Source organism: Phalangium opilio, unplaced genomic scaffold, assembly GCF_054372755.1.
Source record: "Phalangium opilio isolate 3A_F unplaced genomic scaffold, DU_Popi_V2 ptg000056l_1, whole genome shotgun sequence".
Taxonomy (NCBI): Eukaryota; Metazoa; Arthropoda; class Arachnida; order Opiliones; family Phalangiidae; genus Phalangium; species Phalangium opilio.
This window is the reverse complement of record NW_028324175.1, coordinates 1,186,534-1,329,600: the sequence shown is the minus strand read 5'-3', so window position 1 is coordinate 1,329,600 and position 143,067 is coordinate 1,186,534. Positions and strand designations below refer to the sequence as shown.

Below are 143,067 nucleotides of genomic sequence, written 5' to 3'. Positions count from 1 at the left end.
TCGAGTAATTAAGCTAATCGTAAACAAACAAACCCCTCCATAGGAAATACATTAGACTAAATTCTGGAGGCTGGTAACTCTGGTTCTACCAGAGATACGGGGATGTAAATAATGTGACCTTGACACAAATGTTCGGATAATTATAAAGGTCTTTGCATGTTCCAAGCAAAAAAAAAACTTCGCGGTTTCGAACCTGTGGCCTTCCGGGAGTGAGGCGGATGCGATAACCGCTACACCAAAGATATGTTATTATTTTTAATCGAAGGAACAAGGTCAAGTAATTAAGCAATACGTGAACAAACAAACCCCTCCATAGAAAATGCATTAGACTATACTTTGCAGGCTCGTAACTCTGTTTCTACTGGAGATACGGGGATGTCCTTTGAGTACGTTATAGACCAATTTGTCCAACATCTAGCCATACTAAGAATTAGGGCTACGACAAACAGTAGTCGAGTAATTAAGCTAATCGTAAACAAACAAACCCCTCCATAGGAAATACATTAGACTAAATTCTGGAGGCTCGTAACTCTGGTTCTACCAGAGATACGGAGATGTAAATAATGTGACCTTGACACAAATGTTCGGATAATTATAAAGGTCTTTGCATGTTCCAAGCAAAAAAAAAAAACTTCGCGGTTTCGAACCTGTGGCCTTCCGGGAGTGAGGCGGATGCGATAACCGCTACACTAAAGATATGTTATTATTTTTAATCGAAAGAACAGGGTCAAGTAATTAAGCAATACGTGAACAAACAAACCCCTCCATAGAAAATGCATTAGACTATAATTTGCAGGCTCGTAACTCTGTTTCCAATGGAGATACGGGGACGTCCTTTGAGTATGTTATAGTCCAATTTGTCCCCCATCTAACCACACTAAAAACATTGAGCTACGACAAACAGGTGCCGAGTAATTAAGCTAAACGTAAACAAACAACCCGTCCATAGGAAATGCATAAGACTATACTTTGCAGGCCCATAACTCTGTGTCTACTAGAGATACGGGGATGTCCTTAGGATATGGTATTGTCCAATTTGTCCCCCATCTAACCATACTAAAATATTTGGGTTACGACAAACAGGGGCCGAGTACTTAAGCAAAACGTAAAGAAACAAACCCCCTCCATAGGAAATGAGTTAGACTATACTTTGCAGGCTCGTAACTCTGTTTCTACTGGAGATACGAGGATGTCCTTAGGATATGTTATAGTCCAAATTGTCTCCCATCTAACCATAGTAAAAACGTTGGGCTACGACAAACAGGGGCCGAGTAATTAAGTTAAACGTAAAAAAACAACCCCTCCATAGGAAATATATTAGACTAAATTTTGGAGGCTCGTAACTCTGGTTCTACTAGAGATACGGGGATGTAAATAATGTGACCTTGACACAAATGTTCGGATAATTATAAAGAAATTTGCATGTTCCAATAAAAATAAAAAACTTCGCGGTTTCGAACCTGTGGCCTTCCGGGAGTGAGGCGGATGCGATAACCGCTACACCAAAGATATGTTATTATTTTTAATCGAAAGAACAGGGTCAAGTAATTAAGCAATACGTGAACAAACAAACCCCTCCATAGAAAATGCATTAGACTATACTTTGCAGGCTCGTAACTCTGTTTCTACTGGAGATACGGGGATGTCCTTTGAGTATGTTATAGTCCAATTTGTCCCCCATCTAACCATACTAAAAACATTGAGCTACGACAAACAAGGGCCGAGATATTAAGCAAAATGTTCGTCAACTTTGGTATCGTCTCACTTATTTTTATTATGTTACTTATGATTTTTGCACTAAACTTTGGAGGCTCATAACTCTTGTTCTACAAGAGATACTGGAATCTCCTTTGGATATGTTATAGTACTCTTTGCTCCCCATACAAGGATACTTTAAACTTGAGGCTACCTCAATATCGTCGTCAACTTACTTTTTGTCTCACTTATTGTTAGAAGGTTACTTTTGATTTTGGAAAATATACTTTGCAGGCTCGTAACTCTGTTTCTACTGGAGATACGGGGATGTCCTTTGAGTATGTTATAGACCAATTTGTCCCCCATCTAGCCATACTTAGAATTAGGGCTACGACAAACAGTAGTCGAGTAATTAAGCTAATCGTATACAAACAAACCCCTCCATAGGAAATACATTAGACTAAATTCTGGAGGCTCGTAACTCTGGTTCTACCAGAGATACGGGGATGTAAATAATGTGACCTTGACACAAATGTTCGGATAATTATAAAGGTCTTTGCATGTTCCAAGCAAAAAAAAAAAAAACTTCGCGGTTTCGAACGTGAGGCCTTCCGAGAGTGAGGCGGATGCGATAACCGCTACACTAAAGATATGTTATTATTTTTAATAGAAAGAACAGGGTCAAGTAATTAAGCAATACGTGAACAAACAAACCCCTCCATAGAAAATGCATTAGACTATACTTTGCAGGCTCGTAACTCTGTTTCTACTGGAGATACGGGGATGTCCTTTGAGTATGTTATAGTCCAATTTGTCCCCCATCTAACCATACTAAAAACATTGAGCTACGACAAACAAGGGCCGAGATATTAAGCAAAATGTTCGTCAACTTTGGTATCGTCTCACTTATTTTTATTATGTTACTTATGATTTTTGCACTAAACTTTGGAGGCTCATAACTCTTGTTCTACAAGAGATACTGGAATCTCCTTTGGATATGTTATAGTACTCTTTGCTCCCCATACAAGGATACTTTAAACTTGAGGCTACCTCAATATCGTCGTCAACTTACTTTTTGTCTCACTTATTGTTAGAAGGTTACTTTTGATTTTGGAAAATATACTTTGCAGGCTCGTAACTCTGTTTCTACTGGAGATACGGGGATGTCCTTTGAGTATGTTATAGACCAATTTGTCCCCCATCTAGCCATACTTAGAATTAGGGCTACGACAAACAGTAGTCGAGTAATTAAGCTAATCGTATACAAACAAACCCCTCCATAGGAAATACATTAGACTAAATTCTGGAGGCTCGTAACTCTGGTTCTACCAGAGATACGGGGATGTAAATAATGTGACCTTGACACAAATGTTCGGATAATTATAAAGGTCTTTGCATGTTCCAAGCAAAAAAAAAAAAAACTTCGCGGTTTCGAACGTGAGGCCTTGCGAGAGTGAGGCGGATGCGATAACCGCTACACTAAAGATATGTTATTATTTTTAATAGAAAGAACAGGGTCAAGTAATTAAGCAATACGTGAACAAACAAACCCCTCCATAGAAAATGCATTAGACTATACTTTGCAGGCTCGTAACTCTGTTTCTACTGGAGATACGGGGATGTCCTTTGAGTATGTTATAGTCCAATTTGTCCCCCATCTAACCATACTAAAAACATTGAGCTACGACAAACAGTAGTCGAGTAATTAAGCTAATCGTAAACAAACAAACCCCTCCATAGGAAATGCATTAGACTATACTTTGCAGGCCCATAACTCTGTGTCTACTAGAGATACGGGGATGTCCTTAGGATATGTTATAGTCCAAATTGTCCCCCATCTAACCATACTAAAAACTTTGGGCTACGACAAACAGGGGCCGAGTACTTAAGAAAACGTAACGAAACAAACCCCCTTCATAGGAAATGCATTAGACTATACTTTGGAGGCTCGTAACTCTGTTTCTACTGGAGATACGGGGATGTCCTTTGAGTATGTTATAGTCCAATTTGTCCCCCATCTAACCATACTAAAAACATTGAGCTACGACAAACAAGGGCCGAGATATTAAGCAAAATGTTCGTCAACTTTGGTATCGTCTCACTTAGTTTTATTATGTTACTTATGATTTTTGCACTAAACTTTGGAGGCTCATAACTCTTGTTCTACAAGAGATACTGGGATCTCCTTTGGATATGTTATAGTACTCTTTGCTCCCCATACAAGGATACTTTAAACTTGAGGCTACCTCAATATCGTCGTCAACTTATTTTTTGTCTCACTTATTGTTAGAAGGTTACTTTTGATTTTTGAAAATAAACTTTGCAGGCTCGTAACTCTGTTTCTACTGTAGATACCGGGATGTCCTTAGGATATGTTATAGTCCAATTTGTCCTTCATCTAACCATACTAAAAACTTTGGGCTACGACAAACAGGGGCCGAGTACTTAAGCAAAACGTAAAGAAACAAACCCCCTCCATAGGAAATGAGTTAGACGATACTTTGCAGGCCCGTAACTCTGTTTCTACTGTAGATACGAGGATGTCCTTTGAGTATGTTATAGTCCAATTTGTCCCCCATCTAACCATACTAAAAAGATTGAGCTACGACAAACAGTAGTCGAGTAATTAAGCTAATCGTAAACAAACAAACCCCTCCATAGGAAATCCATTAGACTAAATTCTGGAGGCTCGTAACTCTGGTTCTACCAGAGATACGGGGATGTAAATAATGTGACCTTGACACAAATGTTCGGATAATTATAAAAAAAAACTTCGCGGTTTCGAACCTGTGGCCTTCCGGGAGTGAGGCGGATGCGATAACCGCTACACTAAAGATATGTCATTATTTTTAATCGAAAGAACAGGGTCAAGTAATTAAGCAATACGTGAACAAACAAACCCCTCCATAGAAAATGCATTAGACTATACTTTGCAGGCTCGTAACTCTGTTTCTACTGTAGATACGGGGATGTCCTTTGAGTATGTTACAGTCCAATTTGTCCCCCATCTAACCATACTAAAAACATTGAGCTACGACAAACAGTAGTCGAGTAATTAAGCTAATCGTAAACAAACAAACCCCTCCATAGGAAATGCATTAGACTATACTTTGCAGGCCCATAACTCTGTGTCTACTAGAGATACGGGGATGTCCTTAGGATATGTTATAGTCCAAATTGTCCCCCATCTAACCATACTAAAAACTTTGGGCTACGACAAACAGGGGCCGAGTACTTAAGAAAACGTAACGAAACAAACCCCCTTCATAGGAAATGCATTAGACTATACTTTGGAGGCTCGTAACTCTGTTTCTACTGGAGATACGGGGATGTCCTTTGAGTATGTTATAGTCCAATTTGTCCCCCATCTAACCATACTAAAAACATTGAGCTACGACAAACAAGGGCCGAGATATTAAGCAAAATGTTCGTCAACTTTGGTATCGTCTCACTTAGTTTTATTATGTTACTTATGATTTTTGCACTAAACTTTGGAGGCTCATAACTCTTGTTCTACAAGAGATACTGGGATCTCCTTTGGATATGTTATAGTACTCTTTGCTCCCCATACAAGGATACTTTAAACTTGAGGCTACCTCAATATCGTCGTCAACTTATTTTTTGTCTCACTTATTGTTAGAAGGTTACTTTTGATTTTTGAAAATAAACTTTGCAGGCTCGTAACTCTGTTTCTACTGGAGATACCGGGATGTCCTTAGGATATGTTATAGTCCAATTTGTCCTTCATCTAACCATACTAAAAACTTTGGGCTACGACAAACAGGGGCCGAGTACTTAAGCAAAACGTAAAGAAACAAACCCCCTCCATAGGAAATGAGTTAGACGATACTTTGCAGGCCCGTAACTCTGTTTCTACTGTAGATACGAGGATGTCCTTTGAGTATGTTATAGTCCAATTTGTCCCCCATCTAACCATACTAAAAAGATTGAGCTACGACAAACAGTAGTCGAGTAATTAAGCTAATCGTAAACAAACAAACCCCTCCATAGGAAATCCATTAGACTAAATTCTGGAGGCTCGTAACTCTGGTTCTACCAGAGATACGGGGATGTAAATAATGTGACCTTGACACAAATGTTCGGATAATTATAAAAAAAAACTTCGCGGTTTCGAACCTGTGGCCTTCCGGGAGTGAGGCGGATGCGATAACCGCTACACTAAAGATATGTCATTATTTTTAATCGAAAGAACAGGGTCAAGTAATTAAGCAATACGTGAACAAACAAACCCCTCCATAGAAAATGCATTAGACTATACTTTGCAGGCTCGTAACTCTGTTTCTACTGTAGATACGGGGATGTCCTTTGAGTATGTTACAGTCCAATTTGTCCCCCATCTAACCATACTAAAAACATTGAGCTACGACAAACAGGGGCCGAGTAATTCAGCTAAACGTAAACAAACAACCCGTCCATAGGAAATGCATTAGACTATACTTTGCAGGCCCATAACTCTGTGTCTACTAGAGATACGGGGACGTCCTTAGGATATGTTATAGTCCAAATTGTCCCCCATCTAACCATACTAAAAACTTTGGGCTTCGACAAACAGGGGCCGAGTACTTAAGCAAAACGTAACGAAACAAACCCCCTCCATAGGAAATGCATTAGACTATACTTTGGAGGCTCGTAACTCTGTTTCTACTGGAGATACGGGGAAGTCCTTTGAGTATGTTATAGTCCAATTTGTCCCCCATCTAACCATACTAAAAATTTTGAGCTACGACAAACAGTAGTCGAGTAATTAAGCTAATCGTAAACAAACAAACCCCTCCATAGGAAATGCATTAGACTATACTTTGCAGGCCCATAACTCTGTGTGTACTAGAGATACGGGGATGTCCTTAGGATATGTTATAGTCCAAATTGTCCCCCATCTAACCATACTAAAAACTTTGGGCTACGACAAACAGGGGCCGAGATATTAAGCAAAATGTTCGTCAACTTTGGTATCGTCTCACTTATTTTTATTATGTTACTTATGATTTTTGCACTAAACTTTGGAGGCTCATAACTCTTGTTCTACAAGAGATACTGGGATCTCCTTTGGATATGTTATAGTACTCTTTGCTCCCCATACAAGGATACTTTAAACTTGAGGCTACCTCAATATCGTCGTCAACTTGCTTTTTGTCTCACTTATTGTTAGAAGGTTACTTTTGATTTTTGAAAATATACTTTGCAGGCTCGTAACTCTGTTTCTACTGGAGATACGGGGATGTCCTTTGAGTATGTTATAGACCAATTTGTCCCCCATCTAGCCATACTAAGAATTAGGGCTACGACAAACAGTAGTCGAGTAATTAAGCTAATCGTATACAAACAAACCCCTCCATAGGAAATACATTAGACTAAATTCTGGAGGCTCGTAACTCTGGTTCTACCAGAGATACGGGGATGTAAATAATGTGACCTTGACACAAATGTTCGGATAATTATAAAGGTCTTTGCATGTTCCAAGCAAAAAAAAAACCTCGCGGTTTCGAACGTGAGGCCTTTCGGGAGTGAGGCGGATGCGATAACCGCTACACTAAAGATATGTTATTATTTTTAATCGAAAGAACAGGGTCAAGTAATTAAGCAATACGTGAACAAACAAATCCCTCCATAGAAAATGCATAAGACTATAGTTTGCAGGCTCGTAACTCTGTTTCTACTGGAGATACGGCGATGTCCTTTGAGTATGTTATAGTCCAATTTGTCCCACATCTAACCATACTAAAAACATTGAGCTACGACAAACAGGGGCCGAGTAATTAAGCCAAACGTAAACAAACAACCCGTCCTTAGGAAATGCATTAGACTATACTTTGCAGGCCCATAACTCTGTGTCTACTAGAGATACGGCGATGTCCTTAGGATATGTTATAGTCCAAATTGTCCCCCATCTAACCATACTAAAAACATTGAGCTACGACAAAAAAGGGCCGAGATATTAAGCAAAATGTTCGTCAACTTTGGTATCTTCTCACTTATTTTTATTATGTTACTTATGATTTTTGCACTAAACTTTGGAGGCTCATAACTCTTGTTCTACAAGAGATACTGGGATCTCCTTTGGATATGTTATAGTACTCTTTGCTCCCCATACAAGGATACTTTAAACTTGAGGCTACCTCAATATCGTCGTCAACTTATTTTTTGTCTCACTTATTGCTAGAAGGTTACTTTTGATATTTGAAAATAAACTTTGCAGGCTCGTAACTCTGTTTCTACTGGAGATACGGGGATGTCCTTTGAGTATGTTATAGACCAATTTGTCCCCCATCTAGCCATACTAAGAATTAGGGCTTCGACAAACAGTAGTCGAGTAATTAAGCTAATCGTAAACAAACAAACCCCTCCATAGGAAATACATTAGACTAAATTCTGGAGGCTGGTAACTCTGGTTCTACCAGAGATACGGGGATGTAAATAATGTGACCTTGACACAAATGTTCGGATAATTATAAAAAAAAACTTCGCGGTTTCGAACCTGTGGCCTTCCGGGAGTGAGGCGGATGCGATAACCGCTACACTAAAGATATGTCATTATTTTTAATCGAAAGAACAGGGTCAATAAATTAAGCAATACGTGAACAAACAAACCCCTCCATAGAAAATGCATTAGACTATACTTTGCAGGCTCGTAACTCTGTTTCTACTGTAGATACGGGGATGTCCTTTGAGTATGTTACAGTCCAATTTGTCCCCCATCTAACCATACTAAAAACATTGAGCTACGACAAACAGGGGCCGAGTAATTCAGCTAAACGTAAACAAACAACCCGTCCATAGGAAATGCATTAGACTATACTTTGCAGGCCCATAACTCTGTGTCTACTAGAGATACGGGGACGTCCTTAGGATATGTTATAGTCCAATTTGTCCCCCATCTAACCATACTAAAAATTTTGAGCTACGACAAACAGTAGTCGAGTAATTAAGCTAATCGTAAACAAACAAACCCCTCCATAGGAAATGCATTAGACTATACTTTGCAGGCCCATAACTCTGTGTGTACTAGAGATACGGGGATGTCCTTAGGATATGTTATAGTCCAAATTGTCCCCCATCTAACCATACTAAAAACTTTGGGCTACGACAAACAGGGGCCGAGATATTAAGCAAAATGTTCGTCAACTTTGGTATCGTCTCACTTATTTTTATTATGTTACTTATGATTTTTGCACTAAACTTTGGAGGCTCATAACTCTTGTTCTACAAGAGATACTGGGATCTCCTTTGGATATGTTATAGTACTCTTTGCTCCCCATACAAGGATACTTTAAACTTGAGGCTACCTCAATATCGTCGTCAACTTACTTTTTGTCTCACTTATTGTTAGAAGGTTACTTTTGATTTTTGAAAATATATTTTGCAGGCTCGTAACTCTGTTTCTACTGGAGATACGGGGATGTCCTTTGAGTATGTTATAGACCAATTTGTCCCCCATCTAGCCATACTAAGAATTAGGGCTACGACAAACAGTAGTCGAGTAATTAAGCTAATCGTATACAAACAAACCCCTCCATAGGAAATACATTAGACTAAATTCTGGAGGCTCGTAACTCTGGTTCTACCAGAGATACGGGGATGTAAATAATGTGACCTTGACACAAAAGTTCGGATAATTATAAAGGTCTTTGCATGTTCCAAGCAAAAAAAAAACTTCGCGGTTTCGAACCTGTGGCCTTCCGGGAGTGAGGCGGATGCGATAACCGCTACACTAAAGATATGTTATTATTTTTAATCGAAAGAACAGGGTCAAGTAATTAAGCAATACGTGAACAAACAAACGCCTCCATAGGAAATGCATTAGACTATGCTTTGCAGGCCCATAACTCTGTGTCTACTAGAGATACCGGGATGTCCTTAGGATATGTTATAGTCCAATTTGTCCTTCATCTAACCATACTAAAAACATTGAGCTACGACAAACAGGGGCCGAGTAATTCAGCTAAACGTAAACAAACAACCCGTCCATAGGAAATGCATTAGACTATACTTTGCAGGCCCATAACTCTGTGTCTACTAGAGATACGGGGACGTCCTTAGGATATGTTATAGTCCAATTTGTCCCCCATCTAACCATACTAAAAATTTTGAGCTACGACAAACAGTAGTCGAGTAATTAAGCTAATCGTAAACAAACAAACCCCTCCATAGGAAATGCATTAGACTATACTTTGCAGGCCCATAACTCTGTGTGTACTAGAGATACGGGGATGTCCTTAGGATATGTTATAGTCCAAATTGTCCCCCATCTAACCATACTAAAAACTTTGGGCTACGACAAACAGGGGCCGAGATATTAAGCAAAATGTTCGTCAACTTTGGTATCGTCTCACTTATTTTTATTATGTTACTTATGATTTTTGCACTAAACTTTGGAGGCTCATAACTCTTGTTCTACAAGAGATACTGGGATCTCCTTTGGATATGTTATAGTACTCTTTGCTCCCCATACAAGGATACTTTAAACTTGAGGCTACCTCAATATCGTCGTCAACTTACTTTTTGTCTCACTTATTGTTAGAAGGTTACTTTTGATTTTTGAAAATATACTTTGCAGGCTCGTAACTCTGTTTCTACTGGAGATACGGGGATGTCCTTTGAGTATGTTATAGACCAATTTGTCCCCCATCTAGCCATACTAAGAATTAGGGCTACGACAAACAGTAGTCGAGTAATTAAGCTAATCGTATACAAACAAACCCCTCCATAGGAAATACATTAGACTAAATTCTGGAGGCTCGTAACTCTGGTTCTACCAGAGATACGGGGATGTAAATAATGTGACCTTGACACAAAAGTTCGGATAATTATAAAGGTCTTTGCATGTTCCAAGCAAAAAAAAAACTTCGCGGTTTCGAACCTGTGGCCTTCCGGGAGTGAGGCGGATGCGATAACCGCTACACTAAAGATATGTTATTATTTTTAATCGAAAGAACAGGGTCAACTAATTAAGCAATACGTGAACAAACAAACGCCTCCATAGGAAATGCATTAGACTATGCTTTGCAGGCCCATAACTCTGTGTCTACTAGAGATACCGGGATGTCCTTAGGATATGTTATAGTCCAATTTGTCCTTCATCTAACCATACTAAAAACATTGAGCTACGACAAACAGGGGCCGAGTAATTCAGCTAAACGTAAACAAACAACCCGTCCATAGGAAATGCATTAGACTATACTTTGCAGGCCCATAACTCTGTGTCTACTAGAGATACGGGGATGTCCTTAGGATATGATATAGTCCAAATTGTCCCCCATCTAACCATACTAAAAACTTTTGGCTACGACAAACAGGGGTCGAGTAATTTAGCTAAACGTAAACAAACAACCCCTCCATAGGAAATGCATTAGACTATACTTTGCAGGCTCGTAACTCTGTTTCTACTGGAGATACGGGGATGTCCTTTGAGTATGTTTTAGTCCAATTTGTCCCCCATCTAACCATACTAAAAACATTGAGCTACGACAAGAGTTATGAGCCGCCAAAGTTTAGTGCAAAAATCATAAGTAACATAATAAAAATAAGTGAGACGATACCAAATTTGACGAACATTTTGCTTAATATCTCGGACCCTGTTTGTCCTAGCTCAATGTTTTTAGTATGGTTAGATGGGGGACAATCTGGACTATATCATATCCTAAGGACATCCCCGTATCTCTAGTAGACACAGAGTTATGGGCCTGCAAAGTATAGTCTAATGCATTTCCTATGGACGGGTTGTTTGTTTACGTTTAGCTTAATTACTCGGCCCCTGTTTGTCGTAGCTCAATGTTTTTAGTATGGTTAGATGGGGGACAAATTGGACTGTAACATACTCAAAGGACATCCCCGTATCTCCAGTAGAAACAGAGTTACGAGCCTGCAAAGTATAGTGTAATGCATTTTCTATGGAGGGGTTTGTTTGTTCACGTATTGCTATATTACTTGACCCTGTTCTTTCGATTAAAAATAATAACATATCTTTGGTGTAGCGGTTATCGCATCCGCCTCACTCCCGGAAGGCCACAGGTTCGAAACCGCGAAGTTTTTTTTATAATTATCCGAACATTTGTGTCAAGGTCATGTTTCTACTGGAGATACGGGGATGTCCTTTGAGTATGTTATAGACCAATTTGTCCCCCATCTAGCCATACTAAGAATTAGGGCTACGACAAACAGTAGTCGAGTAATTAAGCTAATCGTAAACAAACAAACCCCTCCATAGGAAATACATTAGACTAAATTCTGGAGGCTCGTAACTCTGGTTCAACCAGAGATACGGGGATGTAAATAATGTGACCTTGACACAAATGTTCGGATAATTATAAAGGTCTTTGCATGTTCCAAGCAAAAAAAAAAAACTTCGCGGTTTCGAACCTGTGGCCTTCCGGGAGTGAGGCGGATGCGATAACCGCTACACCAAAGATATGTTATTATTTTTAATCGAAGGAACAAGGTCAAGTAATTAAGCAATACGTGAACAAACAAACCCCTCCATAGAAAATGCATTAGACTATACTTTGCAGGCTCGTAACTCTGTTTCTACTGGAGATACGGGGATGTCCTTTGAGTATGTTATAGACCAATTTGTCCAACATCTAGCCATACTAAGAATTAGGGCTACGACAAACAGTAGTCGAGTAATTAAGCTAATCGTAAACAAACAAACCCCTCCATAGGAAATACATTAGACTAAATTCTGGAGGCTCGTAACTCTGGTTCTACCAGAGATACGGAGATGTAAATAATGTGACCTTGACACAAATGTTCGGATAATTATAAAGGTCTTTGCATGTTCCAAGCAAAAAAAAAAAAACTTCGCGGTTTCGAACCTGTGGCCTTCCGGGAGTGAGGCGGATGCGATAACCGCTACACTAAAGATATGTTATTATTTTTAATCGAAAGAACAGGGTCAAGTAATTAAGCAATACGTGAACAAACAAACCCCTCCATAGAAAATGCATTAGACTATAATTTGCAGGCTCGTAACTCTGTTTCCAATGGAGATACGGGGACGTCCTTTGAGTATGTTATAGTCCAATTTGTCCCCCATCTAACCATACTAAAAACATTGAGCTACGACAAACAGGTGCCGAGTAATTAAGCTAAACGTAAACAAACAACCCGTCCATAGGAAATGCATAAGACTATACTTTGCAGGCCCATAACTCTGTGTCTACTAGAGATACGGGGATGTCCTTAGGATATGGTATTGTCCAATTTTTCCCCCATCTAACCATACTAAAATATTTGGGTTACGACAAACAGGGGCCGAGTACTTAAGCAAAACGTAAAGAAACAAACCCCCTCCATAGGAAATGAGTTAGACTATACTTTGCAGGCTCGTAACTCTGTTTCTACTGGAGATACGAGGATGTCCTTAGGATATGTTATAGTCCAAATTGTCCCCCATCTAACCATAGTAAAAACGTTGGGCTACGACAAACAGGGGCCGAGTAATTAAGTTAAACGTAAAAAAACAACCCCTCCATAGGAAATACATTAGACTAAATTTTGGAGGCTCGTAACTCTGGTTCTACTAGAGATACGGGGATGTAAATAATGTGACCTTGACACAAATGTTCGGATAATTATAAAGAAATTTGCATGTTCCAATAAAAATAAAAAACTTCGCGGTTTCGAACCTGTGGCCTTCCGGGAGTGAGGCGGATGCGATAACCGCTACACCAAAGATATGTTATTATTTTTAATCGAAAGAACAGGGTCAAGTAATTAAGCAATACGTGAACAAACAAACCCCTCCATAGAAAATGCATTAGACTATACTTTGCAGGCTCGTAACTCTGTTTCTACTGGAGATACGGGGATGTCCTTTGAGTATGTTATAGTCCAATTTGTCCCCCATCTAACCATACTAAAAACATTGAGCTACGACAAACAAGGGCCGAGATATTAAGCAAAATGTTCGTCAACTTTGGTATCGTCTCACTTATTTTTATTATGTTACTTATGATTTTTGCACTAAACTTTGGAGGCTCATAACTCTTGTTCTACAAGAGATACTGGGATCTCCTTTGGATATGTTATAGTACTCTTTGCTCCCCATACAAGGATACTTTAAACTTGAGGCTACCTCAATATCGTCGTCAACTTATTTTTTGTCTCACTTATTGTTAGAAGGTTACTTTTGATTTTTGAAAATAAACTTTGCAGGCTCGTAACTCTGTTTCTACTGGAGATACGGGGATGTCCTTTGAGTATGTTATAGACCAATTTGTCCCCCATCTAGCCATACTAAGAATTAGGGCTACGACAAACAGTAGTCGAGTAATTAAGCTAATCGTAAACAAACAAACCCCTTCATAGGAAATACATTAGACTAAATTTTGGAGGCTCGTAACTCTGGTTCTACTAGAGATACGGGGATGTAAATAATGTGACCTTGACACAAATGTTCGGATAATTATAAAGAAATTTGCATGTTCCAATAAAAATAAAAAACTTCGCGGTTTCGAACCTGTGGCCTTCCGGGAGTGAGGCGGATGCGATAACCGCTACACCAAAGATATGTTATTATTTTTAATCGAAAGAACAGGGTCAAGTAATTAAGCAATACGTGAACAAACAAACCCCTCCATAGAAAATGCATTAGACTATACTTTGCAGGCTCGTAACTCTGTTTCTACTGGAGATACGGGGATGTCCTTTGAGTATGTTATAGACCAATTTGTCCCCCATCTAGCCATACTAAGAATTAGGGCTACGACCAACAGTAGTCGAGTAATTAAGCTAATCGTAAACAAACAAACCCCTTCATAGGAAATACATTAGACTAAATTCTGGAGGCTCGTAACTCTGGTTCAACCAGAGATACGGGGATGTAAATAATGTGACCTTGACACAAATGTTCGGATAATTATAAAGGTCTTTGCATGTTCCAAGCAAAAAAAAAACTTCGCGGTTTCGAACCTGTGGCCTTCCGGGAGTGAGGCGGATGCGATAACCGCTACACCAAAGATATGTTATTATTTTTAATCGAAGGAACAAGGTCAAGTAATTAAGCAATACGTGAACAAACAAACCCCTCCATAGAAAATGCATTAGACTATACTTTGCAGGCTCGTAACTCTGTTTCTACTGGAGATACGGGGATGTCCTTTGAGTATGTTATAGACCAATTTGTCCAACATCTAGCCATACTAAGAATTAGGGCTACGACAAACAGTAGTCGAGTAATTAAGCTAATCGTAAACAAACAAACCCCTCCATAGGAAATACATTAGACTAAATTCTGGAGGCTCGTAACTCTGGTTCTACCAGAGATACGGAGATGTAAATAATGTGACCTTGACACAAATGTTCGGATAATTATAAAGGTCTTTGCATGTTCCAAGCAAAAAAAAAAAAACTTCGCGGTTTCGAACCTGTGGCCTTCCGGGAGTGAGGCGGATGCGATAACCGCTACACTAAAGATATGTTATTATTTTTAATCGAAAGAACAGGGTCAAGTAATTAAGCAATACGTGAACAAACAAACCCCTCCATAGAAAATGCATTAGACTATAATTTGCAGGCTCGTAACTCTGTTTGCAATGGAGATACGGGGACGTCCTTTGAGTATGTTATAGTCCAATTTGTCCCCCATCTAACCATACTAAAAACATTGAGCTACGACAAACAGGTGCCGAGTAATTAAGCTAAACGTAAACAAACAACCCGTCCATAGGAAATGCATAAGACTATACTTTGCAGGCCCATAACTCTGTGTCTACTAGAGATACGGGGATGTCCTTAGGATATGGTATTGTCCAATTTGTCCCCCATCTAACCATACTAAAATATTTGGGTTACGACAAACAGGGGCCGAGTACTTAAGCAAAACGTAAAGAAACAAACCCCCTCCATAGGAAATGAGTTAGACTATACTTTGCAGGCTCGTAACTCTGTTTCTACTGGAGATACGAGGATGTCCTTAGGATATGTTATAGTCCAAATTGTCCCCCATCTAACCATAGTAAAAACGTTGGGCTACGACAAACAGGGGCCGAGTAATTAAGTTAAACGTAAAAAAACAACCCCTCCATAGGAAATACATTAGACTAAATTTTGGAGGCTCGTAACTCTGGTTCTACTAGAGATACGGGGATGTAAATAATGTGACCTTGACACAAATGTTCGGATAATTATAAAGAAATTTGCATGTTCCAATAAAAATAAAAAACTTCGCGGTTTCGAACCTGTGGCCTTCCGGGAGTGAGGCGGATGCGATAACCGCTACACCAAAGATATGTTATTATTTTTAATCGAAAGAACAGGGTCAAGTAATTAAGCAATACGTGAACAAACAAACCCCTCCATAGAAAATGCATTAGACTATACTTTGCAGGCTCGTAACTCTGTTTCTACTGGAGATACGGGGATGTCCTTTGAGTATGTTATAGTCCAATTTGTCCCCCATCTAACCATACTAAAAACATTGAGCTACGACAAACAAGGGCCGAGATATTAAGCAAAATGTTCGTCAACTTTGGTATCGTCTCACTTATTTTTATTATGTTACTTATGATTTTTGCACTAAACTTTGGAGGCTCATAACTCTTGTTCTACAAGAGATACTGGGATCTCCTTTGGATATGTTATAGTACTCTTTGCTCCCCATACAAGGATACTTTAAACTTGAGGCTACCTCAATATCGTCGTCAACTTATTTTTTGTCTCACTTATTGTTAGAAGGTTACTTTTGATTTTTGAAAATAAACTTTGCAGGCTCGTAACTCTGTTTCTACTGGAGATACGGGGATGTCCTTTGAGTATGTTATAGACCAATTTGTCCCCCATCTAGCCATACTAAGAATTAGGGCTACGACAAACAGTAGTCGAGTAATTAAGCTAATCGTAAACAAACAAACCCCTTCATAGGAAATACATTAGACTAAATTTTGGAGGCTCGTAACTCTGGTTCTACTAGAGATACGGGGATGTAAATAATGTGACCTTGACACAAATGTTCGGATAATTATAAAGAAATTTGCATGTTCCAATAAAAATAAAAAACTTCGCGGTTTCGAACCTGTGGCCTTCCGGGAGTGAGGCGGATGCGATAACCGCTACACCAAAGATATGTTATTATTTTTAATCGAAAGAACAGGGTCAAGTAATTAAGCAATACGTGAAAAAACAAACCCCTCCATAGAAAATGCATTAGACTATACTTTGCAGGCTCGTAACTCTGTTTCTACTGGAGATACGGGGATGTCCTTTGAGTATGTTATAGACCAATTTGTCCCCCATCTAGCCATACTAAGAATTAGGGCTACGACCAACAGTAGTCGAGTAATTAAGCTAATCGTAAACAAACAAACCCCTTCATAGGAAATACATTAGACTAAATTCTGGAGGCTCGTAACTCTGGTTCTACCAGAGATACGGGGATGTAAATAATGTGACCTTGACACAAATGTTCGGATAATTATAAAAAAAACTTCGCGGTTTCGAACCTGTGGCCTTCCGGGAGTGAGGCGGATGCGTTAACTGCTACACTAAAGATATGTTATTATTTTTAATCGAAAGAACAGGGTCAAGTAATTAAGCAATACGTGAACAAACAAACCCCTCCATAGAAAATGCATTAGACTATACTTTGCAGGCTCGTAACTCTGTTTCTACTGTAGATACGGGGATGTCCTTTGAGTATGTTACAGTCCAATTTGTCCCCCATCTAACCATACTAAAAACATTGAGCTACGACAAACAGGGGCCGAGTAATTAAGCTAAACGTAAACAAACAACCCGTCCATAGGAAATGCATTAGACTATACTTTGCAGGCCCATAACTCTGTGTCTACTAGAGATACGGGGATGTCCTTAGGGTATGATATAGTCCAAATTGTCCCCCATCTAACCATGCTAAAAACTTTGGGCTACGACAAACAGGGGCCGAGTAATTAAGCTAAACGTAAACAAACAACCCCTCCATAGGAAATGCATTAGACTATACTTTGCAGGCTCGTAACTCTGTTTCTACTGGAGATACGGGGATGTCCTTTGAATATGTTTTAGTCCAATTTGTCCCCCATCTAACAATACTAAAAACATTGAGCTACGACAAGAGTTATGAGCCGCCAAAGTTTAGTGCAAAAATCATAAGTAACATAATAAAAATAAGTGAGACGATACCAAAGTTGACGAACATTTTGCTTAATATCTCGGCCCCTGTTTGTCGTAGCTCAATGTTTTTGTATGGTTAGATGGGGGACAAATTGGACTAAAACATACTCAAAGGACATACCCGTATCTCCAGTAGAAACAGAGTTACGAGCCTGCAAAGTATAGTCTAATGCATTTCCTATGGAGGGGTTGTTTGTTTACGTTTAGCTTAATTACTCGGCCCCTGTTTGTCGTAGCCCAAAGTTTTTAGTATGGTTAGATGGGGGACAATTTGGACTATATCATATTCTAAGGACATCCCCGTATCTCTAGTAGACACAGAGTTATGGGCCTGCAAAGTATAGTCTAATGCATTTCCTATGGACGGGTTGTTTTTTTACGTTTAGCTTAATTACTCGGCCCCTGTTTGTCGTAGCTCAAGGTTTTTAGTATGGTTAGATGGGGGACAAATTGGACTGTAACATACTCAAAGGACATCCCCGTATCTACAGTAGAAACAGAGTTACGAGCCTGCAAAGTATAGTCAAATGCATTTTCTATGGAGGGGTTTGTTTTTTCACGTATTGCTTAATTACTTGACCCTGTTCTTTCGATTAAAAATAATAACATATCTTTAGTGTAGCGGTTATCGCATCCGCCTCACTCCCGGAAGGCCACAGGTTCGAAACCGCGAAGTTTTTTTTTATAATTATCCGAACATTTGTGTCAAGGTCACATTATTTACATCCCCGTATCTCTGGTAGAACCAGAGTTACCAGCCTCCAGAATTTAGTCTAATGTATTTCCTATGGAGGGGTTTGTTTGTTTACGATTAGCTTAATTACTCGACTACTGTTTGTCGAAGCCCTAATTCTTAGTATGGCTAGATGGGGGACCAATTGGTCTATAACATACTCAAAGGACATCCCCGTATCTCCAGTAGAAACAGAGTAACGAGCCTGCAAAGTTTATTTTCAAAAATCAAAAGTAACCTTCTAACAATAAGTGAGACAAAAAATAAGTTGACGACGATATTGAGGTAGCCTCAAGTTTAAAGTATCCTTGTATGGGGAGCAAAGAGTACTATAACATATCCAAAGGAGATCCCAGTATCTCTTGTAGAACAAGAGTTATGAGCCTCCAAAGTTTAGTGAAAATCATAAGTAACATAATAAAAATAAGTGAGACGATACCAAAAATGACGAACATTTTGCTTAATATCTCGGCCCTTGTTTGTCGTAGCTCAATGTTTTTAGTATGGTTAGATGGGGGACAATTTGGACTATAACATATCCTAAGTACATCCCCGTATCTCTAGTAGACACAGAGTTATGGGCCTGCAAAGTATAGTCTAATGCATTTCCTAAGGACGGGTTGTTTGTTTACGTTTGGCTTAATTACTCGGCCCCTGTTTGTCGTAGCCCAAAGTTTTTAGTATGGTTAGATGAAGGACAAATTGGACCATAACATATCCTAAGGACATCCCGGTATCTCTAGTAGACACAGAGTTATGGGCCTTGCAATGTATAGTCTAATGCATTTTCTATGGAGGGGTTTGTTTATTCACGTATTGCATAATTACTTGACCCTGTTCTTTCGATTAAAAATAATAACATATCTTTAGTGTAGCGGTTATCGCATCCGCCTCACTCCCGGAAGGCCACAGGTTCGAAACCGCGAAGTTTTTATTTTTGCTTGGAACATGCAAAGACCTTTATAATTATCCGAACATTTGTGTCAAGGTCACATTATTTACATCCCCGTATCTCTGGTAGAACCAGAGTTACGAGCCTGCAAAGTTTATTTTCAAAAATCAAAAGTAACCTTCTAACAATAAGTGAGACAAAAAATAAGTTGACGACGATATTGAGGTAGCCTCAAGTTTAAAGTATCCTTGTATGGGGAGCAAAGAGTACTATAACATATCCAAAGGAGATCCCAGTATCTCTTGTAGAACAAGAGTTATGAGCCTCCAAAGTTTAGTGCAAAAATCATAAGTAACATAATAAAAATAAGTGAGACGATACCAAAGTTGACGAACATTTTGCTTAATATCTCGGCCAATGTTTGTCGTAGCTCAATGTTTTTAGTATGGTTAGATGGGGGACAATTTGGACTATAACATATCCTAAGGACATCCCCGTATCTCTAGTAGACACAGAGTTATGGGCCTGCAAAGTATAGTCTAATGCATTTTCTATGGAGGGGTTTGTTTTTTCACGTATTGCTTAATTACTTGACCCTGTTCTTTCGATTAAAAATAATAACATATCTTTAGTGTAACGGTAATCGCATCCGCCTCACTCCCGGAAGGCCACAGGTTCGAAACCGCGAAGTTTTTTTTATAATTATCCGAACATTTGTGTCAAGGTCACATTATTTACATCCCCGTATCTCTGGTAGAACCAGAGTTACCAGCCTCCAGAATTTAGTCTAATGTATTTCCTATGGAGGGGTTTGTTTGTTTACGATTAGCTTAATTACTCGACTACTGTTTGTCGAAGCCCTAATTCTTAGTATGGCTAGATGGGGGACAAATTGGTCTATAACATACTCAAAGGACATCCCCGTATCTCCAGTAGAAACAGAGTTACGAGCCTGCAAAGTATAGTCTAATGCATTTCCTATGGAGGGGTTGTTTGTTTACGTTTAGCTTAATTACTCGGCCCCTGTTTGTCGTAGCCCAAATTTTTTAGTATGGTTAGATGGGGGACAATTTGGACTATATCATATCCTAAGGACATCCCCGAATCTCTAGTAGACACAGAGTTATGGGCCTGCAAAGTATAGTCTAATGCATTTCCTATGGACGGGTTGTTTTTTTACGTTTAGCTTAATTACTCGGCCCCTGTTTGTCGTAGCTCAAGGTTTTTAGTATGGTTAGATGGGGGACAAATTGGACTGTAACATACTCAAAGGACATCCCCGTATCTACAGTAGAAACAGAGTTACGAGAATGCAAAGTATAGTCTAACTCATTTCCTATGGAGGGGGTTTGTTTCTTTACGTTTTGCTTAAGTACTCGGCCCCTGTTTGTCGTAGCTCAAGGTTTTTAGTATGGTTAGATGGGGGACAAATTGGACTGTAACATACTCAAAGGACATCCCCGTATCTACAGTAGAAACAGAGTTACGAGAATGCAAAGTATAGTCTAATGCCTTTTCTATGGAGGGGTTTGTTTTTTCACGTATTGCTTAATTACTTGACCCTGTTCTTTCGATTAAAAATAATAACATATCTTTAGTGTAGCGGTTATCGCATCCGCCTCACTCCCGGAAGGCCACAGGTTCGAAACCGCGAAGTTTTTTTTATAATTATCCGAACATTTGTGTCAAGGTCACATTATTTACATCCCCGTATCTCTGGTAGAACCAGAGTTACCAGCCTCCAGAATTTAGTCTAATGTATTTCCTATGGAGGGGTTTGTTTGTTTACGATTAGCTTAATTACTCGACTACTGTTTGTCGAAGCCCTAATTCTTAGTATGGCTAGATGGGGGACAAATTGGTCTATAACATACTCAAAGGACATCCCCGTATCTCCAGTAGAAACAGAGTTACGAGCCTGCAAAGTATAGTCTAATGCATTTCCTATGGAGGGGTTGTTTGTTTACGTTTAGCTTAATTACTCGGCCCCTGTTTGTCGTAGCCCAAATTTTTTAGTATGGTTAGATGGGGGACAATTTGGACTATATCATATCCTAAGGACATCCCCGAATCTCTAGTAGACACAGAGTTATGGGCCTGCAAAGTATAGTCTAATGCATTTCCTATGGACGGGTTGTTTTTTTACGTTTAGCTTAATTACTCGGCCCCTGTTTGTCGTAGCTCAAGGTTTTTAGTATGGTTAGATGGGGGACAAATTGGACTGTAACATACTCAAAGGACATCCCCGTATCTACAGTAGAAACAGAGTTACGAGAATGCAAAGTATAGTCTAACTCATTTCCTATGGAGGGGGTTTGTTTCTTTACGTTTTGCTTAAGTACTCGGCCCCTGTTTGTCGTAGCCCAAAGTTTTTAGTATGGTTAGATGAAGGACAAATTGGACCATAACATATCCTAAGGACATCCCGGTATCTGTAGTAGACACAGAGTTATGGGCCTTGCAATGTATAGTCTAATGCATTTTCTATGGAGGGGTTTGTTTATTCACGTATTGCATAATTACTTGACCCTGTTCTTTCGATTAAAAATAATAACATATCTTTAGTGTAGCGGTTATCGCATCCGCCTCACTCCCGGAAGGCCACAGGTTCGAAACCGCGAAGTTTTTTTTTGCTTGGAACATGCAAAGACCTTTATAATTATCCGAACATTTGTGTCAAGGTCACATTATTTACATCCCCGTATCTCTGGTAGAACCAGAGTTACGAGCCTGCAAAGTTTATTTTCAAAAATCAAAAGTAACCTTCTAACAATAAGTGAGACAAAAAATAAGTTGACGACGATATTGAGGTAGCCTCAAGTTTAAAGTATCCTTGTATGGGGAGCAAAGAGTACTATAACATATCCAAAGGAGATCCCAGTATCTCTTGTAGAACAAGAGTTATGAGCCTCCAAAGTTTAGTGCAAAAATCATAAGTAACATAATAAAAATAAGTGAGACGATACAAAAGTTGACGAACATTTTGCTTAATATCTCGGACCCTGTTTGTCCTAGCTCAATGTTTTTAGTATGGTTAGATGGGGGACAATTTGGACTATAACATATCCTAAGGACATCCCCGTATCTCTAGTAGACACAGAGTTATGGGCCTGCAAAATATAGTCTAATGCATTTGCTATGGACGGGTTGTTTGTTTACGTTTAGCTTAATTACTCGGCCCCTGTTTGTCGTAGCTCAATGTTTTTAGTATGGTTAGATGGGGGACAAATTGGACCATAACATACTCAAAGGACATCCCCGTATCTCCAATAGAAACAGAGTTTCGAGCCTGCAAACTATAGTCTAATGCATTTCCTATGGAGGGGGTTTGTTTCGTTACGTTTTGCTTAAGTACTCGGCCCCTGTTTGTCGTAGCCCAAAGTTTTTAGTATGGTTAGATGGGGGACAATTTGGACTATAACATATCCTAAGGACATCCCCGTATCTCTAGTAGACACAGAGTTATGGGCCTGCAAAGTATAGTCTAATGCATTTCCTATGGAGGGGTTTGTTTGTTTACGATTAGCTTAATTACTCGACTACTGTTTGTCGTAGCTCAATGTTTTTAGTATGGTTAGATGGGGGACAAATTGGACTATAACATACTCAAAGGACATCCCCGTATCTCCAGTAGAAACAGAGTTAGGAGCCTGCAAAGTATAGTCTAATGCATTTTCTATGGAGGGGTTTGTTTTTTCACGTATTGCTTAATTACTTGACCCTGTTCTTTCGATTAAAAATAATAACATATCTTTAGTGTAGCGGTTATCGCATCCGCCTCACTCCCGGAAGGCCACAGGTTCGAAACCGCGAAGTTTTTTTTTATAATTATCCGAACATTTGTGTCAAGGTCACATTATTTACATCCCCGTATCTCTGGTAGAACCAGAGTTACGAGCCTCCAGAATTAAGTCTAATGTATTTCCTATGGAGGGGTTTGTTTGTATACGATTAGCTTAATTACTCGACTACTGTTTGTCGTAGCCCTAATTCTTAGTATGGCTAGATGGGGGACAAATTGGTCTATAACATACTCAAAGGACATCCCCGTATCTCCAGTAGAAACAGAGTTACGAGCCTGCAAAGTATATTTTCAAAAATCAAAAGTAACCTTATAACAATAAGTGAGACAAAAAGTAAGTTGACGACGATATTGAGGTAGCCTCAAGTTTAAAGTATCCTTGTATGGGGAGCAAAGAGTACTATAACATATCCAAAGGAGATCCCAGTATCTCTTGTAGAACAAGAGTTATGAGCCTCCAAAGTTTAGTGCAAAAATCATAAGTAACATAATAAAAATAAGTGAGACGATACCAAAGTTGACGAACCTTTTGCTTAATATCTCGGCTCCTGTTTGTCGTAGCCCAAAGTTTTTAGTATGGTTAGATGAAGGACAAATTTTTACTATAACATATCCTAAGGACATCCCGGTATCTCTAGTAGACACAGAGTTATGGGCCTGCAAAGTATAGTCTAATGCATTTTCTATGGAGGGGTTTGTTTGTTCACGTATTGCTTAATTACTTGACCCTGTTCTTTCGATTAAAAATAATAACATATCTTTAGTGTAGCGGTTATCGCATCCGCCTCACTCCTGGAAGGCCACAGGTTCGAAACCGCGAAGTTTTTTTTATAATTATCCGAACATTTGTGTCAAGGTCACATTATTTACATCCCCGTATCTCTGGTAGAACCAGAGTTACGAGCCTCCAGAATTTAGTCTAATGTATTTCCTATGGAGGGGGTTTGTTTGTTTACGATTAGCTTAATTACTCGACTACTGTTTGTCGTAGCCCTAATTCTTAGTATGGCTAGATGGGGGACAAATTGGTCTATAACATACTCAAAGGACATCCCCGTATCTCCAGTAGAAACAGCAATACGTGAACAAACAAACCCCTCAATAGAAAATGCATTAGACTATACTTTGCAGGCTCGTAACTCTGTTTCTACTGGAGATACGGGGATGTCCTTTGAGTATGTTATAGTCCAATTTGTCCTTCATCTAACCATACTAAAAACATTGAGCTACGACAAACAGTAGTCGAGTAATAAAGCTAATCGTAAACAAACAAACCCCTCCATCGGAAATACATTAGACTAAATTCTGGAGGCTCGTAACTCTGGTTCTACCAGAGATACGGGGATGTAAATAATGTGACCTTGACACAAATGTTCGGATAATTATAAAAAAAACTTCGCGGTTTCGAACCTGTGGCCTTCCGGGAGTGAGGCGGATGCGATAACCGCTACACTAAAGATATGTTATTATTATTAATCGAATGAACAGGGTCAAGTAATTAAGCAATACGTGAACAAAAAAACCCCTCCATAGAAAATGCATTAGCCTATACTTTGCAGGCTCGTAACTCTGTTTCTACTGGAGATACGGGGATTTCCTTTGGGTATTTTATAGTCCAATTTGTCCCCCATCTAACCATACTAAAAACATTGAGCTACGACAAACAGGGGCCGAGTAATTACGCTAAACATAAACAAACATGCCGTCCATAGGAAATGCATTAGACTATATTTTGCAGGCCCATAACTCTGTGGCTACTAGAGATACGGGGATGTCCCTAGGATATGTTATAGTCCAAATTGTCTTCCATCTAACCATACTAAAAACATTAAGCTACAACAAACAGGGGCCGATATATTAAGCAAAATGTTCGTCAATTTTGGTATCGTCTCACTTATTTTTATTATGTTACTTATGATTTTTGCACTAAACTTTGGAGGCTCATAACTCTTGTTCTACAAGAGATACTGGGATCTCCTTTGGATATGTTATAGTACTCTTTGCTCCCCATACAAGGATACTTTAAACTTAAGGCTACCTCAATATCGTCGTCAACTTACTTTTTGTCTCACTTATTGTTAGAAGGTTACTTTTGATTTTTGAAAATAAACTTTGCAGGCTCGTAACTCTGATTCTACTGGAGATACGGGGATGTCCTTTGAGAATGTTATAGACCAATTTGTCCCCCATCTAGCCATACGAAGAATTAGGGCTACGACAAACAGTAGTCGAGTAATTAAGCTAATCGTAAACAAACAAACCCCTCCATAGGAAATACATTAGACTAAATTCTGGAGGCTCGTAACTCTGGTTCTACCAGAGATACGGGGATGTAAATAATGTGACCTTGACACAAATGTTCGGATAATTATAAAGGTCTTTGCATGTTCCAAGCAAAAAAAAAAAACTTCGCGGTTTCGAACCTGTGGCCTTCCGGGAGTGAGGCGGATGCGATAACCGCTACACTAAAGATATGTTATTATTTTTAATCGAAAGAACAGGGTCAAGTAATTAAGCAATACGTGAACAAACAAACCCCTCCATAGGAAATGCATTAGACTATGCTTTGCAGGCCCATAACTCTGTGTCTACTAAAGATACCAAGATGTCCTTAGGATATGTTATAGTCCAATTTGTCCTTCATCTAACCATACTAAAAACATTGAGCTACGACAAACAGGGGCCGAGATATTAAGCAAAATGTTCGTCAACTTTGGTATCGTCTCACTTATTTTTATTATGTTACTTATGATTTTTGCACTAAACTTTGGCGGCTCATAACTCTTGTTCTACAAGAGATACTGGGATCTCCTTTGCATATGTTATAGTACTCTTTGCTCCCCATACAAGGATACTTTAAACTTGAGGCTACCTCAATATCGTCGTCAATTACTTTTTGTCTCACTTATTGTTAGAAGGTTACTTTTGATTTTTGAAAATAAACTTTGCAGGCTCGTAACTCTGTTTCTACTGGAGATACGGGTTTGTTTGTTTACGATTAGCTTAATTACTCGACTACTGTTTGTCGTAGCTCAATGTTTTTAGTATGGTTAGATGGGGGACAATTTGGACTATAACATATCCTAAGGACATACCCGTATCTCTAGTAGACACAGAGTTATGGGCCTGCAAAATATAGTCTACTGCATTTCCTATGGACGGGTTGTTTGTTTACGTTTAGCTTAATTACTCGGCCCCTGTTGGTCGTAGCTCAATGTTTTTAGTATGGTTAGATGGGGGACAAATTGGACTATAACATACTCAAAGGACATCCCCGTATCTCCAGTAGAAACAGAGTTAGGAGCCTGCAAAGTATAGTCTAATGCATTTTCTATGGAGGGGTTTGTTTTTTCACGTATTGCTTAATTACTTGACCCTGTTCTTTCGATTAAAAATAATAACATATCTTTAGTGTAGCGGTTATCGCATCCGCCTCACTCCCGGAAGGCCACAGGTTCGAAACCGCGAAGTTTTTTTTATAATTATCCGAACATTTTTGTCAAGGTCACATTATTTACATCCCCGTATCTCTGGTAGAACCAGAGTTACCAGCCTCCAGAATTTAGTCTAATGTATTTCCTATGGAGGGGTTTGTTTGTTTACGATTAGCTTAATTACTCGACTACTGTTTGTCGAAGCCCTAATTCTTAGTATGGCTAGATGGGGGACAAATTGGTCTATAACATACTCAAAGGACAACCCCGTATCTCCAGTAGAAACAGAGTTACGAGCCTGCAAAGTTTATTTTCAAAAATCAAAAGTAACCTTCTAACAATAAGTGAGACAAAAAATAAGTTGACGACGATATTGCGGTAGCCTCAAGTTTAAAGTATCCTTGTATGGGGAGCAAAGAGTACTATAACATATCCAAAGGAGATCCCACTATCTCTTGTAGAACAAGAGTTATGAGCCTCCAAAGTTTAGTGCAAAAATCATAAGTAACATAATAAAAATAAGTGAGACGATACAAAAGTTGACGAACATTTTGCTTAATATCTCGGACCCTGTTTGTCCTAGCTCAATGTTTTTAGTATGGTTAGATGGGGGACAATTTGTACTATAACATATCCTAAGGACATCCCCGTATCTCTAGTAGACACAGAGTTATGGGCCTGCAAAGTATAGTCTAATGCATTTCCTAAGGACGGGTTGTTTGTTTACGTTTGGCTTAATTACTCGGCCCCTGTTTGTCGTAGCTCAATGTTTTTAGTAAGGTTAGATGGGGAACAAATTGGACTATAACATACTCAAAGGACATCCCCGTATCTCCAGTGGAAACAGAGTTACGAGCCTGCAAAGTATAGTCTAACTCATTTCCTATGGAGGGGGTTTGTTTCTTTACGTTTTGCTTAAGTACTCGACCCCTGTTTGTCGTAGCCCAAAGTTTTTAGTATGGTTAGATGAAGGACAAATTGGACCATAACATATCCTAAGGACATCCCGGTATCTGTAGTAGACACAGAGTTATGGGCCTTGCAATGTATAGTCTAATGCATTTTCTATGGAGGGGTTTGTTTATTCACGTATTGCATAATTACTTGACCCTGTTCTTTCGATTAAAAATAATAACATATCTTTAGTGTAGCGGTTATCGCATCCGCCTCACTCCCGGAAGGCCACAGGTTCGAAACCGCGAAGTTTTTTTTTTTGCTTGGAACATGCAAAGACCTTTATAATTATCCGAACATTTGTGTCAAGGTCACATTATTTACATCCCCGTATCTCTGGTAGAACCAGAGTTACGAGCCTGCAAAGTTTATTTTCAAAAATCAAAAGTAACCTTCTAACAATAAGTGAGACAAAAAATAAGTTGACGACGATATTGAGGTAGCCTCAAGTTTAAAGTATCCTTGTATGGGGAGCAAAGAGTACTATAACATATCCAAAGGACATCCCAGTATCTCTTGTAGAACAAGAGTTATGAGCCTCCAAAGTTCAGTGCAAAAATCATAAGTAACATAATAAAAATAAGTGAGACGATACCAAAGTTGACGAACATTTTGCTTAATATCTCGGCCAATGTTTGTCGTAGCTCAATGTTTTTAGTATGGTTAGATGGGGGACAAATTGGACTATAACATACTCAAAGGACATCCCCGTATCTCCAGTAGAAACAGAGTTAGGAGCCTGCAAAGTATAGTCTAATGCATTTTCTATGGAGGGGTTTGTTTTTTCACGTATTGCTTAATTACTTGACCCTGTTCTTTCGATTAAAAATAATAACATATCTTTAGTGTAACGGTTATCGCATCCGCCTCACTCCCGGAAGGCCACAGGTTCGAAACCGCGAAGTTTTTTTTATAATTATCCGAACATTTGTGTCAAGGTCACATTATTTACATCCCCGTATCTCTGGTAGAACCAGAGTTACCAGCCTCCAGAATTTAGTCTAATGTATTTCCTATGGAGGGGTTTGTTTGTTTACGATTAGCTTAATTACTCGACTACTGTTTGTCGAAGCCCTAATTCTTAGTATGGCTAGATGGGGGACAAATTGGTCTATAACATACTCAAAGGACATCCCCGTATCTCCAGTAGAAAGAGAGTTACGAGCCTGCAAAGTTTATTTTCAAAAATCAAAAGTAACCTTCTAACAATAAGTGAGACAAAAAATAAGTTGACGACGATATTGCGGTATTCTCAAGTTTAAAGTATCCTTGTATGGGGAGCAAAGAGTACTATAACATATCCAAAGGAGATCCCACTATCTCTTGTAGAACAAGAGTTATGAGCCTCCAAAGTTTAGTGCAAAAATCATAAGTAACATATTAAAAATAAGTGAGACGATACAAAAGTTGACGAACATTTTGCTTAATATCTCGGACCCTGTTTGTCCTAGCTCAATGTTTTTAGTATGGTTAGATGGGGGACAATTTGGACTATATCATATCCTAAGGACATCCCCGTATCTCTTGTAGACACAGAGTTATGGGCCTGCAAAGTATAGTCTAATGCATTTCCTATGGACGGGTTGTTTGTTTACGTTTAGCTTAATTACTCGGCCCCTGTTTGTCGTAGCTCAATGTTTTTAGTATGGTTAGATGGGGGACAAATTGGACTATAAAATACTCAAAGGACATCCCCGTATCTCCAGTAGAAACAGAGTTACGAGCCTGCAAAGTATAGTCTAACTCATTTCCTATGGAGGGGGTTTGTTTCTTTACGTTTTGCTTAAGTACTCGGCCCCTGTTTGTCGTAGCCCAAAGTTTTTAGTATGGTTAGATGAAGGACAAATTGGACTATAACATATCCTAAGGACATCCCGGTATCTCCAGTAGAAACAGAGTTACGAGCCTGCAAAGTTTATTTTCAAAAATCAAAAGTAACCTTCTAACAATAAGTGAGACAAAAAATAAGTTGACGACGATATTGAGGTAGCCTCAAGTTTAAAGTATCCTTGTATGGGGAGCAAAGAGTACTATAACATATCCACAGGAGATCCCAGTATCTCTTGTAGAACAAGAGTTATGAGCCTCCAAAGTTTAGTGCAAAAATCATAAGTAACATAATAAAAATAAGTGAGACGATACCAAAGTTGACGAACATTTTGCTTAATATCTCGGCCCTTGTTTGTCGTAGCTCAATGTTTTTAGTATGGTTAGATGGGGAACAAATTGGACTATAACATACTCAAAGGACATCCCCGTATCTCCAGTAGAAACAGAGTTACGAGCCTGCAAAGTATAGTCTAATGCATTTTCTATGGAGGGGTTTGTTTGTTCACGTATTGCTTAATTACTTGACCCTGTTCTTTCGATTAAAAATAATAACATATCTTTAGTGTAGCGGTTATCGCATCCGCCTCACTCCCGGAAGGCCACAGGTTCGAAACCGCGAGGTTTTTTTTTTGCTTGGAACATGCAAAGACCTTTATAATTATCCGAACATTTGTGTCAAGGTCACATTATTTACATCCCCGTATCTCTGGTAGAACCAGAGTTACGAGCCTCCAGAATTTAGTCTAATGTATTTCCTATGGAGGGGTTTGTTTGTATACGATTAGCTTAATTACTCGACTACTGTTTGTCGTAGCCCTAATTCTTAGTATGGCTAGATGGGGGACAAATTGGTCTATAACATACTCAAAGGACATCCCCGTATCTCCAGTAGAAACAGAGTTACGAGCCTGCAAAGTATATTTTCAAAAATCAAAAGTAACCTTCTAACAATAAGTGAGACAAAAAGTAAGTTGACGACGATATTGAGGTAGCCTCAAGTTTAAAGTATCCTTGTATGGGGAGCAAAGAGTACTATAACATATCCAAAGGAGATCCCAGTATCTCTTGTAGAACAAGAGTTATGAGCCTCCAAAGTTTAGTGCAAAAATCATAAGTAACATAATAAAAATAAGTGAGACGATACCAAAGTTGACGAACATTTTGCTTAATATCTCGGCCCCTGTTTGTCGTAGCTCAATGTTTTTAGTATGGTTAGATGGGGGACAATTTGGACTATATCATATCCTAAGGACATCCCCGTATCTCTTGTAGACACAGAGTTATGGGCCTGCAAAGTATAGTCTAATGCATTTCCTATGGACGGGTTGTTTGTTTACGTTTAGCTTAATTACTCGGCCCCTGTTTGTCGTAGCTCAATGTTTTTAAAATGGTTAGATGGGGGACAAATTGGACTATAAAATACTCAAAGGACATCCCCGTATCTCCAGTAGAAACAGAGTTACGAGCCTGCAAAGTTTATTTTCAAAAATCAAAAGAAACCTTCTAACAATAAGTGAGACAAAAAATAAGTTGACGACGATATTGAGGTAGCCTCAAGTTTAAAGTATCCTTGTATGGGGAGCAAAGAGTACTATAACATTTCCAAAGGAGATCCCAGTATCTCTTGTAGAACAAGAGTTATGAGCCTCCAAAGTTTAGTGCAAAAATCATAAGTAACATAATAAAAATAAGTGAGACGATACCAAAGTTGACGAACATTTTGCTTAATATCTCGGCCCTTGTTTGTCGTAGCTCAATGTTTTTAGTATGGATAGATGGGGGACAATTTAGCCTATAACATGTCCTAAGGACATCCCCGTATCTCTAGTAGACACAGAGTTATGGGCCTGCAAAGTATAGTCTAATGCATTTCCTAAGGACGGGTTGTTTGTTTACGTTTAGCTTAATTACTCGGCCCCTGTTTGTCGTAGCTCAATGTTTTTAGTATGGTTAGATGGAAGACAAATTGGACTATAACATACTCAAAGGACATCCCCGCATCTCCAGTGGAAACAGAGTTACGAGCCTGCAAAGTATAGTCTAACTCATTTCTTATGGAGGGGGTTTGTTTCTTTACGTTTCGCTTAAGTACTCGGCCCCTGTTTGTCGTAGCCCAAAGTTTTTAGTATGGTTAGATGAATGACAAATTGGACTATAACATATCCTAAGGACATCCCGGTATCTCTAGTAGACACAGAGTTATGGGCCTTGCAAAGTATAGTCTAATGCATTTTCTATGGAGGGGTTTGTTTGTTCACGTATTGCTTAATTACTTGACCCTGTTCCTTCGATTAAAAATAATAACATATCTTTAGTGTAGCGGTTATCGCATCCGCCTCACTCCCGGAAGGCCACAGGTTCGAAACCGCGAAGTTTTTTCTTTTTGCTTGGAACATGCAAAGACCTTTATAATTATCCGAACATTTGCGTCTAGGTCACATTATTTACATCCCCGTATCTCTGATAGAACCAGAGTTACGAGCCTGCAAAGTTTATTTTCAAAAATCAAAAGTAACCTTTTAACAATAAGTGAGACAAAAAATAAGTTGACGACGATATTGAGGTAGCCTCAAGTTTAAAGTATCCTTGTATGGGGAGCAAAGAGTACTATAACATTTCCAAAGGAGATCCCAGTATCTCTTGTAGAACAAGAGTTATGAGCCTCCAAAGTTTAGTGCAAAAATCATAAGTAACATAATAAAAATAAGTGAGACGATACCAAAGTTGACGAACATTTTGCTTAATATCTCGGCCCTTGTTTGTCGTACCTCAATGTTTTTAGTATGGATAGATGGGGGACAATTTAGCCTATAACATGTCCTAAGGACATCCCCGTATCTCTAGTAGACACAGAGTTATGGGCCTGCAAAGTATAGTCTAATGCATTTCCTAAGGACGGGTTGTTTGTTTACGTTTAGCTTAATTACTCGGCCCCTGTTTGTCGTAGCTCAATGTTTTTAGTATGGTTAGATGGGGGACAAATTGGACTATAACATACTCAAAGGACATCCCCGTATCTCCAGTGGAAACAGAGTTACGAGCCTGCAAATTATAGTCTAACTCATTTCCTATGGAGGGGGTTTGTTTCTTTACGTTTCGCTTAAGTACTCGGCCCCTGTTTGTCGTAGCCCAAAGTTTTTAGTATGGTTACATGAATGACAAATTGGACTATAACATATCCTAAGGACATCCCGGTATCTCTAGTAGACACAGAGTTATGGGCCTTTCAAAGTATAGTCTAATGCATTTTCTATGGAGGGGTTTGTTTGTTCACGTATTGCTTAATTACTTGACCCTGTTCTTTCGATTAAAAATAATAACATATCTTTAGTGTAGCGGTTATCGCATCCGCCTCACTCCCGGAAGGCCACAGGTTCGAAACCGCGAAGTTTTTTTTTTTGCTTGGAACATGCAAAGACCTTTATAATTATCCGAACATTTGTGTCAAGGTCACATTATTAGGAACACTGCGTGCCGTTAGCTTTTTCACTTTTTTTTCCTCTTTTAAATTCCAATAGATATGAAAAAAGCAAACATATTTTCTTTTTGTTATTGTTTGAAAAAGATGAAGGTTAATTTGTCTCACTTAATTTAAATTCGAATTATTATCTAGCACTCTCGGCAACGGCCATATCACGCTGAGAACACCGGTTCTCGTCCGATCGCCGACGTTAGCAGCGTCGAGCGCAGTCAGTACTTGGGAATACTGCGTGCCGTTTGCTTTTTCACTTTTGTTTCCTCTTTCAAATTCCACCAGATATGAAAAAAGCAAACATATCTTCTTTTTGTTATTGTTTTATAAAGATGAAGGTTAATAAAATTCAAATTATTAACTAGCACTCTCGGCAACGGCCATATCACGCTGAATTCACCGGTTCTCGTCCGATAACCGAAGTTAAGCAGCGTCGAGCGCAGTCACTACTTGGGAGGGAGACCACTTAGGAACACTGCGTGCCGTTGGCTTTTTCACTTTTTTTTCCTCTTTTAAATTTTAATAGATGTGAAAAAAGCAAACATGTTTTCTTTTTGTTATTGTTTTAAAATGATGAAGGTTAATTTGTCTCACTCAATTTAAATTCGAATTATTAACTAGCACTCTCGGCAACGGCCATATCACGCTGAGAACACCGGTTCTCGTCCGATCGCCGACGTTAGCAGCGTCGAGCGCAGTCAGTACTTGGGAATACTGCGTGCCGTTGGTTTTTCACTTTTGTTTCCTCTTTCAAATTCCACCCGATTTGAAAAAAGCACACATATCTTCTTTTTGTTATTGTTTTATGAAGATGAAAGTTAATTAAATTCAAATTATTAACTAGCACTCTCGACAACGGCCATATCACGCTGAATACACCGGTTCTCGTCCGATCACCGAAGTTAAGCAGCGTAGAGCGCAGTCAGTACTTGGGAGGGCGACCACTTAGGAACACTGCGTGCCGTTAGCTTTTTCACTTTTTTTTCCTCTTTTAAATTCCAATAGATTTGAAAAAAGCAAACTTATTTTCTTTTTGTTATTGTTTTAAAAAGATGATGGTTAATTTGTCTCACTTAATTTAAATTCGAATTATTACCTAGCACTCTCGGCAACGGCCATATCACGCTGAATACACCGGTTCTCGTCCGATAACCGAAAATAAGCAGCGTCGAGCGCATACAGTACTTGGGAATACTGCGTGCCGCTGGCTTTTTCACTTTTGTTTCCTCTTTCAAATTCCACCAAATACGAAAAAAGCAAACATATATTCTTTTTGTTATTGTTTTATAAAGATGAAAGTTAATTAAATTAAGATTATTAACTAGCACTCTCGGCAACGACCATATCACGCTGAATACAGCGGTTCTCGTCCGATCACCGAAGTTAAGCAGCGTCGAGCGCAGTCAGTACTTGGGATGGAGACCACTTAGGAACACTGCGTGCCGTTGGCTTTTTCACTTTCTTTTCCTCTTTTAAATTTTAATAGATATGAAAAAAGCAAACATATCTTCTTTTTTGTTATTGTTTTATAAAGATGAAAGTTAATTAAATTCAAATTATTAACTAGCACTCTCGGCAACGGCCATATCACGCTGAATACACCGGTTCTCGTCCGATAACCGAAGTTAAGCAGCGTCGAGCGCAGTCAGTACTTGGGAGGGAGACCACTTAGGACCACTTAGGAACACTGCGTGCCGTTTTTTCACTTTTTTTTCCTCTTATAAATTTTAATAGATATGAAAAAGCAAACATGTTTTTTTTGTTATAGTTTTAAAATGATGAAGGTTAATTTGTCTCACTTAATTTAAATTCGAATTATTAACAAGCACTCCCGGCAACGGCCATATCACGCTGAGAACACCGGTTCTCGTCCGATCGCCGACGTTAACAGCGTCGAGCGCAGTCAGTACTTGGGAATACTGCGTGCCGTTGGTTTTTCAATTTTATTTCCTCTTTCAAATTCCACCCGATTTGAAAAAAGCACACATATCTTCTTTTTGTTATTCTAAGAGAGCGATAGCTCTCTTAGATAAGACTTCATACCGACTTTAATGTATAAGGATGGTTTTTTGATTGGTTATAACTTTTTGTATCGTATTAACTGCTTTGAAAAAATTACACAGAACTACAATTCGGGCCCTCAATATGTGGTTAAAATTTCAAAAAGATCCACTCATTAGTTTATTTTATAAAAAATAAAGTTGCTAAGGGTGGTTTTCATTTGCATAAATTTGTCAATGTTTTTGGTGAAAAAGTTAAATTTTCCCATAGAAATAACATGGAGCTTTTTTAAAATTTAGCCATTTTGTGGCCACCTTTTTGACATGAAATATTCGTTTGTTACGTTTGGAAACGGTTTTATATCAAAATTTAAACCATTTTCTAGGACCATTTTTAAGGTTTTTGAGAAAAATTAATTTTAAGTATGTTTAATTTTAAATTTTAAAAACTACCCCAATCTGCGATATTTTAGCATGTATAATAGTCAGTTTATGATGTTAGCACGGTTAAGGCTATTTGGTCCAATTTTCGTAGTGGTAAAAAAACAAGAGAACCTAAGCTTGTGTTAGCTAACAAGTTAAGTTGGAAAAGTACCCCACACATATATATTTAGTTAACAAGATTACCTACGACTGGTAATTAAGCAAGAAAAACATGGCGTGCTTGTAGGTGCTTGTGGGTGCTTGTGGATACTTGTAGGTGCTTGTGGATACTTGTAGGTGCTTGTGGATACTTGTAGGTGATTGTGGGTACTTGTGGGTTCTTGTAGGTGCTTGTGGGTTCTTGTAGGTGCTTGTGGGTGCTTGTGGGTACTTGTGGGTTCCTGTAGGTGCTTGTGGGTGCTTGTGGGTACTTGTAGGCGCTTGTGGGTGCTTGTGGGTACTTTTGGGTACTTGTAGGTGCTTGTGGGTGCTTGTGGGTACTTTTGGGTACTTGTAGGTGCTTGTGGGTACTTGTGGGTGTTTGTAGTTACTTGTGGGTGCTTGTAGGTACTTGTGGGTGCTTGTAGGTACTTGTGGGTGCTTGTAGGTACTTGTGGGTGCTTGTAGGTACTTGTGGGTGCCTGTAGGTACTTGTGGGTACTTGTAGGTACCTGTGGGTACTTGTAGGTACTTGTGGGTGCTTGTAGGTACTTGTGGGTGCTTGTAGGTACTTGTGGGGGCTTGTAGGTACTTGTGGGGGCTTGTAGGTACTTGTGGGGGCTTGTAGGTACTTGTGGGGGCTTGTAGGTACTTGTGGGGGCTTGTAGGTACTTGTGGGTACTTGTGGGGGCTTGTAGGTACTTGTGGGTACTTGTGGGGGCTTGTAGGTACTTGTGGGGGCTTGTAGGTACTTGTGGGGGCTTGTAGGTACTTGTGGGTGCTTGTGGGTACTTGTATTTACTTGTGGTTACTCGTAGGTACTTGTAGGTACTTGTGGGTGCTTGTAGATACTTGTGGGTAGTTGTGGGTGCTTGTGGGTACTTGTGGGTACTTGTAGGTACTTGTGGGTACTTGTGGGTGCTTGTGGGTGCTTGTGGGTACTTGTGGGTGCTTGTGGGTGCTTGCGGGTGCTTGTGGGTGCTTGCGGGTACTTGTGGGTGCTTGGAGGTACTTGTGGGTGCTTGTAGGTACTTCTAGGTACTTGTGGGTACTTGTAGGTACTTCTAGGTACTTCTAGGTACTTGTAGGTACTTCTAGGTACTTGTGGGTACTTGTGGGTACTTGTGGGTACTTGTAGTTACTTGTGGTTACTTGTAGGTACTTGTGGTTACTTGTAGGTACTTGTGATTACTTGTAGGTACTTGTGGGTGCTTGTAGGTACTTGTAGGTACTTGTGGGTGCTTGTTGGTACTTGTAGGTACTTGTGGGTACTTGTGGTTACTCGTGGGTGCTTGTTGGTACTTGTAGGTACTTGTGGGTACTTGTGGTTACTCGTAGGTACTTGTAGGTACTTTTGGGTACTTGTAGGTACTTGTGGGTAATTGTGGGTGCTTGTGGGTGCTTGTGGGTACTTGTAGGTGCTTGTGGGGGCTTGTAGGGGCTTGTAGGTACTTGTGGGGGCTTGTGGGTACTTTAAGGTACTTGTGGGTACTTTAAGGTACTTGTGGGTGCTTGTGGGTTCTTGTAGGTGCTTGTGGGTGCTTGTGGGTTCCTGTAGGTGCTTGTGGGTACTTTTGGGTACTTGTAGGCGCTTGTGGGTACTTTTGGGTACTTGTAGGTGCTTGTGGGTGCTTGTGGGTACTTTTGGGAACTTGTAGGTGCTTGTGGGTACTTCTGGGTACTTGTAGGTGCTTGTGGGTACTTGTGGGTGCTTGTAGGTACTTGAGGGTACTTGTGGGTGCTTGTAGGTACTTGTAGGTGCTTGTGGGTACTTGTGGGTGCTTGTAGGTACTTGTGGGTGCTTGTAGGTACTTGTGGGTGCTTGTAGGTACTTGTGGGTGCTTGTAGGTACTTGTGGGTACTTGTAGGTACTTGTGGGTGCTTGTAGGTACTTGTGGGTGCTTGTAGGTACTTGTGGGTGCTTGTAGGTACTTGTGGGTGCTTGTAGGTACTTGTGGGTGCTTGTAGGTACTTGTGGGTGCTTGTAGGTACTTGTGGGTGCTTGTAGGTACTTGTGGGTACTTGTGGGTGCTTGTAGGTACTAATGGGTGCTTGTATGTACTTGTGGGTACTTGTGGGTGCTTGTATGTACTTGTGGGTACTTGTGGGTGCTTGTAGGTACTTGTGGGTGCTTGTATGTACTTGTAGGTACTTTGCCTCCTCCATGGGATTAACATTACACTAAGTTTTGGAAGCTCGTAACTCTGGTTATATTAGATATACGGGCATATCCTTTGATTTTGTAATAGTCCGATTTGCCCCTTCCCTCCTTCGTAAACATTTGCTCCATAGGATACTCCATATACACCTACGGCACCATAGTCCTCCCAGCATCCTCAGCGGTTAGGTAGGGTCGTACTGGACGAAATTGTAAAGGGCGCTCCCTCTATCTTCAAAATAGAAGCTAGTTCTCATACAAATAAAATGGCGCTACGCGGTAGCACTTAGCAATCGCCTACCAAGGGAAGGGGTGTGCGCGAGGTACATTGGGAGAGATACGGTTCTGCAGGTCGCCCATCATCATTTCCAATCCATCTCAACTCCCTTATCCCTGTCCCAACCCCAGCGATTTCCAACCACTAGCATAGCCCACTCGATCGCGCTCTCTTTTCCCTGGCTACATATTTTGAAGATTTCACTTTTTAGGCGTATTAACATTCTTGGATCATCTTTGTGAACTTTTAGGGTAGCCCTGGCTATATTTGGTTTAAGGTTTTAAGCTACAAAAAAGTTTATGCTACAAAAAAAGTTTGAAATTGACAATCTCGGATCGTCTTTGTGAAATTTTAAGGATATCCGAATTTCATATTGGGCTTATGACAATTTTGAGCTAAATGTTAAACGAACATAAATCAGCATTTTTAAAAATTTTTAAAAATTGTCAATTTGGTCCTATTTCTGGAATTTTTAGGGGGGCGCCTTGCGTTTCAATAAATGATTGTAAAAAATTGTATTATGTTAGTTACAATAAGAATACAAACTTTTAATGATATACGTTTTTTTTGAAGTATCATTATAAATAAATGTCTGATTGAGCTAAAGTTATGGCCCCCTTTATACATGTTTCTGCTAAGTGCAGATTTTGAAAATGTAAAACAGTTTCTTAACATTCTTAATTAAAATGAAGACTGAAGGACAGATATTAATCAAAAATGTCTTGATTAGAATTAAGACCTAAAAAGTATCGATAAGACTGAGGTTATCACTTGTCTGAAGGATCAGATATTAATCAAAAATGTCTTGATTAGAATTAAGACCTAAAACGTATCGATAAGACTGAGGTTATCACTTGTCTGAAGGATCAGATATTAATTTTTCTTTTTAATTGAAACTTAAATGCATGCTTAAGAAAAAACAACGTTCCATTACCGTTTTCCGTTGAAATAAATTATTTTACTGCTAATCAATTTCAAAAATTTACTTATCTCGGCTTTTCGACCACAATTCCATTCCCCGAAAACATTTTATAATTACATTAATTAGTTTTGGGAGATAACGTGTCAAAATAACCTATAAAACAATAAAAAAACTGTAATAGCGGTCTGTTTAGCCATGAAAACAATCTTTTAAAAGTTAAAAGTACTATATTACCCTTTCGAGACTAACAGGACCTGAGCAAACTATAGCTTAACCTGCTACTAGTACGACCAGGGAGAATTGATGTAAACTGGAGTTGAAATTTCATCATGTGCGACCTGCGGCCCTGAAACTCTCCCATAGTCCCAGTGTGTGCAGAACATAATTTTTTCGCTGTTATCTGCCAAAATCAATCTTTCTAGGTAGTGTCGCCTCCTCACTTGAATTTTTCATGATATATTAAGGTTTGAACGAACAAAATTCTGCTAACTTGAAGCAAACTTTCCTCTCTTTTTGCTGCTCATTACCGGTGCCATTCCCTTGACTTTCTATTAGTTATAACTAATGAGTTTATTTATTTCAAACAAAAATATTAAAAAATGGATTCTTTTTCCTTTTGTGCTACTTTGAATTTACAAATGTATATAACGTTGTGCCGTGCCATGTCAAATAGTCTCTAACCATTGTTAGAAACTAGAGAGAGAAATTGGGCAGTAACACTGATCATGCCCTGAACTATGAGAAAGAACAATACGACGGTTGACTAAAGTACACTTGATATTACATCATTTTGCAAATACCGCGAGTAAAAATCTTACTGTCCCTATTGAATTTGGCGCCATTGGTTTTAGAATAATTAAATTGTTCCACTGCGAAGCGTGCCGGTCTCGAATGGGGATGTAACGTCTTTAGGAACCTTATAAAACGCTAAACCATACACGTACTCTCCCAAAAGTAATTAATGTAATGATAAAATGTTTTCGGGGAATGGAATTGTGGTCGAAAAGCCGAGATAAGTAAATTTTTGAAATTGATTAGCAGTAAAATAATTTATTTCAACGGAAAACGGTAATGGAACGTTGTTTTTCTTAAGCATGCATTTAAGTTTCAATTAAAAAGAAAAATTAATATCTGATCCTTCAGACAAGTGATAACCTCAGTCTTATCGATACTTTTTAGGTCTTAATTCTAATCAAGACATTTTTGATTAATATCTGATCCTTCAGACAAGTGATAACCTCAGTCTTATCGATACTTTTTAGGTCTTAATTCTAATCAAGACATTTTTGATTAATTGTTTTATGAAGATGAAAGTTAATTAAATTCAAATTATTAACTAGCACTCTCGGCAACGGCCATATCACGCTGAATACACCGGTTCTCGTCCGATAACTGAAGTTAAGCAGCGTCGAGCGCAGTCACTACTTGGGAGGGAGACCACTTAGGAACACTGCGTGCCGTTGGGTTTTTCACTTTTTTTTCCTCTTTTAAATTTTAATAGATATGAAAAAAGCAAACATTATTTCATTTTGTTATTGTTTTAAAATGATGAAGGTTATATTGTCTCACTTAATTTAAATTCGAATTATTAACTAGCACTCTCGGCAACGACCATATCACGCTGAATACAGCGGTTCTCGTCCGATCACCGAAGTTAAGCAGCGTCGAGCGCAGTCAGTACTTGGGAGGGCGACCACTTAGGAACACTGTGTGCCGTTAGCTTTTTCACTTTTTTTTCCTCATTTAAATTCCAATAGATATAAAAAAGCAAACATATTAGAGAATATAGACGCCCGTATACGGACAAGATTGTCCGTATACGGTTGTACTTAGTGTAGCTGGGAGGAGGGGCTCATCCCCCCTTTTAGTTCTTCTCTCTAGGTCGTGCCATGCCTGAGGGGGTGGGGGTTACGTTGAGCTGGTGGGAATGAGGGGAAGGTGCATAACCATTGTCATGCCCTCTGGGGGGTCGCGGGAGATCTGGTTGATTATTACTATTTGCCAAGTGTGTATCGTGCCTGAGGGGGTGGGTCTTGGAGGAATTGATAACGTCACGTGTCACGTGCTGGTGTTGGCGGGTATTTTGAATATATTATTAGTGTATTGGTATGGCGTCACGTAATTTATTGGTATTGAAGGCATTCAGTGTCCATAGTGGTATTATTTCGATGTATCTTTAGGATATTGTGTACATTTAAGATATAATTTACGGGTAATTCCATAGGTTCAATAGATCCTTTCCACACACACCCTTCCCGTAATGCTATTATTATTAAGGTATCTCCATGTATGATTATGTTATATTACATGAACTAGATTTAAGTGCGATGAGGAAACATTGCAAAATACATTTACAAATTAAGCTACGACGCGGTTCTAGGTGTACTCATGTTTTGTATTGTTATTATTAGGTGTATCTTTAGGATAATGTGTACATTTGGGGAATGATTTATATAGGTTCAGTAAACCCTTTCTACACCATCCTGTAATGCTATACTGTATATGATTTTGAGGTCTCCATGTGTGCTTATGTTATACTCAAGAACTAGTTTTAATTGACATAAGGTTTTCGTAGTTTATTGAAGTTACTATGTTAAAAAATAGTACATTGTAATATCATAAAAGGGGAATTAAGGCAGTTTTTACACAACTTGGTAGCTGGTAATCAGTTAAAATGAACAAATATTACTATAAAACATCATAAAATGTTGATCCTAACTAAAGTATACACGAATATAGCTAGACTGCTTCATATATTTTCTAATTAGCACACATTTTAAGCGACATTTTAATCAAAAAAGAATTACATATACCGTAACACATGATTTCTTACTAACCTTGTCACCAACCTTTCTCTCCAGAGTTCGGAAGTGAAATGACTCTCTATGGTTTACAAAATCCCCTTTTGGCAACCCAGCAGGTGTAGGTTACATGACATTAAGGGGGAGGAGGAGGTCGAATATGGTTCATAACAAAAGAATTTATCCTAATCTGTTTTTATTTATACGCAAGCACGTTCAGACGTGTCTAAAGGTCTTTTTGAGGGGGGGGGGCATGGCAATGTCACTTGACTCCTTGCATTGCTATCAATGTAATTTATATTTAGAGTGATTTATGACTCACTACCAACATGTTAAGACATTCCATCTGTTTTTTAGTTATACGTAAACATGTCCAGGCGTGTCTTAATGGCTTTGGGGGGAGGGGGTCGAACCATTTGTATTGAATCAATGGAATTTATATTTAGAGTGATCTATTGCTTTATTAATAGGGGCTGGTGATTCATCCTACGAGGGGTTTCAAGCATTTAATTGATTACAGGTGTTTGCCCCGAGGGCCTTATTAGGACAAGTCTCAACAAGTTTAAGATGTTTCCGTTGCGTCAACAGAAAGGCAATATATCATTAGACCGAAGCATTGACTATACTATATTTATCAAAATTATCGGCAGCGTAAAACAAAAATTTGTGGAAAACGTAAAAACGGTATTGAAAGAAGCATCATTCACAACGCATTTCGTGTTAAAAGTAAAAAACAATCGAAACGTTTTTGATCAACCACGTTACATTTTTTCGCAACGAAATTGAGCATTTAAAATTCTTAAAAACCCATAGGAATACATGGTAAATTGAATAGACCACCGACACGAAATCAGTCATGCACGTGACAATTGACTGACACGGAACGAGTCATTTGAAAAACATTTCAAATTAATTAAAACGTTTCGATAAATTTTAGCTAAATTTATCAAAATTACTCTATGTTTCACCAAAAACACTTTTGATTTAGCAAAATTTCACCAATTTTTTTCTATTTAAATAAAAATTTAATACCTCTTAACCCCCCCCCCTCTTCGCAGTAAATAGTATAGCAATGTTTTACTATACAGAGACTAAGCTAATTAAACAAAGTATTTCTTAGGAATCGTCCATCCATTCGAGCACGAGTATTAAAATACCCAAAATATATGTTTACAATGTCGAATCATCTACATAGTTTCACACTAGAATATCACTGCTATTTACACTGTTCTAGGGAAAAACACAGATTTTAACTAACACCTTTAGAAAAAACATAAATCCCTATTTACTAAAACAGAATATAACACCAGCGAAAAGTTCAAAGTACAACACAGAGTGTCATTTAGCTAATGTCAGTGCATGAATCGTGGATCTCTAGCAATAGAAGGAAAAATTGTACGCAACATTTTTCTATAAAAATGCTTATTTGGGTTTCCTAAATTCCCCAAAGAATTGCATACAAAGTTTGAAAAAGTACTGACTTCAGTTAATCCAACTCACTTTGTTTCTTTAGTTGCCTTAAAATGACGAAACGAGTCATTTGAAAAAGAGTTCACATGACTAAAAACGTTGCGATGATTTTCGCAATATATTCGATGAAAAGCATATTTTCATTAATTTCAGAATCATTAATTTCAATACATAACGCGATGGTGTTGCAGACTTAAGGAATTTAATTTTCTATACCTCAAAACTAACTTTACTCTTATCGTTGCAATTTATTTATTTATTTATTAAATAAGGCTCGAGGGATAGGGTCGTGAAGCCTGCAGGGCTTGGGTACGACCCCCCGCCATGGCAAAAGAGTCTAGATACAATATATACAAACGGGGGAATATTACAAACAGAAACGTACAAACGGACTAACAAAAGAGAGAAATCTTACGAAATGGTTAAGTTTAAACATTCAGTTACGTCATTAAAATTATTCCTTACTAGTAAATTTGAATATCATGAAAAATACGGGTTTTTACACCAATAGTTACAAAATTTGACGACTGCTTTGATTAAATTTAATGTGATAACACTAGTATAAGTGGTTAGGGTCGCTCATTCTTGAGATGTTCAGACTTTAGGGTGGTGCTTCCCTCGATTGTTGTCTGATGCTCATAGCTTTTTTTAGATACATTGGAATTTATTGTCCTTTCTTTAATTGGACCACCCACCTGGTTTTATGACATTAAAGGGGGGAGGGGGAAGAGGTCGAACTTGATCCATAACAAAAGGATTTATCCCCATCCGTTTTTATTTATACGTAACCTCGTTCAGACGTGATGGCTTTTAGGGGCATGGTCGAACCATTTGTATTGCTATGAATGGAATTTATTTTCGGATTTATTGCTTTGTTAGTTGGTGACTCTTCCTACCACGAAACATTTGATTCGAGGAGTTTGCCCCGAAGCCATTATCCTGACAAGTCTCTACACGTTATGTCTTTGTTGCGCTAACCGAAACCATGAAAATATATGAGTATTTTTCCAGAACTATAGGAGACTAATTTCGTTCTTTTTTAAAGGAAATAACGCTCTTTTATCATCTTTAACGTAGCAAATAATGTAACAAAGCTATCCTAAATACCCCATCAATTCCGAAACTACCTGTTGTTGGGGGTGTGGAAAGGGGTCGCTTTTAAAGGTAGAGCTAGGGACAAGGAGCATTTTCTGAGCGTACTGCATATTTTACTGACTACCTCCTGTTATAGCGCCGATAATAGAGGAAACTAGAGGGAAAAGGAAAGAAAAGAAACTACCACCTTCCTGAACTAATATATCACGTTTTGTTTTCCAAGATATTCTCTTATTAGCAATTTTTCTAAGTTTTGCGGAATGCCTAGCTAATCTAGCTTTTTGACTTTTATTTAATTTAACGTTACCGTGTAAAGTATTTTCAACACACTCTGCGATTGCGTCAATTAAGGGCTTCTTGGCGTTACGTAAAATGATTCTACGTTGTTTTCGAGGGGATTTGGCAATAACGGAGAGCAAATTTCTTTGTGACCGAACGGCATAAGGCATAGTGACTAAATGAAGAGATGGCTAAACACCCATCTACTATTATAATTATTTGGGGATGTAAACTTCGCAAGGGTTGTCGGGAAATATTCCTGTCCTAAGTCTATGATTCTCGGGGCATCTTTGATGTAGATCGAATAATAAATATCCGAAAGGTAAACTAGTAGCGTCACGGTAGGCGTCGACAGCGAAACGCCATTTATCGGCAAACATTTGTCTAGCTATTATTGAACTTTGCAATTTGTCTCTAGGAGATTTCATAAGAATAAGATAATGAGCGTTCAAAGAAACATCTCTAGAGTCTTTGGATCGATGGAATACGTTTTGGACGATATAAATTACACTCAAGTTGCGATGATGCGTTCCCTTGGTAAAAAGAGAACCAACTTCTCCTTTGTTCTCGGTCATCAAGTCATCAATGATTAAAAGGCAAGGCTTACCGCCTGTATATTCTGATAAATCTGGCATACCTTGTTTGAAAACCACAAATTTTCTCAAACTTTCGAAAAAAGGTTGCCATTCACCGTAGAACCAATGTATTTCGCTTATATTAGGGGAAAACATGGCTTCCCTGTTCTCTAATATTTTTAAAACTAATTGAGTTTTCCCGCTTTGAGACGGGCCTGCTATCACCATGTTAAAATGATGGTAGAAAGGATACATGACCTTACACTTTGACTTTCAACGAACGAATGAGATAAAGATTGTAAAGTGTTTGTATATATATATAGAAGAGATCGACACGAAAATGAACAATTGCAATTTCGAAAATACATGGGATATTTAAGGAAGCATTGACGAAAAAATTAGTTAATCACAGGACATTCCACCGAGACGAAAATGACTAATTGATAATATTGATCAAAAACAATATGGCTAGACTTGCTGACTAGATAAATAAATAAATAAATATCACCGGGACTGACTGACTAGATAAATAAATAAATAAATAAATAAATAAATAAATAAATAAAAAAGAAGAGACCCCTCACAGAAACAGATACTGTCGAATGTGCTCAAACTCGATAACCGTAAGGTAGCGTGCGGAAATCTTCAATCAATCTGACCTTATCCACCACAGCTCTATAAACCTTGGACTGGTCGACACTTATAACAGTGTGATCAGCCTTTCGGCGTATTTGCTTGGGGATTGGTACTTGGATTGGTTCCGCCGGCGGTTCGTAAATGCCTATAAGCCCCCTTAACCTATCCATGTTAACCAAATCTTTGGTGGTATGGTTAAGTCGGAACCCCTTAACCTTCATCTCGACGGCTGTCGATCCGGTATCAGGGTTCACAACTCGTTATGCGTAGTTCTTACATCCACCACTCGCATATTCTTCGATGTAGGCCTGGGGTCCGTACTTTTCAAGCTCATTGGTCATTTCACCGAGGAAATTCCCAGTTTCGATTTCTACGCCCCCTGGTGTGTAAACGTACAGTATCGAATCAGTGTCTGTATATAAAACAGACTCACCCAAGCGGTCTAAGTAGGAATAAAGCTTAATCCGAGCTATGGCCGTGGTGTAGGCTGCGATCGGAACACTGACATTTTTATTAATTGGGTCAATCTCGTTGATATAACACCACTTAGCAACGCAAATGTCGTCGCTAACTGGTATCAACGTCTTGACCTCAATTGCTGGGTCATAGAACAAATTAAAGAACTTCTGTGGATCATCGAAGACTTCTACCTTGTCAAGGCGAGTCCTCTCACCAAATTTGCCCCAAAACGAATTCAAACACAGTTTGGCGATGGTACGCTTGCCAGCGTTCTTCTCGATACAGCTAGGATCAAGTTTTACCCCTTCCTTTTCGTAGTACTCGGCTACGTATTGATCTTTCTGCGCTTGGGTTACTACGTCAGAAGGCCAGCCGCTACTTTCCTGTTTTAGCTTCAGAAAGCAGTTGACGTAATTGTTAAAAAGCCCGCCTGATTTAGTTAAGGGGTCGTACTGAGATATTTTGTACGACCAGGCTTCGTGGATTTTAACAACCACGTAACCCTTTCTAACTGCTAAATGGACTTCATCCGCCACAAACGTCCCCCTAATAACTCTTTCCTCGTCGGAATGTGTGCAATCCCCCTGATATTTGTTTTCAGCGCACAGCTGACACAGGGCAAAGCACAATTTCCCCCCGATCTTTTGGGGTAAAACGGGGTGGAAGAGGTTACGAGGGGGCAGGATATCCAGTTTAATAAAACCTTCAATCTCGTTAATGGGTGGGAAGTTGTCTGTCAAGATCGTAGGGTGGCCGTAAGGTAGTTTACCGTATTTGTTACACCATGGATATAGACTAGTGACGTCGACATATCGAATCTCCTCTCCCGGCTTAACCTTGTGATGAAGACAAAGAGCGGAAGTACGCCCCCCGAAAAATGCGTTACGGGGATTAAGTGGTTCCCACGCGTCGATTTGGATATGGATGGAAGATAGAAAGGTGTTAATTTCGGACTTTTGCTCCCTCAATTTGTGGAATTCGCATTCCCACATTTCGATTACCTTATACCCCAGCTCCCTAAGCCTCTTATTACAGTTCAAAGTATCAGTATAGCGGGAGTGTAAAGTTTGGGTGACGTCACCGTGCAAAACCAGGTCTCTGTTTACCGGGAAACAGGCTCTACACCCGTGCCAAAAACAACCTTGGAATTGGTAGACGACCTTTTGATCTGCGCCAAGATCGTCTACTAGAAGCTCGTCGACTTTAATGTTCAAAATTTTAGGTTCGGAACCGTTAAAAGCCGACTTAATTATGACCCCGCGCTTATGGGCTTCCCACCTCAGCCACTCGATGGCTACTTTAGATTGAGGGTCTTTCATTCTATAGCCGTGAGGTGGAACAATTCCAATTGAATTTGGCGCTAGGTGGTCCTTCCTGAAAACGGCGTTGCAAAGCCCGGCAATTGTCACGGCAGTGTTAAAAGGGTTAACGTCCGCAATCTTCTCAAAAATCTCCCTGTACTTTAAGCACCCCTCTCTTAAAATCCTAACGTCCAAACGGCAATAATGTATCAACTCTTCAACATAGTTGAAACCTTTTTTGGCTTCAACTTGCTCGTTGTACCATGTAATTAAAACCGAACGTTGTTTTTCGGTTAGCCTGTCTGGCGCGTAAGATTCTAAAAGAGGCATGCTTTCCCTCAAGACATAATTTGTACTCGTAGGATCTTTTGGATCAAACACGTGTTCGGGAACAAAGTTGAAGAGCAAGTGCGGGAAATGTCCCTTATTTAAACTAGGGTCTAAGCCAAAAGTGGATACAAAGCTAGATAAGGGGGATGGGATGAAATTTGAACTATCTATAAATGTCAAATTCTCATATCGAATTTGCATAATCTTCGTTCCCGTCATTATCACTTGAGGGCGCCACGCTTTGATGGCTAACATGGCTTTGTACAGAAATTGTAAATCGTACCCCTTTGCATTATGTGCTATAACGGTTATTTTGGGAGAATTGTGGAATTCTTGAAGATAATTTAAAAAATCCAGAACAGGATCATTCCCGAGAAACACCCGTTCTCGAGGCCCGCAGGTGGTGCAAGTAAATTGATCGGATTTCTCGAGAATGCATTGATCACAGATTTTTTGAGAAATACATAAGATAGGAGTGTGTAGGAAAGCATTAGGGTTTGAAGGGTCTGGGGTATTTTGAACACATTCGAGATCATAAAAGATAGTAACCGAAGGATGGGTCTTAGCTTTTTTAGCCGCAGGGTGGGCTTTAGGGTCGGTAACCTGCATGAAACAATAGTGGGGGTGTGGATTGAATTTATTGCAGATAACGCAATAGACTTCACCGCAGTTGTGAGGTGACTTGCGGTTCCCCATATCTATTGTTTTTGCGCAACGGGGGCAATTAAAAACCCTTTGACAGACTGATAGGGTTTTGCTTCCACTAGCCTTATGGGCGTCAAAGCATTCTTGCCCCCTAAAGTCGCGATGACAGGTCCCGCATCTAATTTCTCCCCCCTCGCATTCTATCATCTTCAATAGGGAGTTCAATTTCTACATTAGAGTTGGCCATTGCGATAATTTAAAAATACAAATACCACAAAATACTAATAATAAATCTGAATAGGCCTAAATAATAATACTAAAACACAAAAATATACTAAAACACTAATACTAAAACAATAAAACAGTAATGTACTTTTAAAAAATTTAAGTACTTATAAAAATTGAAGTACTTGTAAAATACTAAGTTAAAAATACTAAAACACTTGTAAAAAATTGAAAATACTTGTAAAACTAAATGAAAATACTAAAACACTTGTAAAAAATCTAAGTTAAAAATACTAAAACACTTGTAAAAAACTAAGTTAAAAATACTAAAACACTTGTAAAAACTAAGTTAAATTGAAAATACTTGTAAAAAATTTAAGTTAAATTGAAAACACTTGTGAAAACTAAGTTAAAATACTAAAACACGTATAAAAACTAAGTTAAAAATACTAAAGCACTAGGATATGGGCACGGAATAACTCACAAGTTTTGTTTGGGAGCAGAAGATTTCTTGGCTTGCATCAACAGCGGTCAGAAGTAAACTGATAAGTAGCCTAGAGTGATCCGCCCTTTTATACTTTCGTGATACAATTAGAAAAATAGATCCCCCTCAATGTCATAAACATGTCTTAACACGTTTGGGCTAGTCATAAAACACTCTAAATATAAATTTCATTGATAACAATACAACTGGTTTAGCTACGCCCCCTTTTAAGGTACTAAACCATCTGGTGTGGGGTCCAATTAAAGAATTGACAAAATAAATTCTTTTGTTCAAGTTCAGCCCTCTTTTATGGCCATAGAAGTCTTGGAATGACCCAAAAAGACAAAGGGAGTAGATGCTTTTGTTCAGCCCCCCCCCTTTTCAAGGTCATAAACCAACCTGTGGGGTGGCCCAATTAAAGAAAAATAAATTCCAATGCATCTCAGGGACCCGAGGTCATTCCCCCCATCCCTAAAAGCCACAACCTGTGGGGTGGCCCAATTAAAGAAAAATAAATTCCAATGCATCTCAGGGACCCGATGTCATTCCCCCCATCCCTAAAAGCCATAAATAATTTTGAGGAACTCTCAAGACTGAAAATAGGAATGAATTGCATAAATTTAGTTAGAATTTATTTCAACGCTTTAAACATTTGAAATGTTTTTTTTTTCAAATGACGCGTTTCGTGTTGTTAAAATGTAATGTATACGACTGATTTCGTGTCGGTGGATTATTCAATTCCCCATGTATTCCTATGGGATTTCGAAATTTTAAATGACGCGTTTCGCTTTGGTCTTTGGCAATGTAAATGTTCAAAAACGTTTTACTTTTAACACGAAATGTGTTGATAAAAGCTAAGTAACATCATACACTATAACCACTGAAAAGGTTTTGTCAAGACTGTAGTAGGTATAATAGCAATACAAAGAACAAATTAAGGAAAAAATTATATTTATTTCGAGTTACATTTCAAGTTTTTTGATTGGTTCTTTTATAATTTAGAAACGTAATAAGGTATGGAATATATTACAATAATAGGATCTAACTTTCACGTCGCAAAAGTTCTTGAATAAACATTTCAATTATAGCTTCTCAAAAATCTCCCTGTACTTTAAGCACCCCTCTCTTAAAATCCTAACGTCCAAACGGCAATAATGTATCAACTCTTCAACATAGTTGAAACCTTTTTTGGCTTCAACTTGCTCGTTGTACCATGTAATTAAAACCGAACGTTGTTTTTCGGTTAGCCTGTCTGGCGCGTAAGATTCTAAAAGAGGCATGCTTTCCCTCAAGACATAATTTGTACTCGTAGGATCTTTTGGATCAAACACGTGTTCGGGAACAAAGTTGAAGAGCAAGTGCGGGAAATGTCCCTTATTTAAACTAGGGTCTAAGCCAAAAGTGGATACAAAGCTAGATAAGGGGGATGGGATGAAATTTGAACTATCTATAAATGTCAAATTCTCATATCGAATTTGCATAATCTTCGTTCCCGTCATTATCACTTGAGGGCGCCACGCTTTGATGGCTAACATGGCTTTGTACAGAAATTGTAAATCGTACCCCTTTGCATTATGTGCTATAACGGTTATTTTGGGAGAATTGTGGAATTCTTGAAGATAATTTAAAAAATCCAGAACAGGATCATTCCCGAGAAACACCCGTTCTCGAGGCCCGCAGGTGGTGCAAGTAAATTGATCGGATTTCTCGAGAATGCATTGATCACAGATTTTTTGAGAAATACATAAGATAGGAGTGTGTAGGAAAGCATTAGGGTTTGAAGGGTCTGGGGTATTTTGAACACATTCGAGATCATAAAAGATAGTAACCGAAGGATGGGTCTTAGCTTTTTTAGCCGCAGGGTGGGCTTTAGGGTCGGTAACCTGCATGAAACAATAGTGGGGGTGTGGATTGAATTTATTGCAGATAACGCAATAGACTTCACCGCAGTTGTGAGGTGACTTGCGGTTCCCCATATCTATTGTTTTTGCGCAACGGGGGCAATTAAAAACCCTTTGACAGACTGATAGGGTTTTGCTTCCACTAGCCTTATGGGCGTCAAAGCATTCTTGCCCCCTAAAGTCGCGATGACAGGTCCCGCATCTAATTTCTCCCCCCTCGCATTCCTCGGCCCTTTGACAGGAATAACAATACTTATTGCAAGCGTGGTTAAAATCTAAGTTGTTGTACCCCACAAGGCACCTTTCGCAGAAAAAATTAAAACGGAAGAGAGGGCTAGGTTTAGTGATGACGTCAAAATGATTTTGATAGTTGAAAAGGTATAGCCGAGGCTTTGGATTACCATCGGCACCGGGGATAAAATCTGGTTCCCCGAAAATACGGTAGGGGGCGTTTGCTCTAACTGTAAATACTATAATCTGGTATTCAACCAAGTACGATTGAAATCGAGGTAGAGCACCCGCCCCCGAGCATTCGTCCAATGGTATTTCCGCCGCCACGGCTAATTCCTCCGCCATCTTCCTAAGCCTCTCTCCTGCTTTTTTCCTAATATCAGTACGACATAAGGTTTTGAAATCTGCCTCGAGGCTTTTGTCAAGGGGATACATTGTATGATCCCTATGTATTCTAGCAAAAATTAGAGCATAAGGGAGGCATAGCCGATCGTTGTTCTTGATCTGAACAATGCATTTTTTCTCCCTGGCAAAAGTCTCGAAGGTACAGATACCAATGGACTTGCAACGCTTGGCGCCCACCTGTAAACAAGCCACAGGCTTAGTGTGGATATCCCTTCATAGGCAAAGCTTAGATTAGAACCTCACGCGCTGTATGTTTATTCCTATAGGACCGAGAAAAAACTTGGATCCTCCTTCAGAATTATACGCCTTATTCGCGACTACTTCTAATATAAATCCAATATCTATTTGGTCTCTTCTTCTAAAACTAAAGTCCGCGGTTTGAATGCCTGGATTACTAATGCTTGTCATTGAAATGGCAATCATGTCATCGGGTAAACAGTCGTCCAAAACGTATTCTAGGAAGTCGCTTACAGATTCGACGATGTTATTGTCGAATTGTACCTCCATTTCCCATCCATCAAGATTAAAATTGGGGAAGGACACTACCCCGCTAGATAGTACGTTTACACCAGGCGGTGCAACTAGCGGAGATGGGGGTGGAGGTGGAGGAGTAAGAACCCCACCCCCTATCTGTCCTTCCCCTTCATCCATTGACTCATTCTGAGATGGAGCTATAGGGGGGGTAGTATAACCGTCTAAAAAAGAAACATCGTCGTTTTGAAACGCTTCTTCCAGAGGCGACAAAGGAGGAGAAGGGCTATTGTTTGCCCTAGACAGGGTGGGAGACGGGGGTGTAGAATAGTTTGCCATAAACGTGTCATCGGCATTTAAAAAGGCTATTTCTAACGAGTCTGGAAATTCGACTAAAAAACTATCATCTTCAATAGGGAGTTCAATTTCTACATTAGAGTTGGCCATTGCGATAATTTAAAAATACAAATACCACAAAATACTAATAATAAATCTGAATAGGCCTAAATAATAATACTAAAACACAAAAATATACTAAAACACTAATACTAAAACAATAAAACAGTAATGTACTTTTAAAAAAATTTAAGTACTTATAAAAATTGAAGTACTTGTAAAATACTAAGTTAAAAATACTAAAACACTTGTAAAAAATTGAAAATACTTGTAAAACTAAATGAAAATACTAAAACACTTGTAAAAAATCTAAGTTAAAAATACTAAAACACTTGTAAAAAACTAAGTTAAAAATACTAAAACACTTGTAAAAACTAAGTTAAATTGAAAATACTTGTAAAAAATTTAAGTTAAATTGAAAACACTTGTGAAAACTAAGTTAAAATACTAAAACACGTATAAAAACTAAGTTAAAAATACTAAAGCACTAGGATATGGGCACGGAATAACTCACAAGTTTTGTTTGGGAGCAGAAGATTTCTTGGCTTGCATCAACAGCGGTCAGAAGTAAACTGATAAGTAGCCTAGAGTGATCCGCCCTTTTATACTTTCGTGATACAATTAGAAAAATAGATCCCCCTCAATGTCATAAACATGTCTTAACACGTTTGGGCTAGTCATAAAACACTCTAAATATAAATTTCATTGATAACAATACAACTGGTTTAGCTACGCCCCCTTTTAAGGTACTAAACCATCTGGTGTGGGGTCCAATTAAAGAATTGACAAAATAAATTCTTTTGTTCAAGTTCAGCCCTCTTTTATGGCCATAGAAGTCTTGGAATGACCCAAAAAGACAAAGGGAGTAGATGCTTTTGTTCAGCCCCCCCCCTTTTCAAGGTCATAAACCAACCTGTGGGGTGGCCCAATTAAAGAAAAATAAATTCCAATGCATCTCAGGGACCCGAGGTCATTCCCCCCATCCCTAAAAGCCACAACCTGTGGGGTGGCCCAATTAAAGAAAAATAAATTCCAATGCATCTCAGGGACCCGATGTCATTCCCCCCATCCCTAAAAGCCATAAATAATTTTGAGGAACTCTCAAGACTGAAAATAGGAATGAATTGCATAAATTTAGTTAGAATTTATTTCAACGCTTTAAACATTTGAAATGTTTTTTTTTTCAAATGACGCGTTTCGTGTTGTTAAAATGTAATGTATACGACTGATTTCGTGTCGGTGGATTATTCAATTCCCCATGTATTCCTATGGGATTTCGAAATTTTAAATGACGCGTTTCGCTTTGGTCTTTGGCAATGTAAATGTTCAAAAACGTTTTACTTTTAACACGAAATGTGTTGATAAAAGCTAAGTAACATCATACACTATAACCACTGAAAAGGTTTTGTCAAGACTGTAGTAGGTATAATAGCAATACAAAGAACAAATTAAGGAAAAAATTATATTTATTTCGAGTTACATTTCAAGTTTTTTGATTGGTTCTTTTATAATTTAGAAACGTAATAAGGTATGGAATATATTACAATAATAGGATCTAACTTTCACGTCGCAAAAGTTCTTGAATAAACATTTCAATTATAGCTTTCTCGAGATTAACGCGTTTAATTCTTAGTACAATATCGTCATTCGTAGTAAGTGTTGTTGGTATGGGTTGGGTTGGCGGAATGACTTTTTCTTTCTCCCACTCTTCTTGAGGGACATCTCTGTACTTTCTGTTTGGCGGCATGTCTTTAGTCAATGGGTTTTGGATGAATATAGGCATGTTATTTGTTGGTAATCCTTGAAGTAGTGGACAGTCTGCCTTGAATTTCTGATGCTCTTCGAAAACATTGTCGTTAGGTTCCCATCCTCGTAGCGTTAAGTCACAAAAATGGCATTTAACAGCGTCCGTCCCCGAACTTAAATAGTAAAACCCATGACGGGCTAGTTCTGACGGTTTTACAAACGTACTCGCAAATGCACCAAACGTTTCTAGACGTGTAATTTCTCGATTCATCTTATCCTGGCGGTGTCTAACAATCAAATGAGGTCCGGACCAAATCAGACGCTATTTATATCCCAAATAAGGGGGTGAAAGGTTAGATTGTAATGGATGCTGTTACTAAGCAGACGTTAATTCGCGAAGCTCTTTCAAAGCCAGGGAAAATAGTGGCCGTTACTTTCATCCTCGTAACAGTATTCCTAGTTGAATTTGCATTTTGGTATTTTAAAAATATTACTTTAATTTCGGGTAACGCAACAAAGACATAACATGTTGAGACTTGTCAGGATAATGCCTTAGGGGCAAACACCTGGAAACAATTAAATGTTTCGTGGTAGGAAGAGTCACCGACTAACAAAGCAATAAATCCGAAAATAGATTCAATTCATAACAATACAACTGATTCGACCATACCCCTAAACCCATTAAAACACGTCTTTATAGTAAAAATAAAAACGGATGGGGATAAATTCTTTTGTTCAAGTTCTGTCCCATTTTATGGCCATAGACCAGTCTGAACGATGTTACGTATAAATATTACGTATAAATAAAAAGCCGATGGAATGTCTTAACACGTTTGTGTGAGTCATAAATCAATCTAAATACAGATTCCATTGATATACAAAAGGTTTACCCTCGCCCCCTTTTAAGGTCCTCAACCACCTGGCCAATAAAGGACAATAATAAAAAAAAGAAAAGCATCAGTCAATATACCCTCAGGCTAATTATCAACTAGGCACTCAAGAAAATCTCGCGATAAAAATCATTCAGTTGTAACCTTTTAAACCGTAAAGACCTGCCGTAAGGATGTCCGCCAAAGTAGGAGTTTACCGCGTGAACGCCCGTGTTAGACTAAGTAATGAATGCTATGCCGTTTTCGGTGTAAATGGATTCGAGCCAAGCTTACTTTTCACAAAGAAGGACGGGACTATTCTCACAATCTCGGAAGACGTTTTGAGGGAATTTATGGAGGAGTGGACGGAGATCTATTCAGCTTTGGAAACTGGCGACCTGGGTAATTATCGTTACTTGAACTTGAAAATAAAAATAACCGTTATGGAGGGGAGTATAGTATTCGACGATGGTGGCGTATTCACTCTAACAAAGGCCGAGGCAGGGAAACTGAACGAGAAATTTAGTTTTATGAGATTTCACTTCAAGCTTTTAAATGATCAAGCCGAAGTTATTAAATGCATGTACGAAGCTATTGTAAAACGCATGAATGATATATATCAGAAATATTATGTAAGTCGCGGTACTATGTCGCACAATGATTACGACCGTGTAAAAAATTTCCTAGCAGCGTGTATAGTTCCTTCGAGCATTTTCGAAGATTTTTGTAACTTAGTTCGTGACAAAAACTTGACGCGTAAGCTACAATTATATAATTTATTCTACATTTGCTTAAATAACGACGCGTACATTCGCGAATTAATTGGAATTGATTGTGTTCATTAAAAGTTTTTGACTAGAAAATCTGATTCATAATAATAATAAGCCTAGAATAACAAAGCATAAGCCTACAATAGCATAAGCCTATCCCTACAGGTACCAGCCACGTGACGTCATAAAAATATTAGCCATGACGTCATCAAGAAAACCACCACCAGGTGGCTCAACAATTCAAATTTCCCGCCAACACCATCACGTGACGTCATCAATTCCCCCCCATCTCCCCCCAACCCCAGGGATGTCTCTATAACACCAAAAATTTTACCCCCTCCCCCTGAAAGGGGGGAAAGAAGGGGGTAAAATTTTTGGTGTTATAGGGACATCCTTACTCTCTCTCTCATATTTTCTTTTTGTTATTGTTTTAAAAAGATGAAGGTTAAATTGTCTCACTTAATTTAAATTCGAATTATTATCTGGCACTCTCGGCAACGGCCATATCACGCTGAGAACACCGGTTCTCGTCCGATCGCCGACGTTAGCAGCGTCGAGCGCAGTCAGTACTTGGGAATACTGCGTGCCGTTGGCTTTTTCACTTTTGTTTCCTCTTTTAAATTCCACCCGATATGAAAAAAGCAAACATATCTTCTTTTTGTTATTGTTTTATAAAGATGAAGGTTAATTTGTCTCACTTAATTTAAATTCGAATTTTTAACTAGCACTCTCGGCAACGGCCATATCACGCTGAATACACCGGTTCTCGTCCGATAACTGAAGTTAGTAGCGTCGAGCGCAGTCACTACTTGGGAGGGAGACCACTTAGGAACACTGCGTGCCGTTGGCCTTTTCGCTTTTTTTTCCTCTTTTAAATTTTAATAGATATGAAAAAAGCAAACATGTTTTCATTTTGTTATTGTTTTAAAATGATGAAGGTTTATTTGTCTCACTTAATTTAAATTCGAATTATTAACTAGCACTCTCGGCAACGGCCATATCACGCTGAAAACACCGGTTTTCGTCCGATCACCGAAGTTAAGCAGCGTCGAGCGCATACAGTACTTGGGAATACTGCGTGCCGTTGGCTTTTTCACTTTTTTTTCATCTTTCAAATTCCACCAGATATGAAAAAAGCAAACATATCTTCTTTTTGTTATTGTTATATAAAGATGAAAGTTGATTTAATTCAAATTATTAACTAGCACTCTCGGCAACGGCCATAACACGCTGAATACACCGGTTCTCGTCTGATCACCGAAGTTAAGCAGCGTCGAGCGCAGTCAGTACTTGGGAGGGAGACCACTTAGGAACACTGCGTGCCGTTGGGTTTTTCTCTTTTTTTCCTCTTTTAAATTTTAATAGATATGAAAAAAGCAAACATGTTTTTTTTTGTTATTGTTTTAAAATTATGAAGGTTAATTTGTCTCACTTAATTTAAATACGAATTATTAACTAGCACTCTCGGCAACGGCCATATCACGCTGAAAACACCGGTTCTCGTCCGATCACCGAAGTTAAGCAGCGTCGAGCGCATACAGTACTTGGGAATACTGCGTGCCTTTGGCTTTTTCACTTTTGTTTCCTCTTTCAAATTCCACCAGATATGAAAAAAAGCAAACATATCTTCTTTCTGTTATTGTTTTATAAAGATGAAAGTTAATTTAATTCAAATTATTAACTAGCACTATCGGCAACGGCCATAAAACGCTGAATACACCGGTTCTCGTACGATAACCGAAGTTAAGCAGCGTCGTGCGCAGTCACTACTTGGGAGGGAGACCACTTAGGAACACTGCGTGCCGTTGGCTTTTTCACTTTTTTTTCCTCTTTTAAATTTTAATAGATATGAAAAAAGCAAACATGTTTTTTTTTGTTATGGTTTTAAAATTATGAAGGTTAATTTGTCTCACTTAATTTAAATTCGAATTATTAACTAGCACTCTCGGCAACGGCTATATCACGCTGAAAACACCGGTTCTCGTCCGATCACCGAAGTTAAGCAGCGTCGAGCGCATACAGTACTTGGGAATACTGCGTGCCGTTGGCTTTTTCACTTTTGTTTCCTCTTTCAAATTCCACCAGATATGAAAAAAAGCAAACATATCTTCTTTCTGTTATTGTTTTATAAAGATGAAAGTTAATTTAATTCAAATTATTAACTAGCACTATCGGCAACGGCCATAAAACGCTGAATACACCGGTTCTCGTACGATAACCGAAGTTAAGCAGCGTCGTGCGCAGTCACTACTTGGGAGGGAGACCACTTAGGAACACTGCGTGCCGTTGGCTTTTTCACTTTTTTTTCCTCTTTTAAATTTTAATAGATATGAAAAAAGCAAACATGTTTTTTTTTGTTATTGTTTTAAAATTATGAAGGTTAATTTGTCTCACTTAATTTAAATTCGAATTATTAACTAGCACTCTCGGCAACGGCCATATCACGCTGAAAACACCGGTTCTCGTCCGATCACCGAAGTTAAGCAGCGTCGAGCGCATACAGTACTTGGGAATACTGCGTGCCGTTGGCTTTTTCACTTTTGTTTCCTCTTTCAAATTCCACCAGATATGAAAAAAAGCAAACATATCTTCTTTCTGTTATTGTTTTATAAAGATGAAAGTTAATTTAATTCAAATTATTAACTAGCACTATCGGCAACGGCCATAAAACGCTGAATACACCGGTTCTCGTACGATAACCGAAGTTAAGCAGCGTCGTGCGCAGTCACTACTTGGGAGGGAGACCACTTAGGAACACTGCGTGCCGTTGGCTTTTTCACTTTTTTTTCCTCTTTTAAATTTTAATAGATATGAAAAAAGCAAACATGTTTTCATTTTGTTATTGTTTTAAAATGATGAAGGTTAATTTGTCTCACTTAATTTAAATTCGAATTATTAACTAGCACTCTCGGCAACGGCCATATCACGCTGAAAACACCGGTTCTCGTCCGATCACCGAAGTTAAGCAGCGTCGAGCGCATACAGTACTTGGGAATACTGCGTGCCGTTGGCTTTTTCACTTTTGTTTCCTCTTTCAAATTCCACCAGATATGAAAAAAGCAAACATATCTTCTTTTTTGTTATTGTTTTATAATGATGAAAGTTAATTAAATTCAAATTATTAACTAGCACTCTCGGCAACGGCCATATCACGCTGAATACACCGGTTCTCGTCCGATAAACGAAGTTAAGCAGCGTCGAGCGCAGTCACTATTTAGGAGGGAGACCACTTAGGAACACTGCGTGCCGTTGGCTTTTTCACTTTTTTTTCCTCTTTTAAATTTTAATAGATATGAAAAAAGCAAACATGTTTTCTTTTTGTTATTGTTTTAAAATGATGAAGGTTAATTTGTCTCACTTAATTTAAATTCGAATTATTAACTAGCACTCTCGACAACGGTCATATCACGCAGAAAACACCGGTTCACGTCCGATCACCGAAGTTAAGCAGCGTCGAGCGCATACAGTACTTGGGAATACTGCGTGCCGTTTGTTTTTTCACTTTTGTTTCCTCTTTAAAATTCCACCAGATATGAAAAAAGCAAACATATCTTCTTTTTGTTATTGTTTTATAAAGATGAAGGTTAATTAAATTCAAATTATTAACTGGCACTCTCGGCAACGGCCATATCACGCTGAATACACCGGTTCTCGTCCGATAACCGAAGTTAAGCAGCGTCGAGCGCAGTCACTATTTGGGAGGGAGACCACTTAGGAACACTGCGTGCCGTTGGCTTTTTCACTTTTTTTTCCTCTTTTAATTTTTAATAGATATGAAAAAAGCAAACATATTTTCTTTTTGTTATTGTTTGAAAAAGATGAAGGTTAATTTGTCTCACTTAATTTAAATTCGAATTATTATCTAGCACTCTCGGCAACGGCCATATCACGCTGAGGACACCGGTTCTCGTCCGATCGCCGACGTTAGCAGCGTCGAGCGCAGTCAGTACTTGGGAATACTGCGTGCCGTTTGCTTTTTCACTTTTGTTTCCTCTTTCAAATTCCACCCGATATGAAAAAAGCAAACATATCTTCATTTTGTTATTGGTTTATAAAGATGAAAGTTAATTAAATTCAAATTATTAACTAGCACTCTCGGCAACGGCCATAGCACGCTGAATACACCGATTCTCTTCCCATAACCGAAGTTAAGCAGCGTCGAGCGCAGTCATTACATGGGAGGGAGACCACTTAGGATCACTGCGTGCCGTTGGCTTTTTCACTTTTTTTTCCTCTTTTAAATTTTAAGAGATATGTAAAAAGCAAACAGGTTTTCTTTTTGTTATTGTTTTAAAATGATGAAGGTTAATTTGTCTCACTTAATTTAAATTCGAATTATTAACTAGCACTCTCGGCAACGGCCATATCACGCTGAGAACACCGGTTCTCGTCCGATCGCCGACGTTAGCAGCGTCGAGCGCAGTCAGTACTTGGGAATACTGCGTGCCGTTGGCTTTTTCACTTTTTTTCCCTCTTTTAAATTCCAATAGATATGAAAAAAGCAAACATATCTTCTTTTTGTTATTGTTTTATAAAGATGAAGGTTAATTAAATTCAAATTATTAACTAGCACTCTCGGCAACGACCATATCACGCTGAATACACCGGTTCTCGTCCGATCAACGAAGTTAAGCAGCGTCGAACGCAGTCAGTACTTGGGAGGGAGACCACTTAGGAACACTGCGTGCCGTTGATTTTTTCACTTTTTTTTTCTCTTTTAAATTTTAATAGATATGAAAAAAGCAAACATGTTTTTTTGTTATTGTTTTAAAATGATGAAGGTTAATTTGTCTCACTTAATTTAAATTCGAATTATTAACTAGCACTCTCGGCAACGGCCATATCACGCTGAAAACACCGGTTCTCGTCCGATCACCGAAGTTAAGCAGCGTCGAGCGCATACAGTACTTGGGAATACGGCGTGCCGTTTGCTTTTTCACTTTTGTTTCCTCTTTCAAATTCCACCAGATATGAAAACAGCAAACATATCTTCTTTTTGTTATTGTTTTATAAAGATGAAAGTTGAATAAATTCAAATTATTAACTAGCACTCTCGGCAACGGCCATATCACGCTGAAAACACCGGTTCTCGTCCGATAACCGAAGTTAAGCAGCGTCGAGCGCAGTCACTCTTTGGGAGGGAGACCACTTAGGAACACTGCGTGCCGTTGGCTTTTTCACTTTTTTTTCCTCTTTTAAATTTTAATAGATATGAAAAAAGCAAACATGTTTTCTTTTTCTTATTGTTTTAAAATGATGAAGGTTAATTTGTCTCACTTAATTTAAATTCGAATTATTAACTAGCACTCTCGGCAACGGCCATATCACGCTGAAAACACCGGTTCTCGTCCGATCACCGAAGTTGAGCAGCGTCGAGCGCAGTCAGTACTTGGGAATACTGCGTGCCGTTTGCTTTTTCACTTTTGTTTCCTCTTTCAAATTCCACCAGATATAAAAAAGCAAACATATCTTCTTTTTGTTATTGTTTTATAAAGAAGAAAGTTAATTAAATTCAAATTATTAATTAGCATTCTCGGCAACGGCCATATCACGCTGAATACACCGGTTCTCGTCCGATAACCGAAGTTAAGCAGCGTCGAGCGCAGTCATTACTTGGGAGGGAGACCACTTAGGAACACTGCGTGCCGTTGGCTTTTTTAACTTTTTTTTCCTCTTTTAAATTTTAATAGATATGTAAAAAGCAAACAGGTTTTCTTTTTGTTATTGTTTTAAAATGATGAAGGTTAATTTGTCTCACTTAATTTAAATTCGAATTATTAACCAGCTTTCTCGGCAACGGCCATATCACGCTGAAAACACCGGTTCTCGTCCGATCGCCGACGTTAGCAGCGTCGAGCGCAGTCACTACTTGGGAATACTGCGTGCCGTTGGCTTTTTCACTTTTGTTTCCTCTTTTAAATTCCACCCGATATGATAAAAGCAAACATATCTTCATTTTGTTATTGTTTTATAAAGATGAAAGTTAATTAAATTCAAATTATTAACTAGCACTCTCGGCAACGGCCATATCACGCTTAATACACCGATTCTCGTCCCATAACCGAAGTTAAGCAGCGTCGAGCGCAGTCATTACTTGGGAGGGAGACAACTTAGGATCACTGCGTGCCGTTGGCTTTTTCACTTTTTTTTCCTCTTTTAAATTTTAAGAGATATGTAAAAAGCAAACAGGTTTTCTTTTTGTTATTGTTTTAAAATGATGAAGGTTAATTTGTCTCACTTAATTTAAATTCGAATTATTAACTAGCACTCTCGGCAACGGCCATATCACGCTGAGAACACCGGTTCTCGTCCGATCGCCGACGTTAGCAGCGTCGAGCGCAGTCAGTACTTGGGAATACTGCGTGCCGTTTGCTTTTTCACTTTTGTTTCCTCTTTCAAATTAAACCAGATATGAAAAAAGCAAACATATCTTCTTTTTTGTTATTGTTTTAAAAAGATGAAAGTTAATTAAATTCAAATTATTAACTAGCACTCTCGGCAACGGCCATATCACGCTGAATACACCGGTTCTCGTCCGATAACCGAAGTTAAGCAGCGTCGAGCGCAGTCACTACTTGCGAGGGAGACCACTTAGGAACACTGCGTGCCGTTGGCTTTTTCACTTTTATTTCCTCTTTTAAATTTTAATAGATATGAAAAAAGCAAACATGTTTTCTTTTTGTTATTGTTTTAAAATGATGAAGGTTAATTTGTCTCACTTAATTTAAATTCGAATTATTAACTAGCACTCTCGGCAACGGCCATATCACGCTGAGAACACCGGTTCTCGTCCGATCGCCGACGTTAGCAGCGTCGAGCGCAGTCAGTACTTGGGAATACTGCGTGCCGTTGGCTTTTTCACTTTTGTTTCCTCTTTTAAATTCCACCCGATATGAAAAAAGCAAACATATCTTCATTTTGTTATTGGTTTATAAAGATGAAAGTTAATTAAATTCAAATTATTAACTAGCACTCTCGGCAACGGCCATAGCACGCTGAATACACCGATTCTCTTCCCATAACCGAAGTTAAGCAGCGTCGAGCGCAGTCATTACATGGGAGGGAGACCACTTAGGATCACTGCGTGCCGTTGGCTTTTTCACTTTTTTTTCCTCTTTTAAATTTTAAGAGATATGTAAAAAGCAAACAGGTTTTCTTTTTGTTATTGTTTTAAAATGATGAAGGTTAATTTGTCTCACTTAATTTAAATTCGAATTATTAACTAGCACTCTCGGCAACGGCCATATCACGCTGAGAACACCGGTTCTCGTCCGATCGCCGACGTTAGCAGCGTCGAGCGCAGTCAGTACTTGGGAATACTGCGTGCCGTTGGCTTTTTCACTTTTTTTCCCTCTTTTAAATTCCAATAGATATGAAAAAAGCAAACATATCTTCTTTTTGTTATTGTTTTATAAAGATGAAGGTTAATTAAATTCAAATTATTAACTAGCACTCTCGGCAACGACCATATCACGCTGAATACACCGGTTCTCGTCCGATCAACGAAGTTAAGCAGCGTCGAACGCAGTCAGTACTTGGGAGGGAGACCACTTAGGAACACTGCGTGCCGTTGATTTTTTCACTTTTTTTTTCTCTTTTAAATTTTAATAGATATGAAAAAAGCAAACATGTTTTTTTGTTATTGTTTTAAAATGATGAAGGTTAATTTGTCTCACTTAATTTAAATTCGAATTATTAACTAGCACTCTCGGCAACGGCCATATCACGCTGAAAACACCGGTTCTCGTCCGATCACCGAAGTTAAGCAGCGTCGAGCGCATACAGTACTTGGGAATACGGCGTGCCGTTTGCTTTTTCACTTTTGTTTCCTCTTTCAAATTCCACCAGATATGAAAACAGCAAACATATCTTCTTTTTGTTATTGTTTTATAAAGATGAAAGTTGAATAAATTCAAATTATTAACTAGCACTCTCGGCAACGGCCATATCACGCTGAAAACACCGGTTCTCGTCCGATAACCGAAGTTAAGCAGCGTCGAGCGCAGTCACTCTTTGGGAGGGAGACCACTTAGGAACACTGCGTGCCGTTGGCTTTTTCACTTTTTTTTCCTCTTTTAAATTTTAATAGATATGAAAAAAGCAAACATGTTTTCTTTTTCTTATTGTTTTAAAATGATGAAGGTTAATTTGTCTCACTTAATTTAAATTCGAATTATTAACTAGCACTCTCGGCAACGGCCATATCACGCTGAAAACACCGGTTCTCGTCCGATCACCGAAGTTGAGCAGCGTCGAGCGCAGTCAGTACTTGGGAATACTGCGTGCCGTTTGCTTTTTCACTTTTGTTTCCTCTTTCAAATTCCACCAGATATAAAAAAGCAAACATATCTTCTTTTTGTTATTGTTTTATAAAGAAGAAAGTTAATTAAATTCAAATTATTAATTAGCATTCTCGGCAACGGCCATATCACGCTGAATACACCGGTTCTCGTCCGATAACCGAAGTTAAGCAGCGTCGAGCGCAGTCATTACTTGGGAGGGAGACCACTTAGGAACACTGCGTGCCGTTGGCTTTTTTAACTTTTTTTTCCTCTTTTAAATTTTAATAGATATGTAAAAAGCAAACAGGTTTTCTTTTTGTTATTGTTTTAAAATGATGAAGGTTAATTTGTCTCACTTAATTTAAATTCGAATTATTAACCAGCTTTCTCGGCAACGGCCATATCACGCTGAAAACACCGGTTCTCGTCCGATCGCCGACGTTAGCAGCGTCGAGCGCAGTCAGTACTTGGGAATACTGCGTGCCGTTGGCTTTTTCACTTTTGTTTCCTCTTTTAAATTCCACCCGATATGAAAAAAGCAAACATATCTTCATTTTGTTATTGTTTTATAAAGATGAAAGTTAATTAAATTCAAATTATTAACTAGCACTCTCGGCAACGGCCATATCACGCTGAATACACCGATTCTCGTCCCATAACCGAAGTTAAGAAGCGTCGAGCGCAGTCATTACTTGGGAGGGAGACCACTTAGGATCACTGCGTGCCGTTGGCGTTTTCACTTTTTTTTCCTCTTTTAAATTTTAAGAGATATGTAAAAAGCAAACAGGTTTTCTTTTTGTTATTGTTTTAAAATGATGAAGGTTAATTTGTCTCACTTAATTTAAATGCGAATTATTAACTAGCACTCTCTTCAACGGCCATATCACGCTGAGAACACCGGTTCTCGTCCGATCGCCGACGTTAGCAGCGTCGAGAGCAGTCAGTACTTGGGAATACTGCGTGTCGTTTGCTTTTTCACTTTTGTTTCCTCTTTCAAATTCCACCAGATATGAAAAAAGCAAACATATCTTCTTTTTTTAGTTATTGTTTTATAATGATGAAAGTTAATTAAATTCAAGTTATTAACTAGCACTCTCGGCAACGGCCATATCACGTTGAATACACCGGTTCTCGTCCGATAACCGAAGTTAAGCAGCGTTGAGCGCAGTCACTACTTGGGAGGGAGACCACTTAGGAACATTGCGTGCTGTTGGCTTTTTCACTTTTTTTTCCTCTTTTAAATTTTAATAGATATGAAAAAAGCAAACAGGTTTTCTTTTTGTTATTGTTTTAAAATGATGAAGGTTAATTTGTCTCACTTAATTTAATTTCGAATTATTATCTAGCACTTTCGGCAACGGCCATATCACGCTGAGAACACCGGTTCTCGTCCGATCGCCGACGTTAGCAGCGTCGAGCGCAGTCAGTACTTCGGAATACTGCGTGCCGTTTGCTTTTTCACTTTTGTTTCCTCTTCCAAATTCCACCAGATATGAAAAAAGCAAACATATCTTCTTTTTGTTATTGTTTTATAATGATGAAAGTTAATTAAATTCAAATTATTAACTAGCACTCTCGGCACCGGCCATATCACGTTGAATACACCGGTTCTCGTCCGATAACCGAAGTTAAGCAGCGTTGAGCGCAGTCACTACTTGGGAGGGAGACCACTTAGGAACACTGCGTGCCGTTGGCTTTTTCACTTTTTTTTCCTCTTTTAAATTTTAATAGATATGAATAAAGCAAACAGGTTTTCTTTTTGTTATTGTTTTAAAATCATGAAGGTTAATTTGTCTCACTTAATTTAATTTCGAATTATTATCTAGCACTTTCGGCAACGGCCATATCACGCTGAGAACACCGGTTCTCGTCCGATCGCCGACGTTAGCAGCGTCGAGCGCAGTCAGTACTTGGGAATACTGCGTGCCGTTTGCTTTTTCACTTTTGTTTCCTCTTTCAAATTCCACCAGATATGAAAAAAGCAAACATATCTTCTTTTTTGTTATTGTTTTATAAAGATGAAAGTTAATTAAATTCAAATTATTAACTAGCACTCTCGGCAACGGCCATATCACGCTGAATACACCGGTTCTCGTCCGATAACCGAAGTTAAGCAGCGTCGAGCGCAGTCACTACTTGGGAGGGAGACCACTTAGGAACACTGCGTGCCGTTGGCTTTTTCACTTTTATTTCCTCTTTTAAATTTTAATAGATATGTAAAAAGCAAACAGGTTTTCTTTTTGTTATTGTTTTAAAATGATGAACGTTAATTTGTCTCACTTAATTTAAATTCGAATTATTAACTAGCACTCTCGGCAACGGCCATATCACGCTGAAAACACCGGTTCACGTCCGTTCACCGAAGTTAAGCAGCGTCGAGCGCATACAGTACTTGCGAATACTGCGTGCCGTTGGCTTTTTCACTTTTGTTTCCTCTTTCAAATTCCACCAGATATGAAAAAAGCAAACATATCTTCGTTTTTGTTATTGTTTTATAAAGATGAAAGTTAATTAAATTCAAATTATTAACTAGCACTCTCGGCAACGGCCATATAACGCTGAATACACCGGTTCTCGTCCGATAACCGATGTTAAGCAGCGTCGAGCGCAGTCACTACTTGGGAGGGAGACCACTTAGGAACACTGCGTGCCGTTGGCTTTTTCACTTTTTTTTTCTCTTTTAAATTTTAATAGATATGAAAAAAGCAAACATGTTTTCTTTTTGTTATTGTTTTAAAATGATGAAGGTTAATTTGTCTCACTTAATTTAAATTCGAATTATTAACTAGCACTCTCGGCAACGGCCATATCACGCTGAGAACACCGGTTCTCGTCCGATCGCCGACGTTAGCAGCGTCGAGCGCAGTCAGTACTTGGGAATACTGCGTGCCGTTGGCTTTTTCACTTTTGTTTCCTCTTTTAAATTCCACCAGATATGAAAAAAGCAAACATATCTTCTTTTTGTTATTGTTTTATAAAGATGGTTAATTAAATGCAATTTATTAACTAGCACTCTCGGCAACGGCCATATCACGCTGAATACACCGGTTCTCGTCCGATAACCGAAGTTAAGCAGCGTCGAGCGCAGTCAGTACTTGGGAGGGCGTCCACTTAGGAACACTGCGTGACGTTAGCTTTTTCACTTTTTTTTCCTCTTTTAAATTCCAATAGATATGAAAAAAAGCAAACATATTTTCTTTTTGTTATTGTTTTAAAAAGATGAAGGTTAATTTGTCTCACTTAATTTAAATTCGAATTATTATCTAGCACTCTCGGCAACGGCCATATCACGCTGAGAACACCGGTTCTCGTCCGATCGCCGACGTTAGCAGCGTCGAGCGCAGTCAGTACTTGGGAATACTGCGTGCCGTTTGCTTTTTTACTTTTGTTTCCTCTTTCAAATTCCACCAGATATGAAAAAAGCAAAAATATCTTCTTTTTGTTATTGTTTTATAAAGATGAAAGATAATTAAATTCAAATTATTAACTAGCACTCTCGGAAACGGTCATATCATGCTGAATACACCGATTCTTGTCCCATAACCGAAGTTAAGCAGCGTCGAGCGCAGTCAGTACTTGGGAGGGCGACCACTTAGGAACACTGCGTGCCGTTAGCTTTTTCACTTTTTTTTCCTCTTTTAAATTCCAATAGATATGTAAAAAGCAAACAGGTTTTCTTTTTGTTATTGTTTTAAAATGATGAAGGTTAATTTGTCTCACTTAATTTAAATTCGAATTATTAACTAGCACTCTCGGCAACGGCCATGTAACGCTGAAAACACCGGTTTACGTCCGATCACCGAAGTTAAGCAGCGTCGAGCGCATACAGTATTTGGGAATACTGCGTGCCGTTTAAAGTATCCTTGTATGGGGAGCAAAGAGTACTATAACATATCCAAAGGAGATCCCAGTACCTCTTGTAGAACAAGAGTTTAGTGCAAAAATCATAAGTAACATAATTTGGACTATATCACATACTAAGGACATCCCCGTATCTCTAGTAGACACAGAGTTAAGGGCCTGCAAAGTATAGTCTAATGCATTTCCTATGGACGGGTTGTTTGTTTACGTTTAGCTTAATTACTTGACCCTGTTCTTTCGATTAAAAATAATAACATATCTTTAGTGTAGCGGTTATCGCATCCGCCTCACTCCCGGAAGGCCACAGGTTCGAAACCGCGAAGTTTTTTTTTTTGCTTGGAACATGCAAAGACCTTTATAATTATCCGAACATTTGTGTCAAGGTCACATTATTTACATCCCCGTATCTCTGGTAGAACCAGAGTTACGAGCCTGCAAAGTCTATTTTCAAAAATCAAAAGTAACCTTCTAACAATAAGTGAGACAAAAAATAAGTTGACGACGATATTGAGGTAGCCTCAAGTTTACAGTATCCTTGTATGGGGAGCAAAGAGTACTATAACATATCCAAAGGAGATCCCAGTATCTCTTGTAGAACAAGAGTTATGAGCCTCCAAAGTTTAGTGCAAAAATCATAAGTAACATAATAAAAATAAGTGAGACGATACCAAAGTTGACGAACATTTTGCTTAATATCTCGGCCCTTGTTTGTCGTAGCTCAATGTTTTTAGTATGGTTAGATGGAGGACAATTTGGACTATAACATTTCCTAAGGACATCCCCGTATCTCCAGTAGAAACAGAGTTACGAGCCTGCAAAGTATAGTCTAATGCATTTCCTATGGAGGGGGTTTGTTTCGTTACGTTTTGCTTAAGTACTCGGCCCCTGTTTGTCGTAGCCCAAAGTTTTTAGTATGGTTAGATGGGGGACAATTTGGACTAAAACATACTCAAAGGACATCCCCTATCTGCAGTAGAAACAGAGTTACGAGCCTGCAAAGTATAGTCTAATGCATTTCCTATGGACGGGTTGTTTGTTTACGTTTAGCTTAATTACTCGGCCCCTGTTTGTCGTAGCTCAATGTTTTTAGTATGGTTAGATGGGGGACAATTTGGACTATAACATATCCTAAGGACATCCTCGTAACTCCAGTAGAAACTGAGTTACGAGCCTGCAAAGTATAGTCTAATGCATTTCCTATGGAGGGGGTTTGTTTCGTTACGTTTTGCTTAAGTACTCGGCCCCTGTTTGTCGTAGCATAAAGTTATTAGTATGGTTAGATGGGGGACAAATTGGACTATAACATACTCAAAGGACATCCCCGTATCTCCAGTAGAAACAGAGTTACGAGCCTGCAAAGTATAGTCTAATGCATTTTCTATGGAGGGGTTTGTTTGTTCACGTATTGCTTAATTACTTGACCCTGTTCTTTCGATTAAAAATAATAACATATCTTTAGTGTAGCGGTTATCGCATCCGCCTCACTCTCGGAAGGCCACAGGTTCGAAACCGCGAAGTTTTTTTTTTTGCTTGGAACATGCAAAGACCTTTATAATTATCCGAACATTTGTGTCAAGGTCACATTATTTACATCCCCGTATCTCTGGTAGAACCAGAGTTACGAGTCTCCAGAATTTAGTCTAATGTATTTCCTATGGAGGGGTTTGTTTGTTTACGATTAGCTTAATTACTCGACTACTGTTTGTCGTAGCCCTAATTCTTAGTATTTCTAGATGGGGGACAAATTGGTCTATAACATACTCAAAGGACATCCCCGTATCTCCAGTAGAAACAGAGTCACGAGCCTGCAAAGTATAGTCTAATGCATTTCCTATGGAGGGGGTTTGTTTCGTTACGTTTTGCTTAAGTACTCGGCCCCTGTTTGTCGTAGCCTAAAGTTTTTAGTATGGTTAGATGGGGGACAATTTGGACTATAACATATCCTAAGGACATCCCCGTATCTGTTGTAGACACAGAGTTATGGGTCTGCAAATTATAGTCTAATGCATTTCCTATGGACGGTTTGTTTGTTTATGTTTAGCTTAATTACTCGGCCCCTGTTTGTCGTAGCTCAATGTTTTTAGTATGGTTAGATGGGGGACAAATTGGACTACAACATACTAAAAGGACATCCACGTATCTCCAGTAGAAACAGAGTTACGAGCCTGCAAAGTATAGTCTAATGCATTTTCTATGGAGGGGTTTGTTTGTTCACGTATTGCTTAATTACTTGACCCTGTTCTTTCGATTAAAAATAATAACATATCTTTAGTGTAGCGGTTATCGCATCCGCCTCACTCCCGGAAGGCCACAGGTTCGAAACCGCGAAGTTTTTTTTTATAATTATCCGAACATTTGTGTCAAGGTCACATTATTTACATCCCCGTATCTCTGGTAGAACCAGAGTTACGAGCCTCCAGAATTTAGTCTAATGTATTTCCTATGGAGGGGTTTGTTTGTTTACGATTAGCTTAATTACTCGACTACTGTTTGTCGTAGCCCTAATTCTTAGTATGGCTAGATGGGGGACAAATTGGTCTATAACATACTCAAAGGACATCCCCGTATCTCCAGTAGAAACAGAGTTACGAGCCTGCAAAGTATATTTTCAAAAATCAAAAGTAACCTTCTAACAATAAGTGAGACAAAAAGTAAGTTGACGACGATATTGAGGTAGCCTCAAGTTTAAAGTATCCTTGTATGGGGAGCAAAGAGTACTATAACATATCCAAAGGAGATCCCAGTATCTCTTGTAGAACAAGAGTTATGAGCGTCCAAAGTTTAGTGCAAAAATCATAAGTAACATAATAAAAATAAGTGAGACGATACCAAAGTTGACGAACATTTTGCTTAATATCTCGGCCCCTGTTTGTCGTAGCTCAATGTTTTTAGTATGGTTAGATGGGGGACCATTTGGACTATATCACATCCTAAGGACATCCTCGTATCTTTAGTAGACACAGAGTTATGGGCCTGCAAAGTATAGTCTAATGCATTTCCTATGGACGGGTTGTTTGTTTACGTTTAGCTTAATTACTCGGCCCCTGTTTTTCGTAGCTCAATGTTTTTAGTATGGTTAGATGAAGGACAAATTGGACTATAACATATCCTAAGGACATCCCGGTATCTCTAGTAGACACAGAGTTATGGGCCTGCAAAGTATAGTCTAATGCATTTCCTATGGACGGGTTGTTTGTTTACGTTTAGCTTAATTACTCGGCCCCTGTTTGTCGTAGCTCAATGTTTTTAGTATGGTTAGATGGGGGACAAATTGGACTATAACATACTCAAAGGACATCCCCGTATCTCTAGTGGAAACAGAGTTACGAGCCTGCAAAATATAGTCTAACTCATTTCCTATGGAGGGGGTTTGTTTCTTTACGTTTTGCTTAAGTACTCGGCCCCTGTTTGTCGTAGCCCAAAGTTTTTAGTATGGTTAGATGGGGGACAATTTGGACTATAACATATCCTAAGGACATCCCCGTATCTCTAGTAGACACAGAGTTATGAGCCTGCAAAGCATAGTCTAATGCATTTCCTTTGGACGGGTTGTTTGTTTACGTTTAGCTTAATTACTCGGCCCCTGTTTGTCGTAGCTCAATGTTTTTAGTATGGTTAGATGGAAGACAAATTGGAATATAACATACTCAAAGGACATCGCCGTATCTACAGTAGAAACAGAGTTACGAGCCTGCAAAGTATAGTCTAATGCATTTTCTATGGAGGGGTTTGTTTGTTCACGTATTGCTTAATTACTTGACCCTGTTCTTTCGATTAAAATTAATAACATATCTTTAGTGTAGCGGTTATCGCATCCGCCTCACTCTCGGAAGGTCACAGGTTCGAAACCGCGAAGTTTTTTTTTTTTTTGCTTGGAACATGCAAAGACCTTTATAATTATCCGAACATTTGTGTCAAGGTCACATTATTTACATCACCGTATCTCTGGTAGAACCAGAGTTACGAGCCTGCAAAGTTTATTTTCAAAAATCAAAAGTAACCTTCTAACAATAAGTGAGACAAAAAATAAGTTGACGACGATATTGAGGTAGCCTCAAGTTTAAAGTATCCTTGTATGGGGAGCAAAGAGTACTATAACATAACCAAAGGAGATCCCAGTATCTCTTGTAGAACAAGAGTTATGAGCCTCCAAAGTTTAGTACAAAAATCATAAGTAACATAATAAAAATAAGTGAGACGATACCAAAGTTGACGAACATTTTGCTTAATATCTCGGCCCCTGTTTGTCGTAGCTCAATGTTTTTAGTATGGTTAGATGGGGGACAAATTGGACTATAACATACTCAAAGGACATCCCCGTATCTCCAGTAGAAACAGAGTTACGAGCCTGCAAAGTATAGTCTAATGCATTTCCTATGGAGGGGGTTTGTTTCGTTACGTTTTGCTTAAGTACTCGGCCCCTGTTTGTCGTAGCCCAAAGTTTTTATCATGGTTAGATGGGGGACAATTTGGACTAAAACATACTCAAAGGACATCCCCTATCTCCAGTAGAAACAGAGTTACGAGCCTGCAAAGTATAGTCTAATGCATTTCCTATGGACGGGTTGTTTGTTTACGTTTAGCTTAATTACTCGGCCCCTGTTTGTCGTAGCTCAATGTTTTTAGTATGGTTAGATGGGGGACAATTTGGACTATAACATATCCTAAGGACATCCTCGTAACTCCAGTAGAAACAGAGTTACGAGCCTGCAAAGTATAGTCTAATGCATTTCCTATGGAGGGGGTTTGTTTCGTTACGTTTTGCTTAAGTACTCGGCCCCTGTTTGTCGTAGCCTAAAGTTATTAGTATGGTTAGATGGGGGACAAATTGGACTATAACATACTCAAAGGACATCCCCGTATCTCCAGTAGAAACAGAGTTACGAGCCTGCAAAGTATAGTCTAATGCATTTTCTATGGAGGGGTTTGTTTGTTCACGTATTGCTTAATTACTTGACCCTGTTCTTTCGATTAAAAATAATAACATATCTTTAGTGTAGCGGTTATCGCATCCGCCTCACTCTCGGAAGGCCACAGGTTCGAAACCGCGAAGTTTTTTTTTTTGCTTGGAACATGCAAAGACCTTTATAATTATCCGAACATTTGTGTCAAGGTCACATTATTTACATCCCCGTATCTCTGGTAGAACCAGAGTTACGAGCCTCCAGAATTTAGTCTAATGTATTTCCTATGGAGGGGTTTGTTTGTTTACGATTAGCTTAATTACTCGACTACTGTTTGTCGTAGCCCTAATTCTTAGTATGGCTAGATGGGGGACAAATTGGTCTATAACATACTCAAAGGACATCCCCGTATCTCCAGTAGAAACAGAGTTACGAGCCTGCAAAGTATATTTTCAAAAATCAAAAGTAACCTTCTAACAATAAGTGAGACAAAAAGTAAGTTGACGACGATATTGAGGTAGCCTCAAGTTTAAAGTATCCTTGTATGGGGAGCAAAGAGTACTATAACATATCCAAAGGAGATCCCAGTATCTCTTGTAGAACAAGAGTTATGAGCGTCCAAAGTTTAGTGCAAAAATCATAAGTAACATATAAAAAATAAGTGAGACGATACCAAAGTTGACGAACATTTTGCTTAATATCTCGGCCCCTGTTTGTCGTAGCTCAATGTTTTTAGTATGGTTAGATGGGGGACAAATTGGACAATAACATACTCAAAGGACATCCCCGTATCTCCAGTAGAAACAGAGTTACGAGCCTGCAAAGTATAGTCTAATGCATTTCCTATGGAGGGGATTTGTTTCGTTACGTTTTGCTTAATATCTCGGCCCCTGTTTGTCGTAGCTCAATGTTTTTAGTATGGTTAGATGGGAGACAAATTGGACTAAAACATACTCAAAGGACATCCCCGTATCTCCAGTAGAAACAGAGTTACGAGCCTGCAAAGTATAGTATAATGCATTTTCTATGGAGAAGTTTGTTTGTTCACGTATTGCTTAATTACTTGACCCTGTTCTTTCGATTAAAAATAATAACATATCTTTAGTGCAGCGGTTATCGCATCCGCCTCACTCCCGGAAGGCCACAGGTTCGAAACCGCGAAGTTTTTTTTTATAATTATCCGAACATTTGTGTCAAGGTCACATTATTTACATCCCCGTAACTCTGGTAGTACCAGAGTTACGAGCCTCCAGAATTTAGTCTAATGTATTTCCTATGGAGGGGTTTGTTTGTTTACGATTAGCTTAATTACTCGACTACTGTTTGTCGTAGCTCAATGTTTTTAGTATGGTTAGAGTGGGGACAAATTGGACTAAAACATACTCAAAGGACATCCCCGTATCTCCAGTAGAAACAGAGTTACGAGCCTGCAAAATATAGTCTAATGCATTTCCTACGGAGGGGTTGTTTGTTTACGTTTAGCTTAATTACTCGGCCCCTGTTTGTCGTAGCCCAAAGTTTTTAGTATGGTTAGATGGGGGACAATTTGGACTATAACATATCCTAAGGACATCCTCGTATCTCCAGTAGAAACAGAGTTACGAGCCTGCAAAGTATAGTCTAACGCATTTTCTATGGAGGGGTTTGTTTGTTCACGTATTGCTTAATTACTTGACCCTGTTCTTTCGATTAAAAATAATAACATTTCTTTAGTGTAGCGGTTATCGCATCCGACTCACTCCCGGAAGGCCACAGGTTCGAAACCGCGAAGTTTTTTTTTTGTTTGGAACATGCAAAGACCTTTATAATTATCCGAAAATTTGTGTCAAGGTCACATTATTTACATCCCCGTATCTCTGGTAGAACCAGAGTTACGAGCCTCCAGAATTTAGTCTAATGAATTTCCTATGGAGGGGTTTGTTTGTTTACGATTAGCTTAATTACTCGACTACTGTTTGTTGTAGCCCTAATTCTTAGTATGGCTAGATGGGGGACAAATTGGTCTATAACATACTCAAAGGACATCCCCGTATCTCCAGTAGAAACAGAGTTACGAGCCTGCAAAGTTTATTTTCAAAAATCAAAAGTAACCTTCTAACAATAAGTGAGACAAAAAATAAGTTGACGACGATATTGAGGTAGCCTCAAGTTTAAAGTATCCTTGAATGGGGAGCAAAGAGTACTATAACATATCCAAAGGAGATCCCAGTATCTCTTGTAGAACAAGAGTTATGAGCCTCCAAAGTTTAGTGCAAAAATCATAAGTAACATAATAAAAATAAGTGAGACGATACCAAAGTTGACGAACATTTTGCTTAATATCTCGGCCCTTGTTTGTCGTAGCTCAATGTTTTTAGTATGGTTAGATGGGGGACAATTTGTACTATAACATATCCTAAGGACATCCCCGTATCTCTAGTAGACACAGATATATGGGCCTGCAAAATATAGTCTAATGCATTTCCTATGGACGGGTTGTTTGTTTACGTTTAGCTTAATTACTCGGCCCCTGTTTGTCGTAGCTCAATATTTTTAGTATGGTTAGATGGGGGCAAATTGGACTATAACATACTCAAAGGACATCCCCGTATCTCCAGTAGAAACAGAGTTACGAGCCTGCAAAGTATAGTCTAATGCATTTCCTATGGAGGGGTTTGTTTGTTTACGATTAGCTTAATTACTCGGCTACTGTTTGTCGTAGCTCAATGTTTTTAGTATGGTTAGATGGGGGACAAATTGGACTATAACATACTCAAAGGACATCCCTGTATCTCCAGTAGAAACAGAGTTACGAGCCTGCAAAGTATAGTCTAATGCATTTTCTATGGAGGGGTTTGTTTGTTCACGTATTGCTTAATTACTTGACCCTGTTCTTTTGATTAAAAATAATAACATATCTTTAGTGTAGCGGTTATCGCATCCGCCTCACTCTCGGAAGGCCACAGGTTCGAAACCGCGAAGTTTTTTTTTTGCTTGGAACATGCAAAGACCTTTATAATTATCCGAACATTTGTGTCAAGGTCACATTATTTACATCCCCGTATCTCTGGTAGAACCAGAGTTACGAGCCTCCAGAATTTAGTCTAATGTATTTCCTATGGAGGGGTTTGTTTGTTTACGATTAGCTTAATTACTCGACTACTGTTTGTCGTAGCCCTAATTCTTAGTATGGCTAGATGGGGGACAAATTGGTCTATAACATACTCAAAGGACATCCCCGTATCTCCAGTAGAAACAGAGTTACGAGCCTGCAAAGTATATTTTCAAAAGTCAAAAGTAACCTTCTAACAATAAGTGAGACAAAAAGTAAGTTGACGACGATATTGAGGTAGCCTCAAGTTTAAAGTATCCTTGTATGGGGAGCAAAGAGTACTATAACATATCCAAAGGAGATCCCAGTATCTCTTGTAGAACAAGAGTTATGAGCCTCCAAAGTTTAGTGCAAAAATCATAAGTAACATAATAAAAATAATTGAGACGATACCAAAGTTGACGAACATTTTGCTTAATATCTCGGCCCCTGTTTGTCGTAGCTCAATGTTTTTAGTATGGTTAGATGGGGGACAATTTGGACTATATCATATCCTAAGGACATCCCCGTATCTCTAGTAGACACAGAGTTATGGGCCTGCAAAATATAGTCTAATGCATTTCCTATGGACGGTTTGTTTGTTTACGTCTAGCTTAATTACTCGGCCCCTGTTTGTCGTAGCTCAATATTTTTAGTATGGTTAGATGGGGGCAAATTGGACTATAACATACTCAAAGGACATCCCCGTATCTCCAGTAGAAACAGAGTTACGAGCCTGCAAAGTATAGTCTAATGCATTTCCTATGGAGGGGTTTGTTTGTTTACGATTAGCTTAATTACTCGGCTACTGTTTGTCGTAGCTCAATGTTTTTAGTATGGTTAGATGGGGGACAAATTGGACTATAACATACTCAAAGGACATCCCTGTATCTCCAGTAGAAACAGAGTTACGAGCCTGCAAAGTATAGTCTAATGCATTTTCTATGGAGGGGTTTGTTTGTTCACGTATTGCTTAATTACTTGACCCTGTTCTTTTGATTAAAAATAATAACATATCTTTAGTGTAGCGGTTATCGCATCCGCCTCACTCTCGGAAGGCCACAGGTTCGAAACCGCGAAGTTTTTTTTTTGCTTGGAACATGCAAAGACCTTTATAATTATCCGAACATTTGTGTCAAGGTCACATTATTTACATCCCCGTATCTCTGGTAGAACCAGAGTTACGAGCCTCCAGAATTTAGTCTAATGTATTTCCTATGGAGGGGTTTGTTTGTTTACGATTAGCTTAATTACTCGACTACTGTTTGTCGTAGCCCTAATTCTTAGTATGGCTAGATGGGGGACAAATTGGTCTATAACATACTCAAAGGACATCCCCGTATCTCCAGTAGAAACAGAGTTACGAGCCTGCAAAGTATATTTTCAAAAGTCAAAAGTAACCTTCTAACAATAAGTGAGACAAAAAGTAAGTTGACGACGATATTGAGGTAGCCTCAAGTTTAAAGTATCCTTGTATGGGGAGCAAAGAGTACTATAACATATCCAAAGGAGATCCCAGTATCTCTTGTAGAACAAGAGTTATGAGCCTCCAAAGTTTAGTGCAAAAATCATAAGTAACATAATAAAAATAATTGAGACGATACCAAAGTTGACGAACATTTTGCTTAATATCTCGGCCCCTGTTTGTCGTAGCTCAATGTTTTTAGTATGGTTAGATGGGGGACAATTTGGACTATATCATATCCTAAGGACATCCCCGTATCTCTAGTAGACACAGAGTTATGGGCCTGCAAAATATAGTCTAATGCATTTCCTATGGACGGTTTGTTTGTTTACGTCTAGCTTAATTACTCGGCCCCTGTTTGTCGTTGCTCAATATTTTTAGTATGGTTAGATGGGGGACAAATTGAACTATAACATAGTCAAAGGACATCCCCGTATCTCCAGTAGAAACAGAGTTACGAGCCTGCAAAATATAGTCTAATGCATTTCCTATGGAGGGGGTTTGTTTCGTTACGTTTTGCTTAAGTACTCGGCCCCTGTTTGTCGTAGCCCAAAGTTTTTAGTATGGTTAGATGGGGGACAAATTGGACTATAACATACTCAAAGGACATCCCCGTATCTCCAGTAGAAACAGAGTTACGAGCCTGCAAAGTATAGTCTAATGCATTTTCTATGGAGGGGTTTGTTTTTTCACGTATTGCTTAATTACTTGACCCTGTTCTTTCGATTAAAAATAATAACATATCTTTAGTGTAGCGGTTATCACATCCGCCTCACTCCCGGAAGGCCACAGGTTCGAAACCGCGAAGTTTTTTTTTTTTGCTTGGAACATGCAAAGACCTTTATAATTATCCGATCATTTGTGTCAAGGTCACATTATTTACATCCCCGTATCTCTGGTAGAACCAGAGTTACGAGCCTCCAGAATTTAGTCTAATGTATTTCCTATGGAGGGGTTTGTTTGTTTACGATTAGCTTAATTACTCGACTACTGTTTGTCGTAGCGCTAATTCTTAGTATGGCTAGATGGGGGACAAATTGGTCTATAACATACTCAAAGGACATCCCGGTATCTCCAGTAGAAACAGAGTTACGAGCCTGCAAAGTTTATTTTCAAAAATCAAAAGTAACCTTCTAACAATAAGTGAGACAAAAAGTAAGTTGACGACGATATTGAGGTAGCCTCAAGTTTAAAGTATCCTTGTATGGGGAGCAAAGAGTACTATAACATATCCAAAGGAGATCCCAGTATCTCTTGTAGAACAAGAGTTATGAGCCTCCAAAGTTTAGTGCAAAAATCATAAGTAACATAATAAAAATAAGTGAGACGATACCAAAGTTGACGAACATTTTGCTTAATATCTCGGCCCTTGTTTGTCGTAGCTCAATGTTTTTAGTATGGTTAGATGGGGGACAATTTGTACTATAACATATCCTAAGGACATCCCCGTATCTCTAGTAGACACAGATATATGGGCCTGCAAAATATAGTCTAATGCATTTCCTATGGACGGGTTGTTTGTTTACGTTTAGCTTAATTACTCGGCCCCTGTTTGTCGTAGCTCAATATTTTTAGTATGGTTAGATGGAAGACAATTTGGACTATAACATATCCTAAGGACATCCCCGTATCTCTAGTAGACACAGACTTATGGGCCTGCAAAGTATAGTCTAATGCATTTCCTATGGAGGGGTTTGTTTGTTTACGATTAGCTTAATTACTCGGCTACTGTTTGTCGTAGCTCAATGTTTTTAGTATGGTTAGATGGGGGACAAATTGGACTATAACATACTCAAAGGACATCCCTGTATCTCCAGTAGAAACAGAGTTACGAGCCTGCAAAGTATAGTCTAATGCATTTTCTATGGAGGGGTTTGTTTGTTCACGTATTGCTTAATTACTTGACCCTGTTCTTTTGATTAAAAATAATAACATATCTTTAGTGTAGCGGTTATCGCATCCGCCTCACTCTCGGAAGGCCACAGGTTCGAAACCGCGAAGTTTTTTTTTTGCTTGGAACATGCAAAGACCTTTATAATTATCCGAACATTTGTGTCAAGGTCACATTATTTACATCCCCGTATCTCTGGTAGAACCAGAGTTACGAGCCTCCAGAATTTAGTCTAATGTATTTCCTATGGAGGGGTTTGTTTGTTTACGATTAGCTTAATTACTCGACTACTGTTTGTCGTAGCCCTAATTCTTAGTATGGCTAGATGGGGGACAAATTGGTCTATAACATACTCAAAGGACATCCCCGTATCTCCAGTAGAAACAGAGTTACGAGCCTGAAAAGTTTATTTTCAAAAATCAAAAGTAACCTTCTAACAATAAGTGAGACAAAAAATAAGTTGACGACGATATTGAGGTAGCCTCAAGTTTAAAGCATCCTTGTATGGGGAGCAAAGAGTACTATAACATATCCAAAGGAGATCCCAGTATCTCTTGTAGAACAAGAGTTATGAGCCTCCAAAGTTTAGTGCAAAAATCATAAGTAACATAATAAAAATAAGTGAGACGATACCAAAGTTGACGAACATTTTGCTTAATATCTCGGCCCTTGTTTGTCGTAGCTCAATGTTTTTAGTATGGTTAGATGGGGGACAATTTGTACTATAACATATCCTAAGGACATCCCCGTATCTCTAGTAGACACAGATATATGGGCCTGCAAAATATAGTCTAATGCATTTCCTATGGACGGGTTGTTTGTTTACGTTTAGCTTAATTACTCGGCCCCTGTTTGTCGTAGCTCAATATTTTTAGTATGGTTAGATGGGGGACAATTTGGACTATAACATATCCTAAGGACATCCCCGTATCTCTAGTAGACACAGACTTATGGGCCTGCAAAGTATAGTCTAATGCATTTCCTATGGAGGGGTTTGTTTGTTTACGATTAGCTTAATTACTCGGCTACTGTTTGTCGTAGCTCAATGTTTTTAGTATGGTTAGATGGGGGACAAATTGGACTATAACATACTCAAAGGACATCCCTGTATCTCCAGTAGAAACAGAGTTACGAGCCTGCAAAGTATAGTCTAATGCATTTTCTATGGAGGGGTTTGTTTGTTCACGTATTGCTTAATTACTTGACCCTGTTCTTTTGATTAAAAATAATAACATATCTTTAGTGTAGCGGTTATCGCATCCGCCTCACTCTCGGAAGGCCACAGGTTCGAAACCGCGAAGTTTTTTTTTTGCTTGGAACATGCAAAGACCTTTATAATTATCCGAACATTTGTGTCAAGGTCACATTATTTACATCCCCGTATCTCTGGTAGAACCAGAGTTACGAGCCTCCAGAATTTAGTCTAATGTATTTCCTATGGAGGGGTTTGTTTGTTTACGATTAGCTTAATTACTCGACTACTGTTTGTCGTAGCCCTAATTCTTAGTATGGCTAGATGGGGGACAAATTGGTCTATAACATACTCAAAGGACATCCCCGTATCTCCAGTAGAAACAGAGTTACGAGCCTGCAAAGTATATTTTCAAAAATCAAAAGTAACCTTCTAACAATAAGTGAGACAAAAAGTAAGTTGACGACGATATTGAGGTAGCCTCAAGTTTAAAGTATCCTTGTATGGGGAGCAAAGAGTACTATAACATATCCAAAGGAGATCCCAGTATCTCTTGTAGAACAAGAGTTATGAGCCTCCAAAGTTTAGTGCAAAAATCATAAGTAACATAATAAAAATAATTGAGACGATACCAAAGTTGACGAACATTTTGCTTAATATCTCGGCCCCTGTTTGTCGTAGCTCAATGTTTTTAGTATGGTTAGATGGGGGACAATTTGGACTATATCAAATCCTAAGGACATCCCCGTATCTCTAGTAGACACAGAGTTATGGGCCTGCAAAATATAGTCTAATGCATTTCCTATGGACGGTTTGTTTGTTTACGTCTAGCTTAATTACTCGGCCCCTGTTTGTCGTTGCTCAATATTTTTAGTATGGTTAGATGGGGGACAAATTGGACTATAACATAGTCAAAGGACATCCCCGTATCTCCAGTAGAAACAGAGTTACGAGCCTGCAAAATATAGTCTAATGCATTTCCTATGGAGGGGGTTTGTTTCGTTACGTTTTGCTTAAGTACTCGGCCCCTGTTTGTCGTAGCCCAAAGTTTTTAGTATGGTTAGATGGGGGACAAATTGGACTATAACATACTCAAAGGACATCCCCGTATCTCCAGTAGAAACAGAGTTACGAGCCTGCAAAGTATAGTCTAATGCATTTTCTATGGAGGGGTTTGTTTTTTCACGTATTGCTTAATTACTTGACCCTGTTCTTTCGATTAAAAATAATAACATATCTTTAGTGTAGCGGTTATCACATCCGCCTCACTCCCGGAAGGCCACGGGTTCGAAACCGCGAAGTTTTTTTTTTGCTTGGAACATGCAAAGACCTTTATAATTATCCGATCATTTGTGTCAAGGTCACATTATTTACATCCCCGTATCTCTGGTAGAACCAGAGTTACGAGCCTCCAGAATTTAGTCTAATGTATTTCCTATGGAGGGGTTTGTTTGTTTACGATTAGCTTAATTACTGTACTACTGTTTGTCGTAGCCCTAATTCTTAGTATGGCTAGATGGGGGACAAATTGGTCTATAACATACTCAAAGGACATCCCCGTATCTCCAGTAGAAACAGAGCTACGAGCCTGCAAAGTTTATTTTCAAAAATCAGAAGTAACCTTCTAACAATAAGTGAGACAAAAAGTAAGTTGACGACGATATTGTGGTAGCCTCAAGTTTAAAGTATCCTTGTATGGGGAGCAAAGATCACTATAACATATCCAAAGGATATCCCAGTATCACTTGTAGAACAAGAGTTATGAGCCTCCAAAGTTTAGTGCAAAAATCATAAGTAACATAATAAAAATAAGTGAGACGATACCAAAGTTGACGAACATTTTGCTTAATATCTTGGCCCCTGTTTGTCGTAGCTCAATGTTTTTAGTATGGTTAGATGGGGGACAAATTGGACTAAAACATACTCAAAGGACATTCCCGTATCTCCAGTAGAAACAGAGTTACGAGCCTGCAAAATATAGTCTAATGCATTTCCTATGGAGGGGTTGTTTGTTTACGTTTAGCTTAATTACTCGGCCCCTGTTTGTCGTAGCCCAAAGTTTTTAGTATGGTTAGATGGGGGACAATTTGGACTATATCATATCCTAAGGACATCCCCGTATCTCTAGTAGACACAGAGTTATGGGCCTGCAAAGTATAGTCTAATGCATTTCCTATGGACGGGTTGTTTGTTTACGTTTAGCTTAATTACTCGGCCCCTGTTTGTCGTAGCTCAATGTTTTTAGTATGGTTAGATGGGGGACAAATTGGACTATAACATACTCAAAGGACATCCCCGTATCTCCAGTAGAAACAGAGTTACGAGCCTGCAAAGTATAGTCTGATGCATTTTCTATGGAGGGGTTTGTTTTTTCACGTATTGCTTAATTACTTGAACCTGTTCTTTCGATTAAAAATAATAACATATCTTTAGTGTAGCGGTTATCGCATCCGCCTCACTCCCGGAAGGCCACAGGTTCGAAACCGCGAAGCTTTTTTTTTTTGCTTGGAACATGCAAAGACCTTTATAATTATCCGATCATTTGTGTCAAGGTCACATTATTTACATCCCCGTATCTCTGGTAGAACCAGAGTTACGAGCCTCCAGAATTTAGTCTAATGTATTTCCTATGGAGGGATTTGTTTGTTTACGATTAGCTTAATTACTCGACTACTGTTTGTCGTAGCCCTAATTCTTAGTATGGCTAGATGGGGGACAAATTGGTCTATAACATACTCAAAGGACATCCCCGTATCTCCAGTAGAAACAGAGCTACGAGCCTGCAAAGTTTATTTTCAAAAATCAGAAGTAACCTTCTAACAATAAGTGAGACAAAAAGTAAGTTGACGACGATATTGTGGTAGCCTCAAGTTTAAAGTATCCTTGTATGGGGAGCAAAGATCACTATAACATATCCAAAGGATATCCCAGTATCACTTGTAGAACAAGAGTTATGAGCCTCTAAAGTTTAGTGCAAAAATCATAAGTAACATAATAAAAATAAGTGAGACGATACCAAAGTTGACGAACATTTTGCTTAATATCTTGGCCCCTGTTTGTCGTAGCTCAATGTTTTTAGTATGGTTAGATGGGGGACAAATTGGACTAAAACATACTCAAAGGACATTCCCGTATCTCCAGTAGAAACAGAGTTACGAGCCTGCAAAATATAGTCTAATGCATTTCCTATGGAGGGGTTGTTTGTTTACGTTTAGCTTAATTACTCGGCCCCTGTTTGTCGTAGCCCAAAGTTTTTAGTATGGTTAGATGGGGGACAATTTGGACTATATCATATCCTAAGGACATCCCCGTATCTCTAGTAGACACAGAGTTATGGGCCTGCAAAGTATAGTCTAATGCATTTCCTATGGACGGGTTGTTTGTTTACGTTTAGCTTAATTACTCGGCCCCTGTTTGTCGTAGCTCAATGTTTTTAGTATGGTTAGATGGGGGACAAATTGGACTATAACATACTCAAAGGACATCCCCGTATCTCCAGTAGAAACAGAGTTACGAGCCTGCAAAGTATAGTCTAATGCATTTTCTATGGAGGGGTTTGTTTTTTCACGTATTGCTTAATTACTTGACCCTGTTCTTTCGATTAAAAATAATAACATATCTTTAGTGTAGCGGTTATCGCATCCGCCTCACTCCCGGAAGGCCACAGGTTCGAAACCGCGAAGTTTTTTTTTTTGCTTGGAACATGCAAAGACCTTTATAATAATCCGATCATTTGTGTCAAGGTCACATTATTTACATCCCCGTATCTCTGGTAGAACCAGAGTTACGAGCCTCCAGAATTTAGTCTAATGTATTTCCTATGGAGGGGTTTGTTTGTTTACGATTAGCTTAATTACTCGACTACTGTTTGTCGTAGCTCAATGTTTTTAGTATGGTTAGATGGGGGACAAATTGGACTATAACATACTCAAAGGACATCCCCGTATCTCCAGTAGAAACAGAGTTACGAGCCTGCAAAGTATAGTCTAATGCATTTTCTATGGAGGGGTTTGTTTTTTCACGTATTGCTTAATTACTTGAACCTGTTCTTTCGATTAAAAATAATAACATATCTTTAGTGTAGCGGTTATCGCATCCGCCTCACTCCCGGAAGGCCACAGGTTCGAAACCGCGAAGTTTTTTTTTTTTTGCTTGGAACATGCAAAGACCTTTATAATTATCCGATCATTTGTGTCAAGGTCACATTATTTACATCCCCGTATCTCTGGTAGAACCAGAGTTACGAGCCTCCAGAATTTAGTCTAATGTATTTCCTATGGAGGGGTTTGTTTGTTTACGATTAGCTTAATTACTCGACTACTGTTTGTCGTAGCCCTAATTCTTAGTATGGCTAGATGGGGGACAAATTGGTCTATAACATACTCAAAGGACATCCCCGTATCTCCAGTAGAAACAGAGCTACGAGCCTGCAAAGTTTATTTTCAAAAATCAGAAGTAACCTTCTAACAATAAGTGAGACAAAAAGTAAGTTGACGACGATATTGTGGTAGCCTCAAGTTTAAAGTATCCTTGTATGGGGAGCAAAGATCACTATAACATATCCAAAGGATATCCCAGTATCACTTGTAGAACAAGAGTTATGAGCCTCCAAAGTTTAGTGCAAAAATCATAAGTAACATAATAAAAATAAGTGAGACGATACCAAAGTTGACGAACATTTTGCTTAATATCTTAGCCCCTGTTTGTCGTAGCTCAATGTTTTTAGTATGGTTAGATGGGGGACAAATTGGACTAAAACATACTCAAAGGACATTCCCGTATCTCCAGTAGAAACAGAGTTACGAGCCTGCAAAATATAGTCTAATGCATTTCCTATGGACGGGTTGTTTGTTTACGTTTAGCTTAATTACTCGGCCCCTGTTTGTCGTAGCCCAAAGTTTTTAGTATGGTTAGATGGGGGACAATTTGGACTATATCATATCCTAAGGACATCCCCGTATCTCTAGTAGACACAGAGTTATGGGCCTGCAAAGTATAGTCTAATGCATTTCCTATGGACGGGTTGTTTGTTTACGTTTAGCTTAATTACTCGGCCCCTGTTTGTCGTAGCTCAATGTTTTTAGTATGGTTAGATGGGGGACAAATTGGACTATAACATACTCAAAGGACATCCCCGTATCTCCAGTAGAAACAGAGTTACGAGCCTGCAAAGTATAGTCTGATGCATTTTCTATGGAGGGGTTTGTTTTTTCACGTATTGCTTAATTACTTGAACCTGTTCTTTCGATTAAAAATAATAACATATCTTTAGTGTAGCGGTTATCGCATCCGCCTCACTCCCGGAAGGCCACAGGTTCGAAACCGCGAAGTTTTTTTTTTTGCTTGGAACATGCAAAGACCTTTATAATAATCCGATCATTTGTGTCAAGGTCACATTATTTACATCCCCGTATCTCTGGTAGAACCAGAGTTACGAGCCTCCAGAATTTAGTCTAATGTATTTCCTATGGAGGGGTTTGTTTGTTTACGATTAGCTTAATTACTCGACTACTGTTTGTCGTAGCCCTAATTCTTAGTATGGCTAGATGGGGGACAAATTGGTCTATAACATACTCAAAGGACATCCCGGTATCTCCAGTAGAAACAGAGTTACGAGCCTGCAAAGTTTATTTTCAAAAATCAAAAGTAACCTTCTAACAATAAGTGAGACAAAAAGTAAGTTGACGACGATATTGTGGTAGCCTCAAGTTTAAAGTATCCTTGTATGGGGAGCAAAGATCACTATAACATATCCAAAGGATATCCCAGTATCACTTGTAGAACAAGAGTTATGAGCCTCCAAAGTTTAGTGCAAAAATCATAAGTAACATAATAAAAATAAGTGAGACGATACCAAAGTTGACGAACATTTTGCTTAATATCTTGGCCCCTGTTTGTCGTAGCTCAATGTTTTTAGTATGGTTAGATGGGGGACAAATTGGACTAAAACATACTCAAAGGACATTCCCGTATCTCCAGTAGAAACAGAGTTACGAGCCTGCAAAATATAGTCTAATGCATTTCCTATGGAGGGGTTGTTTGTTTACGTTTAGCTTAATTACTCGGCCCCTGTTTGTCGTAGCCCAAAGTTTTTAGTATGGTTAGATGGGGGACAATTTGGACTATATCATATCCTAAGGACATCCCCGTATCTCTAGTAGACACAGAGTTATGGGCCTGCAAAGTATAGTCTAATGCATTTCCTATGGACGGGTTGTTTGTTTACGTTTAGCTTAATTACTCGGCCCCTGTTTGTCGTAGCTCAATGTTTTTAGTATGGTTAGATGGGGGACAAATTGGACTATAACATACTCAAAGGACATCCCCGTATCTCCAGTAAAAACAGAGTTACGAGCCTGCAAAGTATAGTCTAATGCATTTTCTATGGAGGGGTTTGTTTTTTCACGTATTGCTTAATTACTTGACCCTGTTCTTTCGATTAAAAATAATAACATATCTTTAGTGTAGCGGTTATCGCATCCGCCTCACTCCCGGAAGGCCACAGGTTCGAAACCGCGAAGTTTTTTTTTTTGCTTGGAACATGCAAAGACCTTTATAATAATCCGATCATTTGTGTCAAGGTCACATTATTTACATCCCCGTATCTCTGGTAGAACCAGAGTTACGAGCCTCCAGAATTTAGTCTAATGTATTTCCTATGGAGGGGTTTGTTTGTTTACGATTAGCTTAATTACTCGACTACTGTTTGTCGTAGCCCTAATTCTTAGTATGGCTAGATGGGGGACAAATTGGTCTATAACATACTCAAAGGACATCCCGGTATCTCCAGTAGAAACAGAGTTACGAGCCTGCAAAGTTTATTTTCAAAAATCAAAAGTAACCTTCTAACAATAAGTGAGACAAAAAGTAAGTTGACGACGATATTGTGGTAGCCTCAAGTTTAAAGTATCCTTGTATGGGGAGCAAAGATCACTATAACATATCCAAAGGATATCCCAGTATCACTTGTAGAACAAGAGTTATGAGCCTCCAAAGTTTAGTGCAAAAATCATAAGTAACATAATAAAAATAAGTGAGACGATACCAAAGTTGACGAACATTTTGCTTAATATCTTGGCCCCTGTTTGTCGTAGCTCAATGTTTTTAGTATGGTTAGATGGGGGACAAATTGGACTAAAACATACTCAAAGGACATTCCCGTATCTCCAGTAGAAACAGAGTTACGAGCCTGCAAAATATAGTCTAATGCATTTCCTATGGAGGGGTTGTTTGTTTACGTTTAGCTTAATTACTCGGCCCCTGTTTGTCGTAGCCCAAAGTTTTTAGTATGGTTAGATGGGGGACAATTTGGACTATATCATATCCTAAGGACATCCCCGTATCTCTAGTAGACACAGAGTTATGGGCCTGCAAAGTATAGTCTAATGCATTTCCTATGGACGGGTTGTTTGTTTACGTTTAGCTTAATTACTCGGCCCCTGTTTGTCGTAGCTCAATGTTTTTAGTATGGTTAGATGGGGGACAAATTGGACTATAACATACTCAAAGGACATCCCCGTATCTCCAGTAAAAACAGAGTTACGAGCCTGCAAAGTATAGTCTAATGCATTTTCTATGGAGGGGTTTGTTTTTTCACGTATTGCTTAATTACTTGACCCTGTTCTTTCGATTAAAAATAATAACATATCTTTAGTGTAGCGGTTATCGCATCCGCCTCACTCCCGGAAGGCCACAGGTTCGAAACCGCGAAGTTTTTTTTTTTGCTTGGAACATGCAAAGACCTTTATAATAATCCGATCATTTGTGTCAAGGTCACATTATTTACATCCCCGTATCTCTGGTAGAACCAGAGTTACGAGCCTCCAGAATTTAGTCTAATGTATTTCCTATGGAGGGGTTTGTTTGTTTACGATTAGCTTAATTACTCGACTACTGTTTGTCGTAGCCCTAATTCTTAGTATGGCTAGATGGGGGACAAATTGGTCTATAACATACTCAAAGGACATCCCCGTATCTCCAGTAGAAACAGAGCTACGAGCCTGCAAAGTTTATTTTCAAAAATCAGAAGTAACCTTCTAACAATAAGTGAGACAAAAAGTAAGTTGACGACGATATTGTGGTAGCCTCAAGTTTAAAGTATCCTTGTATGGGGAGCAAAGATCACTATAACATATCCAAAGGATATCCCAGTATCACTTGTAGAACAAGAGTTATGAGCCTCCAAAGTTTAGTGCAAAAATCATAAGTAACATAATAAAAATAAGTGAGACGATACCAAAGTTGACGAACATTTTGCTTAATATCTTGGCCCCTGTTTGTCGTAGCTCAATGTTTTTAGTATGGTTAGATGGGGGACAAATTGGACTAAAACATACTCAAAGGACATTCCCGTATCTCCAGTAGAAACAGAGTTACGAGCCTGCAAAATATAGTCTAATGCATTTCCTATGGACGGGTTGTTTGTTTACGTTTAGCTTAATTACTCGGCCCCTGTTTGTCGTAGCCCAAAGTTTTTAGTATGGTTAGATGGGGGACAATTTGGACTATATCATATCCTAAGGACATCCCCGTATCTCTAGTAGACACAGAGTTATGGGCCTGCAAAGTATAGTCTAATGCATTTCCTATGGACGGGTTGTTTGTTTACGTTTAGCTTAATTACTCGGCCCCTGTTTGTCGTAGCTCAATGTTTTTAGTATGGTTAGATGGGGGACAAATTGGACTATAACATACTCAAAGGACATCCCCGTATCTCCAGTAGAAACAGAGTTACGAGCCTGCAAAGTATAGTCTGATGCATTTTCTATGGAGGGGTTTGTTTTTTCACGTATTGCTTAATTACTTGAACCTGTTCTTTCGATTAAAAATAATAACATATCTTTAGTGTAGCGGTTATCGCATCCGCCTCACTCCCGGAAGGCCACAGGTTCGAAACCGCGAAGTTTTTTTTTTTGCTTGGAACATGCAAAGACCTTTATAATAATCCGATCATTTGTGTCAAGGTCACATTATTTACATCCCCGTATCTCTGGTAGAACCAGAGTTACGAGCCTCCAGAATTTAGTCTAATGTATTTCCTATGGAGGGGTTTGTTTGTTTACGATTAGCTTAATTACTCGACTACTGTTTGTCGTAGCCCTAATTCTTAGTATGGCTAGATGGGGGACAAATTGGTCTATAACATACTCAAAGGACATCCCGGTATCTCCAGTAGAAACAGAGTTACGAGCCTGCAAAGTTTATTTTCAAAAATCAAAAGTAACCTTCTAACAATAAGTGAGACAAAAAGTAAGTTGACGACGATATTGTGGTAGCCTCAAGTTTAAAGTATCCTTGTATGGGGAGCAAAGATCACTATAACATATCCAAAGGATATCCCAGTATCACTTGTAGAACAAGAGTTATGAGCCTCCAAAGTTTAGTGCAAAAATCATAAGTAACATAATAAAAATAAGTGAGACGATACCAAAGTTGACGAACATTTTGCTTAATATCTTGGCCCCTGTTTGTCGTAGCTCAATGTTTTTAGTATGGTTAGATGGGGGACAAATTGGACTAAAACATACTCAAAGGACATTCCCGTATCTCCAGTAGAAACAGAGTTACGAGCCTGCAAAATATAGTCTAATGCATTTCCTATGGAGGGGTTGTTTGTTTACGTTTAGCTTAATTACTCGGCCCCTGTTTGTCGTAGCCCAAAGTTTTTAGTATGGTTAGATGGGGGACAATTTGGACTATATCATATCCTAAGGACATCCCCGTATCTCTAGTAGACACAGAGTTATGGGCCTGCAAAGTATAGTCTAATGCATTTCCTATGGACGGGTTGTTTGTTTACGTTTAGCTTAATTACTCGGCCCCTGTTTGTCGTAGCTCAATGTTTTTAGTATGGTTAGATGGGGGACAAATTGGACTATAACATACTCAAAGGACATCCCCGTATCTCCAGTAAAAACAGAGTTACGAGCCTGCAAAGTATAGTCTAATGCATTTTCTATGGAGGGGTTTGTTTTTTCACGTATTGCTTAATTACTTGACCCTGTTCTTTCGATTAAAAATAATAACATATCTTTAGTGTAGCGGTTATCGCATCCGCCTCACTCCCGGAAGGCCACAGGTTCGAAACCGCGAAGTTTTTTTTTTTGCTTGGAACATGCAAAGACCTTTATAATAATCCGATCATTTGTGTCAAGGTCACATTATTTACATCCCCGTATCTCTGGTAGAACCAGAGTTACGAGCCTCCAGAATTTAGTCTAATGTATTTCCTATGGAGGGGTTTGTTTGTTTACGATTAGCTTAATTACTCGACTACTGTTTGTCGTAGCCCTAATTCTTAGTATGGCTAGATGGGGGACAAATTGGTCTATAACATACTCAAAGGACATCCCGGTATCTCCAGTAGAAACAGAGTTACGAGCCTGCAAAGTTTATTTTCAAAAATCAAAAGTAACCTTCTAACAATAAGTGAGACAAAAAGTAAGTTGACGACGATATTGAGGTAGCCTCAAGTTTAAAGTATCCTTGTATGGGGAGCAAAGAGTGCTATAACATATCCAAAGGAGATCCCAGTATCTCTTGTAGAACAAGAGTTATGAGCCTCCAAAGTTTAGTGCAAAAATCATAAGTAACATAATAAAAATAAGTGAGACGATACCAAAGTTGACGAACATTTTGCTTAATATCTCGGCCCTTGTTTGTCGTAGCTCAATGTTTTTAGTATGGTTAGATGGGGGACAATTTGGACTATAACATATCCTAAGGACATCCCCGTATCTCTAGTAGACACAGAATTATGGGCCTGCAAAGTATAGTCTAATGCATTTCCTATGGACGGGTTGTTTGTTTACGTTTAGCTTAATTACTCGGCCCCTGTTTGTCGTAGCCCAAAGTTTTTAGTATGGTTAGATGGGGGACAATTTGGACTATATCATATCCTAAGGACATCCCCGTATCTCTAGTAGACACAGAGTTATGGGCCTGCAAAGTATAGTCTAATGCATTTCCTATGGACGGGTTGTTTGTTTACGTTTAGCTTAATTACTCGGCCCCTGTTTGTCGTAGCTCAATGTTTTTAGTATGGTTAGATGGGGGACAAATTGGACTATAACATACTCAAAGGACATCCCCGTATCTCCAGTAGAAACAGAGTTACGAGCCTGCAAAGTATAGTCTGATGCATTTTCTATGGAGGGGTTTGTTTTTTCACGTATTGCTTAATTACTTGAACCTGTTCTTTCGATTAAAAATAATAACATATCTTTAGTGTAGCGGTTATCGCATCCGCCTCACTCCCGGAAGGCCACAGGTTCGAAACCGCGAAGTTTTTTTTTTTTGCTTGGAACATGCAAAGACCTTTATAATTATCCGATCATTTGTGTCAAGGTCACATTATTTACATCCCCGTATCTCTGGTAGAACCAGAGTTACGAGCCTCCAGAATTTAGTCTAATGTATTTCCTATGGAGGGGTTTGTTTGTTTACGATTAGCTTAATTACTCGACTACTGTTTGTCGTAGCCCTAATTCTTAGTATGGCTAGATGGGGGACAAATTGGTCTATAACATACTCAAAGGACATCCCCGTATCTCCAGTAGAAACAGAGCTACGAGCCTGCAAAGTTTATTTTCAAAAATCAGAAGTAACCTTCTAACAATAAGTGAGACAAAAAGTAAGTTGACGACGATATTGTGGTAGCCTCAAGTTTAAAGTATCCTTGTATGGGGAGCAAAGATCACTATAACATATCCAAAGGATATCCCAGTATCACTTGTAGAACAAGAGTTATGAGCCTCCAAAGTTTAGTGCAAAAATCATAAGTAACATAATAAAAATAAGTGAGACGATACCAAAGTTGACGAACATTTTGCTTAATATCTTGGCCCCTGTTTGTCGTAGCTCAATGTTTTTAGTATGGTTAGATGGGGGACAAATTGGACTAAAACATACTCAAAGGACATTCCCGTATCTCCAGTAGAAACAGAGTTACGAGCCTGCAAAATATAGTCTAATGCATTTCCTATGGAGGGGTTGTTTGTTTACGTTTAGCTTAATTACTCGGCCCCTGTTTGTCGTAGCCCAAAGTTTTTAGTATGGTTAGATGGGGGACAATTTGGACTATATCATATCCTAAGGACATCCCCGTATCTCTAGTAGACACAGAGTTATGGGCCTGCAAAGTATAGTCTAATGCATTTCCTATGGACGGGTTGTTTGTTTACGTTTAGCTTAATTACTCGGCCCCTGTTTGTCGTAGCTCAATGTTTTTAGTATGGTTAGATGGGGGACAAATTGGACTATAACATACTCAAAGGACATCCCCGTATCTCCAGTAGAAACAGAGTTACGAGCCTGCAAAGTATAGTCTAATGCATTTTCTATGGAGGGGTTTGTTTTTTCACGTATTGCTTAATTACTTGACCCTGTTCTTTCGATTAAAAATAATAACATATCTTTAGTGTAGCGGTTATCGCATCCGCCTCACTCCCGGAAGGCCACAGGTTCGAAACCGCGAAGTTTTTTTTTTGCTTGGAACATGCAAAGACCTTTATAATAATCCGATCATTTGTGTCAAGGTCACATTATTTACATCCCCGTATCTCTGGTAGAACCAGAGTTACGAGCCTCCAGAATTTAGTCTAATGTATTTCCTATGGAGGGGTTTGTTTGTTTACGATTAGCTTAATTACTCGACTACTGTTTGTCGTAGCCCTAATTCTTAGTATGGCTAGATGGGGGACAAATTGGTCTATAACATACTCAAAGGACATCCCGGTATCTCCAGTAGAAACAGAGTTACGAGCCTGCAAAGTTTATTTTCAAAAATCAAAAGTAACCTTCTAACAATAAGTGAGACAAAAAGTAAGTTGACGACGATATTGTGGTAGCCTCAAGTTTAAAGTATCCTTGTATGGGGAGCAAAGATCACTATAACATATCCAAAGGAGATCCCAGTATCACTTGTAGAACAAGAGTTATGAGCCTCCAAAATTTAGTGCAAAAATCATAAGTAACATAATAAAAATAAGTGAGACGATACCAAAGTTGACGAACATTTTGCTTAATATCTCGGCCCCTGTTTGTCGTAGCTCAATGTTTTTAGTATGGTTAGATGGGGGACAAATTGGACTAAAACATACTCAAAGGACATTCCCGTATCTCCAGTAGAAACAGAGTTACGAGCCTGCAAAATATAGTCTAATGCATTTCCTATGGAGGGGTTGTTTGTTTACGTTTAGCTTAATTACTCGGCCCCTGTTTGTCGTAGCCCAAAGTTTTTAGTATGGTTAGATGGGGGACAATTTGGACTATATCATATCCTAAGGACATCCCCGTATCTCTAGTAGACACAGAGTTATGGGCCTGCAAAGTGTAGTCTAATGCATTTCCTATGGACGGGTTGTTTGTTTACGTTTAGCTTAATTACTCGGCCCCTGTTTGTCGTAGCTCAATGTTTTTAGTATGGTTAGATGGGGGACAAATTGGACTATAACATACTCAAAGGACATCCCCGTATCTCCAGTAAAAACAGAGTTACGAGCCTGCAAAGTATAGTCTAATGCATTTTCTATGGAGGGGTTTGTTTTTTCACGTATTGCTTAATTACTTGACCCTGTTCTTTCGATTAAAAATAATAACATATCTTTAGTGTAGCGGTTATCGCATCCGCCTCACTCCCGGAAGGCCACAGGTTCGAAACCGCGAAGTTTTTTTTTTTTGCTTGGAACATGGAAAGACCTTTATAATAATCCGATCATTTGTGTCAAGGTCACATTATTTACATCCCCGTATCTCTGGTAGAACCAGAGTTACGAGCCTCCAGAATTTAGTCTAATGTATTTCCTATGGAGGGGTTTGTTTGTTTACGATTAGCTTAATTACTCGACTACTGTTTGTCGTAGCCCTAATTCTTAGTATGGCTAGATGGGGGACAAATTGGTCTATAACATACTCAAAGGACATCCCGGTATCTCCAGTAGAAACAGAGTTACGAGCCTGCAAAGTTTATTTTCAAAAATCAAAAGTAACCTTCTAACAATAAGTGAGACAAAAAGTAAGTTGACGACGATATTGTGGTAGCCTCAAGTTTAAAGTATCCTTGTATGGGGAGCAAAGATCACTATAACATATCCAAAGGAGATCCCAGTATCACTTGTAGAACAAGAGTTATGAGCCTCCAAAATTTAGTGCAAAAATCATAAGTAACATAATAAAAATAAGTGAGACGATACCAAAGTTGACGAACATTTTGCTTAATATCTCGGCCCCTGTTTGTCGTAGCTCAATGTTTTTAGTATGGTTAGATGGGGGACAAATTGGACTAAAACATACTCAAAGGACATTCCCGTATCTCCAGTAGAAACAGAGTTACGAGCCTGCAAAATATAGTCTAATGCATTTCCTATGGAGGGGTTGTTTGTTTACGTTTAGCTTAATTACTCGGCCCCTGTTTGTCGTAGCCCAAAGTTTTTAGTATGGTTAGATGGGGGACAATTTGGACTATATCATATCCTAAGGACATCCCCGTATCTCTAGTAGACACAGAGTTATGGGCCTGCAAAGTGTAGTCTAATGCATTTCCTATGGACGGGTTGTTTGTTTACGTTTAGCTTAATTACTCGGCCCCTGTTTGTCGTAGCTCAATGTTTTTAGTATGGTTAGATGGGGGACAAATTGGACTATAACATACTCAAAGGACATCCCCGTATCTCCAGTAAAAACAGAGTTACGAGCCTGCAAAGTATAGTCTAATGCATTTTCTATGGAGGGGTTTGTTTTTTCACGTATTGCTTAATTACTTGACCCTGTTCTTTCGATTAAAAATAATAACATATCTTTAGTGTAGCGGTTATCGCATCCGCCTCACTCCCGGAAGGCCACAGGTTCGAAACCGCGAAGTTTTTTTTTTTTGCTTGGAACATGCAAAGACCTTTATAATAATCCGATCATTTGTGTCAAGGTCACATTATTTACATCCCCGTATCTCTGGTAGAACCAGAGTTACGAGCCTCCAGAATTTAGTCTAATGTATTTCCTATGGAGGGGTTTGTTTGTTTACGATTAGCTTAATTACTCGACTACTGTTTGTCGTAGCCCTAATTCTTAGTATGGCTAGATGGGGGACAAATTGGTCTATAACATACTCAAAGGACATCCCGGTATCTCCAGTAGAAACAGAGTTACGAGCCTGCAAAGTTTATTTTCAAAAATCAAAAGTAACCTTCTAACAATAAGTGAGACAAAAAGTAAGTTGACGACGAGATTGAGGTAGCCTCAAGTTTAAAGTATCCTTGTATGGGGAGCAAAGAGTACTATAACATATCCAAAGGAGATCCCAGTATCACTTGTAGAACAAGAGTTATGAGCCTCCAAAGTTTAGTGCAAAAATCATAAGTAACATAATAAAAATAAGTGAGACGATACCAAAGTTGACGAACATTTTGCTTAATATCTCGGCCCCTGTTTGTCGTAGCTCAATGTTTTTAGTATGGTTAGATGGGGGACAAATTGGACTAAAACATACTCAAAAGACATCCCCGTATCTCCAGTAGAAACAGAGTTACGAGCCTGCAAAATATAGTCTAATTCATTTCCTATGGAGGGGTTTGTTTGTTTACGATTAGCTTAATTACTCGGCCCCTGTTTGTCGTAGCTCAATGTTTTTAGTATGGTTAGATGGGGGACAAATTGGACTATAACATACTCAAAGGACATCCCCGTATCTGCAGTAGAAACAGAGTTACGAGCCTGCAAAGTATAGTCTGATGCATTTTCTATGGAGGGGTTTGTTTTTTCACGTATTGCTTAATTACTTGAGTCTGTTCTTTCGATTAAAAATAATAACATATCTTTAGTGTAGCGGTTATCGCATCCGCCTCACTCCCGGAAGGCCACAGGTTCGAAACCGCGAAGTTTTTTTTTTTTTTGCTTGGAACATGCAAAGACCTTTATAATTATCCGATCATTTGTGTCAAGGTCACATTATTTACATCCCCGTATCTCTGGTAGAACCAGAGTTACGAGCCTCCAGAATTTAGTCTAATGTATTTCCTATGGAGGGGTTTGTTTGTTTACGATTAGCTTAATTACTCGACTACTGTTTGTCGTAGCTCAATGTTTTTAGTATGGTTAGATGGGGGACAAATTGGACTATAACATACTCAAAGGACATCCCCGTATCTCCAGTAGAAACAGAGTTACGAGCCTGCAAAGTATAGTCTAATGCATTTCCTATGGAGGGGGTTTGTTTCGTTACGTTTTGCTTAAGTACTCGGCCCCTGTTTGTCGTAGCCCAAAGTTTTTAGTATGGTTAGATGGGGGACAATTTGGACTATAACATATCCTAAGGACATCCCCGTATCTCTAGTAGACACAGAGTTATGGGCCTGCAAAGTATAGTCTAATGCATTTCCTATGGAGGAGTTTGTTTGTTTACGATTAGCTTAATTACTCGACTACTGTTTGTCGTAGCTCAATGTTTTTAGTATGGTTCGATGGGGGACAAATTGGACTATAACATACTCAAAGGACATCCCCGTATCTCCAGTAGAAACAGAGTTACGAGCCTGCAAATTATAGTCTAATGCATTTTCTATGGAGGGGTTTGTTTGTTCACGTATTGCTTAATTACTTGACCCTGTTCTTTCGATTAAAAATAATAACGTATCTTTAGTGTAGCGGTTATCGCATCCGCCTCACTCCCGGAAGGCCACAGGTTCGAAACCGCGAAGTTTTTTTTTGCTTGGAAAATGCAAAGACCTTTATAATTATCCGAACATTTGTGTCAAGGTCACATTATTTACATCCCCGTATCTCTGGTAGAACCAGAGTTACGAGCCTCCAGAATTTAGTCTAATGTATTTCCTATGGAGGGGTTTGTTTGTTTACGATTAGCTTAATTACTCGACTACTGTTTGTCGTAGCCCTAATTCTTAGTATGGCTAGATGGGGGACAAATTGGTCTATAACATACTCAAAGGACATCCCCGTATCTCCAGTAGAAACAGAGTTACGAGCCTGCAAAGTTTATTTTCAAAAATCAAAAGTAACCTTCTAACAATAAGTGAGACAAAAAATAAGTTGACGACGATATTGTGGTAGCCTCAAGTTTAAAGTATTAATTAAATTCAAATTATTAACTAGCACTCTCGGCAACGGCCATATCACGCTGAATACACCGGTTCACGTCCGATCACCGAAGTTAAGCAGCGTCGAGCGCATACAGTACTTGGGAATACTGCGTGCCGTTGGCTTTTTCACTTTTGTTTCCTCCTTTAAATTCCACCAGATATGAAAAAAGCAAACATATCTTCTTTTTGTTATTGTTTTATAAAGATGAAGGTTAATTAAATTCAAATTATTAACTAGCACTAACGGCAACGGCCATATCACGCTGAATTCACCGGTTCTCGTCCGATAACCGAAGTTAAGCAGCGTCGAGCGCAGTCAGTACTTGGGAGGGCGACCACTTAGGAACACTGCGTGCCGTTAGCTTTTTCACTTTTTTTCCTCTTTTAAATTCCAATAGATATGAAAAAAGCAAACATATTTCCTTTTTGTTATTGTTTTAAAAAGATGAAGGTTAATTTGTCTCACTTAATTTAAATTCGAATTATTATCTAGCACTCTCGGCAACGGCCATATCACGCTGAGAACACCGGTTCTCGTCCGATCGCCGACGTTAGCAGCGTCGAGCGCAGTCAGTACTTGGGAATACTGCGTGCCGTTTGCTTTTTCACTTTTGTTTCCTCTTTCAAATTCCACCAGATATGAAAAAAGCAAACATATCTTCTTTTTGTTATTGTTTTATAAAGATGAAGGTTAATAAAATTCAAATTATTAACTAGCACTCTCGGCAACGGCCATATCACGCTGAATTCACCGGTTCTCGTCCGATAACCGAAGTTAAGCAGCGTCGAGCGCAGTCACTACTTGGGAGGGAGACCACTTAGGAACACTGCGTGCCGTTGGCTTTTTCACTTTTTTTTCCTCTTTTAAATTTTAATAAATATGTAAAAAGCAAACAGGTTTTCTTTTTGTTATTGTTTTAAAATGATGAAGGTTAATTTGTCTCACTTAATTTAAATTCGAATTATTATCTAGCACTCTCGGCAACGGCCATATCACGCTGAAAACACCGGTTTACGTCCGATCACCGAAGTAAAGCAGCGTCGAGCGCATACAGTATTTGGGAATACTGCGTGCCGTTTGTTTTTTCACTTTTGTTTCCTCTTTCAAATTCCACCAGATATGAAAAAGCAAACATATCTTTTTGTTATTGTTTTATAAAGATGAAAGTTAATTAAATTCAAATTATTAACTAGCATTCTCGGCAACGGCCATATCACGCTGAATACACAGATTCTCGTCCCATAACAGAAGTTAAGCAGCGTCGAGCGCAGTCATTACTTGGGAGGGAGACCACTTAGGATCACTGCGTGCCGTTGGCTTTTTCCCTTTTTTTTCCTCTTTTAAATTTTAATAGATATGTAAAAAGCAAACAGGTTTTCTTTTTGTTATTGTTTTAAAATGATGAAGGTTAATTTGTCTCACTTAATTTAAATTCGAATTATTAACTAGCACTCTCGGCAACGGCCATATCACGCTGAAAACACCTGTTCACGTCCGATCACCGAAGTTAAGCAGCGTCGAGCGCATACAGTACTTGGGAATACTGCGTGCCGTTTGTTTTTTCACTTTTGTTTCTTCTTTCAAATTCCACCAGATATGAAAAAAGCAAACATATCTTCTTTTTGTTATTGTTTTATAAAGATGAAAGTTAATTAAATTCTAATTATTAACTAGCACTCTCGGCAACGGCCATATCACGCTGAATACACCGGTTCTCGTCCGATAACCGAAGTTAAGCAGCGTCAAGCGCAGTCACTACTTGGGAGGGAGACCACTTAGGAACACTGAGTGCCGTTGACTTTTTCACTTTTTTTTCCTCTTTTAAATTTTAATAGATATGAAAAAAGCAAACATGTTTTCCTTTTGTTATTGTTTTAAAATGATGAAGGTTAAATTCGAATTATTAACTAGCACTCTCGGCAACGGCCATATCACGCTGAAAACACCGATTCTCGTCCGATAACCGAAGTTAAGCAGCGTCGAGCGCAGTCATTACTTGGGAGGGAGACCACTCAGGAACACTGCTTGCCGTTGGCTTTTTCACTTTTTTTTTTCCTCTTTTAAATTTTAATAGATATGTAAAAAGCAAACAGGTTTTCTTTTTGTTATTGTTTTAAAATGATGAAGGTTAATTTGTCTCACTTAATTTAAATTCGAATTATTAACTAGCACTCTCGGCAACGGCCATATAACGCTGAAAACACCGGTTTACGTCCGATCACCGAAGTTAAGCAGCGTCGAGCGCATACAGTATTTGGGAATACTGCGTGCCGTTTGCTTTTTCACTTTTGTTTCGTCTTGCAAATTCCACCAGATATGAAAAAAGCAAACATATCTTTTTGTTATTGTTTTATAAAGATGAAAGTTAATTAAATTCAAATTATTAACTAGCACTCTCGGCAACGGCCATATCACGCTGAATACACCGGTTCTCGTCCGATAACCGAAGTTAAGCGGCGTCGAGCGCAGTCACTACTTGGGAGAGAGACCACTTAGGAACACTGCGTGCCGTTGGCTTTTTCACTTTTTTTTCCTCTTTTAAATTTTAATAGATATGAAAAAAGCAAACATGTTTTCTTTTTGTTATTGTTTTAAAATGATGAAGGTTAATTTGTCTCACTTAATTTAAATTCGAATTATTAACTAGCACTCTCGGTAACGGCCATTTCACGCTGAAAACACCGGTTCACGTCCGATCACCGAAGTTAAGCAGCGTCGAGCGCATACAGTACTTGGGAATACTGCGTGCCGTTGGCTTTTTCACTTTTGTTTCCTCCTTTAAATTCCACCAGATATGAAAAAAGCAAACATATCTTCTTTTTGTTATTGTTTTATAAAGATGAAGGTTAATTAAATTCAAATTATTAACTAGCACTAACGGCAACGGCCATATCACGCTGAATTCACCGGTTCTCGTCCGATAACCGAAGTTAAGCAGCGTCGAGCGCAGTCAGTACTTGGGAGGGCGACCACTTAGGAACACTGCGTGCCGTTAGCTTTTTCACTTTTTTTCCTCTTTTAAATTCCAATAGATATGAAAAAAGCAAACATATTTCCTTTTTGTTATTGTTTTAAAAAGATGAAGGTTAATTTGTCTCACTTAATTTAAATTCGAATTATTATCTAGCACTCTCGGCAACGGCCATATCACGCTGAGAACACCGGTTCTCGTCCGATCGCCGACGTTAGCAGCGTCGAGCGCAGTCAGTACTTGGGAATACTGCGTGCCGTTTGCTTTTTCACTTTTGTTTCCTCTTTCAAATTCCACCAGATATGAAAAAAGCAAACATATCTTCTTTTTGTTATTGTTTTATAAAGATGAAAGTTAATTAAATTCAAATTATTAACTAGCACTCTCGGCAACGGCCATATCAAGCTGAATACACCGGTTCTCGTCCGATAACCGAAGTTAAGCAGCGTCGAGCGCAGTCACTACTTGGGAGGGAGACCACTTAGGAACACTGCGTGCCGTTGACTTTTTCACTTTTTTTTCCTCTTTTAAATTTTAATAGATATGAAAAAAGCAAACATGTTTTCTTTTTGTTATTGTTTTAAAATGATGAAGGTTAATTTGTCTCACTTAATTTAAATTCGAATTATTAACTAGCACTCTCGGCAACGGCCATATCACGCTGAAAACACCGGTTCACGTCCGATCACCGAAGTTAAGCAGCGTCGAGCGCATACAGTACTTGGGAATACTGCGTGCCGTTGGCTTTTTCACTTTTGTTTCCTCCTTTAAATTCCACCAGATATGAAAAAAGCAAACATATCTTCTTTTTGTTATTGTTTTATAAAGATGAAGGTTAATTAAATTCAAATTATTAACTAGCACTAACGGCAACGGCCATATCACGCTGAATTCACCGGTTCTCGTCCGATAACCGAAGTTAAGCAGCGTCGAGCGCAGTCAGTACTTGGGAGGGCGACCACTTAGGAACACTGCGTGCCGTTAGCTTTTTCACTTTTTTTCCTCTTTTAAATTCCAATAGATATGAAAAAAGCAAACATATTTCCTTTTTGTTATTGTTTTAAAAAGATGAAGGTTAATTTGTCTCACTTAATTTAAATTCGAATTATTATCTAGCACTCTCGGCAACGGCCATATCACGCTGAGAACACCGGTTCTCGTCCGATCGCCGACGTTAGCAGCGTCGAGCGCAGTCAGTACTTGGGAATACTGCGTGCCGTTTGCTTTTTCACTTTTGTTTCCTCTTTCAAATTCCACCAGATATGAAAAAAGCAAACATATCTTCTTTTTGTTATTGTTTTATAAAGATGAAAGTTAATTAAATTCAAATTATTAACTAGCACTCTCGGCAACGGCCATATCAAGCTGAATACACCGGTTCTCGTCCGATAACCGAAGTTAAGCAGCGTCGAGCGCAGTCACTACTTGGGAGGGAGACCACTTAGGAACACTGCGTGCCGTTGACTTTTTCACTTTTTTTTCCTCTTTTAAATTTTAATAGATATGAAAAAAGCAAACATGTTTTCTTTTTGTTATTGTTTTAAAATGATGAAAGTTAATTTGTCTCACTTAATTTAAATTCGAATTATTAACTAGCACTCTCGGCAACGGCCATATCACGCTGAAAACACCGATTCTCGTCCGATAACCGAAGTTAAGCAGCGTCGAGTGCATACAGTACTTGGGAATACTGCGTGCCGTTGGCTTTTTCACTTTTGTTTCCTCTTTCAAATTCCACCAGATATGAAAAAAGCAAACATATCTTCTTTTTTGTTATTGTTTTATAAAGATGAAAGTTAATTAAATTTAAATTATTAACTAGCATTCTCGGCAACGGCCATATCACGCTGAATACACAGATTCTCGTCCCATAACCGAAGTTAAGCAGCGTCGAGCGCAGTCATTACTTGGGAGGGAGACCACTTAGGATCACTGCGTGCCGTTGGCTTTTTCACTTTTTTTTCCTCTTTTAAATTTTAATAGATATGTAAAAAGCAAACAGGTTTTCTTTTTGTTATTGTTTTAAAATGATGAAGGTTAATTTGTCTCACTTAATTTAAATTCGAATTATTAACTAGCACTCTCGGCAACGGCCATATCACGCTGAATACACCGGTTCTCGTCCGATAACCGAAGTTAAGCAGCGTCAAGCGCAGTCACTACTTGGGAGGGAGACCACTTAGGAACACTGCGTGCCGTTGAATTTTTCACTTTTTTTTCCTCTTTTAAATTTTAATAGATATGAAAAAAGCAAACATGTTTTTTTTTGTTATTGTTTTAAAATGATGAAGGTTAAATTCGAATTATTAACTAGCACTCTCGGCAACGGCCATATCACGCTGAAAACACCGATTCTCGTCCGATAACCGAAGTTAAGCAGCGTCGAGCGCAGTCAGTACTTGGGAGGGCGACCACTTAGGAACACTGCGTGCCGTTAGCTTTTTCACTATTTTTTCCTCTTTTAAATTCCAATAGATATGAAAAAAGCAAACATATTTTCTTTTTGTTATTGTTTTAAAAAGATGAAGGTTAATTTGTCTCACTTAATTTAAATTCGAATTATTATCTAGCACTCTCGGCAACGGCCATATCACGCTGTGAACACCGGTTCTCGTCCGATCGCCGACGTTAGCAGCGTCGAGCGCAGTCAGTACTTGGGAATACTGCGTGCCGTTTGCTTTTTCACTTTTGTTTCCTCTTTCAAATTCCACCAGATATGAAAAAAGCAAACATATCTTCTTTTTGTTATTGTTTTATAAAGATGAAAGTTAATTAAATTCAAATTATTAACTAGCACTCTCGGAAACGGTCATATCAAGCTGAATACACCGGTTCTCGTCCGATAACCGAAGTTAAGCAGCGTCAAGCGCAGTCACTACTTGGGAGGGAGACCACTTAGGAACACTGCGTGCCGTTGAATTTTTCACTTTTTTTTCCTCTTTTAAATTTTAATAGATATGAAAAAAACAAACATGTTTTTTTTTGTTATTGTTTTAAAATGATGAAGGTTAAATTCGAATTATTAACTAGCACTCTCGGCAACGGCCATATCACGCTGAAAACACCGATTCTCGTCCGATAACCGAAGTTAAGCAGCGTCGAGCGCAGTCATTACTTGGGAGGGAGACCACTTAGGAACACTGCGTGCCGTTGGCTTTTTCACTTTTTTTTTCCTCTTTTAAATTTTAATAGATATGCAAAAAGCAAACAGGTTTTCTTTTTGTTATTGTTTTAAAATGATGAAGGTTAATTTGTCTCACTTAATTTAAATTCGAATTATTAACTAGCACTCTCGGCAACGGCCATATAACGCTGAAAACACCGGTTTACGTCCGATCACCGAAGTTAAGCAGCGTCGAGCGCATACAGTATTTGGGAATACTGCGTGCCGTTTGTTTTTTCACTTTTGTTTCCTCTTTCAAATTCCACCAGATATGAAAAAAGCAAACATATCTTTTTGTTATTGTTTTATAAAGATGAAAGTTAATTAAATTCAAATTATTAACTAGCACTCTCGGCAACGGCCATATCACGCTGAATACACCGGTTCTCGTCCGATAACCGAAGTTAAGCAGCGTCGAGCGCAGTCAGTACTTGGGAGGGCGACCACTTAGGAACACTGCGTGCCGTTAGCTTTTTCACTATTTTTTCCTCTTTTAAATTCCAATAGATATGAAAAAAGCAAACATATTTTCTTTTTGTTATTGTTTTAAAAAGATGAAGGTTAATTTGTCTCACTTAATTTAAATTCGAATTATTAACTAGCACTCTCGGCAACGGCCATATAACGCTGAAAACACCGGTTTACGTCCGATCACCGAAGTTAAGCAGCGTCGAGCGCATACAGTATTTGGGAATACTGCGTGCCGTTTGTTTTTTCACTTTTGTTTCCTCTTTCAAATTCCACCAGATATGAAAAAAGCAAACATATCTTCTTTTTGTTATTGTTTTATAAAGATGAAAGTTAATTAAATTCAAATTATTAACAAGCACTCTCGGCAACGGCCATATCACGCTGAATACACCGGTTCTCGTCCGATAACCGAAGTTAAGCGGCGTCGAGCGCAGTCACTACTTGGGAGAGAGACCACTTAGGAACACTGCGTGCCGTTGGCTTTTTCACTTTTTTTTCCTCTTTTAAATTTTAATAGATATGAAAAAAGCAAACATGTTTTCTTTTTGTTATTGTTTTAAAATGATGAAGGTTAATTTGTCTCACTTAATTTAAATTCGAATTATTAACTAGCACTCTCGGTAACGGCCATTTCACGCTGAAAACACCGGTTCACGTCCGATCACCGAAGTTAAGCAGCGTCGAGCGCATACAGTACTTGGGAATACTGCGTGCCGTTGGCTTTTTCACTTTTGTTTCCTCCTTTAAATTCCACCAGATATGAAAAAAGCAAACATATCTTCTTTTTGTTATTGTTTTATAAAGATGAAGGTTAATTAAATTCAAATTATTAACTAGCACTAACGGCAACGGCCATATCACGCTGAATTCACCGGTTCTCGTCCGATAACCGAAGTTAAGCAGCGTCGAGCGCAGTCAGTACTTGGGAGGGCGACCACTTAGGAACACTGCGTGCCGTTAGCTTTTTCACTTTTTTTCCTCTTTTAAATTCCAATAGATATGAAAAAAGCAAACATATTTCCTTTTTGTTATTGTTTTAAAAAGATGAAGGTTAATTTGTCTCACTTAATTTAAATTCGAATTATTATCTAGCACTCTCGGCAACGGCCATATCACGCTGAGAACACCGGTTCTCGTCCGATCGCCGACGTTAGCAGCGTCGAGCGCAGTCAGTACTTGGGAATACTGCGTGCCGTTTGCTTTTTCACTTTTGTTTCCTCTTTCAAATTCCACCAGATATGAAAAAAGCAAACATATCTTCTTTTTGTTATTGTTTTATAAAGATGAAAGTTAATTAAATTCAAATTATTAACTAGCACTCTCGGCAACGGCCATATCAAGCTGAATACACCGGTTCTCGTCCGATAACCGAAGTTAAGCAGCGTCGAGCGCAGTCACTACTTGGGAGGGAGACCACTTAGGAACACTGCGTGCCGTTGACTTTTTCACTTTTTTTTCCTCTTTTAAATTTTAATAGATATGAAAAAAGCAAACATGTTTTCTTTTTGTTATTGTTTTAAAATGATGAAGGTTAATTTGTCTCACTTAATTTAAATTCGAATTATTAACTAGCACTCTCGGCAACGGCCATATCACGCTGAAAACACCGATTCTCGTCCGATAACCGAAGTTAAGCAGCGTCGAGTGCATACAGTACTTGGGAATACTGCGTGCCGTTGGCTTTTTCACTTTTGTTTCCTCTTTCAAATTCCACCAGATATGAAAAAAGCAAACATATCTTCTTTTTTGTTATTGTTTTATAAAGATGAAAGTTAATTAAATTTAAATTATTAACTAGCATTCTCGGCAACGGCCATATCACGCTGAATACACAGATTCTCGTCCCATAACCGAAGTTAAGCAGCGTCGAGCGCAGTCATTACTTGGGAGGGAGACCACTTAGGATCACTGCGTGCCGTTGGCTTTTTCACTTTTTTTTCCTCTTTTAAATTTTAATAGATATGTAAAAAGCAAACAGGTTTTCTTTTTGTTATTGTTTTAAAATGATGAAGGTTAATTTGTCTCACTTAATTTAAATTCGAATTATTAACTAGCACTCTCGGCAACGGCCATATCACGCTGAATACACCGGTTCTCGTCCGATAACCGAAGTTAAGCAGCGTCAAGCGCAGTCACTACTTGGGAGGGAGACCACTTAGGAACACTGCGTGCCGTTGAATTTTTCACTTTTTTTTCCTCTTTTAAATTTTAATAGATATGAAAAAAGCAAACATGTTTTTTTTTGTTATTGTTTTAAAATGATGAAGGTTAAATTCGAATTATTAACTAGCACTCTCGGCAACGGCCATATCACGCTGAAAACACCGATTCTCGTCCGATAACCGAAGTTAAGCAGCGTCGAGCGCAGTCAGTACTTGGGAGGGCGACCACTTAGGAACACTGCGTGCCGTTAGCTTTTTCACTATTTTTTCCTCTTTTAAATTCCAATAGATATGAAAAAAGCAAACATATTTTCTTTTTGTTATTGTTTTAAAAAGATGAAGGTTAATTTGTCTCACTTAATTTAAATTCGAATTATTATCTAGCACTCTCGGCAACGGCCATATCACGCTGTGAACACCGGTTCTCGTCCGATCGCCGACGTTAGCAGCGTCGAGCGCAGTCAGTACTTGGGAATACTGCGTGCCGTTTGCTTTTTCACTTTTGTTTCCTCTTTCAAATTCCACCAGATATGAAAAAAGCAAACATATCTTCTTTTTGTTATTGTTTTATAAAGATGAAAGTTAATTAAATTCAAATTATTAACTAGCACTCTCGGAAACGGTCATATCAAGCTGAATACACCGGTTCTCGTCCGATAACCGAAGTTAAGCAGCGTCAAGCGCAGTCACTACTTGGGAGGGAGACCACTTAGGAACACTGCGTGCCGTTGAATTTTTCACTTTTTTTTCCTCTTTTAAATTTTAATAGATATGAAAAAAACAAACATGTTTTTTTTTGTTATTGTTTTAAAATGATGAAGGTTAAATTCGAATTATTAACTAGCACTCTCGGCAACGGCCATATCACGCTGAAAACACCGATTCTCGTCCGATAACCGAAGTTAAGCAGCGTCGAGCGCAGTCATTACTTGGGAGGGAGACCACTTAGGAACACTGCGTGCCGTTGGCTTTTTCACTTTTTTTTTCCTCTTTTAAATTTTAATAGATATGCAAAAAGCAAACAGGTTTTCTTTTTGTTATTGTTTTAAAATGATGAAGGTTAATTTGTCTCACTTAATTTAAATTCGAATTATTAACTAGCACTCTCGGCAACGGCCATATAACGCTGAAAACACCGGTTTACGTCCGATCACCGAAGTTAAGCAGCGTCGAGCGCATACAGTATTTGGGAATACTGCGTGCCGTTTGTTTTTTCACTTTTGTTTCCTCTTTCAAATTCCACCAGATATGAAAAAAGCAAACATATCTTTTTGTTATTGTTTTATAAAGATGAAAGTTAATTAAATTCAAATTATTAACTAGCACTCTCGGCAACGGCCATATCACGCTGAATACACCGGTTCTCGTCCGATAACCGAAGTTAAGCAGCGTCGAGCGCAGTCAGTACTTGGGAGGGCGACCACTTAGGAACACTGCGTGCCGTTAGCTTTTTCACTATTTTTTCCTCTTTTAAATTCCAATAGATATGAAAAAAGCAAACATATTTTCTTTTTGTTATTGTTTTAAAAAGATGAAGGTTAATTTGTCTCACTTAATTTAAATTCGAATTATTATCTAGCACTCTCGGCAACGGCCATATCACGCTGAAAACACCGGTTCTCGTCCGATCGCCGACGTTAGCAGCGTCGAGCGCAGTCAGTACTTGGGAATACTGCGTGCCGTTTGCTTTTTCACTTTTGTTTCCTCTTTTAAATTCCACCAGATATGAAAAAAGCAAACATATCTTCTTTTTGTTATTGTTTTATAAAGATGAAAGTTAATTAAATTCAAATTATTAACTAGCACTCTCGGCAACAGCCATATCACGCTGAATACACCGGTTCTCGTCCGATAACCGAAGTTAAGCAGCGTCGAGCGCAGTCACTACTTGGGAGGGGATCACTTAGGAACACTGCGTGCCGTTGACTTTTTCACTTTTTTTTCCTCTTTTAAATTTTAATAGATATGAAAAAAGCAAACATGTTTTCTTTTTGTTATTGTTTTAAAATGATGAAGGTTAATTTGTCCCACTTAATTTAAATTCGAATTATTAACTAGCACTCTCGGCAACGGCCATATCACGCTGAAAACACCGATTCTCGTCCGATAACCGAAGCTAAGCAGCGTCGAGCGCATACAGTACTTGGGAATACTGCGTGCCGTTGGCTTTTTCACTTTTGTTTCCTCCTTTAAATTCCACCAGATATGAAAAAAGCAAACATATCTTCTTTTTGTTATTGTTTTATAAAGATGAAGGTTAATTAAATTCAAATTATTAACTAGCACTCTCGGCAACGGCCATATCACTCTGAATTCACCGGTTCTCGTCCGATAACCGAAGTTAAGCAGCGTCGAGCGCAGTCAGTACTTGGGAGGGAGACCACTTAGGAACACTGCGTGCCGTTAGCTTTTTCACTTTTTTTTCCTCTTTTAAATTCCAATAGATATGAAAAAAGCAAACATATTTCCTTTTTGTTATTGTTTTTAAAAGATGAAGGTTAATTTGTCTCACTTAATTTAAATTCGAATTATTATCTAGCACTCTCGGCAACGGCCATATCACGCTGAGAACACCGGTTCTCGTCCGATCGCCGACGTTAGCAGCGTCGAGCGCAGTCAGTACTTGGGAATACTGCGTGCCGTTTGCTTTTTCACTTTTGTTTCCTCTTTCAAATTCCACCAGATATGAAAAAAGCAAACATATCTTCTTTTTGTTATTGTTTTATAAAGATGAAAGTTAATTAAATTCAAATTATTAACTAGCACTCTCGGCAACGGCCATATCAAGCTGAATACACCGGTTCTCGTCTGATAACCGAAGTTAAGCAGCGTCGAGCGCAGTCACTACTTGGGAGGGAGACCACTTAGGAACACTGCGTGCCGTTGACTTTTTCACTTTTTTTTCCTCTTTTAAATTTTAATAGATATGAAAAAAGCAAACATGTTTTCTTTTTGTTATTGTTTTAAAATGATGAAGGTTAATTTGTCTCACTTAATTTAAATTCGAATTATTAACTAGCACTCTCGGCAACGGCCATATCACGCTGAAAACACCGATTCAGCGTGTTTGTCGTAGCCCTAATTCTTAGTATGGCTAGATGGGGGACAAATTGGTCTATAACATACTCAAAGGACATCCCCGTATCTCCAGTAGAAACAGAGTTACGAGCCTGCAAAGTTTATTTTCAAAAATCAAAAGTAACCTTCTAACAATAAGTGAGACAAAAAGTAAGTTGACGACGATATTGCGGTAGCCTCAAGTTTTAAGTATCCTTGTATGGGGAGCAAAGAGTACTATAACATATCCAAAGGAGATCCCAGTATCTCTTGTAGAACAAGAGTTATGAGCCTCCAAAATTTAGTGCAAAAATCATAAGTAACATAATAAAAATAAGTGAGACGATACCAAAGTTGACGAACATTTTGCTTAATATCTCGGCCCCTGTTTGTCGTAGCTCAATAATTTTAGTATGGTTAGATGGGGGACAATTTGGACTATAACATTTCCTAAGGACATCCCCGTATCTCTAGTAGACACAGAGTTATGGGCCTGCAAAATATAGTCTAATATATTTCCTATGGACGGGTTGTTTGTTTACGTTTAGCTTAATTACTCGGCCCCTGTTTGTCGTAGCTCAATGTTTTTAGTATGGTTAGATGGGGGACAAATTGGACTATAACATACTCAAAGGACATCCCCAAATCTCCAGTAGAAACAGAGTTACGAGCCTGCAAAGTATAGTCTAATGCATTTTCCTATGGAGGGGTTTGTTTGTTCACGTATTGCTTAATTACTTGACCCTGTTCTTTCGATTAAAAATAATAACATATCTTTAGTGTAGCGGTTATCGCATCCGCCTCACTCCCGGAAGGCCACAGGTTCGAAACCGCGAAGTTTTTTTTTATAATTATCCGAACATATGTGTCAAGGTCACATTATTTACATCCCCGTATGTCTGGTAGAACCAGAGTTACGAGCCTCCAGAATTTAGTCTAATATATTTCCTATGGAGGGGTTTGTTTGTTTACGATTAGCTTAATTACTCGACTACTGTTTGTCGTTGCTCAATGTTTTTAGTATGGTTAGATGGGGGACAAATTGGACTATAACATACTCAAAGGACATCCCCGTATCTCCAGTAGAAGCAGAGTTACGAGCCTGCAAAGTATAGTCTAATGCATTTTCCTATGGAGGGGTTTGTTTGTTCACGTATTGCTTAATTACTTGACCCTGTTCTTTCGATTAAAAATAATAACATATCTTTAGTGTAGCGGTTATCGCATCCGCCTCACTCCCGGAAGGCCACAGGTTCGAAACCGCGAAGTTTTTTTTTATAATTATCCGAACATATGTGTCAAGGTCACATTATTTACATCCCCGTATGTCTGGTAGAACCAGAGTTACGAGCCTCCAGAATTTAGTCTAATATATTTCCTATGGAGGGGTTTGTTTGTTTACGATTAGCTTAATTACTCGACTACTGTTTGTCGTTGCTCAATGTTTTTAGTATGGTTAGATGGGGGACAAATTGGACTATAACATACTCAAAGGACATCCCCGTATCTCCAGTAGAAACAGAGTTACGAGCCTGCAAAGTATAGTCTAATGCATTTTCCTATGGAGGGGTTTGTTTGTTCACGTATTGCTTAATTACTTGACCCTGTTCTTTCGATTAAAAATAATAACATATCTTTAGTGTAGCGGTTATCGCATCCGCCTCACTCCCGGAAGGCCACAGGTTCGAAACCGCGAAGTTTTTTTTTATAATTATCCGAACATATGTGTCAAGGACACATTATTTACATCCCCGTATCTCTGGTAGAACCAGAGTTACGAGCCTCCAGAATTTAGTCTAATATATTTCCTATGGAGGGGTTTGTTTGTTTACGATTAGCTTAATTACTCGACTACTGTTTGTCGTAGCCCTAATTCTTAGTATGGCTAGATGGGGGACAAATTGGTCTATAACATACTCAAAGGACATCCCCGTATCTCCAGTAGAAACAGAGTTACGAGCCTGCAAAGTTTATTTTCAAAAATCAAAAGTAACCTTCTAACAATAAGTGAGACAAAAAATAAGTTGACGACGATATTGAGGTAGCCTCAAGTTTAAAGTATTCTACAGGGCCGGTAGGCCCTTGTAGATATGACTTGATACTCTTTTGTAACGTTAAATCAAAATTCACATGCTTTTACCAATTTTCCTATGGAGATTAACATGGGGTTTTTCGTGATATTTAGCCACCTCTAACTGAAAATCTAGAGCGAAGTTACTTTTCGGAATACTCTTAATTTAACAATTAAGTATTCAGGGTGTGCGATCGGCTAGTCTAATCAGAAAAAATTAAGTCTAAGTATGTTAATTTTAGTTAATTACAGAAGTACTTGTTTCGACCATCGTGATTGGACGTAATAATAATGCTAGAGCTCTTCGAAAACTCAAAATAACCAAGTATCTATGGTGTAGTGGTTATCACGTCCGCTTTACACTCGGAAGGTCCCAGGTTCGAGCCCTGGTAGATACATGACTTGACTATCGTTATTGGATACAATAATAAGCTAGATCTCTGCGAAAACTCAGAATAACAAAGTATTCATTGTGTAGTGGTTATCACGTCCGCTTTACACGCGGAAGGTCCCGGGTTCGAGCCCTGGTAGATACATGTTTTGACCATCGTGATTGGAAATAATAATAAGCTAGATCTCTTAGGAATCTCAGTATTACCAGGTATGTGTAGTGTAGTGGTTATCTCGTCCGCCTAACACGCGGAAGGTGCAACGTTTGGGCCCTGCTAGATACATGTTTTGACCATCGTAATTGGACGTAATAATAAGCGGTAAAGAAAACATAATTACTCAAAATTTAATTACATTAAGACTGAAGCGACAGATATTATATAAAAACGTCTTGGTTTGGACCAAGGCCGAAAAAACAAACGATATGTGTGAGGTTTATCAATTGACTGAAGTTTCAGATATTGAAATTTTTTCTAGTTATTTTTATACACTCAATCCTTAATCAATATTTAATTCAATCAACTGATTTTACTGTTAATCGACCTAGTCCCTCTAAATTAATTGAAAAAATTACATATCTACGCTTTTTCAAGAACAATTACATTTTCCGAAAACATTTTATCATGAAATTAATTATTTTGAAGGGATTTCGTGTCGATACTCACTAACTTGTGAGCATCTTGACCGACATAGTTTTAATTGTTGCTGGCTTGACAAATTTTCAAGTTTGCACCAAAAGAAGTTTAAATCTGTTTTAAGTTGTTGATAAGAATGTCGTTTAGAGTGAATGTCGTCTACTTAAGACGAAGCAACAAAGTTTATCCTGTGTGGTAAAGGGTAAAGATCACATAAACTGAAATACTTCTCAGACTTGTTATATTCATTTCCCGCGGAAATAATATGGTTAAACAAATCATTCATTACTAGTTATGCCAAGAAGGTCACATTTAACTCCGACACCCCCTCCCTTCCTCTATTTTCCCAATATATGGCATTTTATAATCACCAGTGGTTTCAGTGTATGGGTCATCTGAGCCGTCGGAACACACTCAGCCAATATTACCATAGACTGAGTTATGACCAAGAAATTCTTAAGTACGGAAAAGGAAGTTCCAATGCAACTTTACCATCAAAGAGGCGACAATAGAAATGTAGCATTTCGTTATACGAAATTAAATGTATAAATTCGCGCAACACCCTTGTTTGGCATCTACGATCAAATATTTACATTTTCCATTCGAGTTATGCCAAAGTTCGCTTGCTTGTTTTAGACATCCAGTAGAACATTTCAAATATTCAATACTGTATCCTCAACATGATAAATTAATTTCACGATAGAATGTTTTCGGAAAATGTAATTGTTCTTGAAAAAGCGTAGATATATAATTTTTTCAATTAATTTAGAGGGACTAGGTCGATTAACAGTAAAATCAGTTGATTGAATTAAATATTGATTAAGTATTGAGTGTATAAAAATAACTAGAAAAAATTTCAATATCTGAAACTTCAGTCAATTGATAAACCTCACACATATCGTTTGTTTTTTCGGCCTTGGTCCAAACCAAGACGTTTTTATATAATCCTTGTATGGGGAGCAAAGAGTACTATAACATATCCAAAGGAGATCCCAGTATCTCTTGTAGAACAAGAGTTATGAGCCTCCAAAATTTAGTGCAAAAATCATAAGTAACATAATAAAAATAAGTGAGACGATACCAAAGTTGACGAACATTTTGCTTAATATCTCGGACCCTGTTTGTCCTAGCTCAATGTTTTTAGTATGGTTTGATGGGGGACAATATGGACTATAACATATCCTAAGGACATCCCCGTATCTCTAGTAGACACAGAGTTATGGGCCTGCAAATTATAGTCTAATGCATTTCCTATGGAGGGGATTTTTGTTTACGTTTAGCTTAATTACTCGGCCCCTTTTTGTCGTAGCTCAATGTTTATAGTATGGTTAGATGGGGGACAAATTGGACTATAACATACTCAAAGTACATCGCCGTATATCCAGTAGAAACAGAGTTACGAGCCAGCAAAGTATAGTCTAACTCATTTCCTATGGAGGGGGTTTGTTTCTTTACGTTTTGCTTAAGTACTCGGCCCCTGTTTGTCGTAGCCCAAAGTGTTTTTCTGTTTAGATGGGGGACAATTTGGATTATAACATATCCTAAGGACATCCCCGTATCTCTAGTAGTTACAGAGTTATGGGCCTGCAAAATATAGTCTAATGCATTTCCTATGGACGGACTGTATGTTTACGATTAGCTTAATTACTCGACTACTGTTTGTCGTAGCTCAATGTTTTTAGTATGGTTAGATGGGGGACAATTTGGACTATAACGTATCCTAAGGACATCCCGGTATCTCTAGTAGACACGGAGTTATGGGCCTGCAAAGTATAGTCTAATGCATTTTCTATGGAGGTGTTTGTTTGTTCACGTATTGCTTAATTACTTGAACCTGTTCTTTCGATTAAAAATAATAACATAGCTTTAGTGTAGCGGTTATCGCATCCGCGTCACTCCCGGAAGGCCACAGGTTCGAAACCGCGAAGTTTTTTTTTATAATTATCCGAACATTTGTGTCAAGGTCACATTATTTACATCCCCGTATCTCTGGTAGAACCAGAGTTACGAGCCTCCAGAATTTAGTCTAATGTATTTCCTATGGAGGGGTTTGTTTGTTTACGATTAGCTTAATTACTCGACTACTGTTTGTCGTAGCTCAATGTTTTTAGTATGGTTAGATGAAGGACAAATTGGACTATAACGTATCCTAAGGACATCCCCGTATCTCCAGTAGAAACAGAGTTACGAGCCTGCAAAGTATAGTCTAATGCATTTTCTATGGAGGGGTTTGTTTGTTCACGTATTGCTTAATTACTTGACCCTGTTCTTTCGATTTAAAATAATAACATATCTTTAGTGTAGCGGTTACCGCATCCGCCTCACTCCCGGAAGGCCACAGGTTCGAAACCGCGAAGTTTTTTTTTTTTTTGCTTGGAACATGCAAAGACCTTTATAATTATCCGAACATTTGTGTCAAGGTCACATTATTTACATCCCCGTATCTCTGGTAGAACCAGAGGTACGAGCCTCCAGAATTTAGTCTAATATATTTCCTATGGAGGGGTTTGTTTGTTTACGATTAGCTTAATTACTCGACTACTGTTTGTCGTAGCCCTAATTCTTAGTATGGCTAGATGGGGGACAAATTGGTCTATAACATACTCAAAGGACATCCCCGTATCTCCAGTAGAAACAGAGTTACGAGCCTGCAAAGTTTATTTTCAAAAATCAAAAGTAACCTTCTAACAATAAGTGAGACAAAAAGTAAGTTGACGACGATATTGCGGTAGCCTCAAGTTTTAAGTATCCTTGTATGGGGAGCAAAGAGTACTATAACATATCCAAAGGAGATCCCAGTATCTCTTGTAGAACAAGAGTTATGTGCCTCCAAAGTTTAGTGCAAAAATCATAAGTAACATAATAAAAATAAGTGAGACGATACCAAAGTTGACGATCATTTTGCTTAATATCTCGGCCCCTGTTTGTCGTAGCTCAATAATTTTAGTATGGTTAGATGGGGGACAATTTGGACTATAACATTTCCTAAGGACATCCCCGTATCTCTAGTAGACACAGAGTTTTGGGCCCGCAAAATATAGTCTAATGTATTTCCTATGGACGGGTTGTTTGTTTACGTTTATATTAATTACTCGGCCCCTGTTTGTCGTAGCTCAATGTTTTTAGTATGGTTAGATGGGGGACAAATTGGACTATAACATACTCAAAGGACATCCCCAAATCTCCAGTAGAAACAGAGTTACGAGCCTGCAAAATATAGTCTAATGCATTTCCTATGGAGGGGTTTGTTTGTTTACGATTAGCTTAATTACTCGACTACTGTTTGTCGTAGCTCAATGTTTTTAGTATGGTTAGATGGGGGACAAATTGGACTATAACATACTCAAAGGACATCCCCGTGTCTCCAGTAGAAACAAAGTTACGAGCCTGCAAAGTATAGTCTAATGCATTTTCTATGGAGGGGTTTGTTTGTTCACGTATTGCTTAATTACTTGACCCTGTTCTTTCGATTAAAAATAATAACATATCTTTAGTGTAGCGGTTATCGCATCCGCCTCACTCCCGGAAGGCCACAGGTTCGAAACCGCGAAGTTTTTTTTTATAATTATCCGAACATATGTGTCAAGGTCACATTATTTACATCCCCGTATCTCTGGTAGAACCAGAGTTACGAGCCTCCAGAATTTAGTCTAATGTATTTCCTATGGAGGGGTTTGTTTGTTTACGATTAGCTTAATTACTCGACTACTGTTTGTCGTAGCCCTAATTCTTAGTATGGCTAGATGGGGGACAAATTGGTCTATAACATACTCAAAGGACATCCCCGTATCTCCAGTAGAAACAGAGTTACGAGCCTGCAAAGTTTATTTTCAAAAATCAAAAGTAACCTTCTAACAATAAGTGAGACAAAAAGTAAGTTGACGACGATATTGCGGTAGCCTCAAGTTTTAAGTATCCTTGTATGGGGAGCAAAGAGTACTATAACATATCCAAAGGAGATCCCAGTATCTCTTGTAGAACAAGAGTTATGAGCCTCCAAAGTTTAGTGCAAAAATCATAAGTAACATAATAAAAATAAGTGAGACGATACCAAAGTTGACGAACATTTTGCTTAATATCTCGGCCCCTGTTTGTCGTAGCTCAATGTTTTTAGTATGGTTAGATGGGGGACAATTTGGACTATAACATATCCTAAGGACATCCCCGTATCTCTAGTAGACACAGAGTTATGGGCCTGCAAAGTACAGTCTAATGCATTTCCTATGGACGGGTTGTTTGTTTACGTTTAGCTTAATTACTCGGCCCCTGTTTGTCGTAGCTCAATGTTTTTAGTATGGTTAGATGGGGGACAAATTGGACTATAACATACTCAAAGGACATCCCCGTATCTACAGTAGAAACAGAGTTACGAGCCTGCAAAGTATAGTCTAATGCATTTTCTATGGAGAGGTTTGTTTGTTCACGTATTGCTTAATTACTTGACCCTGTTCTTTCGATTAAAAATAATAACATATCTTTAGTGTAGTGGTTATCGCATCCGCCTCACTCCCGGAAGGCCACAGGTTCGAAACCGCGAAGTTTTTTTTTATAATTATCCGAACATATGTGTCAAGGTCACATTATTTACATCCCCGTATCTCTGGTAGAACCAGAGTTACGAGCCTCCAGAATTTAGTCTAATATATTTCCTATGGTGGGGTTTGTTTGTTTACGATTAGCTTAATTACTCGACTACTGTTTGTCGTAGCCCTAATTCTTAGTATGGCTAGATGGGGGACAAATTGGTCTATAACATACTCAAAGAACATCCCCGTATCTCATGTAGAAACAGAGTTACGAGCCTGCAAAGTTTATTTTCAAAAATCAAAAGTAACCTTCTAACAATAAGTGAGACAAAAAATAAGTTGACGACGATATTGAGGTAGCCTCAAGTTTAAAGTATCCTTGTATGGGGAGCAAAGAGTACTATAACATATCCAAAGGAGATCCCAGTATCTCTTGTAGAACAAGAGTTATGAGCCTCCAAAGTTTAGTGCAAAAATCATAAGTAACATAATAAAAATAAGTGAGACGATACCAAAGGTAACGAACATTTTGCTTAATATCTCGGACCCTGTTTGTCCTAGCTCAATGTTTTTAGTATGGTTTGATGGGGGACAATATGGACTATAACATATCCTAAGGACATCCCCGTATCTCTAGTAGAGACAGAGTTATGGGCCTGCAAAGTACAGTCTAATGCATTTCCTATGGACGGGTTGTTTGTTTACGTTTAGCTTAATTACTCGGCCCCTGTTTGTCGTAGTTCAATGTTTTTAGTATGGTTAGATGGGGGACAAATTGGACTATAACATACTCAAAGGACATCCCCAAATCTCCAGTAGAAACAGAGTTACGAGCCTGCAAAGTATAGTCTAATGCATTTTCTATGGAGGGGTTTGTTTGTTCACGTATTGCTTAATTACTTGACCCTGTTCTTTCGATTAAAAATAATAACATATCTTTAATGTAGCGGTTATCGCATCCGCCTCACTCCCGGAAGGCCACAGGTTCGAAACCGCGAAGTTTTTTTTTATAATTATCCGAACATATGTGTCAAGGTCACATTATTTACATCCCCGTATCTCTGGTAGAACCAGAGTTACGAGCCTCCAGAAGTTAGTCTAATATATTTCCTATGGAGGGGTTTGTTTGTTTACGATTAGCTTAATTACTCGACTACTGTTTGTCGTAGCCCTAATTCTTAGTATGGCTAGATGGGGGACAAATTGGTCTATAACATACTCAAAGAACATCCCCGTATCTCATGTAGAAACAGAGTTACGAGCCTGCAAAGTTTATTTTCAAAAATCAAAAGTAACCTTCTAACAATAAGTGAGACAAAAAGTAAGTTGACGACGATATTGCGGTAGCCTCAAGTTTAAAGTATCCTTGTATGGGGAGCAAAGAGTACTATAACATATCCAAAGGAGATCCAAGTATCTCTTGTAGAACAAGAGTTATGAGCCTCCAAAGTTTAGTGCAAAAATCATAAGTAACATAATAAAAATAAGTGAGACGATACCAAAGTTGACGAACATTTTGCTTAATATCTCGGCCCCTGTTTGTCGTAGCTCAATGTTTTTATTATGGTTAGATGGGGGACAATTTGGACTATAACATATCCTAAGGACATCCCCGTATCTCTAGTAGACACAGAGTTTGGGCCTGCAAAGTACAGTCTAATGCATTTCCTATGGACGGGTTGTTTGTTAACGTTTAGCTTAATTACTCGGCCCCTGTTTGTTGTAGCTCAATGTTTTTAGTATGGTAAGATGGGGGACAAATTGGACTATAACATACTCAAAGGACATCCCCGTATCTACAGTAGAAACAGAGTTACGAGCCTGCAAAGTATAGTCTAATGCATTTTCTATGGAGGGGTTTGTTTGTTCACGTATTGCTTAATTACTTGACCCTGTTCTTTCGATTAAAAATATTAACATATCTTTAGTGTAGTGGTTATCGCATCCGCCTCACTCCCGGAAGGCCACAGGTTCGAAATCGCGAAGTTTTTTTTTCATAATTATCCGAACATTTGTGTCAAGGTCACATTATTTACATCCCCGTATCTCTGGTAGAACCAGAGTTACGAGCCTCCAGAATTTAGTCTAATATATTTCCTATGGTGGGGTTTGTTTGTTTACGATTAGCTTAATTACTCGACTACTGTTTGTCGTAGCCCTAATTCTTAGTATGGCTAGATGGGGGACAAATTGGTCTATAACATACTCAAAGAACATCCCCGTATCTCATGTAGAAACAGAGTTACGAGCCTGCAAAGTTTATTTTCAAAAATCAAAAGTAACCTTCTAACAATAAGTGAGACAAAAAATAAGTTGACGACGATATTGAGGTAGCCTCAAGTTTAAAGTATCCTTGTATGGGGAGCAAAGAGTACTATAACATATCCAAAGGAGATCATAGTATCTCTTGTAGAACAAGAGTTATGAGCCTCCAAAGTTTAGTGCAAAAATCATAAGTAACATAATAAAAATAAGTGAGACGATACCAAAGGTAACGAACATTTTGCTTAATATCTCGGACCCTGTTTGTCCTAGCTCAATGTTTTTAGTATGGTTTGATGGGGGACAATATGGACTATAACATATCCTAAGGACATCCCCGTATCTCTAGTAGACACAGAGTTATGGGCCTGCAAAGTACAGTCTAATGCATTTCCTATGGACGGGTTGTTTGTTTACGTTTAGCTTAATTACTCGGCCCCTGTTTGTCGTAGTTCAATGTTTTTAGTATGGTTAGATGGGGGACAAATTGGACTATAACATACTCAAAGGACATCCCCAAATCTCCAGTAGAAACAGAGTTACGAGCCTGCAAAGTATAGTCTAATGCATTTTCTATGGAGGGGTTTGTTTGTTCACGTATTGCTTAATTACTTGACCCTGTTCTTTCGATTAAAAATAATAACATATCTTTAATGTAGCGGTTATCGCATCCGCCTCACTCCCGGAAGGCCACAGGTTCGAAACCGCGAAGTTTTTTTTTATAATTATCCGAACATATGTGTCAAGGTCACATTATTTACATCCCCGTATCTCTGGTAGAACCAGAGTTACGAGCCTCCAGAAGTTAGTCTAATGTATTTCCTATGGAGGGGTTTGTTTGTTTACGATTAGCTTAATTTCTCGACTACTGTTTGTCGTAGCCCTAATTCTTAGTATGGCTAGATGGGGGACAAATTGGTCTATAACATACTCAAAGGACATCCCTGTATCTCCAGTAGAAACAGAGTTACGAGCCTGCAAAGTTTATTTTCAAAAATCAAAAGTAACCTTCTAACAATAAGTGAGACAAAAAGTAATTTGACGACGATATTGAGGTAGCCTCAAGTTTAAAGTATCCTTGTATGGGGAGCAAAGAGTACTATAACATATCCAAAGAAGATCCCAGTATCTCTTGTAGAACAAGAGTTATGAGCCTCCAAAGTTTAGTGCAAAAATCATAAGTAACATAATAAAAATAAGTGAGACGATACCAAAGTTGACGAACATTTTGCTTAATATCTCGGACCCTGTTTGTCCTAGCTCAATGTTTTTAGTATGGTTTGATGGGGGACAATATGGACTATAACATATCCTAAGGACATCCCCGTATCTCTAGTAGACACAGAGTTATGGGCCTGCAAAATATAGTCTAATGCATTTCCTATGGAGGGGTTTTTTGTTTACGTTTAGCTTAATTACTCGGCCCCTGTTTGCCGTGGCTCAATGTTTTTAGTATGATTAGATTGGGGACAAATTGGACTAAAACATACTCAAAGGACATCCCCGTATCTCCAGTAGAAACAGAGTTACGAGCCTGCAAAGTATAGTCTAATGCATTTCCTATGGAGGGGCTTTGTTTCGTTACGTTTTGCTTAAGTACTCGGCCCCTGTTTGTCGTAGCCCAAAGTTTTTAGTATGGTTAGATGGGGGACAATTTGGACTATAACATATCCTAAGGACATCCCCGTATCTCTAGTAGACACGGAGTTATGGGCCTGCAAAGTATAGTCTAATGCATTTCCTATCGAGGGGTTGTTTGTTTACGTTTAGCTTAATTACTCGGCCCCTGTTTGTTGTAGCTCAATGTTTTTAGTATGGTTAGATGGGGGACAAATTGAACTATAACATACTCAAAGGACATCCCCGTATCTCCAGTAGAAACAAAGTTACGAGCCTGCAAAGTATAGTCTAACTCATTTCCTATGTAGGGGGTTTGTTTCTTTACGTTTTGCTTAAGTACTCGGCCCCTGTTTGTCGTAGCCCAAAGTTTTTAGTATGGTTAGATGAAGGACAAATTGGACTATAACATATCCTAAGGACATCCCGGTATCTCTAGTAGACACGGAGTTATGGGCCTGCAAAGTATAGTCTAATGCATTTTCTATGGAGGTGTTTGTTTGTTCACGTATTGCTTAATTACTTGACCCTGTTCTTTCGATTATTAATAATAACATATCTTTAGTGTAGCGGTTATCGCATCCGCCTTACTCCCGGAAGGCCATAGGTTCGAAACCGCGAAGTTTTTTTTTTTTTTGCTTGGAACATGCAAAGACCTTTATAACTATCCGAACATTTGTGTCAAGGTCACATTATTTACATCCCCGTATCTCTGGTAGAACCAGAGTTACGAGCCTCCAGAATTTAGTCTAATGTATTTCCTATGGAGGGGTTTGTTTGTTTACGATTAGCTTAATTTCTCGACTACTGTTTGTCGTAGCCCTAATTCTTAGTATGGCTAGATGGGGGACAAATTGGTCTATAACATACTCAAAGGACATCCCTGTATCTCCAGTAGAAACAGAGTTACGAGCCTGCAAAGTTTATTTTCAAAAATCAAAAGTAACCTTCTAACAATAAGTGAGACAAAAAGTAATTTGACGACGATATTGAGGTAGCCTCAAGTTTAAAGTATCCTTGTATGGGGAGCAAAGAGTACTATAACATATCCAAAGAAGATCCCAGTATCTCTTGTAGAACAAGAGTTATGAGCCTCCAAAGTTTAGTGCAAAAATCATAAGTAACATAATAAAAATAAGTGAGACGATACCAAAGTTGACGAACATTTTGCTTAATATCTCGGACCCTGTTTGTCCTAGCTCAATGTTTTTAGTATGGTTTGATGGGGGACAATATGGACTATAACATATCCTAAGGACATCCCCGTATCTCTAGTAGACACAGAGTTATGGGCCTGCAAAATATAGTCTAATGCATTTCCTATGGAGGGGTTTTTTGTTTACGTTTAGCTTAATTACTCGGCCCCTGTTTGCCGTGGCTCAATGTTTTTAGTATGATTAGATTGGGGACAAATTGGACTAAAACATACTCAAAGGACATCCCCGTATCTCCAGTAGAAACAGAGTTACGAGCCTGCAAAGTATAGTCTAATGCATTTCCTATGGAGGGGCTTTGTTTCGTTACGTTTTGCTTAAGTACTCGGCCCCTGTTTGTCGTAGCCCAAAGTTTTTAGTATGGTTAGATGGGGGACAATTTGGACTATAACATATCCTAAGGACATCCCCGTATCTCTAGTAGACACGGAGTTATGGGCCTGCAAAGTATAGTCTAATGCATTTCCTATCGAGGGGTTGTTTGTTTACGTTTAGCTTAATTACTCGGCCCCTGTTTGTTGTAGCTCAATGTTTTTAGTATGGTTAGATGGGGGACAAATTGAACTATAACATACTCAAAGGACATCCCCGTATCTCCAGTAGAAACAAAGTTACGAGCCTGCAAAGTATAGTCTAACTCATTTCCTATGTAGGGGGTTTGTTTCTTTACGTTTTCCTTAAGTACTCGGCCCCTGTTTGTCGTAGCCCAAAGTTTTTAGTATGGTTAGATGAAGGACAAATTGGACTATAACATATCCTAAGGACATCCCGGTATCTCTAGTAGACACGGAGTTATGGGCCTGCAAAGTATAGTCTAATGCATTTTCTATGGAGGTGTTTGTTTGTTCACGTATTGCTTAATTACTTGACCCTGTTCTTTCGATTATTAATAATAACATATCTTTAGTGTAGCGGTTATCGCATCCGCCTTACTCCCGGAAGGCCATAGGTTCGAAACCGCGAAGTTTTTTTTTTTTTTGCTTGGAACATGCAAAGACCTTTATAACTATCCGAACATTTGTGTCAAGGTCACATTATTTACATCCCCGTATCTCTGGTAGAACCAGAGTTACGAGCCTCCAGAATTTAGTCTAATGTATTTCCTATGGAGGGGTTTGTTTGTTTACGATTAGCTTAATTTCTCGACTACTGTTTGTCGTAGCCCTAATTCTTAGTATGGCTAGATGGGGGACAAATTGGTCTATAACATACTCAAAGAACATCCCCGTATCTCATGTAGAAACAGAGTTACGAGCCTGCAAAGTTTATTTTCAAAAATCAAAAGTAACCTTCTAACAATAAGTGAGACAAAAAATAAGTTGACGACGATATTGAGGTAGCCTCAAGTTTAAAGTATCCTTGTATGGGGAGCAAAGAGTACTATAACATATCCAAAGGAGATCCCAGTATCTCTTGTAGAACAAGAGTTATGAGCCTCCAAAGTTTAGTGCAAAAATCATAAGTAACATAATAAAAATAAGTGAGACGATACCAAAGGTAACGAACATTTTGCTTAATATCTCGGACCCTGTTTGTCCTAGCTCAATGTTTTTAGTATGGTTTGATGGGGGACAATATGGACTATAACATATCCTAAGGACATCCCCGTATCTCTAGTAGAGACAGAGTTATGGGCCTGCAAAGTACAGTCTAATGCATTTCCTATGGACGGGTTGTTTGTTTACGTTTAGCTTAATTACTCGGCCCCTGTTTGTCGTAGTTCAATGTTTTTAGTATGGTTAGATGGGGGACAAATTGGACTATAACATACTCAAAGGACATCCCCAAATCTCCAGTAGAAACAGAGTTACGAGCCTGCAAAGTATAGTCTAATGCATTTTCTATGGAGGGGTTTGTTTGTTCACGTATTGCTTAATTACTTGACCCTGTTCTTTCGATTAAAAATAATAACATATCTTTAATGTAGCGGTTATCGCATCCGCCTCACTCCCGGAAGGCCACAGGTTCGAAACCGCGAAGTTTTTTTTTATAATTATCCGAACATATGTGTCAAGGTCACATTATTTACATCCCCGTATCTCTGGTAGAACCAGAGTTACGAGCCTCCAGAATTTAGTCTAATATATTTCCTATGGAGGGGTTTGTTTGTTTACGATTAGCTTAATTACTCGACTACTGTTTGTCGTAGCCCTAATTCTTAGTATGGCTAGATGGGGGACAAATTGGTCTATAACATACTCAAAGAACATCCCCGTATCTCATGTAGAAACAGAGTTACGAGCCTGCAAAGTTTATTTTCAAAAATCAAAAGTAACCTTCTAACAATAAGTGAGACAAAAAGTAAGTTGACGACGATATTGCGGTAGCCTCAAGTTTAAAGTATCCTTGTATGGGGAGCAAAGAGTACTATAACATATCCAAAGGAGATCCAAGTATCTCTTGTAGAACAAGAGTTATGAGCCTCCAAAGTTTAGTGCAAAAATCATAAGTAACATAATAAAAATAAGTGAGACGATACCAAAGTTGACGAACATTTTGCTTAATATCTCGGCCCCTGTTTGTCGTAGCTCAATGTTTTTATTATGGTTAGATGGGGGACAATTTGGACTATAACATATCCTAAGGACATCCCCGTATCTCTAGTAGACACAGAGTTTGGGCCTGCAAAGTACAGTCTAATGCATTTCCTATGGACGGGTTGTTTGTTAACGTTTAGCTTAATTACTCGGCCCCTGTTTGTTGTAGCTCAATGTTTTTAGTATGGTAAGATGGGGGACAAATTGGACTATAACATACTCAAAGGACATCCCCGTATCTACAGTAGAAACAGAGTTACGAGCCTGCAAAGTATAGTCTAATGCATTTTCTATGGAGGGGTTTGTTTGTTCACGTATTGCTTAATTACTTGACCCTGTTCTTTCGATTAAAAATATTAACATATCTTTAGTGTAGTGGTTATCGCATCCGCCTCACTCCCGGAAGGCCACAGGTTCGAAATCGCGAAGTTTTTTTTTCATAATTATCCGAACATTTGTGTCAAGGTCACATTATTTACATCCCCGTATCTCTGGTAGAACCAGAGTTACGAGCCTCCAGAATTTAGTCTAATATATTTCCTATGGTGGGGTTTGTTTGTTTACGATTAGCTTAATTACTCGACTACTGTTTGTCGTAGCCCTAATTCTTAGTATGGCTAGATGGGGGACAAATTGGTCTATAACATACTCAAAGAACATCCCCGTATCTCATGTAGAAACAGAGTTACGAGCCTGCAAAGTTTATTTTCAAAAATCAAAAGTAACCTTCTAACAATAAGTGAGACAAAAAATAAGTTGACGACGATATTGAGGTAGCCTCAAGTTTAAAGTATCCTTGTATGGGGAGCAAAGAGTACTATAACATATCCAAAGGAGATCCCAGTATCTCTTGTAGAACAAGAGTTATGAGCCTCCAAAGTTTAGTGCAAAAATCATAAGTAACATAATAAAAATAAGTGAGACGATACCAAAGGTAACGAACATTTTGCTTAATATCTCGGACCCTGTTTGTCCTAGCTCAATGTTTTTAGTATGGTTTGATGGGGGACAATATGGACTATAACATATCCTAAGGACATCCCCGTATCTCTAGTAGACACAGAGTTATGGGCCTGCAAAGTACAGTCTAATGCATTTCCTATGGACGGGTTGTTTGTTTACGTTTAGCTTAATTACTCGGCCCCTGTTTGTCGTAGTTCAATGTTTTTAGTATGGTTAGATGGGGGACAAATTGGACTATAACATACTCAAAGGACATCCCCAAATCTCCAGTAGAAACAGAGTTACGAGCCTGCAAAGTATAGTCTAATGCATTTTCTATGGAGGGGTTTGTTTGTTCACGTATTGCTTAATTACTTGACCCTGTTCTTTCGATTAAAAATAATAACATATCTTTAATGTAGCGGTTATCGCATCCGCCTCACTCCCGGAAGGCCACAGGTTCGAAACCGCGAAGTTTTTTTTTATAATTATCCGAACATATGTGTCAAGGTCACATTATTTACATCCCCGTATCTCTGGTAGAACCAGAGTTACGAGCCTCCAGAAGTTAGTCTAATATATTTCCTATGGAGGGGTTTGTTTGTTTACGATTAGCTTAATTACTCGACTACTGTTTGTCGTAGCCCTAATTCTTAGTATGGCTAGATGGGGGACAAATTGGTCTATAACATACTCAAAGAACATCCCCGTATCTCATGTAGAAACAGAGTTACGAGCCTGCAAAGTTTATTTTCAAAAATCAAAAGTAACCTTCTAACAATAAGTGAGACAAAAAGTAAGTTGACGACGATATTGCGGTAGCCTCAAGTTTAAAGTATCCTTGTATGGGGAGCAAAGAGTACTATAACATATCCAAAGGAGATCCAAGTATCTCTTGTAGAACAAGAGTTATGAGCCTCCAAAATTTAGTGCAAAAATCATAAGTAACATAATAAAAATAAGTGAGACGATACCAAAGTTGACGAACATTTTGCTTAATATCTCGGCCCCTGTTTGCCGTAGCTCAATGTTTTTAGTATGGTTAGATGGGGGACAATTTGGACTATAACATATCCTAAGGACATCCCCGTATCTCTAGTAGACACAGAGTTTGGGCCTGCAAAGTACAGTCTAATGCATTTCCTATGGACGGGTTGTTTGTTAACGTTTAGCTTAATTACTCGGCCCCTGTTTGTTGTAGCTCAATGTTTTTAGTATGGTAAGATGGGGGACAAATTGGACTATAACATACTCAAAGGACATCCCCGTATCTACAGTAGAAACAGAGTTACGAGCCTGCAAAGTATAGTCTAATGCATTTTCTATGGAGGGGTTTGTTTGTTCACGTATTGCTTAATTACTTGACCCTGTTCTTTCGATTAAAAATAATAACATATCTTTAGTGTAGTGGTTATCGCATCCGCCTCACTCCCGGAAGGCCACAGGTTCGAAATCGCGAAGTTTTTTTTTCATAATTATCCGAACATTTGTGTCAAGGTCACATTATTTACATCCCCGTATCTCTGGTAGAACCAGAGTTACGAGCCTCCAGAATTTAGTCTAATGTATTTCCTATGGAGGGGTTTGTTTGTTTACGATTAGCTTAATTTCTCGACTACTGTTTGTCGTAGCCCTAATTCTTAGTATGGCTAGATGGGGGACAAATTGGTCTATAACATACTCAAAGGACATCCCTGTATCTCCAGTAGAAACAGAGTTACGAGCCTGCAAAGTTTATTTTCAAAAATCAAAAGTAACCTTCTAACAATAAGTGAGACAAAAAGTAATTTGACGACGATATTGAGGTAGCCTCAAGTTTAAAGTATCCTTGTATGGGGAGCAAAGAGTACTATAACATATCCAAAGAAGATCCCAGTATCTCTTGTAGAACAAGAGTTATGAGCCTCCAAAGTTTAGTGCAAAAATCATAAGTAACATAATAAAAATAAGTGAGACGATACCAAAGTTGACGAACATTTTGCTTAATATCTCGGACCCTGTTTGTCCTAGCTCAATGTTTTTAGTATGGTTTGATGGGGGACAATATGGACTATAACATATCCTAAGGACATCCCCGTATCTCTAGTAGACACAGAGTTATGGGCCTGCAAAATATAGTCTAATGCATTTCCTATGGAGGGGTTTTTTGTTTACGTTTAGCTTAATTACTCGGCCCCTGTTTGCCGTGGCTCAATGTTTTTAGTATGATTAGATTGGGGACAAATTGGACTAAAACATACTCAAAGGACATCCCCGTATCTCCAGTAGAAACAGAGTTACGAGCCTGCAAAGTATAGTCTAATGCATTTCCTATGGAGGGGCTTTGTTTCGTTACGTTTTGCTTAAGTACTCGGCCCCTGTTTGTCGTAGCCCAAAGTTTTTAGTATGGTTAGATGGGGGACAATTTGGACTATAACATATCCTAAGGACATCCCCGTATCTCTAGTAGACACGGAGTTATGGGCCTGCAAAGTATAGTCTAATGCATTTCCTATCGAGGGGTTGTTTGTTTACGTTTAGCTTAATTACTCGGCCCCTGTTTGTTGTAGCTCAATGTTTTTAGTATGGTTAGATGGGGGACAAATTGAACTATAACATACTCAAAGGACATCCCCGTATCTCCAGTAGAAACAAAGTTACGAGCCTGCAAAGTATAGTCTAACTCATTTCCTATGTAGGGGGTTTGTTTCTTTACGTTTTGCTTAAGTACTCGGCCCCTGTTTGTCGTAGCCCAAAGTTTTTAGTATGGTTAGATGAAGGACAAATTGGACTATAACATATCCTAAGGACATCCCGGTATCTCTAGTAGACACGGAGTTATGGGCCTGCAAAGTATAGTCTAATGCATTTTCTATGGAGGTGTTTGTTTGTTCACGTATTGCTTAATTACTTGACCCTGTTCTTTCGATTATTAATAATAACATATCTTTAGTGTAGCGGTTATCGCATCCGCCTTACTCCCGGAAGGCCATAGGTTCGAAACCGCGAAGTTTTTTTTTTTTTTGCTTGGAACATGCAAAGACCTTTATAACTATCCGAACATTTGTGTCAAGGTCACATTATTTACATCCCCGTATCTCTGGTAGAACCAGAGTTACGAGCCTCCAGAATTTAGTCTAATGTATTTCCTATGGAGGGGTTTGTTTGTTTACGATTAGCTTAATTTCTCGACTACTGTTTGTCGTAGCCCTAATTCTTAGTATGGCTAGATGGGGGACAAATTGGTTTATAACATACTCAAAGGACATCCCTGTATCTCCAGTAGAAACAGAGTTACGAGCCTGCAAAGTTTATTTTCAAAAATCAAAAGTAACCTAACAATAAGTGAGACAAAAAGTAATTTGACGACGATATTGCGGTAGCCTCAAGTTTAAAGTATCCTTGTATGGGGAGCAAAGAGTACTAACATATCCAAAGGAGATCCCAGTATCTCTTGTAGAACAAGAGTTATGAGCCTCCAAAGTTTAGTGCAAAAATCATAAGTAACATTAATCAAAACGCGTCTTGGATTTAACCAAGACCTAAAAAGTATCGATAAGAACAAGGTTAATCACTTGACTGAATGCGCAGATATTGAAACTTTTTTTTAATTAAAACTTACATGCTTAAGAAAGTATGTTCCATCACCCTATTCCATTGAATAAACTTACTTTACTGGTAGTAAATTTTTTCCCTCTCAATAATTTGAAAAATTTACTTATCTCGGGTTTTCGAGTACAATTCCATTCCCCGAAAACATTTTATAACTACATTTATTATCACTTTTAAGAGAGTACGTGTATGACATTGTGTCGTTAATAGGTTGCTAACATATCCCCGTTCATGCCCTGAACGCTCCATAGTGAAACCTTTTGTTAATTTTAGTGCAAATTTCAACAATGGCAGCACATTCAACATGGACGTTATGATTTTTACTCTTGGTTAAACTGACTTATGTTAATAGACCACTTCGACATGGGAAGACACGGGGGTAAAACTTTGCCTTCCATCTCGCTCGAGTGTGTCGAGTCGATGGAAAGATCATAAATAGAGCAGAGACGGCGAGGGGTCAAACCCCCCCCCCTCCCATATGTCCTGATACTAAGGATTGACATCTCTTTTTTACGTAAAAAGGGTCTATAGCAACGGTACGACAGACAATGGTCAAACGGTTCTGCCATGGCGTTTCTATGGTTCGCAAGCAGTAGGGGCGTGCATGATATTCGTAATTTTTTGATTTTCTTTGTTGTAATTGTTAACTTAAGCGTGGTCGTAGCCTGAAAATTATGACTTGGTTATTTTGAAAAATAGCCTGCGTTCACCAAGTCGCGTGATCTACGACGCTGTGGCTCGACTCTGCTACTTAGTCTGTATATCTTCAGGAACAAGGATAATGCATTAACGGTTTTTAAAGGAATATGGGATTTTTAAACTTGTCGCTGTGAATCTTCCTATAGTAAATGTTGTATTTCTAGTAGCCCTAGAGACTTCTGGTAGCACTCTTTATGCATTTGGTAGAACAGTTTTATAGAAATTGAAATGGTAGAAGATATTTATAAAATAAGATTTGTTCGAATATTTAAACTTCAATTTGGTCGAATTATTTCGTAGTTGTCCTATTTCAAGGCGAGGAATGCTCTCAAAAACAATTTCTATTTGCTGACGAATACCTTAAAAAGTGATTCACACAGAATTCTCGAGCAGCTTAACGCGTAATTGAGTGGGCTATTGCCTTGGTGACGAGGCCAGCGAAAGACAAGGCATGAGAATGGCAAAAGGCGTACTTCTATCAAGGGGGGTATACAACTATACATCCTCCTTGTTCGTATCGGGCGCAGCAGAAGCTAAAGCAGACTACCCCCTAATCGTTTTTTCATTGTTACGTGCAGGCTGGGAAATAAGGATATTTTTTAAACTAGTCCTTTGGACCAGTTACCCCCTAGTGTCTGAAATTATTTACTGGTCTCCGGACTGGTCCCAGCCTTTGCTCTCCAATAGATTTGCAATTAATAAACTGGTCCCGAGGACCAGTAACCCCCACTTCTTGAATTAAAAAACTATAGTCTGCCAAACGAAAGAAGAGCCCTGAGAAATTTGTCCAAATTGGTGTCGCCACCATCGACCCCATAGTACTTTATCAACTTGTTTTGTTTTGTCAATAGTCGTCTGTAATATAGTCTGCTATAAACAGATAGGCTTAATCGCAATAGAACCAATAAATTTTGCTATATATATTTAATATGTTTATGTTTCATGATTTTTTACGATCATCGAGTATTAAAGAATAAAAAACTAAATTAACGACAAGACACCAGTTTTATCTTTGTTGAACTAGCATTGCAATATATTTTAATGACATAAGTGAAAGTATTTGTCCATAAGGCTAAGTAGTTCAGCATCAAAGCGTCTTCAGTCCACGTTTTCATCAGAGTCTTCGCTGTCGTCTTGCATGTTAATTTTAAGAGGTTCAATTGTGGTTTCGATGATGGGATCTTTTTCCCAATACTCATGCATTATATTCTCGATGTGAAATTTATGAAATAATAAAGCGTCACAAGTCCAGAACCCTGAAGTACGAAATTGACGAGGTTGCTAAAAGTAGAGGTCACACGGTAGTGAGGATTCCACCGTACCATTGCCAGTTTAACCCGATTGAACTAATATGGGCACAAGTGAAGAACGACGTTGCGAAGAAGAATTCTGGTTTCAAACTCTCGACGGTCAAAGATGCAAAATTGAGGGCCATTGAAGGTGTGACACCAGAGAATTGGCGTAAGGCAATAGAGCACGTCGAGAATATAATGCATGAGTATTGGGAAAAAGATCCCATCATCGAAACCACAATTGAACCTGTTAAAATTAATATGCAAGAAGACAGCGAAGACTCTGATGAAAACGTGGACTGAAGACGCTTTGATGCTGAACTACTCATGGACAAGTACTTTAACTTATGTCATTAAAATATATTGCAATGCTAGTTCAACAAAGATAAAACTGGTGTCTTGTCGTTAATTTAGTTTTTTATTCTTTAATACTCGATGATCGTAAAATCATGAAACATAAACATATTAAATATATATAGCAAAATTTATTGGTTCTATTGCGATTAAGCCTATCTGTTTATAGCAGACTATATTACAGACGACTATTGACAAAACAAAACAAGTTGATAAAGTACTATGGGGTCGATGGTGGCGACACCAATTTGGACAAATTTCTCAGGGCTCTTCTTTCGTTTGACAGACTATAGTCCAAGCAATTAATAAACTGGTTTTGGACCAGAGGAAGTGTGCTATTTCCCAGCCTGGTTACGTGTAGTTACTAGTTATGAGGTATTTTTCCACACGAAAACTCTTAAAAGTGATAATAAATGTAGTTATAAAATGTTTTCGGGGAATGGAATTGTGCTCGAAAACCCGAGATAAGTAAATTTTTCAAATTATTGAGAGGGAAAAAATTTACTACCAGTAAAGTAAGTTTATTCAATGGAATAGGGTGATGGAACATACTTTCTTAAGCATGTAAGTTTTAAATAAAAAAAAAGTTTCAATATCTGCGCATTCAGTCAAGTGATTAACCTTGTTCTTATCGATACTTTTTAGGTCTTGGTTAAATCCAAGACGCGTTTTGATTAATATCTGTTACTTCGGTCTTAATTTTTATTAATTTTGCGTACATGTGGTGGTAAATTTATTTCAGTGCTCATTCCCGCATGCTGCAGACAAGGAAATAGTTTGTCATTCAAAAGACTGAGAGCTAGTAGCTAATAGGACGTCACATCAATATTTTTAGTCTTAATTTAAGCTGATGAAATTCGTAGATATACGAGGGTGTGATGTCATGACAAAGATTTTAGTTCGACTATTTCTGATGAACCCAGATCAGAATTTTACTATATACTAGTTGCTTTCACGCTAATTTTGAACCCCATTTCCAATGTCATTGTGTCAACAAGATCTTATTCAGAACGGATATTTCTCTTAACCTTTACACGAGATTCAACATATAGATTACCATCTTTTGTGATTAACTTTAACCTAATTTAAGAAACTAAAATAGTAATTTTTTTTGTTAAAAATGGCATTAAATAAGACAACTAGCAATAATTTGGCAATATATTGAGGGAAAAGAAATACAGTTTTGTAGTATTTTGGAAAAGCTGGCAATATCATAATAATTATATAATATAAATATAACGCGTCTTAAAAAGATTTTCTATTCCGTATAGTGTGGTAGTTTGGCATATTTTATTTTTCGCTCTGTCCTTAAGTACAATTTTAATTGGATTTAGCCATTGGGATAGATGAAAAATGATTAGCCAGCGTACTACGGGAGTCTGGCAATGGAACTGTGCTTAGATTTATCATTGAATATAGGAAATAATAGGATCAACAAATTATTTAGTAGTATTTATGAAACTAATGGTAACTATTTTACCTTTGATAAAGTCAAATGAGAGTTACAGTAGTTTATTGATTACAAAAGTTAGGGTTAATAGTATTATTTTTTTTATAAAATATAAATTGTAATTTTTTAAGGTTATGGCTGTTCAATAATTACTTTTAAATCATTAAAACAATAAATTGCTTTAAGAATATTTTTGTTAAACTTTTTTTAAAAGTTAAAACACGCATGATTATATTTTATTGGAATGTGCTAAATTATTTTAAAAACACATTTGGTTTGATAATTGCTACGTTTATATATAGCATGCAATTTGGAATTATATTTCCCTGGTTGTTATTTATTTATGGTATTCATTATAATTATTTTCCAGTAAATAAAAATTTTGTTTTTCACGTTTAAAGCTAATAGTTGCGTATTTTTTAAAGGGTTTCATTCATAACTTTATAAGGTAAATTATTTTGGACACCACAAAGGCTTTTGAGAATAATTAGTGATAGCGTCCTAAGTGTCAAAAAATAGACCTTAACAGGGAAAAGCTATGAATAACTATAATTAATTTTAACTGAATCTAAAATGTAAGTTTCACTATGAATACATGAGAGGGATTAAAAAAATGTTCAAAGAGAGTCATACGTGAAGGTTGGATTTAAAAAGTGTGAAAAGTTCAACATTAACGTTAGAGCACCAATAATCATTTTGTTAATCTCTCAAGTGAATAATTCAATAATAAAAAATATACACATTTAATCCTAGGACTGTAAAATTGAGAATATATAATAGCCAGAAAAATAGTAAGCATGGGTTTTAATGTTAAATTATTTTAGGTATAAAAAAGGGAAGGGGGAGTTTGTTAAAATACTGCTAATATACTTAAAGATGCTTTTTAAAAAGTGTAGTGATTTGTTGGTGAAGAACCTGCAGTTTAGCTTAGAGAGTTAATGAAGCGCCTTGTATTTCGTTAGTGACATCATCAATCCAGTTGATATATTTTTTTTCTATATTTCATACTATTGAACTAAGATGGCGTTAGTGGTTAATGTCGTTAATCGGTAGCTTTTTTTACTGGTTCCATCGAGCTTGGTTTTGTTTTATTGATGTAGAGTCTGCAGTTTAGTTCACAGTTAATGAGAAGCCTTGTGTTTCACTATTGAACTAAGATGGCGTTAGTGGTTAATGTCATTAATCGGTAGCTTTTTTTACTGGTTCCATCGCGCTTGGTTTTGTTTTATTGATGTAGAGTCTGCAGTTTAGATCACAGTTAATGAGGAGCCTTGTGTTTCACTATTGAACTAAGATGGCGTTAGTGGTTAATGTCATTAATCGGTAGTTTTTTTACTAGCTCCATCGCGCGTGATTTTGTTTTGTTAATGTAGAATCTGCAATTTAGTTCAGAGAGTTAATGATGTGTCTTGTGTTTGGTAGCGACATCTCCAGTCCATTTTATTTTTTTTTTATATTTATTACGTTTGAACTCAGATAGCATTACTGCTTAACGTCATTAATTGGCAGCTTTATTTTACTTATTCCATCGAGCTTGTTTTGTTTGGCAAACGTCCGTAAAATAACGTTCATAAGGCGTTTTAATGGAAATTTAAATTGAAGTCCAAAGTGATTAGGTGGTTAATCACAATTGGGTTTTTTAGAGTTATGAGTGAAGTACTTGAGGTTTAATCGGGTGGTGAAGGAGGGGGGATTTGGGGTATTTCACCACCCGCGGACACGGGGTAGTCAGTTCCTGTAGGGTAGGCATGCTGACAAGTCCCTTATTCCCTCAAAACTTTGTCGCCCAGAAGCTTGGCTTACAGGAGTGCGCCCAAACTCCCAACATAGTGAAGTACATAATTTTAGTAACAAACCATTGCTGTTCTAAATTTTAATAACGTTGAAGCAACTTTTGTTCAAAAAAGTTTTTTTTTGTGAATTCATATCTATTGTGAACTTCTATTGTGTTGATGAACTTGAAGGCAAGGCTTGCTAAGCCGTTATATAAATGCAGGGAAATAAAATAATTGACATGTATTATTTGGCCTTGGTACACGTTGACGTTCTATAGACACTCGCTCAACCAATACGAAGGTTATTTCTTTGATATCTTTGCTTTTTTTTAATCCAAAGTCGCTCTCATTCTTTGAACACGCCAGTCTAAAGTGTCTGTTGTTTCGGCATAGAAGTTGAATATTTTATTTCTTGATCTGTCTATCGAAGTCTTGTGGTGTTGTTTTTTATAATGATGATGATCATTTTTTTTTAGCTGTGTAGTTTAAACCTTTTATTATACTGGTAAAGGCTATGATGAATTATCTTTCTGTTGAAGCTTAGCAGCTGGCACGTGTTGATACAATACGCTTGTAGTTGTATGAAAATAGTCTTTAAATTGCATGTTTCAAACTTGAAAATATGCACTGCTTGTAGCATTTATGTTGAAATAATTTTGTTCTTCGTTATATTAGTTATGTAAAGGGGCGGAGGGGGAAGAGGCGAAAGAAAACTTTACCATTTACTGGCTATTATATGTTCATTTAAAAATAAATTTTGAGGGTCATTTTTTTAAATTTTGTCAGGCAACTCTTAGCTTTAAGTTTGGAAACAGTGCTGCTAGAACATGAGTATTATTGTTTTGCGCGTGGGTTACCAAAGGGACAATTAAAAGGTTATTAAATTTTGAAGAAAAAAACCTATTCCAGAAGTTTTGCAAATTCTACCCCTGTTGGTTTTACTCAATGGCACCCGTCACTCAGACTACTCCAGCTGGTGAGAAACACATAGAGAATATGCAAAACTTCCTGAAATATTAATTGTAAAAAAATGGTTTAGTTATTTTATTTACAAGGGTAATGTAATATATATATATATTGGTAAACGCAATTGGGGAAATAATTCTCAAACTTTATAAAAACAAATTCTCCAACAATAGTAGGATATTAGTTAGTGGGACAAATTAATTAGTTCATATGGCCATTAAATAGTTTTAAAAATGGATTTTTGTAAGTGGTATTAGATTGGGTCGGGTACACATTATTGATAAGTTATACAAAGAAAAGGTTATATTAATAGATAATATTTAAACATAAAAGCTTTGCTAATCTTTGATATTGTAACAGGATAATATAAGATTAGATTAATTTAATTTAATGTTTTTGAATGGTTTTGTTAATGTAAAAAAGTTATGGGCGTCTTAATGTAAAAAAATATAGCGCGCTTAAAAGAGACAAAAATGGAAGATGCGAAACTGATATTTAGAAAACTCTTCGAATATATTAAGTTTAATCAGTATTTATTTAAAATTTGGGTACGAGTGTCTATATATCAGTTCCAAAAATCTGTTCAATGTTAACTAATAATATGAGTTTGTCTCAATAGTAACACCAGCTTATTAAAGAATTATATTTAATCACATAGCATTACCAACAGGGGCTACGTTTTTAACTTGTATATACATAAAATACCATTGGGGCAAGACAAAACCCTTCACTAGAAAATTTAAAAATTAATTCAAGAATCATCGCCTTTTTTCGTAACAATAGCATTGCCCTACAATCCTCCTTCCTCTCCCATTCACGGTTATTATAGTCTGGGCAACATCAAAATTTATCTCGAACCATTGTAAACCTTTAACTTGCTCGAGAATTAACAATTTTACCCAATCATAAATTACTTTAATGGGAATATGAAACTATTAGTATATCTTTGACAGATATGATGCTCCTTTCTGGTACGAATATTGAAATTTTAAGCTTTACCCGGGGTAAATTTGATATGGATTCTTCAATCACGTTAGATCCTTTAATGTGTCTGGACTCTTTCCAAGAGCAAAACAGTGACGTCAGTCAAGTTACTGACGAATCTCTCCCTTTTTCTGATCATTGCATCACTGACCTCGTACCAGCTGTTGTCTTTTCTCACAAAGTTCACATAATGTCCTTCGGCCAACGATTGACCTTTATGAATAATAACCCGTTTAGTTTTAAAAAGCATCTTGCTCAAAGTGACATTTTGATTTTCAAAACTTGATATTTTGGTCGAAATCTTAACTGGACGACCATCTTTGTAATCGCCACGGAGAAGACACAAAAATACGTACTTCCCGCTGGATATCAATACATCACGCTCTTGTATTTTTGGGTTGTAACAAAATACGCATGGCACCTCTGTTAATCTCATCCTTTTTTCTAGAGACTTCCAACCAATTTTATCTCGGTTTTCTAGTGGAAGATTGAAAATGTTGCTTTCAACAATATTTTCCGAATTTTGTTCAACTTGACATTTGGGGCATTTGGTAAAGTTTCGCGACTTTAACCAAAAAAGATCTTTTAGAGCCTTAGAGTAATTGGCTTCCATTTCTTGACTTAGTGTCGTCAAGAGCACCATCAAAAACTCACTGGCGTCTTGTTGATCGTTTTGCGTAAAATGATTTCCAACAGCCATTCTCAGTTCCAACCCTTTACGACTGAAACTTCCTTGAGAACTCTCGATGTCGTTTATCGTGTCATGGAGGCAACGTAAAACTGGTTTTTCAACGAATGATCCATTGTAAGATTTAACCAATTCTCTTAATTCCGGCACTAATAAGAGTAGTTGCAAAACGCTATTAGAATAGCATGTTACTTGATCATCGTTAGCTAAACCCTTCAAGGGCAAACTATCCAAACTCTGTTGATCTTTCCTTTTCTTCTTCGGTGTTTCTTCACATCTCTCTTCCTCGCCTTCTAAAAGGCTTTTAGATAGTGTAGGCGCACTTCTTTTGCCACCTCGACTTTCTTTCAACTCCGTTATTTCCAAAAGAGGCAGATCTGGCCTATATTTTTTGCGAAGCCTGTTATATTCCATTATGGCTCGTCCATCCACCTTAATTTTAGTCGGATCGAACCGTAATAGATGGAGTCCGGCTAAGCGATCGACGTACGCCATGCCCGTTCCGAATAAATTCGGACCCAAATCCGCAATGGCGCATTTTAAACTCATGCCTTGGCTTTTGTGTATCGTAATTGCGTATGCCAGGATGACGGGAAACTGGGAGCGCTTAACGTAAATGTTTGTCATAAGCAAAAATTTGACGCAAATTTTCTCAACTAAAAAGTCAGTGTTAGCGTTGTCGTTGTCGTTATTCGGTTCGCGATCTACTCTGAGAAAAATACCAACAACGTTTCCTTGTTCGTCCTTCTTGAATCCAGTTACGAAACCCATCGTACCATTTACAACGCCTTTTTCAAAACTGATATTCCTTCTGACCATTACTCGGCAGCCAACGCAAAGAATTAACTCGCTCTCCAAACCGCCCGTTTTGGACGGTTCGTTTTTTAGACTTTGAAGTCTCCTCAAAATGTTTTTATTCATTTTTTTGCCATAGTCAGCGAGTCTATCCTGGCAAGGAATGACTTCAACTTTCTCGCCGTTTTTTCGCACCATTTCGCCGTTGAATTTTTCGCACATGGCTAATTTAGGCAACAAACAAATTGGGTGAAACCCTTCATTGGACAGCTTAATGAAAAGCTCCATAGCCACCTCGATGTTTTTTCCTCGAGCAACCAATCTACTTTCTAAGGTTGCAACATCAGCTTTAGAAATATTTCCGATTCTAACTCTGCTTAAAATGTCGCCGTAACTTTGGTCGTTGGCTTGTCTAACATTTTGCGTTAGTTCATCGTATTTAAAAAACTTCCAAAGATCACTTCCTCCGATGCAATTGAATCTAAGTCTGGCTTCTTCGGAAGTGATTTTGATAAACGAGGGATTTCCTTGAACCGGAGGCAATTGGAAAAAATCTACCAAAACAAGGATAAATACAACTCCACCAAATGGTTGGTTCATTTCCCAAAATTCGTTCAGCCTCAAGTGAACGTGAGTCAGTAAAACCGATGAGACCATAGAAGTTTCATCAATAATTAACAATTTTAAATTTCCCAAAGTTTCTTTCATAATGCTTATATTCTCAGAACTTAGGGAATGGTATTCGGCGATACGCCCATGATCTACCGGCAACATTAGTAATCTGTGTAACGTTACGCCATTAACATTCAACGCTGCCAAACCCGTTGGCGCGGCAATGGCCACGCTAGCAGGATTTTGAAAGCGTCGCCTTACAGAGCTCTCGAGAGTGTCGATAAGAAACGATTTGCCAGTGCCACCAGGTCCCGACACAAAAAGGCACTTGTTTCTAGATTTTTCTCCCTCTTGGGAGAAGTGATTCATGATCTGATCATAAATTCTCTTTTGATCCGAATTTAGTGACGCCACATTGTCAACATCAGTCTCGAAATTCATTTCCATGGCAGCTTCCACATCAGCCATCGCGTGTTCGGTTTCGATAACAATTTCCTTCCCTTGCAGCGCATTTTCATCGTCCTCACTTTCTGCCTCCGAAATTATGGTTTCTGGCTCTTTCGCCTTTTTAGAAGCCTCCCGTTTCTTTTCAACTTCTTTGGAAACCGAGAGTTTCTCGTGATATTCTCTCATGTCCTTCAACACCGAAAGCGAGTTTTCGAAAGCATCGGCGTATGTTTCAAAATCGCCCAATAGCTCATTTTCGTCACGCCACGGTTTGAAGATGATCAATAGAGCGTGACAATACTTTTCTTTCTCCTCTATCGGATCGTGAATGTAGTGCTCCACTATGTAGGGCTTAATTCTCTTTCTCATGAAACCCAAATATTTTTTCAACTCGATTACATTCGCATTTTTCTCGACACCATCAGAGTGCTTCGCGTAACCGTAAAACTGACCAAATTCCCCCAAACTAATATTTTCCAAGCTGTCGGGACGATTCGGATACTTGTCGCCGATGAACCCTTTTTGGCAAGTGTCCTTGCTTTCGGGGTAAGTTTCCCTCTAACGAGCGAGTTCCTTGTAACTTTTCAAAATTCTCGATCGGTTTTCTTTCAAGTTAGTGTTTATAAATTTAGTGCTGTCAGACTTATTGTAAAGGTCTTGGCCCAGCATCATATCGAGAGCTTCATAAATTCCTATTTGCTTGCACGTCAAAGATTTCAATCTATAGGCAAATAATTTTTTGGACAAACTTTCGTTGCCTAACTCGGCAAAAGTTTGATCCATGTCAGCCCGGTCTCCCTTTGTCACGTAAGCCGTAACATAGTTTGCCACTATTTCCGATTTGTCAGCGACAAATTGCAAATCCATGTTGGCTTTGGAAGCCAACAGTAGCGTGGGATTATAATCATTTATAAAATCTTCGTGGTGTTTTCTCGGCAAGTCGTACAGCCGTTTCTGCACCTTTTTCATCTTACGGTGACGAGTAACTGATCTAAGGGCATTCAAAGTCGCTACGTTTGTAACGATACGAGGGAAACCGTAACGACACACTCTCAATCCTTTTTTAGAATTTTTCACCTTCTTGTAACAACAGGAGGTGCATTTGTGAAATTGAAATTTTTTTACGAGCCGGTGCAATTCTGGACTTATCGCTTGGCATCGAACACGTGACGTGTTTTTGCACGTAATCCAAAATAGTCTCGGCCGAGGAAGTTCCAATCTTTGGAGCGTCCTTGGCCCACAAAAGAATATGGTAGTGAGGTAAACAACAAGATTGGTATTCAACCCGCCAAAAATGATGTTCTATCATGCCAAGAACTGGATTCTGCTAACACAAGACAAAGTTGTTTAGCAGCGACCTCACTTTGTTGTGAAAGTGCAAATTTACGCTAAGCGGATCCAAATTCAACAATTCAGCCACCGTCATCGACTCTACTCCTGGAACGTCTGAATTTACTTTTCTCAAGTGATCGTGCAGTTCCATATCATTGTACTCGGCCGGATTAAAAGTTAAAAGCCAGGTGGGAGGACCAAATTCCCGAATCATCGCTAAAACGTTTCTAAGAACTTTATACCAGTAGTCCTTAGTTCCTCGAATATGACCCAAGAAAGTAGCTAAATTACTCTCAAGTTCTTTATCGCCAGATTCAACGCGACTGAGCAAATTTTCAACCCCAATAGGCATGGGTTTTTTTACACGAAGAACGTAGTTCAAACTGCTAGAAATCGCTTGCATTTCGCATTCTTGATAAGAATGGAACAAATACGCGTAATCTCGTCTAAAAATTGGACTCTTGTTCAAAAGACGGGATAAACGATACCCGGTTTCCGTTATTTTCCCAAATGGTCTATCATCGTGCTTGCCAAAGCGACCCTTAGGGAACAAATGAACAAAGCTCATGTATTCCAAGTTTTTGTCCCAAGTGCTAACTGGCTCGGCTTCGACGCGCTTCATTTGGTAAGCGCCAAGTAAATCTTTCGGTGGTTGAACGTTCACTGGATGAATAGAGTAATGATCGTACAGATCATTGACTTCACCCTCAGATATTTTTCGCAACAAAGCCTCGGGCTGTGTTAGAATTTTGTAGGCGTCGCCGGGGGCAAGGCTAGACTGATTTTCATCCTGCTCCTGCATGTTCGAAGCGTTTTGGTCACCTTGGACGTCGTGACTACTATCCGCTGGTCCTTCTGTTGGAAGCGCGTGTCAACGCATCAGATCCATCATTAATTAACGCAAGTGGATCTGTTACGCTCAGTAATTCTTCGGGAGTCAATGAATTTTCATTTCCATCAATTTCTTGCGTGCCACAAATATATTCCTCATTCCTTGTCGAAATGTCAATGTCTTTGAAAAAAGGGTTTATCTTTTTCAGCACACTGAATGCTTTCAACACTTTTTCGAGGCAAACAACCTGTTGCCAAACTTTTTTGTCCGCTGTGGGAACGCCATTCACCAAGATATGCAGTTCGTGATTTTTAGGCAATGTCTTGGGAATCAACTTCAAATTTTTCTCCACGGGAATTGGAAGATAAATTACTCTTGCCTTTAAAGCTTTAACTGTGCCAAACTGCATGTTGGAGTTGGTTTTCGTGCCTAACCGCACCACAGTGTGGAAGGCTTTCACAAGCTGAATTAAAACTTTCTCAAACATGTTTAAATTGGTGACATCTGGTGGAGGATTGTCAACCGCCAAGTTGTTCAGAAAACTTCTGATGGGAACTTTACCCTTTCCCAAATCCGTAGCGCAATAACGACATAGAACCATGTCTGCTTCTCTTGTGTCGGAATTATTCATTATCCAGCCAGCTCTTAAAATCAGATAGGCCTCGTTATCAAAAACAGGACTGTTTACTAGTTTTCGTACAGCTCTTAAATCAGATTTTTTCAGTAATCTAAAACAGCAGTCGCAGGGCGTGTCGTGAAACTCGTTGGTGTTTAGCATTGCCCGAGCGAATTGATTCTCGTAAAGACTCAAGATTTCACTTTCATCGAGACTCGGTCGAGGAGCGCTAACACTTCCTTCAGGAGCATCGTTTTGTTCCTTATTTAAATTTTTCCCACGTGTAGCAAGGGTTTTCCTTAATTCCGCCATGACATTCGACACAGACTCGTTATCACCACTTTCAATTTCAGTTGAGATTTTAGTTAACGCGTGATAAATATTATTCAGAATCGTTCTAATTCCCGAATAGTGAGGAGCCAGTTCAGCGAAAGCACGCAAATGACTTTGGCACTCTTCGCTATCAGCGCAGTAAGCAGTGTGTCCTAGGAACAGAACTCTTCTCACCACTATTTCGTCTCCATCTGGTGGTATAGACATGTTTGATTTTTTGCAAAATTGTTTTCTTAATTCGCAAAGGTCTAAATCAGAGTCAAAAATTTTTCTCAAAGATTTTTCATTCGCATTGGCAACTGTGTTTACGAAAGCTAGTACTTTTGCAATGGCTCGAGTTCGAACATTACAAATATCACTGCATTCCCAATATACAGTTTTGTTTTGGGTTTCAATAAACCCACCTTCATTGATCACAAAATTTGCTTTTGGATTCTTCTCTTCAGTTTCAACAATGTTGAAAAGATTCGTAACAACACCCGACTCATTAACTTGTAAAACTAGTTCAACATTACTAGTTGCGTTATTGTTTTTCATGTCAACGATATTTCCCATTTCG

At 38.5% G+C, this 143,067-nt stretch overlaps 2 non-coding genes and 61 pseudogenes across 2 annotated transcripts; all 63 read left to right on the top strand.

The window, feature by feature from the left end:
• The first annotated feature begins 33,312 nt into the window (after positions 1-33,312).
• On the top strand, positions 33,313-33,431 carry LOC149667735 (5S ribosomal RNA; annotated as a pseudogene).
• A 360-nt stretch (positions 33,432-33,791) lies between these two features.
• Positions 33,792-33,910, top strand: LOC149667734 (5S ribosomal RNA). The gene has a single exon (XR_016368147.1). It is a non-coding gene; the product is annotated as a 5S ribosomal RNA (ribosomal RNA).
• Positions 33,911-34,272: 362 nt separating this feature from the next.
• On the top strand, positions 34,273-34,391 carry LOC149667733 (5S ribosomal RNA; annotated as a pseudogene).
• A 123-nt stretch (positions 34,392-34,514) lies between these two features.
• LOC149667732 (5S ribosomal RNA) lies at positions 34,515-34,643 on the top strand (annotated as a pseudogene).
• A 5,583-nt stretch (positions 34,644-40,226) lies between these two features.
• Positions 40,227-40,345, top strand: LOC149667731 (5S ribosomal RNA; annotated as a pseudogene).
• A 137-nt stretch (positions 40,346-40,482) lies between these two features.
• Positions 40,483-40,601, top strand: LOC149667730 (5S ribosomal RNA; annotated as a pseudogene).
• Positions 40,602-56,700: 16,099 nt separating this feature from the next.
• On the top strand, positions 56,701-56,818 carry LOC149667729 (5S ribosomal RNA; annotated as a pseudogene).
• Positions 56,819-56,955: 137 nt separating this feature from the next.
• LOC149667728 (5S ribosomal RNA) lies at positions 56,956-57,058 on the top strand (annotated as a pseudogene).
• Positions 57,059-57,180: 122 nt separating this feature from the next.
• On the top strand, positions 57,181-57,299 carry LOC149667727 (5S ribosomal RNA; annotated as a pseudogene).
• A 135-nt stretch (positions 57,300-57,434) lies between these two features.
• LOC149667726 (5S ribosomal RNA) lies at positions 57,435-57,537 on the top strand (annotated as a pseudogene).
• A 123-nt stretch (positions 57,538-57,660) lies between these two features.
• Positions 57,661-57,779, top strand: LOC149667725 (5S ribosomal RNA; annotated as a pseudogene).
• A 136-nt stretch (positions 57,780-57,915) lies between these two features.
• On the top strand, positions 57,916-58,018 carry LOC149667724 (5S ribosomal RNA; annotated as a pseudogene).
• Positions 58,019-58,141: 123 nt separating this feature from the next.
• LOC149667723 (5S ribosomal RNA) lies at positions 58,142-58,260 on the top strand (annotated as a pseudogene).
• Positions 58,261-58,396: 136 nt separating this feature from the next.
• LOC149667722 (5S ribosomal RNA) lies at positions 58,397-58,499 on the top strand (annotated as a pseudogene).
• Positions 58,500-58,622: 123 nt separating this feature from the next.
• LOC149667721 (5S ribosomal RNA) lies at positions 58,623-58,741 on the top strand (annotated as a pseudogene).
• Positions 58,742-58,878: 137 nt separating this feature from the next.
• On the top strand, positions 58,879-58,981 carry LOC149667720 (5S ribosomal RNA; annotated as a pseudogene).
• A 123-nt stretch (positions 58,982-59,104) lies between these two features.
• On the top strand, positions 59,105-59,223 carry LOC149667719 (5S ribosomal RNA; annotated as a pseudogene).
• A 362-nt stretch (positions 59,224-59,585) lies between these two features.
• On the top strand, positions 59,586-59,704 carry LOC149667718 (5S ribosomal RNA; annotated as a pseudogene).
• An 841-nt stretch (positions 59,705-60,545) lies between these two features.
• On the top strand, positions 60,546-60,664 carry LOC149667717 (5S ribosomal RNA; annotated as a pseudogene).
• A 359-nt stretch (positions 60,665-61,023) lies between these two features.
• Positions 61,024-61,142, top strand: LOC149667716 (5S ribosomal RNA; annotated as a pseudogene).
• A 137-nt stretch (positions 61,143-61,279) lies between these two features.
• Positions 61,280-61,382, top strand: LOC149667715 (5S ribosomal RNA; annotated as a pseudogene).
• Positions 61,383-61,503: 121 nt separating this feature from the next.
• On the top strand, positions 61,504-61,622 carry LOC149667714 (5S ribosomal RNA; annotated as a pseudogene).
• Positions 61,623-62,465: 843 nt separating this feature from the next.
• LOC149667713 (5S ribosomal RNA) lies at positions 62,466-62,584 on the top strand (annotated as a pseudogene).
• An 841-nt stretch (positions 62,585-63,425) lies between these two features.
• On the top strand, positions 63,426-63,544 carry LOC149667712 (5S ribosomal RNA; annotated as a pseudogene).
• Positions 63,545-63,903: 359 nt separating this feature from the next.
• On the top strand, positions 63,904-64,022 carry LOC149667711 (5S ribosomal RNA; annotated as a pseudogene).
• A 137-nt stretch (positions 64,023-64,159) lies between these two features.
• Positions 64,160-64,262, top strand: LOC149667710 (5S ribosomal RNA; annotated as a pseudogene).
• Positions 64,263-64,383: 121 nt separating this feature from the next.
• On the top strand, positions 64,384-64,502 carry LOC149667709 (5S ribosomal RNA; annotated as a pseudogene).
• An 845-nt stretch (positions 64,503-65,347) lies between these two features.
• On the top strand, positions 65,348-65,466 carry LOC149667708 (5S ribosomal RNA; annotated as a pseudogene).
• Positions 65,467-65,827: 361 nt separating this feature from the next.
• On the top strand, positions 65,828-65,946 carry LOC149667707 (5S ribosomal RNA; annotated as a pseudogene).
• A 362-nt stretch (positions 65,947-66,308) lies between these two features.
• LOC149667706 (5S ribosomal RNA) lies at positions 66,309-66,427 on the top strand (annotated as a pseudogene).
• A 137-nt stretch (positions 66,428-66,564) lies between these two features.
• LOC149667705 (5S ribosomal RNA) lies at positions 66,565-66,667 on the top strand (annotated as a pseudogene).
• A 123-nt stretch (positions 66,668-66,790) lies between these two features.
• On the top strand, positions 66,791-66,909 carry LOC149667704 (5S ribosomal RNA; annotated as a pseudogene).
• Positions 66,910-67,267: 358 nt separating this feature from the next.
• LOC149667703 (5S ribosomal RNA) lies at positions 67,268-67,386 on the top strand (annotated as a pseudogene).
• A 30,357-nt stretch (positions 67,387-97,743) lies between these two features.
• LOC149667702 (5S ribosomal RNA) lies at positions 97,744-97,846 on the top strand (annotated as a pseudogene).
• Positions 97,847-97,968: 122 nt separating this feature from the next.
• On the top strand, positions 97,969-98,087 carry LOC149667701 (5S ribosomal RNA; annotated as a pseudogene).
• Positions 98,088-98,447: 360 nt separating this feature from the next.
• LOC149667700 (5S ribosomal RNA) lies at positions 98,448-98,566 on the top strand (annotated as a pseudogene).
• An 839-nt stretch (positions 98,567-99,405) lies between these two features.
• On the top strand, positions 99,406-99,524 carry LOC149667699 (5S ribosomal RNA; annotated as a pseudogene).
• A 118-nt stretch (positions 99,525-99,642) lies between these two features.
• LOC149667698 (5S ribosomal RNA) lies at positions 99,643-99,761 on the top strand (annotated as a pseudogene).
• Positions 99,762-100,122: 361 nt separating this feature from the next.
• On the top strand, positions 100,123-100,241 carry LOC149667697 (5S ribosomal RNA; annotated as a pseudogene).
• Positions 100,242-100,378: 137 nt separating this feature from the next.
• On the top strand, positions 100,379-100,481 carry LOC149667696 (5S ribosomal RNA; annotated as a pseudogene).
• A 122-nt stretch (positions 100,482-100,603) lies between these two features.
• LOC149667695 (5S ribosomal RNA) lies at positions 100,604-100,722 on the top strand (annotated as a pseudogene).
• Positions 100,723-101,082: 360 nt separating this feature from the next.
• Positions 101,083-101,201, top strand: LOC149667694 (5S ribosomal RNA; annotated as a pseudogene).
• Positions 101,202-101,338: 137 nt separating this feature from the next.
• LOC149667693 (5S ribosomal RNA) lies at positions 101,339-101,441 on the top strand (annotated as a pseudogene).
• Positions 101,442-101,563: 122 nt separating this feature from the next.
• On the top strand, positions 101,564-101,682 carry LOC149667692 (5S ribosomal RNA; annotated as a pseudogene).
• A 360-nt stretch (positions 101,683-102,042) lies between these two features.
• LOC149667691 (5S ribosomal RNA) lies at positions 102,043-102,161 on the top strand (annotated as a pseudogene).
• A 619-nt stretch (positions 102,162-102,780) lies between these two features.
• LOC149667690 (5S ribosomal RNA) lies at positions 102,781-102,899 on the top strand (annotated as a pseudogene).
• A 117-nt stretch (positions 102,900-103,016) lies between these two features.
• LOC149667689 (5S ribosomal RNA) lies at positions 103,017-103,135 on the top strand (annotated as a pseudogene).
• A 361-nt stretch (positions 103,136-103,496) lies between these two features.
• Positions 103,497-103,615, top strand: LOC149667688 (5S ribosomal RNA; annotated as a pseudogene).
• A 117-nt stretch (positions 103,616-103,732) lies between these two features.
• Positions 103,733-103,851, top strand: LOC149667687 (5S ribosomal RNA; annotated as a pseudogene).
• Positions 103,852-104,211: 360 nt separating this feature from the next.
• LOC149667686 (5S ribosomal RNA) lies at positions 104,212-104,330 on the top strand (annotated as a pseudogene).
• Positions 104,331-104,692: 362 nt separating this feature from the next.
• On the top strand, positions 104,693-104,811 carry LOC149667685 (5S ribosomal RNA; annotated as a pseudogene).
• Positions 104,812-104,948: 137 nt separating this feature from the next.
• On the top strand, positions 104,949-105,051 carry LOC149667684 (5S ribosomal RNA; annotated as a pseudogene).
• Positions 105,052-105,173: 122 nt separating this feature from the next.
• On the top strand, positions 105,174-105,292 carry LOC149667683 (5S ribosomal RNA; annotated as a pseudogene).
• A 360-nt stretch (positions 105,293-105,652) lies between these two features.
• Positions 105,653-105,771, top strand: LOC149667682 (5S ribosomal RNA; annotated as a pseudogene).
• A 619-nt stretch (positions 105,772-106,390) lies between these two features.
• On the top strand, positions 106,391-106,509 carry LOC149667681 (5S ribosomal RNA; annotated as a pseudogene).
• A 117-nt stretch (positions 106,510-106,626) lies between these two features.
• LOC149667680 (5S ribosomal RNA) lies at positions 106,627-106,745 on the top strand (annotated as a pseudogene).
• Positions 106,746-107,106: 361 nt separating this feature from the next.
• On the top strand, positions 107,107-107,225 carry LOC149667679 (5S ribosomal RNA; annotated as a pseudogene).
• Positions 107,226-107,342: 117 nt separating this feature from the next.
• On the top strand, positions 107,343-107,461 carry LOC149667678 (5S ribosomal RNA; annotated as a pseudogene).
• A 360-nt stretch (positions 107,462-107,821) lies between these two features.
• On the top strand, positions 107,822-107,940 carry LOC149667677 (5S ribosomal RNA; annotated as a pseudogene).
• A 361-nt stretch (positions 107,941-108,301) lies between these two features.
• Positions 108,302-108,419, top strand: LOC149667676 (5S ribosomal RNA; annotated as a pseudogene).
• A 362-nt stretch (positions 108,420-108,781) lies between these two features.
• On the top strand, positions 108,782-108,900 carry LOC149667675 (5S ribosomal RNA; annotated as a pseudogene).
• Positions 108,901-109,261: 361 nt separating this feature from the next.
• On the top strand, positions 109,262-109,380 carry LOC149667674 (5S ribosomal RNA; annotated as a pseudogene).
• A 2,564-nt stretch (positions 109,381-111,944) lies between these two features.
• Positions 111,945-112,017, top strand: TRNAV-UAC (transfer RNA valine (anticodon UAC)). Its single transcript has one exon. It is a non-coding gene; the product is annotated as a tRNA-Val (tRNA).
• The last annotated feature ends 31,050 nt before the right edge of the window (positions 112,018-143,067 follow it).